The 144,179-nt window shown below is 36.6% G+C and overlaps 7 protein-coding genes across 9 annotated transcripts in view; 2 read left to right on the top strand and 5 right to left on the bottom strand.

Moving 5' to 3' along the window:
• Nucleotides 1–1,199, top strand: part of pkp1a (plakophilin 1a) — a 53,984-nt gene extending 52,785 nt beyond the window's left edge. The window contains exons 14-15 of the mRNA XM_073939586.1: nt 495–592; nt 693–1,199. Coding sequence (XP_073795687.1) covers nt 495–581 — 87 coding nt within the window. The 3' untranslated portion in view covers nt 582–592; nt 693–1,199. The remainder of the gene's footprint in view (nt 1–494; nt 593–692) is intronic.
• An 8,503-nt stretch (nt 1,200–9,702) lies between these two features.
• On the bottom strand, nt 9,703–41,575 carry tnnt2a (troponin T type 2a (cardiac)). 2 transcript variants are annotated; one of them, NM_152893.1, is given in 15 exon segments: nt 9,756–9,936; nt 18,054–18,094; nt 18,538–18,628; nt 21,055–21,164; nt 22,974–23,081; nt 23,193–23,270; nt 23,538–23,654; nt 26,158–26,221; nt 26,331–26,355; nt 27,268–27,297; nt 31,135–31,188; nt 36,339–36,392; nt 39,325–39,335; nt 39,646–39,684; nt 41,532–41,575. In NM_152893.1, coding segments are annotated over 14 exon segments (849 nt in total). In that variant the 5' UTR covers nt 39,678–39,684; nt 41,532–41,575; the 3' UTR covers nt 9,756–9,902.
• A 2,926-nt stretch (nt 41,576–44,501) lies between these two features.
• lad1 (ladinin) lies at nt 44,502–76,183 on the bottom strand. The gene is made up of 14 exons (NM_001386486.1): nt 76,052–76,183; nt 72,742–72,867; nt 67,286–67,598; nt 58,993–59,072; nt 58,689–58,860; nt 57,124–57,210; nt 56,779–56,822; nt 54,592–54,634; nt 54,429–54,484; nt 54,264–54,330; nt 52,895–53,023; nt 52,714–52,800; nt 47,048–47,141; nt 44,502–45,214 (listed from the first exon to the last, which is right to left on the bottom strand). The coding sequence occupies exons 1-13, from the start codon at nt 76,087–76,089 to the stop codon at nt 47,070–47,072; spliced, it is 1,314 nt and encodes a 437-aa protein (NP_001373415.1). The 5' UTR covers nt 76,090–76,183; the 3' UTR covers nt 44,502–45,214; nt 47,048–47,069.
• A 2,522-nt stretch (nt 76,184–78,705) lies between these two features.
• tnni1a (troponin I type 1a (skeletal, slow)) lies at nt 78,706–89,467 on the bottom strand. The gene is made up of 7 exons (XM_073939760.1): nt 89,294–89,467; nt 86,674–86,709; nt 86,153–86,194; nt 84,667–84,798; nt 84,200–84,289; nt 82,491–82,667; nt 78,706–79,906 (listed from the first exon to the last, which is right to left on the bottom strand). Exons 3-7 carry the CDS (start codon nt 86,159–86,161, stop codon nt 79,802–79,804), a joined length of 513 nt encoding a protein of 170 aa, XP_073795861.1. The 5' UTR covers nt 86,162–86,194; nt 86,674–86,709; nt 89,294–89,467; the 3' UTR covers nt 78,706–79,801.
• Nucleotides 89,468–92,402: 2,935 nt separating this feature from the next.
• ftr57 (finTRIM family, member 57) lies at nt 92,403–99,381 on the top strand. Its single transcript, XM_005161933.6, has 6 exons — nt 92,403–93,088; nt 95,732–95,827; nt 95,904–96,137; nt 97,510–97,660; nt 98,208–98,285; nt 98,598–99,381. The coding sequence occupies exons 1-6, from the start codon at nt 92,519–92,521 to the stop codon at nt 99,113–99,115; spliced, it is 1,647 nt and encodes a 548-aa protein (XP_005161990.2). The 5' UTR covers nt 92,403–92,518; the 3' UTR covers nt 99,116–99,381.
• Nucleotides 99,382–113,420: 14,039 nt separating this feature from the next.
• Nucleotides 113,421–116,209, bottom strand: phlda3 (pleckstrin homology-like domain, family A, member 3). Its single transcript, NM_001002455.1, is given in 2 exon segments — nt 113,421–114,200; nt 115,603–116,209. A coding segment is annotated over 1 exon segment (384 nt). The 5' UTR covers nt 115,989–116,209; the 3' UTR covers nt 113,421–114,200; nt 115,603–115,604.
• A 6,440-nt stretch (nt 116,210–122,649) lies between these two features.
• csrp1a (cysteine and glycine-rich protein 1a) overlaps nt 122,650–144,179 on the bottom strand; it is a 61,388-nt gene continuing 39,858 nt past the window's right edge. Inside the window, 5 exon segments of one of the 2 annotated variants that reach the window (NM_205567.1) lie at nt 122,650–124,674; nt 125,588–125,681; nt 125,803–125,932; nt 127,948–128,116; nt 131,973–132,082. In NM_205567.1, coding sequence (NP_991130.1) covers nt 124,598–124,674; nt 125,588–125,681; nt 125,803–125,932; nt 127,948–128,116; nt 131,973–132,081 — 579 coding nt within the window. In that variant the 5' untranslated portion in view covers nt 132,082 and the 3' untranslated portion in view covers nt 122,650–124,597. 2 annotated transcript variants of the gene reach the window in all.

Below are 144,179 nucleotides of genomic sequence, written 5' to 3' on the forward strand. Positions count from 1 at the left end.
CTTATTTGGATTTAAAAGATGGTTATAAAGTCGTGCACATACATAAATAAGCAAGCTAATGAAACTGACCTGCACAAAATACCAACAATTTTGTCCAGGCCAGTTTCATTAGCTTGCTTATTTTTTACTTCTGTTGACATCAAATTCAGAGGTAAAATCTGATTATCATTAGTTTATTTTCAATATTTTTTATTACTCATAAAATGTTTTAGGTTTCATGTTATTTCAGTGAATTGTTGGTACCCTTCCATTGAAGAAAGAAAAGGCCGCTGTGGTCAGCCTGTTAAATATCCACAATTGACTTGAGTATTTCTGTCATGGAGCCTTCAGACAGGCATGTGTGAACCCGTGATCATTGGCAGCGATTCAGTGTAAAACCACCACATGCATTCACTTCTGAGAGCTTTCACACTGTTACATGTGATGGTGATAAGTGTCATTATGAAGGGCCATTCATGCGCCATTTATAGTTTTGACCTTTTATTGTTTTGCAGCAAGGGTTGGACAAGAACATATTTATTAACCCCGCCACTGCTACAGCGTACCAAAGAGCAACAGACAATCAGAAGAATGGACACTGAGAGATGTGCAAGTGAGCTGAAACCCCCCCCCCGTTTTATTTGAATTTACTTTGATTCAGATCACTAATGTTGTTAAGACTGTTTTTTTAATAGTCTTTGTTTCAATTTTAGCGTAGGTCTTCATGAAGACACATGGCACAGCTGGATTTACAAATACTGCCCTTCCCTGCATGTTTTGAATAATATTATGGGTATATATGTACATATTAGATTTAAAGGGGGAAAAACAGATAAGTTGCTTTAAAGGGATAGTTCACTCAAAACTGGGGTCACTCTTAGATGAGTGAAATCACAGCATTGTATATTGCTTTGCATAAAATAACATTTTTAACAGTACGTTATTAAATTTACATATCAAATAAAAAATGTTCTATTAAGAATTGCGAATGCACTAATTGAACACTGTTAAAAGCTGATTTTTGAAGATTATAAATGTATTCTATATTTATAATCTTATTCCAGAATTGTGGGTGCCTTTTAACATGTGCCATTAATTTTATTTTTATACAGGATTGATATGTAATCACGATAACAGAGTTGACATGTTCTTTTCATTTTCATCATATCATTGTTTTAAAAAGTGAATGAGAAATTCCCTGATATATTCAATCAATTCAATTCAGCTTTATTTGTATAGCGCTTTTACAGTGTAGATTGTGTCAAAGCAGCTTCACATAAATGGTCATAGTAACTGGAACAGTGTAGTTCAGTTTTTAGTGTTTAAGTTCAGTTCAGTTCAGTTTAGCTCAGTTCAGTGTGATTTAAAATCATTACTGAGAGTTCAAACACTGAAGAGCAAATTCATCTACCAATCCTGAACCATGCGAGGCAGTGGCGACAGCGGAGAGGGAAAAAAAACTTCACCTGACATGAGAGTGAAGAAAAAAAACCTTGAGAGAACCAGACTCAGTCGGGCACGACCATTTTAATTTCTCCGCTGGCCAAAAGTCTAGTGCAGAGCTTCAGTCACCGCGGTGGAGGCTGTATTATATTACAATACCTATGTTTTTAAAAGTCTTAAAATGTCTTAAATTTCAAAAACCAAAATTTAGCTCTTACAAACTCTAAAATCCACTGAAATATTTGTGAAAAGTTGTGGGTCTTAAATAATTTTAAACAGGTCTTCATTTTCGTATGTCCATGTAAAGTTATACTTAAAAGTCTACTTTCCTAAAGTCTAAAACTCCCATCTAATGACTAACAATATGGTTCAAAACAAGTTTTAAGAAACGTTTATTTATTGACTCTGTTTACTTCTTAAAATGCAGTTTTGGGCAGTAGCGTCGCTACAAGTAGTGACAATACTACATTTCTCAGTAGCGTGGCGGTAGCGTCACTAATTTTTAAATCAAATAGCTTTTCGGGAGCGAAGCTATTTTATTAGTAGCGCAGTAACGTCCACACAAGCTATATTTCTAGATCGTGGATCAATAAGTGACGGCACCGACATTCACAGAGCTGTGAGGCTAGCCGACGGAAACCGATGGAAGTAAATCATATGATGGCGAGAATGACGATTTCTTCTTCTCGGTTTAAGGCTGTTCGACAACAAAGGTTTTGGTGTGTTACAGCCACCTCTGTTTGGCGACGTCGCCAACCGAAACTTGCCAAAGATGACTGAGGGCGCACTCGCACTATGTACAGTTGCCTTGAACCGGACCAAAGCACGCTTGTTCCCTCTCCCGTCTTCCCTGATGGCCAGCACTCACATTACATTCAGGGCCGGGCATGCTTACGTCATTAATGTTGCACTGTTTAGTAAAGCGCTTTCGCTCAGCACAGTGGAGATTTCTTTAGTTATATTGTTTTAGTCGTCTGGGATGCGGTTACATGCAGTCAAATATTTCGCAGAACAGATCAGCCACTTTTGGCGCTCATAAACAATCATAAAGTCCTCATGCTGCAGGAATTAGGAGGTTTGCTGAAGGTGCAGCTGTCGTGCAGTGAGGGGTTTGCATCTTTAATAAACTACGACAGTTTGAGTTCATTGAACAGTAAGGTTGATAAATAAATCCATATCAAACAGTCCCTTTAAAGTAACCTCTCGTCTTCAGTTTTGGGCTCAGGCACGTTTTGCACTAACACTACAAGCCTACCGCACCAATAACCAAGTGAACCGCGCTCAGGCACACCTTTTCCAAGCGAGACAGTTTTTTTTTTTTTTTTTTTTTTGGAGATGTAAGATATACCCACAATTCTAGAATTGCATTTTTTTAGATAATGGAAATCAGTGAAAACCAAATCTTATTTACAAAAAATGCTCAAATTAATTGATTTAAAATATCTCTAATTTAGCAGACCTTTTCCAGACAGATGTTATTATATTTAAGGGTGTTTTAATATCATTTTCTTTCCGATTCTCAGTCCATTTAATACTAAAGAAACTGTGTAATCATTAATCAGTTTTTACCCTTTTAAATCTCTATTTGTGGGATTAAAGCTGATGCTGTGCCTAATATATTTTCATCTCTGCATACTGCCAGTATAGGCCTGTTTAATGCTTAATCCCAAACACACATTTATCATGGGAAACTGTACACTTGACAAACTTGCACTTCTGGTCCTGCAGAGCAGTAATTCCATTAGCTTTTTTACTTCAGTGTTGCGCATTCAGAAATGTTTGGCTGTATTGGTAAAATAGGATCATAAATCATGAGCTTTAGTACGTTTTTGTAGATTTTTTTTTTTTTATTGGTTGTAGTTTTTATTTAGAAGTGCAGTTCTCTTACTGTACAGAAGCACCATCAACTTGAAGTCATTCATTTTTCCATTGGATCTGTCTTAGCCACAAATGATTCCTTAATAAATAAATAAATAAATAATATATTTAAATAAATAAAAATAAACAAACAAATAAATAAATAAATATAGAAATTTTAAATATATATTTTAAATACATAAATAAACAAACAAACAAATAAACAAATAAATAAATAAATAAATAAATAAATAAATAAATAAATAAATAAATAAATAAATAAATAAATAAATAAATATTATTTTATTGCAAAAGACCAAACTTTTTTAAGTACTTTTGGGTATGTTTTCATGTTTCAAGGTATTAGATATGTATTGGTGTAAACATGGCTGGTTTCCTCTTCACACTCCTTTTAACTTTAAGCCTTATTTCTGTTGGCTGTTTGATCAGTGTGTGTGTGTAAGAGAGAGAAATGTTTGATTTGTGAATGTTATTTTTTATTTGACTTGAGTTTGGCTGGATTGTGTTTGTGGAAAAAATGTCATTTAATGTCATTTTATTATTTTCTAAAAGATGTAATGTTGTTTCAAGAGAGATGCATGGATAAATGACAAAATATTTTTGTATTAAAAAAATGTAAAATATTATATATGGATGTGTAAAATTAGATTTTGCATCTGTAAACCAAAAATGTAAATGGCAATCTTGCAAAAAAAAAAAAATCTGAAATAAAAGTTCAGTTCAGCAGGAAATGCTGCAGTACAGCGTGTTATTTTCATGAGCGTGTTCACTGTGAATGCTAGATGGAGATGTATTACAATTGTGATTGTCTTTCTGTAATAATTGATCAATTATTTACAGCATAAACAAATACTGCCAAACACAGCTAATTATGTTAAATATGTTTTTATTGCTCTTGAGTTATACTATACACTTGATAATCATTCATAATTTATATGTTAGATATGAAATGAAACACGTTTTTGCCATGACGTTCCCTTTAATAGTAGGCTACTTACACACTCACCGGCCACATTATTAGATACACCTGTCCAACTGCTCATTAACAAATTTCTAACCAGACAATCACATGGCAGCAACTCAGTGTATTTAGGCATGTAGACATGGTCAAGATGATCTGGTGCAGTTCAAACCGAGCATCAGAATGGGGAAGAAAAGTGATCTGCTGGGATTTTCACACACAATCTTTAAGCCTCCTATCCACTGCACATGACAAACGATGAGCGACAGACCGGAAGTCATTCATTTCCAATGGAGAGCAGTCCAGGAGCTGCGTAAAGTTCCGATTATCTCCATATGCGTAAAATTCGGATCCGATTTGAGCTGCGGATCCGTTGAAATATTTGAACTCCTGCGACTAGAACGGTTGCGTTAACATTAACATTTCTAAATATATAATAAAAATAAAAATAAATATTTTTAATGTTGTCTCCACATTCCTTTCAATATTTTAGCGGTCTATGAGTTTCTAGTTTTCATTTATTCATTAAACCATGTAAACGCACAGAGGATATAGGCTCTTGCTTTTGCACTCCTTTATTTCAGACACTGTTAGAATCAGCTTCTCTCCCATGGTGCACGACAACACTGAAAATACTGTGCGACTGCCACAAGGGGGCATATTTCGACAGTCGTGACCAAATGTCGTGTGTAGTGAAAAGGCGGCTTTAGAGATTTAGGCGGCAGTTCTGTGGGCACAAATGCCTTCTTGATGCCAGAGGTCAGAGGAGAATGGCCAGACTGGTTTGAGCTGATAGAAAGGCAACAGCAACTCAAATTACCACTCGTTACAACCGAGGTCTGCCGAAGAGCATGACTGAATGCACAACATGTCCAACCTTGAGGCAGATGGGCTACAGCAGCAGAAGACCACACTTGGTGCCACTCATGTCGGCTAAGAACAAGAAATTAAGGCTACAACTCGAACAGGCTCACCAAAATTAGACAATAGAAGATTGGAAAAACGTTGCTTGGTCTGATGAGTCTCGATTTCTGCTGCGACATTGAATGATGGTGATGGTGTAATGGTGTAGGGGATATTTTCTTGTTACACTTTGGGCCCATTATTACCAATTGATGTCAACCCCACAGCCTGAGAATTGTTGCTGATCATGTCCATCCCTTTATGACCACAGTGTGCCCATCTTCTGATGGCAACATCTAGCAGGATAATGCAACATGTCATAAAGCAAGAATAATCTCAGACTGGTTTCTTGAAAATGACAATGAGTTCACTGTACTCAAATGGCCTACACAGTCTCCATATCTCAATCCAATAGAGCACCTTTGGGATGTGGTGGAATGGCAGATTCGCATCATGGATGTGCAGCCGACATATCTGCGGCAACTTCCTGATGATATCATGTCAATATGGACCAACATCTCTGAGGAATATTTTCAGTACCTTGTTGAATTTACGCCACGAAGGATTGAGGAAGTTCTGAAGGCAAAAGTGTGTCCATTCCGGTATTAGTAAGGTGTCCCTAATAAAGTGGCCGGTGAGTACATAATTTTTAAAATTGCTTTGTGATGAATTTATTTACATCTGTTAAGTTGACTTAATTTGTTTTGTAGACAACATGAATGAATCTTTATTTTTAGTTTGGCTGATGCCTGTATTATCAACACTTAATATATGAAATCGTATTTACTATCGTCTATTTTTTGTGACACAAGCTATACTGACATTAACTATCACCTACTTTCCACTTCAACCTATGGACATTATTCTGGATTAACATCTATGTTGATTCTGGAACAACATTCCAATCAGCCAATCAGAATTAAAGGATAAGTTTACAGTTTATGTTAAGTTTGGGCTTCTATGTGATCGTTATCCATCCGACCCCTGCTGAAAAATCCAGCTTAAACAAGCCTAAGCTGGTTGGCTGGTTTTAGCTGGTCGACCAGGCTGGTTTTAGAGGGGTTTTGGCCACTTCCAGGCTGGTTTCCAGCCATTTCCAGCCTGGTCTTAGCTGGTCAGGCTGGGAGATGACCAGCTAAAACCAGCTTCACCAGCCTAGCCAAGCTGGGAGTCCAGCCAAAACCAGCTATATCCAGCTTACACCAGGCTGGTCAAGTTTTAGCTGGATCTGGCTGGTCATTTTCCAGCCTGACCGGCTAAGACCAGGCTGGAAATGGCTGGAAACCAGCCTGGAAATGGCCAAAACCCCTCTAAAACCAGGCTGGTCGACCTGCTAAAACCAGCCAACCAGCTTAGGCTGGTTTAAGCTGGATTTTTCAGCAGGGCATTATTCCCTGCTGATTTTGGGAATCATTTATGTTTGGTTTAGGGGTAAGGGATAGGTGTATAATACATTTTTGAACCAAAATGATGTTCCAGGATCAACATAGATGTTAATCGAGAATTGCATCCAACTTGGCAAAATCATAACGTGCTTCAACCCATACTGTGCATTTTACAATTATAATAAGTATGAGTAGTTAAAAATAAAAGCTGATTGATTGTGGAGGGAAATAAACATCCAGTTTTGACCTCAAATCAATCATTCTGACTGTGAAATGTCATTCTGGTTGACAAAATATTTCCCCAGTTGGCATCGAATTGCGTTAAACCTCAAACACATGTCTTTATAATACAGGCAGACCATGGGAAGTCATTCACCCATGGAAACGCAGTTATTTATTTATCACCGTGACTTCTGAAGAAAGCAGTGGTATTAATTGGTCGTCTTGTCTCATGTTTACCCAGGATCTCCACCCTACACTAGAAACGGTGGGCCACGAGCCAACAGACACCTTTATGAGTCACACAAATTCCTCGGAGCAATTATAAATGTTTTCCAATCCTTTCAAAATATTGGACGGCTTAAAAACTGAAATGGTAACCCAAACAACTGACACGTTTATTAATTTGCTTCTTTTCCATCTACATTTAACTTCAACTGTATGCGTTTGTTGAAAAACTTTGCATTGGCTTGACGAAGCCACAAGAATCAGCATGTTAGCATAAACTAAAACATTTCTAGGATTTTTAACACAATTATGTTGCTAAAATTAGCCAGCATTGATCATGAATTTGCAGTTTTTTAGGATCAACAACTTGTTTGTCACATGATTTAGCACATTTAATGTAAAATATTAATGCATTAGATGCCTAGCATTAAAGATGCAGCAGGAATTAACAATGCTAACATGAATTAGCATGTCGATAGCATGTTTTTAAGTTGAACTTGTATGTTGTCAGTAAAAATGTGCAAGTTGCTAGTATGAAAAAACAAGTTGTTAGCATGAATTAACATGTCAAATGCATATTTGTTACACAATCTTGTTTGTTTTCATCAACAGTTTGCACGCTTTTAGCATGAATTAGCCAGTTGCTAGAATAAATTGTCATGTTACCATGCAGCTAGCAGCAATTAACTTGTTGCTAGCATGAATAGCATGCCGAAAGCAAGCTTTCAACATGAATTTGTTGTCAGCATGTTGCTAGCATGAATTAGCATGTTGTTAATATGGATTAACTGGTTGCTGGTATGAATTGGCATGTTACCATGCAGCTAGAAGCAATTAACTTGTTGCTAGCACGAATTAGCATGCTGAAAGCAAACTTTCAACATGAATTTGTTGTAAGCATGTTGCCAGCATGAATTAGCATGTTGTTAATATGGATTAGCCGGTTGCTGGAACAAATTCCCTGCTGAAAAATCCAGCTTAAACCTGCCTAAGCTGGTTGGCTGGTTTTAGCTAGTTGACCAGCCTGGTTTTAGAGCCTGGTCATCTCCCAGCCTGGCCAGCTAAGACCAGGCTGGAAATGGCCAAAACCCATCTAAAACCAGCCTGGTCAACCAGCTAAAACCAGCCAACCAGCCTAGGCTGGTTTAAGATGTTTTTTTTCTGTAGGGTTGGCATGTTGGTACCAAGAACTACCATGAAGCTAACAGGAATTAACATGTTGCTGCCATATTTATAACATGAAGTTGAAAATTGATAGCCAGGGCCTGAGTGGGACTCCTTTCCAGTCCTGTGGCCTCATGTGTCAATGCTGCGTACACACAAAAACTTTGTGTACACCAGGTTTCACGCTCGCGTTTGGATTTACTAAATATGAATTATACCGTGAGAATGTGCGTTGGTCTGCTCCAACTTCATGTCTGGCGTACGTGTATTTCTTGTGTGTTTGTTTTATTTCCATTGGCGACTCCTAGAGGCAATTATGTGAAATTGCACAACACATCAACAACACGCACCAACACATGTGAAAAACATTGCTATTCATTTATAATTGATAAAATGGGTTAACTCACACAATATATGTAACTATTATGATTTAAAATATATAAAAGCATTTACAAATGTATACAACCCTAAAGCAGGTCGCACACCAGAAGCGCCGCTCGGCGCCGCCACACGGCGCGCACATGACAGTTTAAAGTATCGCACACCAGACGCGCACATTCAAATGATATTTAACATGAAACTAATCAGATGGCGCTCTGTGGCGCGGCTGAAAAATGAACTGCGTCCTGAGCCGTGGCCGGGCGCCGCCGACTTGCGGCGCCGGTGTGTTTATCCTGATAGAAACCTATGTTTAGAATTCTAAAATGCGTGGTGCTGCGCGGTGCGCCGCCGAGCGCCGCTTCTGGTGTGCGACCTGCTTAGGTCTATGGCAATGGCAGTGTTGGCCTTATTAGAGGACATTCAAGGCTCCAAGGTGGCAAGGTGCGCTTCTTGGTGAGTGATGTATTTAAAGATACTATTAGACCCCTGGTCTATAGGATACAGATGGACAAGCATGTGAAAAGCAGAGAAGTGAGTGTTTATAAATGTGCAAAAAATAGCATCGCAAACTAGAAAATCATCTAGGAGGAGAATCTGTCGACCTCTCTGACCCTGAAACCCACATGATGGCCTGAGGGAATGTGAACAGTAAAAGTCTGGGTGTGTTTAATGATCATCATTTGAATATATGTATGCTGAGCATGTATATCTATTTTTCTCACAGACTCTAATAATAGTAGTGTATTTACACAGAAATACTTTTAATGCTCAAGACCGTTTGACACCGCTTAAAATGAAAAATCAATATGAAATAAGCATGCAGTGTAAAGCTTGACAGCAGCACTGAATACAGCCATTGTTTGAGCTCATTTGCATTAGATTTGACTAGATTAGATCAGGTATTTAAAGGGGCAGTTTTCCTTGAATGTGAAAATTTTTTCACCATTATGTTTTTTTTTTCCCTTTTAAACACACAAATAAGATATTTTACACCTATTACACTCTCTCATTCACCCACACAATCATACAATACAGCAAACTAATGGTTCATAAGTTCATGTAACTTGTTAAAATGGCTTATTTCTCTGAATTTGAACATTCTTACAAACATTTGGGATAATATAAGAACATAAATAAGCAAAATATTGAAAACTGTTCTAGTCGGTTTTGGATATTTTATTGTAGCTTTAACCGAAAAACATAAAAAACAACTTTTTTTTTTCATTATTTTTATTCAGGTAAAATCTACATAGTTCAGTGAAATCTAACTGAGGGAAAATAAATTTTCAACAGTGGTCAGCTCCTCTCTTCATGATTTCGGTGGATTTGTGAGGATTCAAGTGTGTTTTTCAGCACAGCATTCACTTTCTGAGGCCTCGCTTGGTTCTTTTTGACCTATAGAGAGGGAAAAATATGTAAAACTAATAGAGCACCCAGCCAGATCTCACAAGGAAATGTCACAATTTAATGTTTATGAAAACATGTGGTTTTAAAATGTGTCCCCAAACCCGTAAACCTACCCCTCACTGGGGAATGAACGGCTTGTACTAAAATGTATGAATGATATCATACATATACAACCCGAAAAAAAGTCTTGTTGTCTATTGAAGTTTTAGGAACAACAAATAATAACTTGACTTCTAGTGGATCATTTGGTATCAGAAGTGGCTTTAATGTAAGGCAAAGGCTTCTAGATTATGCTTATTTTATCATAATAAAATATGATCATGCCTTGGTTTTTAATTAATTATTTAATTATAGGTCAGTAAGGTCTGACTTTGCTTTGACAAAAGTCTTGTCACTTTCAACAGATATAATGTCCAGTATAGAATATAAAGTCATAGTGCAGTGGAAAGTGAATTAATAATGCGTATGAATCCCATGAGCTTCGACGACTGCATCCATACATCTTTGCAGTGACTCAGATAACTTATTAATAAAGTCATCTGGAATGGTAAAGAAAATGGTCTTGCAGGGCAAAGAAGTATGAGAAGGAGCACTCTCCTGCTGAAAATTTTGCCCTCTCCTGTGATTTGTAATGTAATGGGCAGCACAAACGTCTTGATACCTAAGGCTGTTGATGTTGCCATCACATCTGCGATCTCTCGCACACCCCCATACTGAGTGTAAATCCAAACCATTATTTCTCCTTCACCAAACTTGACTGATTTCTTTGAGATACCCTCTATGCAGGTTCCAGTAGGTCTTCTGCAGTTTTGTGGTGATTTATCAGAAAAATCCACCTTTTGACACTTTAACAATGATCAACTATGATTTTTTCCTTCAAGAAAATTGACTTATCTCTGAAAGAATCTTGAGTCTATGCGGGTTCTAATAGGTGCAGTATTTGTAATAATTGGGATCAGGCCTGTGCAGAGACCTTCCAAGGGGATATGCCGCGGGAAAACTAAAGTACGGGGGGTGGGGGGTGATTTTCGCTAGGGCACTTCAGCTCATTTTGGAAGGGCACTTTCTATCCAAGACTAAAAAGGGCATGTGCACTGCACAGGTTGAGCCCTGTGTGTGCACGTGCCTGATTGGGATGCAGTTCAACAGATGATTCATCACAAAATCTGCCTTATGCCACTTTTCCAAATGATCAACTAAAAGTCAAGTTATTATTTGTAGCTCTTACAACTGGGATCGATGACAAGACTTTTGCCAGGTGGTGTATACAAATAATACGAATTAGCCACTAAAGCCATGAGATTATGTTGAAGAAACTGAACTGTAATTTGATTTGAACTGTCTTCTGGGCGAGGCAGTGGAGAATTAGGTAGTGCTGTCGCCTCACAGCAAGAAGGTCGCTGGGTCGCTGGTTCGAACCTCGGCTCAGTTGGCGTTTCTGTGTGGAGTTTGCATGTTCTCCCTGCCTTCGCGTGGGTTTCCTCCGGGTGCTCCGGTTTCCCCCACAGTCCAAAGACATGCGGTACAGGTGAATTAGGTAGGCTAAATTGTCCGTAGTGTATGAGTGTGTGAGTGGATGTTTCCCAGAGTTGGGTTGCGGCTGGAAGGGCATCCGCTGCGTAAAAACTTGCTGGATAAGTTGGCGGTTTATTCCGCTGTGGCGACCCCGAATTAATAAAGGGACTAAGCCGACAAGAAAATGAATGAATGAATAAATGAACTGTCTTCTGATTTATGTCAGTATTTCGTAGTGCACTAGCTCTGTGACTGTTAGTATGTTCTACATAGTACAAATATACCTGAATGGAGTTTAGACACACAACTGTACATCTGCCATGTTGTCACTCATAACCTGCGGCATCAGTCATGTCATATTATTTCCATTTGCAAAGCCTGACCTCACTTTGTCCACTGAATGCAGAAATACTGCAGCAACTGCTCCTTGTTGAGGATGTCCCCCTGTGGCATCTTCCGCCTCTCTGCCACCAACTTCCTCTCCATCAGGACAACATCTCCGTCTAGCTCATTGCAGGAAGGTAATGCCCCCAACTCAGGGTGCCACTTTGTGGAGTTTAAGGTGAAAGGCAATAGCTCTTGCCTGCCCTTCCTTGGGGTGTTTTCCCTTCCGAGGGGGCCCTTACATCCCCGCAAGCTGCCTCGCAGCTGGTACGTCCATGATCACTTTGGTAGTGCCTCTCATTTAGACTCTGCCTGCATGGATAGCACTGCCAAGTCCGTCATGGTGGCTCATTCAGACAATCAGACTCCGCTATGTGTTACCGTTCCCCCAATAGCCTTCCTAGTTCAGGGCTGTGCATTTCACTGCCAGACATCCAATTTTCCAAGTTGGGAAAAGTCATTTTCGGGAGACACAGAGATGATTTGCAGGAGGTCGCGGGACCTGAAGAGGAATCAACGTACCTGATGAGCGGTGGGGTTGAGTTGCACCCGACATACCTGAAGAGCTGGGAGGGATGCGGTGGAGACTATTTAAGAACCGGGCGAGCGACCTGCAATTTCCCGGAAATTATCATTAATTTCCGGGCAACCGGGAGTCTCAATGCATTTGCAGGAGACTTGGAATTTCTGCACTGCTGTAAAACCCGCAGCAACTCCTGTTTGTTTGAGGTTCCACTGTCAAACGACAAACAGTACTACAATATACCCAAAAAGACCAGTGGATCGACACTGATCCTGGATCTGCGCATATTAAACTAGTATCTGCACAAGATGCAGTTCAGGATGCTCATGCAAAAAGACATCTTTGCATGTGTCCATCTCCAGGATTGGTACACAGCAGTAGACCTAAAGCATGTGTATTTCCATGTTTTGATTCTTCCTTGACACTGGTGGTTTGCTGTTCGAGGGTCAAGCATGACAATACAAGGTTCTCACCTTCTGGCTCTCTCTGTCCCCACAAGGCTTCACACAGGTTATAGAGGGTGCCCTGTCACTGCTTCACTAGCTCAATCTCGACAGTAGTTGGGATTGCATAGGGACTTCAGGTCAACTGAGAGAAAAGCATCTTGCAGAGCATCTCTTTTCTTGTAGTGAAGAATAAAAGATTGCACCATCTTGCTATGTGAAGGTATCTAGGTAAACATGCAATATTAAGAGTGAGTCCAAACATGCAACCAGAAGACAAGACTCTATGTTCTGCTTTGTCACAGAAGAAAAACATTGATAACCATATAACCAAGATTGATAACCAGAAAGTAGTGGCTAGTGAGATTTTGACAGATAGCTGCCCTAGATGTAGAGGAGATACTAAAAAATGACTAAATTATATTAGACTAAAATGTTATGACATATGAGTACACTAATCAAAATTTGGGTATACATGCAGCTCACTAGGCTTTTGAATATCTCTGCAGACTAATCAAGTAGAGGAGAGGTTAGGGCTGGACATGCACAGGTAAACGCTGACAGTGCAGTGCAGCAGCTCAAATCCTCAATGCCCTCCAGTGCCTGAGTTCTGGCTCCCACAGTCATGTTGTGCCAAAGAAGCAGCTCTGCCAGCTGACAGAACTGTCACTCTAACATGCATTCACAAAGACTCATGTGTCTGCGTTCCACACCTGAGGCACAAGTGTATGAGTCAGAGTTTGGTTTGAATGAGAAAGCCCTCCGGGAAGCATAACAGCATTTTCTTTTGGAAGTAGAAAGCAGTAAACCAAACGCTGAGAAAAAAACGCTGGTATGCATTAAATTCAAAATAAAACTAGAACCAGTTCAGTCAACGATTTGCCAACCTTGAGTGCCGAGTTTATATTTCTTCATGGATACATCCTGACCAGTAGATAATAATAATAAGACCAGCAAATGTAAGAATTAATCCAGACATTTCACAATGAAACTGGACCTTTTATTTTTAGGTACACCTGCTCAACTGCTGCTTTGCAAATATGCAACCAGCCAAACTCGTGGCAGCAATTTAATGCATGTAAGTAAAGTTTGGTAAAGGTTAAACTGAGCACCAAAATGGAGATGAATGGTGATTTAGGTGACTTTGGTTTGAATTGGTTGTGGGAATTTTTTCAGAAATTGCTGATTGACTGGCACTTTCACACACAACCATCGTTAGAGTTTGTTAATGTTCAGAAAAAGAGAGAATATCCAGTGAGTGTTAGATCTGTGAGTGAAAAAGCCTTGTACGAAAGATGCCACAGGTTCAGCTGACAGAAAGGACAACAGAAACTCCTCTCTAAACACAAGGCACATCAAACCTTAAAGGGCCATGAAACCCCCTCGTTTCAGCAGGGTGTTTTCACACCTCTACTTTGGAAAAAGTCAGAAAAGTGGGCGTGTCCAGCTCTGTTTAGGGGGGAGTGTCGGAGGAAGAAAAGCGGCTTGGTATGGGAGTGTCTATTTGGGCGCGCTGAATTTCAGAGTCAAAACACACACCCACAGGGGACAATGTGACTGTGTTTACATGGACATCTGTAGTCGAATTATTTGCCAAATTATTAAATGTTGGACTTTAACTGCAGTTTGGCTCTTTCATTCAGGGAATTCATTAATGTCCCTCCCGACATATGTGATATTTGATTCGAGGAACTGCTCTAAGCGTGTATTTTTCATGCAATGTTTGATACCGCACGGCGAATGAGAGAAAAAAAAAAACTCAGCATTTCCCGGAAACTTGGATACACACGGCAGGTAGCGTCAGAAAGCTGCGGGTGTTATTCCGGTCACAAAATCCAACACGAGGTTATAGTTTGGTTGTAACTGTTAGTGCTAACTATTGCACTCGGTGCAATAGTTTGTTTGATACGAATAAAATACGAACTGAATAAACAAAGAGCACTGGTCGCTCACTTACCAAATCTGTAGAGACAGGACAATCACCAGCAACTAGAGCCGCGTCTTTATTTAGAGGAGACTACAAGCGAATCTGGATCTCAGCGTTTGCAGATGAGAACAGCTCTCAGGTAAACAATAATCCTCCTTAGACACGTAAGTTATTGTTGTCGAGCGTCGCGTACACTGTTTATCCACATGTGAGTCTGAGCTCTCACAGAGAGAAAATGAAAACGAAACTTAACTGCAGCAAACTATAAAAGCAACACTTCTCGCTTGTTTTGCCAATACAACGTGGCGTCTTTGCCGTCTACACTGTGACAGTAATGAATATTAATGAAGTTGCACAATAGAGCACGCTGATTGGTTTGAACAAGCTTTACTCATGCATTAATGCATCACACTGTAAGACGTAATAAGACTCACTCTGGCACAGACGCCCAGTCTGCACGCTGGAATACACGCTATTATGTCATGACCGTGATGCAGCTTCAAAAATTTGTTTCAAACAGGAAGTACGAATTTGCTTGAAATAACGCAAAAACAACCAATTTACACTTTTTAGTGAAATATAGGTGTCCTAATAGTGTTTTTAGCAGTGTGGGACACATATACGACTGTTAACAGCTCAAAAAATGTGTTTTGGTGTTTCGTGACCCTTTAAAGAAGATGCGCCTTCAAGACATTGATGACACTCTTGACAGCTGAGAACAGGAAATTGAGGCCACACTTCACACAAGCTGCGTCCCAAATGGCACACTATACACTATGCACTCATGCACTATGTACTTATGCACTTACACACTCAACAGGATAGTATATGTATGTAGTGTCGACCCAAATGGAACAGTAATGTTTTTTTTACTGAACGGAAATTCAAACCGTTTCCCTGATGACGTTTGACGGTAACCAAATCAGTGAAATAAACGACCGAATTATCAAATAATACCTGCCGTGAGTATAACCACATTCACCATCGGGAGTCACTATAATCACTCTCGTAGGAGAATTTTGCTTTCACCATCCAAAATAAATAAAGTTATCCAACATGTGCGCCCCATAGCTCTGCCCCTTCTGCTATGTGAGCAGACGTTGAGTGCGTGAAGTGTCCATCATTCCACACTTCATTTTAGCGGCTGAATGAGGGCATCATCCGGGTAATTAAAGTGCACTATTATTTTTACAGTTTTCATTGTGAACACACTACTTACACTATACTACAAAATGGCATAGAATAGTGCTTAAGTATGCGATTTGGGACGCAGCACAGCAGAATTTTGGATAAACAGTACACCTTATCCATCCTGTCCAGTATCAAGAGTTATGGCTGATAGTGGTGGAAAGGTGTAGGACTTCCTACTACAGGCCGCTGAATGTACAATGTTGGTCAGTTTGAAAAGGCTGAAAGTATAATGTCTTCAAATATTCTGACACCCTGCATTGCAGGAGGCAGGGTTGTAAACGTGTCACACTGCTCACATATACCCCTAAACACTACAGCAATGACAGTTTTGTAAACGTCTGGTAGAAGCAATGTTTATTCTTTCAATGGCACAGACAAAGAGCATGTTAAAGTGCACAGGATACCACAAGAAATCGTACAGGTGCGGATACATCTGTACCAGCTCAGCTTGGTACAGTTGCCAACTTGGTGTTGTTGTTTTGAATGTTTTTCTGATCTCCATGGAATGAGAAAGAATGGGAGGTGGGGTTCACACATCAAAGAAGGTGGAGTTCCAGAACATACCCACTGATTGTGTAACGACCCACCAATGCTAGCTCAAAGGAATTCAGGAGCCAAAACAAACTCCACCATGAAGTTAGCTTTGGTTAATTGTATCGAGCTGCTGAAGCAAACTCCAAATGAACTTTGTTTCAGTCGTATTTTGTTGAAACTTCATGGCATCATTTTAGTTGATCTTCGATTTTGTTTGAAGTATACTTACCAGCCTTAATCACCACAATCTACTATTTCATTATGACCTCAGTGAACTCATCTTTTGATGTCTGCTTGTCGTATATAAACACTATGTTGAAATGGCGACTACCTCCTTTAGCTTCCACCCTTTGGGTCCATTAGTACAAATTGAGCATCGTGTCAATGCCACAACCTACCTGAGTATTGTTGCTGACCATGTCCATTCCTTTATGACCACAGTGTACCCATATTCGGATGGTTACTTCCAGCAGGATAACATGCCATGTCATAAAGCACAAATCATCTCAGACTGGTTTCTCGAAACATGACAACGAGTTTATTATACAAAAATGGTCTCCACAGTCATCAGGTCTCAATCTAGTAGGACACCTTTGGGATGTGGTAGAACGGGAGATTCACATCATGGATGCGCAGCCGACAAATCTACAGCAACTGATTGATGCTATCATGTCAATATGGACCAAAATCTCTGAGGAATATTTCCAGTCCCTTGTTTGATTTATGCCACGAAGGATTAAGGCAGTTCTGGAGGCAAAAGTAGGTCCAACCCGGTACTAGTAAGGTGTACCTAATAAAGTGGCCGGTGAGTGCATAATTTAAAAAATTGTTTTTTTTTTAAAATCACACATCCATTCCAAAATACCAGTGAATTCTGTGACGAAATTAACCAGAAATGACCTCTAAACCGCTGCAGTTGTATAAATTTGAAAGTTTTTTAAATCGTCAATAAAGGCAAGAAAAAGTCTGTATGTGTGAAAGGTGCTAATGACAGAACTACATCCCAAACTGACAAAAATTAGTGCACCTAATGATGGATAGGTTTAGGCAAAGAGCATAGAATCACCAAGAGGCGACACTGTAGTGCAATTTTGAGAAACAGCCACTAGTTGGCACGGCGGCCATTTTGGATTGAAAACTCCAATAGAACAACAGCATATTATAAGTGTGTAAAATAAACATTTAAAAGTGCTGATGATTGTGATAGTAAGTGTTGTATTGTCATCTATCCGGTTGTATCTCAGCTTTAATGCACTTTTTAAATAAATAAATAAATAAATAAATAAATAAATAAATAAATAAATAAAAAACAAAGCAGCTGTTTGCCCGCGCGACAGTAATAAGATTCAATGGACAGCCGAACTCTTTCACTCCAAAATGGCGGAATGTGGGGCTGTTGCTGGGCGCTGCTGCTGCAATGGAACGTTCTTTTGAGTGTCACCTCTTGGTCATTCTAAGCTCTTTGGTTTAGGGGAAGACCTTCATACTCTAAAACCAAATCACACTGTCTGAATTCATGAAAAAAAAAAACACTAACGAAAAAATATGAATGTTTTGTGTTGTGATCGATAGACACAGATGAACTCACAATTTCTGATGGTCACTGACTCTGTTCCTCAGGACATTGATCTGTAAAGAGACACAATCAAAAACACAAACCATCACACTGGATAAAAATGAGCAGAAAACCACAACGACTTCTTCGTGTGAGAAGAAAAATGAATCACAAATCAATACTTTCATTTTGCTTTCCACAGAAGCAGATCAAAGTAGGGTTTTGTTGTGTTAATGCTGACACATGTTTGCTTTTGGCATAAGATTAGAAATCCTCGAGATGAGTCTTGGTAAGCATTAGCCAAATCTAAATAGAGTGAATCAGCCAATAAGAAACACTGCTGAAGACCAAGGGATTACATTTCGATGAAGGATTTAGCATGCAAGCTGTCTTTGTTTAAATAAAGAACCGGTTATTCATACATGTTGACATTAGAAGCATGTTTTATTAAAGTATATGGAGATGTTTTTGATTTAATGTTTTAGTAAAGCTCCAGTTGATGGAGACTTCATCTTACCTCATATTTCTGTTTGCCGAACTGATACTGTAACTCAAACTTCTCTGCTTCTAGTTCACGCATCCAGCTCCACAATTCCTTTGCTTTCTCTCTAAAGGGAGAAATGAGTTTTTATTCATGTTCTGCTGAAATTCTTGATTCGGACTAGCTGGAAGTTGTGGAATAAAACTGTTTAATGCAAAAAGACTAAAGGTAGTTCTAGTCAGTTTTAATGACAGTCTGAAATAAATGCACCTCCTCCAAACATAATTAACCGTAACTCCATGACAGCAGACAGCCTTCATTTCTCTGTGTGATCCCAAAGATTTGAAGAAGACTTGTCACTCATATAGTTTTGAATGGTGAAGTGTAATGGTCCAACACAATCTCTAGGCAATTCGTAACTTTTTGATTTAGTGGCTAATTCGTATGAATTTGTACGATCTAATTCAAATATTTCACTGCTGAGAGCATTACCAGATTTAACACATCTATACTTTGACAAACTATCATGGAATAAGCAAGATGATCAATGACTTGCTGTGCTTTAAAGGTTTTAAAATGCTCACCATGTTGTCCATTTAAAATCCTAAACGCACTGCAAACCATAGATTAACCCGTACTGAAATTATTAAATCAGTTTGATTCCTGTTGTTGTTACCAATTTATAATTTAAGATTCTTTATTGAGAAACAGATAATTGCTGCTGTCACGAAGTCTGATGAATACGCTAACTAACAGACGTCTAGCAAATTCCAGAGAAGTCCCTGCTGAAAAATCCAGCTTTTTTAGCTGGTCGACCAGGCTGGTTTTAGAGGGGTTTTGGCCACTTCCAGGCTGGTTTCCAGCCATTTCCAGCCTGGTCTTTGCTGGTCAATCTGGGAGATGACCAGCTTAAACCAGCTTGACCAGCCTAGCCAAGCTGGGAGTCCAGCCAAAATCAACTATGTCCAGTTTAAACCAGGCTGGTCAAGCTGGTTTTAGCTGGATTTAGGTGGTTATTTTCCAGCCTGACCAGTTAAGACCAGGCTGGAAATAGCTGGAAACCAGCCTGGAAATGGCCAAAACCCCTCTAAAACCAGGCTGGTCAACCAGCTAAAACCAGCCAACCAGCCTAGGCTGGTTTAAGCTGGATTTTTCAGCAGGGGTCTAACTAGTAAATGTTATAAGGGGGTTGTGATACAAAGAGGTAGAGGCAAATCTAAACAAAACATGCAAATAAAGTACAGGAATCAGCCTGGTGACAGACTTTTCCCAGCCCTGATACCATCAGCATGACAGTACCAATTTAAATACGCAGGTGCTGCTAATCCAATCAGTCTAAAAGTATTGCCTTGAACGTCATAGAGAAAAAGGTACAGTCATTATGACCCTGGCTGATGGTCAGTAAGTGCATAAAGACACTAGGGTAATGTCTCTGATTTAAAATTTAACTGAATGTAAAACACATGTACTTAACTTTTTAGTTATATACTATCACATTGGAACCTAGATTTGAAATTTAACACTGTGTTGCAGTATGATATTGACCTTACAATTGTTGACCAATATTTGGTTAATTGATTGATTGATTGATTGATTGATTAATAGATTGCTTGACTGCTTGGTTGATAATTTTATATAAACTTTAATATGAAACAGAAAAAAATAACATAAATATGCATGCAAGATGGGAAGTATTTTACAAACTTTTCTTATATTCAAACATATTTTAAAACAAGAAACATGCTAAGTTATGATGGCGCAGTAGGTAGTGCTGTCACCTCACAGGAAGAAGGTCGCTGGTTCGAGCCTCGGCTGGGTCAGTTGGCGTTTCTCTGTGGAGTTTGCATGTTCTCCCTGCGTTCGCGTGGGTTTCCTCCGGGTGCTCCGGTTTCCCCCACAGTCCAAAGACATGCAGTCCAGGTGAGTTTTGTAGGCTAAATTGTCCGTAGTGTATGAGTGTGAATGAGTGTGTAAGGATGTTTTGGAAAAAAAATATATACAGCACTAAAGAAGTCATTGATTACAGATTTCCAACACTCTTCAAAATGTCCTCAATTGTGTTCGTAACTCAAACCAGTTTACAACAGGTGAAAGGTGAGAAAATTATGACAGATTTTTATTTATTTTTTTGTCAAACTATCCCTTCAGAAGGACATTCATTCATTTTCTTTTCGGCTTAGTCCTTTAATCTTAATCGGGGTTCGCCACAGCGGAATGAACCACCAACTTATCCAGCATATGTTTTACGCAGGGGATGTCCTTCCTGCTGCAACCCATCTCTGAGAACACACTCATACACTATGGACAATTTAGCCAACCCAATTTATCTATAGCGCATGTGTTTGGACTTTGGGGGAAACCGGAGCACCCGGAGGAAACCCACGCGAATGCAGGGACGTGCAAACTCCTCACAGAAACACCAACTGACCCAGCCAAGGCTGGAACCAGCGACCTTCTTGCTGTGAGGCGACAGCACTACCTACTGCGCCTATAGAAGGACAGATTACCCCAATTAGAATGGCCTGTACACATAGACATGAAGACTCCTCAAACCTGAGAGCAGATTCATTGGCATTGTCAATGTCCAGAGGTTTGCGTCGATCACCGAGAATCTTCTTCTTCTTCTCTCTCTCAGTCTGTTTCTTTCCACTCCGTCTCTCTATCTGCAAAACCAGACCACAGACAACAATATTTACAATCAATTTCAATAAAAAGCAGTGATATAAAGTGATATTTCTTATTTTACTTTTTTAAATTTATTTTACGAGAAGTCACAGGTTAAATACAATACTGTAAAATATATATAGTTGTTAAAGGGATAGTTCACCCGATTTTTTTTTTTTTTTTTCACTATTTACTCTCCAGACCTTTATGAGTTTCTTTCTCTGTTGAATACAAAGGAATATGTTTTGGAGAATGCTGGAAACCTGTAACCATTGTATTTCATAGTAGGAAAAACAAACACTAAAGAAGTCAATGGTTACATGTTTACAACATATTTCAAAGTATCTTCTTTTGTATTGAACAGAAAAAGAACCTCAAACTGTTTTAGAACAAGTAAAGGGTGTGTAAATAATTGAAATTGATTATTCTTTGGTTTTGGGTGAACTGTCCCTTGAAATTTTAATATTTTTAAAAGTATTTAATGTATGCCAAGGCTACATTGATTTGAATATGATACATCTAATCCTATAGAAATACAGCAAAATATTACTTCAGTTTTGTTTGAATATATATTTAAATTACTAATTATTCTTTAAAACATTTCTTAATAGCATCACATAAGTCAGGCTGTCAATATTTTTATGGAAATGGTATATTTTTTGATAAAAACAATTGATTTTATTTTGTAGTGAGGATGAGTTTAAGTGTGTAGGATACATGAGGACCACAGTTTTTTAGTCCCCAGAATGAGAAGACAGACAGTATCTCTTGTAAAGAAAACACAGCATGTATTTACAGACATGCAGAATGTCAAACTTCAGATTTAAACAGTCTTTCAAACAATAGTTTGATATTCGCAGACAGTAAATGTTTAATTTATTCATCCAAAATAGGCCAGAATGTATTCATTCAAATTTTTAAAGACTATGACTCTGATTATGACTATGACTATGATTATTTAAAAGTCAAGTCTAAACTGTTTTTGTTTTATTAGAAGGTTTTCAACATATCACACTGCAAAATTATACATGCACACAATGATATTCTCTCACTTGACGTATTGCATTACATCTTGGTCACAAGTCTCTTGAAGCCTATTGACTCAATATATAACCAAACAGTTAAAATTATGGACTTAAAGCCTATGCGATGGCATCATTGTGATGTTTTATGCACACATAACCCTTTTAGTTTTGATAGTTTTATTAAATTTAATTATCTTAAATTGGTTATTAAAAGTTTAAATAATCATGTTTCAATCCTGTTTTCTGATCTAATCAGTCGGCATCAACCCTCCCACAGAGTTACACGGCAACTGCTAATGGTGACTGTCTAGAGCCAAAGTTTAAGACCTCATTGGGTCAATGATTTACCGGTTAGCTTAAAATCAGAAATTAATCTAAATATTTTTAGTAGTGGTCTTAAAAAGTGGTTAAAACAAAACAGCAGTGTCTGCAGTAATTTTATGTAAACAATTGTAATGTTGTGTATGTTTTTATTATATTTCCATTTTGTCAATTTTTAAGCCTTTTGTGGACAGGTGTTGAGAATTTGCAAGTTTGCTAAAACACTGAAACCAATGCATTTGGTTGTCCAGAGTAATTGTGATGTCCATGTCAAATAAATAAATAAATAAATCAAACACTATGACTCTGTCTGTAATAATAAGGCTATATTTGCATTTATTTATCCTAAACAGGCCATAATTTATTAATTAAAATGAATTGAAAGTCAATGGTTCTGTCTGTATGCTTGGCAGAACTCATAAAGCGACATCACAGAGCCAAATTCACACCATTTCAACTGACCTTTTGCATGTAACCGCCGAAGTGCAGACTGGTGAGCGTCTTCTTCTTCTTGGCATCATCTTCTGCTCTCTTTTTGGCTTCCTCTTCCTCCTTGCGAGCTCTTTCCTCCTAGTCATTTAACCACATTTGGTTTGCAAAGCTAACAGTGATTTATCTGTCTGTGCATGTGGTGTGAGTTAACCGTCAACATCTCATTGCAATTATTTTTTTTGTGCTGACCTCCAAACGCTTCTGTCGCTCCCTTTCGCGTTCGCTGCGGATTCTCTGCTGCTCTGCTCGCTCCGAACGACGCTTCTCCTGAAAAATCAACCACTTTATCTTAAACTCTTGCTGGTTAAGTCACTGTTAACGTTGCTAAAATGACAGCTGATTGATTTGACACTAGTACGTTGAGTCTTTTCATCATGAGAGTTCATGCCAGATCATCGATGTTTAATCAACTGTGGCCTATTGTTTGTTTTCGCGAATTTACCCCACTGGATGCATTCATGTCATTTCTCTGTTTTTGTATGTCATGTTTCATTTACTTATGGTTGGTAGCTTTACTTAACACTGTTGACTCACAATTCTGTCTTTGAGGCTGATGATTTCCTCTTCCTCCTTCTTACGGCTTTCAAAGTGAGCTTCGATCAGCGTCTGCAGCTCATTCAGGTCCTTCTCCATGCGCTTACGGTGGATGTCCTGGGAAAAAGAAACACATTTGAATTTTCAGATCTTCTCGGGCAGTCTGACTGACAAAACCCACAAAGCAAACGGACTTGGCCCAAATGTGGCCTCATTATGGCACTGCTGGCGTGTTGCCGGCATTGGCATGCATAATGTCAGCCAAATAGGGGCCATACATGGCAATGATAGCACAGCATGCATGACGGCAAACTACTTTTTGGCCAGTTGTAGATGGGAGGTGTGTGGCCCAGATCAGTGTAGCGATTGTTCACACTGTTCAGGTAGCATTAGGCTGGGTTATGGCTCAGTGTTTGGAGTTTTCTGGTTAATGTATAAACTTAAAGCTGAGAATTGGTACCAATAATAATGAACCTGTAATAATAAACCTGTTTTGGTCATGTTCAGGGTCAGTTATGGGTTATAAATTACCTGAGATTCAGGCCGGTATGGCCTTTGTCTTTAATCCAGTTATGGGCTACTTCCCAGGTAGCAAAGAATTCTGGCCAAGATTTGGCATAAATCTGGCACAGCTAGCATTCATCCGGCACTGGCATACAGCATGTTGGCCAAACATGGCCCTGATTTGGCAGAGGTGGCACACAATAATTGGGCCAGATTTAAATTGTAGTATTTGGCCCAGATGTTAATAATTAATATGTGGGCCATGTAAGCTTGGCCTATGTTGACCCAAATTTAATAAACCTTATTATTTTTAAATAAAAATAAATCAATTCTGCCAATCAGGTCACTTCAAGACAAAGCATGCCCATAGTGTGCCTAAAGCAGAACAATTCATGGGTTAATCGATTTTTAATTGCAGTAGTGACACACCAACATTTCTGGCCCAGTTCAGGCTCAGTTATGGGTTATTAACTAGGCTGAGACTTGGCCCAGATATGGTCTATGTTTGGCCCTTGTCTGGATGCCAGACGTGGTCCAGTCATGTACCGTAATTCACTGCGGCATGTGGGCCAAGCAAAATCTGATTGTGTTGACCAGAGCTGGGCCAGAGATATTTTGCTACGTGGAAATGTTCAAGTTCAGACATATAAAAGCATAGATTAGATGTTGATGTTTATGAAATTACAATCTAAATGATAAATATATACTGTAGGACAAACTACAAAAGGTTTGGACTCATTCATAAATTAGATCAAATTATTACATTTAAAACAAACACATTTGTACTAGTGATTTAAATAATTTACTTAAGTTACTGTAAATAATAATAGTATATATATATATATATATATATATATATATATATATATATATATATATATATATATATATATATACTCTTAACAATTTCCTGTAGAATCTACATTAACTTACTGGCAGCAGTTCACCAGTAACTTACTGTAAAACAATTATAGCAACAATACTGTATTTACATTTACAGCATCATTTGTCTTGCTGTGCATTTACAGAATTGTATGTATATCTTTACTCTAAAATACACGGTAAGTTTCACAATATAACTTTAAAACACAGTAGCCTACTGTATAACTGTCCTAGAGTAAAATACAGTTCATATTATAGTTAAATAATGTGTAATTTACAAAAACAATAACAGTGTATAAAACAAAAAATATATCTTAAAAGTTATCTATAGTAATCAGATCAAATGTTATCATTGTTACGATTACCAGCTATCTAAACCTATGCAGATCGCTGGAGAACTACACATTGGCCACCATATGAACTACAACTGCCATGATGCTTTGCACCAATCACTCCTGCCACAGCTGACAGTCATTTGGACACACACACACACACACACACACACACACACACACACACACAAAAACACACAAACACAGCTGGTAACTCATCATGGACTGATTATCTGGACTATATATTATACCTCTCAAACACACACATTGCTGAGTCTTGTTTCCTGTAACATTTTTATGTGTTTTGCTTGCCGTGTTCTTCTGTGGGTTTTTGATTCCTGTTTTAGATATTGTTTAGGCTGTTTGTCTCCTGCACTGACCTTTCGCCTGTGACCAAGGCTACAATTTTGGATTACCGTAATGTATCTGTGTGTTCCTGTTTGACCATTGCCTGCCTGACTAAACTATGACCTCTGTTTGGACTCTCACCCCCATTGTACCCCGACTCACATGTCACAATGGTGATAAAAAATGACTCTTTATCAATAAATTACATTTTACATTTAAGAATAATTGCTCATTTATGATAAATATGTTCTTTAAAAGCAAAAATATCAAATATATACAGACCTCAACTTTTTTTAAAGGTATTGTAAACATAAAAAAGGCTCTTAAAATCAATTCCAGTGGGCAAATATATATTAAACAAGCTAATATGTCATGCTGGTTTGAAGCGATACTTTGTGTGATTAAAAGTTTTTGTTTTTTTTAATCTTTAACAAAAGAAAAAACAAAAATCACACAATAATTCACTTGTATGAGGCAAATATGAGGTAACACAACAAATTAAAAGTTTCATATGCCCTTTAGGTCTCAGTGAACCTCCAGTGAATTGTACTCACATCAAAATCGACTCTTTCTCCATCTGGAATCTTTGGAGGCACCAGATTTGGCAGCATAAATGGTCTGAAAAACAATGGTTGGCTTTCAAAACTCTGTATGAAATTAAATCATGTACTGCTGATTCTGATCTTAAAGAACAAACTCAAACAGAGACTTATGAATCTAAACTTACTTTAGGAATTTGGGCTTAGCCTCCTCTGAAGAATCAAAAACACAAACAATCAATCAGCAATAAAACAAAGAGATATGAGGGTCTTTTAATAATACCTTTCACTTTTAAATCTACAGTTGAAGTCAGAATTATTAGCCCCTTTGTTTATTTTTTCCTCAATTTCTGTTTAACGGAGAGATTTTTTCAACATATTTCTAAACATAATAACTCATTTCTAATAGCTGATTTATTTTATCTTTGCCATGATGACAGTAAATAGTATTAGACTAGATATTTTTCAAGACACTTCTATACAGCTGTAAGAGACATTTAATGGCTTAACTAGATTAATTAGGTTAACTAGGCAGGTTAGGGTGATTAGGCGAGTTATTGTATAGCGGTGGTTTGTTCTGTAGACCACTGGAAAAATAATAATAGCTAATAATTTTGTCCTTAAAACGGTGTTTAAAACTTAATAACTGCTTTTATTCTAGCTGAAAAAAAAAAAAAATAAGACTTTCTTTAGAAGAAAAAATATTATCAGACATACTGTGAAAATTCCCTTGCTCTGTTAACATCATTTGGAAAATATTAAATTCAAAGGGGGGCTAATAATTCTGACTTCAACTGTATATAATCTTTCATACCCAAGGTGCAGCCTTTATAAATACCTTAAGCCTGTTTTATGTGAATTTCTTAAATGGCTTCTCATGGCAGTCACAGCACACCAGCAAACATTACAAGAACGTGTTGTTAAATCAGGAAATAATTCGTTTTTCCCCCAAAATCACAGCCTTGTTTCTTTCGGTAATGCAAGCTATTATAAAAGGATTTAGGGGTGATCTAATCCTTTTTTAGAAGGGTGTGTCGTAATGCAGGTCTCTGCTTGTCACAAACAATTATTCGAGAGCTGTAAATCTCAGGCTTCCCGTCTGCAAACGTGATAAAGAGCAAATACCTCCTCCATCTTCTGTCTCCTCTTCTCCATCTGAACAAAGAAAGACAGAATGTGTGAAGAACAAGTGGTTATAATCAGCACAGAGGGACAGAAATAGACCCTGATAACAGAGGAATGATGGAAAACATCATCCAACACTTATCACTTTGACTATGGTCAAAGACAGGACGTCCCACATACAATTAAACACACAAAAAATATTTAAATGCAGTGGAATAGATTATTTAGATTTTTTTTTTCTTTTTTAAATATTTCCTAAATGATGTTTAACAGAGCAAGGACATTTTCACAGTATGTCTGATAATAATTTTTAAACTGGAGAAAGTCTTATTCGTTTTATTTCGGCTAAAATAAAAGCAGTTTTTAATTTATTGTTTAAAAACATTTTAGGGCCAAAATTATTAGCCCCTTTAAGCTATATATATATATATATATATATATATATATATATATATATATATATATATATATATATATATATATATATATATATTTATTTATTTATTTTTTTTTTTTTCGATAGTCTACAGCAGTGGTTTTCAAAGGGGGTCGGTACCCCCTGGGGGGTCGTGGGACAATGACAAGGAGTCGCTTGGTGATTTCCAAAGCTCAAATAAATTTTTATTAAACTATTAGAATTACCATATTTTATTCAGAACCCACAGAAGATAGTTAATAGTTGCGTTACAGAAACAGCAACAACAACATACAAATAAAAATCAGTCATCAACCTTTTTATATTAAAATGTAATTAAATTAATAAATGACTATAAAAAATACATTATATGGTTAATAGACTGTGGTATTTAGTGTTGTCAATATGCTTGTTTATATTTGCCGATAGTTGTGTTCGCAACATTTGTATATTTACAGTATAACCACCTTGAGTCAAGGGTTAATGACATTGTTATTTTGGGGGTTGCGGGCTGAAAAGTTTGGGAACCCCGGGTGTACAGCAGGGGTGTCCAAACTCGGTCCTGGAGGGCTGGTGTCCTGGAGAGTTTAGTTCCAACCCTAATCAAACACACCTGAACTAGTTAGTCAAGCTCTTTCTAGATATACTAGAAACTTCCTAGCAGGTGTGTTGATGCAAGTTGGAGCTGAACTCTGCATGACACCGGCCCTCCAGGACCAAGTTTGGAGACCCCTGGTCTACAGTAACTAGAATAACTTGCTGAATTACTCTGTATAGAAGTGTCTTGAAAAATATCTAGTAAAATATTATTTACTGTCATCATGGCAAAGCTAAAATAAATCAGTTAATAGAAATGGGTTATGAAAACTGTTATGTTTAGAAATGTGCTACAAAAATCTTCTCTCCATTAAACAGAAATTGGAGGACAAAAATAAACAGGGGGGCTAATAATTCTGACTTTAACTGTACATAGAAAGCATATTAAATGCATAAAATAAGTTGAAAAGGCATATTTACGTAAAAATGAAACAAATTCTTGAGGTTTATTTGATAAAATACACAATGAAATAAATGATCAAACTACAATTTCATTATATTTTAAATAATAAAAACCTGAAGGACAGTGACAAAGATTTAAAATGCATTTAATAAGTATTTTAAGGCTGAATTTATTAAGATATTGATTCTTTTTTTCTATTTGAGACAACTGTCACCATAATTAGCTAAATATGAGTTACATTTACTACTAGTTTATACTTACCATTATTCTTTGTTGTTAACAATATTACAATTTGCATTATGTAATATAGATTTATGTTAATAAATGTCACTGTAAAAATGTATATGAACAAGTCATGACGGCATATATTTTTATGTCATTGTAACTTAGTAAACTAAGTTAATCTTGTTCTAACGTTTATATACGTTTTTAAAAAGTCTAGTTATATTATTCAATGGACTCATAAGCCTAATTTGATTCAGCCTAAAAAAATAAGGCAACCAGGATTTATTTATTTATTTATTTTTTTTAGTTTGATCTTACATTTAGTATCCATGGAATTAAAACCTTTTACAGGAACAAAACTTGGATTAAACTTGAACATGGTTCTCTCCGCAGATTTAATATAGATAGAGCTACTTGTCAAAAGAGCATCCAAACTTTCTCTTTCCACCTATCTAATCTAAAAGGTATTTGTGTGGTGAAATGATCAGTTCTGATAAGTCCTTTTGCAGATGATACGATAGATAAAGACAACAAACAGCAAATTCCAATACCTATCGATGCTGCTTATATTCTTCCCATCGGCTTTATTGGTTTATCCCTTTATATTGCATACATTTAGTGTTACAGTGTAACTAAAAAAAAATGTAATGACAAAAAGTCAAGAAAAATATTTGTATGTTTCTTTATTTCAGAAGGCTAATCAGGTTTCAACAAAACATTTTTAAGCTATACAAAAATTAACTTAATATTTATTCAGTTTGACTGATACAAGTTGAGATGACTAGAAAATGTAATTTAATTTAACTAAAAAAATTAAGGCAGCAAATTATATATATATTTTTACAGTGTATTCATTTAACTACCGAGTAATATTAATTAATTGGGTTTGGTTGTGGGATTAGGGTTAGTTACACAGTTTAAAAAAATTGTTCCTGTCTTAAATTTTTAGCTGAATCAAATTATCTTTTCAAGTCATCTCAACTTACATTAGTCAAACATTAAGTTAAACTTTGTATAACTTAAAAAAAATAGTTCATTAACTAAAATGAGTTAAAGCAACAAAAACATTTGTTGTTTTGACTTTTTGTGGCATTACACCTTTTTCACAGTGCATGTAATTACGCATAATTCATTGTAATTACTATAGCAAGTACATGTGTAACTATGTCATCTTTAAAGTGCATGAAGTGAATAAAGCAAGCAAGGATGGAGTGAATTGTATATGTTATACTGTATATGTACCAACATCATTTAAAAGACACAGACTACACCCTATCAGGACAATTTTGGCATAGTCTGTTTGATCAATGGTGTTGTGGTGATTTGTAAATGACAACTGGCATTAGGATTCATGAACCAATTGTTGTATGAGGGCTGTATCTAGAATCTCCTCTTTACCCTTATTATACACCCATATTGCCTACATTACTCCACTAATGTAGTCCACTCTAAATAGTGAAAGGAAATGAGTGAATTTGAGCTTTGAGTTCACCAGAAGGGAAGCCATTTTGTTTTGTGTTTTGCTGGTTGATAAATCCCTAAGAGGGGGGCGCAGTGGGTAGCACGGCCACCTCACATCAAGAAGGTTGCTGGTTTGAGCCTCGGCTGGGTCAGTTGGGAGTTTGCATGCTCTCCATGAAAAAACAGAAGCCGTCAGTGGCATCATACCGCCTCGTAGCATTTGTTTGAAAGACGAAATGCAGCCATACATACCTCTGGGTACATAATTTGTGCTCTCTTGAAATGTATATGGGGGTACATATTCACAATGAGTCTGTATTGCAACTAACAGCAACCTGCTTTGCGTCAGGCTGACGATAAGCCTGTCAGGTATCAACGATAACAGCCTGCTGGATGTACTTATTTTCCCCAACTTAATGCATGACAACTGATGCCATTACCTGACTTGGCCGTTCACCAATAGAAGCACACAGCTTTCAAACATGGCAACATAAAAACAAAGTCAATGGCACTGGTGCTGATAGGTGGAATTACCCAATAGAGAAACTTTTATGGTGCTTTGGCAATTGCCTTATGATATGTCATTGCGGTTTGTTTGTGCTCTACTTTCCGTAATTCGCTCACTAGTCACGCCTTCTCTATGACATCACAAATGTCGTTAATTATAGATAGAAAGGAAGGATTGACCAGGAAGACAAAATGTATTCTGACATGTTTTGTGTCCAACCCATGACAATACTTCATGAGTCTGTGTTCTGAAGCTCACCGTGTTCCTGAGTGGTCTCTTCATCTCCTCCTGCGTTCTCCTCCTGCTGAGCCTCTGAATGTGGAGAAAGCCACAGGACAGGTTATCAGGCTTGCATTATTACATTTCACCAGGGATCAGATTCCTTTGAGTTTAGTCAGTCTGAGAGTGTGAAAAATAAAAAAAAGTCCAACCATTGTGTGTGGTGGAGGATGTGAGGTAAATCCTGAGGGCAAAGAAGCTGTTTACCAGCCTGGGCATGATGGGTACTGGTGGCAGACTTGTTAGATGAAAGCATACCTCAGATCTTTTAGATGGTTACACACTTACAGCGATACACACGTCTCTACACAGCCATGCAACTGTTGTCTGTGATATAAATGTGTTGGTATGTCTGAAGTCAGACGAGGATTAAAGAGTATTGTAGTACAGCTGGTCACTTATAAAATAGTTCGCTTTCACTCTCAAGTCATTCTAATGATCTATAAACAAAAGATTTGGTTTGGTAAAAGTCAACCAAATACTTAATAACAAAAGTAATTTATTTCTAGAATAAACTATAACATTATGCAAATGGTCTAAAATCTACAGTTGAAGACATCATTATTAACACTCCTGTGAATTTCATTTTTTATATGTTTTCCAAGTCATGTTTAACAGAACAAGGATTTATTTATACATAGTAGTATTTCCTATTATATTTATCTTCTTGAGAAAGTCTTATTTCTTAGTTTGGTTGAAAATGTAAACACCTTAATATAACCTTAAGAAATTAGAAAGTAATAATAATATAATATAATATAATAAAAAAAATATGTTCAGTGGTTACAGAAAAAAACACAGTGTATTGCACAATCAATGTATTGCCTAATTAACCTTAGTTAGCTAAAACTTAGTTAAGCCTTCACATTGTACTTTAGGCTGAATAATAATATCTTGCAAAAATAACTAGTAAAATATTATGTATTGTCATCTCGCTGTAAAAAAATGTTTTTCAGCAGCTTGGGTGCTGGAAAAAATGGCCGTAAAATAACGTCCGTTAAATTTCAAAAATTTACCATAAAATAATGAATGTTAAATTACAGAAATTTACCGTAAATGAATGTCCGTTAAATTAAAAAAAATTACCATAACATAATGAATGTTGAATTACAGAAATTAACCGTAAAATAATGTCTGTTAAATTTCAGAAATGTACCATAAAATAATGAATATTAAATTACAGAAATTTACCATAAAATAAAGTCTGTTAAATTTCAGAAATTTACCATAAAATAATGAATGATAAATTACAGAATTAACCGTAAAATAAAGTCTGTTAAAATTCAGAAATTTACCATAAAATAATACATATTTAAATTACAGAAATTTACCGTAAAATAATGTCTGTTAAATTTCAGAAATTTACATAAAATAATGCATGTTAAATTACAGAAATTTACCATAAAATAATGAATATTAAATTACAGAAATTTACTGAAAATTAATGTCTGTTAAATTTCTGAAATTTACCATAAAATAATGAATGTTAAGTTACAGAATTTACTGTAAAATGAAGGATGTTAAATTATAGAAATTTTAAATTCCGGTAAATTTCTGTAATTTAACGTCTGTTATTTTACGATAAACTTCTGTAATTTAACAATCAATTATTGTTAAATCAGTTATTTTATGTCTTTTCTGGCAACTCAGCTGCCAAAAAAAAAAAAAAATGTAAAACAACTTTTTTTATTTGGTAACGCTTTATTTTGAGGGTCCATTTGAATATTAATACTGTCTGCTTAATATCTGTTGATACTGCTCCTTCAACAGACATTTAACTGACTATAGGAAACTTTGCAAGTACAAGTCAACTTACACTAACCATAACTCCAACATAACAGTCTACTTATAATCTAATGAAAATTAGCATGTAAAGTAACTTAATTTAACAAACAGACCATCAAAATAAAGTGTGACCATTTTTTACAGTGGCAATTAAGTATCAGAAACTAGTTAATAAATATAAATTTTTAAACAAATATGTTGCTATTTGAAAATGCGATAATAATTAACAGTACCCCTCAAATAACAAAAGGATTTTGCTAAGTTAAATCTTAAATGTTAATTCTACTTAAATATGTTACATTAATTTAATCGATTTGTGTTGGGACAACATAAATGAATTGTGTGGAACCCTGCATTTTTAATGCTGTATTTTTTTCTTTAGGTCACAATTTGACTATGGACTTATAATAATATAAAAAAATATTTTGATAATTGACCTTTTCATGCATGTTTAACATTAATATGCTTTAGAATACTTAAGTTAGCAAGTGTACTAGAGGAAGCAAGTCTAGACAGCTGTCTAAGCATGTTTATCCCCATGACTTAAGTTAATGTTAGAAATTTCAGATTAACTTATCCCTACACTCTCTCACACAGATACACAAGCTTTTTCAAAAGACACACATTTGTATGTACAGTAAAGGGTCCATTCACACCTTAAAGGTACATATTAGTACCTAACCAGTTCAATGGTATACTTCTCAAATTACTAGGTAGTAATATGTGTCTTTAAAATACACCCTTAAGGTACAAATGTGTATCTTTTGCCACAGTAACAGCTTATGGACCTTTTTTTTTTTCTCAGAGTGTAGTGAAAGTTACATGTAAAACAAACCAATCAAATTAATTGAAGAAATAAAATAATGTTTGTCATGCCATGTCATGTACAAAGCCTATTTAAAATGTTGTATTTTTCAATTTTGGGCATTCACTTTGAACACAGAAAAATGAATTTTGGTGCTCTTTTGACCATTATTCATTCATTCATTCATGCATTCATTTTTTTGTCAACTTAGTCCCTTTATTAATCCGGGGTCGCCACAGTGGAATGAACCGCCAACTTATCCAGCACATTTTTATGCAGCGGATGCCCTTCCCATCTCTGGGAAACATCCACACCCACATTTACTGAATCGTTCACTCCACATCATCCTAAAACACTCATTCAGTCACCTGTAAGATACTTGTGTTCTGTCAGATTTTCCAGTGTTGTTGATTAAAAATATTTTAAAGGAGGAGCAAAAGCAGACTATTGCAGTGTCACGGTGGTGCAGTGGAAAGCACGATCACCTAACAGCATAAAGGTTGCTGGTTTAAGCCCTGGCTGGGTCAGTTGGCATTTCTGTGTGGAGTTTGCATGTTCTCCCCGTGTTGGCCTGGGTTTCCTCTGGGTGCTCCGGTTCCCCACACAAGTCCAAAGACATGCGCTACAATTGTCCATAGTGTATGTGAGTGAATGAGTGTGTATGGATGTTTCCCAATGAGGGGTTGCAGCTGGAAGGGCATCCGCTTCGTAAAACATATGTTGGATAAGTTGGTGGTTTATTCCGCTGTGGCGACCCCAGATTAATAAAGAGACTAAGCTGAAAAGAAAATGAATGTATGAATGAAATTGAGGTCCTGCTGGCAGAGGTAGAGGCCTGCATGGAGACACATTTTTGGAGTTAAAAGTTTGTCATCTTATATATAAAGTAGATGTTCCCTCATTTTGTGAATCACAAATGTTTTCCATCTGATTTACGGTTGTGATTTCCATCATGGGACCTTGATCTTTGGTCTGTCGACTTTTGATGTTGAAAATTCTACTCTACAATTTAACAAAGTGAGTATTATTGACATTTTTGTCGTTTGAAACAGTATGATGTATACGAAATAACATGGAGAGAAATCAGTCTGTAATCTACCAGAAAATGTACAGGTAGTTTATTACAAGATTTCTGTATTGTAATATAGAGCACCCAGACAATATATCACTGTAAACTATTAAAAATGTTAATAGAAGTCCCTTTTTAAAACTTTTGAGAGTTAAAACATGTCGAAAGAAAGATCAAAATCTTATAAGGATGTTTAAAACCATAAATTAAAATTGAAAACATGAATCAAAAAATATGGAAATATGTTAATGTACGAATATTTTTTACAACATACTTTTGAAATCACTTGCTATGACAACTAATAACAAGTTTAGTCTCACAACAGTCTTGCAAAAGGTTAAAAACATTGTAAAAAAAGATAAATCATATCATAATAATATTATGCATCATAAAAAAAGCAATTATTAAACAATTATGATCATTGGTCTAAAAAAAACTTCACGTGAATTAGAGATCTGCCGCGGGACCCAATCAGATTTCTTGTAGCACAGGAATAAATTTCCAAATAAAGCGCGGGAGCGGTCGGTAACTCTGGTGTAAATTGTACGGGGGGTCTAACAATATCACTCCCGACTCCCGAGCGAGCACGCATTTGTATGTGTGGGAATGAGAGAGCGTGATGCTGTGTAAAGCTTGTTTGTTGCTGTCTGTGTGTGTATGTGTGTGTATGAGAGAGAGAAAGCTACGTGCTATCAAATATACGTGGGAGCGGTCGGGTTTGAACTAAAACCTGTCGGGAGCAGGATTAAAAATGTAGTCCCGCGCAGATCTCCAACGCGATTGGGCATTTCTTTACATTTACAGTTTGTTAATGCTTTTAAATGCGACTTTAATACACTGACACAAAAAATTATTTTGTACAAATATAATTCATGCAAATGTCTAAAACAAAGTTTAAGGCTGATGTCTCATTTTCATAGAAGCATCATATGATTATTTATTTATTTATTTTTGCCTGATTTTTAAACTTTAAGGTCAAAGTTTGCAGTGTTACAATGTTAAAACTTCTTTTTCAAAGGTCTATTGAGCATATTTAAATACATTTCTAAATAAAATTATTAAAATTACAAAAAATATAATATTCCCTGCTGGCACCTTGATGTCAAAACAACATCAAAAATACAGAAAAAAAAAACAAATCAATTTGATGTCAAACCCTGATGTCCATCCGACATCCACACATCGATGTCCTTTTGACCACTAAATTATTAACACTAAACGAATGATAGTATAAGAAAGGTTTTGTTCATCTAAAATCTTCTATCACAAATTTACAATGAATTTTGTATTTGAGTTTGTTTTGCAAACTGTAATCTATTTTTGAGGTGTCTTTTTGACGCCAATGTTAGATGTCAGTTCAATGTCATTTTGACGTTAAGGTTGTCAATTGACAACAAATCTATTTGCATCTTTGATGTTGCTTTGAAATCAGTGTTCTTGCTGAGGTTATCATGTTATACTTTTTTGTGTGTGTGTTAGTGAAAGGGTGGTGCCATTTATCTTCAGCAGATAAGCAGTATCTACCTTCATCATTCTGCGCCTCCTCCTGCACCTCCTCCTCCTCCTCCACTTGCTCTTCTAAGCCACACCATGCAGATTATGTAAGTACAGAAAAACAAAGACACCACAAAGATGGAGACTTAGACACCTGTTCACAGGTGAGACTAGAGGACAATGATGGATTAGTGATGATTTGCAGAACTTTCTGCTCTACTTATTCCATCAGTGTCATTTCTGGGTGTGTTTTGTTGAAACCGATATGACTCCGAAGAGAAGATCAGATTCCACAGTCATAAATCGGCATGACAGTTCAACATGTCTTGTAACCGCACTTGCATGTCCGAACATTGTCAGGATGTTTGTGATTTTATATATGATCTGCAGAGGTTCTCATGTGCAGCACATCCCAAATCTGACAGGTTTTGAAGAATATATTAGTATCTCCAAGTTCAATGTATGACAACATGGTCAGAAATGAGCTTTCTATTTTCCCTCTAGACTTCATTCATTATTTTATAAAATTATTATGTTTTTAATTACTGTTTTTAAATAGCCAATTGTTATAATTACCAGTTTGTGTGTGTGTGTGTGTGTGTGTGTGTGTGTGTGTGTGTGTGTGTGTGTGCTGTCTTTTATGTAAAACACTTTCAGCTGTGACCAATTTAAATAGAGCATCTGATTGGCTGCTCATAAGCTCAACATCAGTGTGATCCTTAATAATAGGCCCAGATAGAATCGGTGGATTTTATTTGCGATTTCTGTGCAAAATTCAGTAAAAAAAAAAAAAAAAAAGGAGTCGTTTTATATACAGTAGAATTATTTTTAGAATATAGAATATTATACAATAAATAAATACTTAACATTTTTTTAAAGGGTCATGTGTCAGGGTTCTGCCACTTTGGTCTTGAAAATTCTTGTTTTGGTGGCAGAGCTCTGACACTTCTCATGTCTGGTCCTGTTTCTGTCTCTGTGTGAGCGCGCGCCGTCGTGGGTGTACGTAGAGTGTGCGCGCTCCTGCTTGACGCGGCCGCGCGCGCGCTCTGCGTCCCTCAGACGCGTGCGCTCTTGTACTCGTGTTTGTGTTTTCGTCTTTCAGCAGCGTGGTGTTTCATTCCCAGCGTCTCAGTCTTGTTGGTTTCGGTTTTGGTCGGCGCTGGGATGAAGCATGCACGCTGCGTGTGTGAGCGCACGGTGAGTTTTCATTCATCGTGTGCTCAGTCTTGCGTCTTTTGTCAAAGCACGTGGCTCGGTGTTTACATTGTGGTCACGTGCTTTTGTCGTGTGCTTCAGTATTGTGTTATGTGAGCGCATGGCTTGTATTGTCTCTCTGTGTCATGCGCTCTCCCGTCTATTGTCTAGTCCCACCCTCCTTGTTTACCCATCATTAGTTAATTGTGTTCACCTGTGTGTCAATTTACTTTTTGCTTTATAATCCCCCTCATGTTTTCAGTCCTTTGTCAGTTCGTCGTCAATATTACCCTGTCTTGTTGTCTCCAGTCCTGTTTTGTCCTGCCAGCCCTGTCAAGTTTGTGTTTGCCTTTTTAATTCATGTTTTCCCCTTCGGGGTAGTTTTGTTTTGCCTTTTATTTTTATTTGTAGTTTATAATAAATATTTCTACATTTTTTCTGCAATTGGGTCTGCACTCCTTTTTTTTCCCTCACCGATCGTGACATCATGAAACACCAAAGCACATGTTTTGAGCTGTTGACAGTCATATATGTGTCTCACACTGCTAAAAACACTATTAGGACACATATATTTCACTAAAAAGTGAAAATAGTTTTTTTTTTTGCGTTATTTCGAGCTAATTTGTTCATCCAGTTTGAAACAAATTTCTAAAGCTGCGTCACAGCGATTAGATACTTGTATGTATTCCAGCGTGTAGACTGGCTGTCTGTACCTGCCAGTACTTTGTGACATCTCTGAGTGTGCAGCATTAATTCATGTGAAAGACTTGGTTCAAACCAATCAGTGCGCTCTATTGTGTATGCGGTGCAACTTCATTAATATGCATGATAGCTTCAAGGACTGAAACAGTGTTCGGACGGCAGAGAGACGCCACGTTGTGTTGCCAAAACAAGTGGAGTGGAAGAACAAGAACTGTTTGGAGACACTGGTCGTCAGTGTTGTGTTTTTAAATGTGCTGCAACGAAGGTTTTGTTTTCATTTTCCCACTTCGAGAGCACAGCTGGACTCACGTGTGGATTACAGTGCACGCAACACGCGGCAGAAATATGTTTGTACGGAACATTTTTTACCCGAGAGCTTTCCGCCTCTGGAAATGGTGAAATCCAGATTTGCCACTCATCTCCTTTTAACAAAGACGCGGCTCCAATTGCTGTTGATTGTCCTGTCTCTACAGATTTGGTAAGCGATCAGTGGTCTTTGTTTGTTTATTCAAATGGCAAAGTTAGTTTGCATCGTCAGTAGTTCTTTACAAAAAGTATAGTACATAAATCTTCTAGGCGTTTGCATATACTTCCATAATATTACTGAAATTAATATAAAAACTGACTAGACATATATTTTTCTTCTGATTTCTACAGGCGCACATTCCATCTGGGCCTAAATGATATGCTAATCATGTTTAAAAATTAGCATTAAACCACATATGTAGTTTAGTTTAACATTTTGCCCCTTTATCTGACTTTTGTTGAGCTTTGTAGTAAACTTTGGTATTATTTTTACCACAAAACCTTCACTAACTAAAACCCTGATCCAAATAGTTTAAGAATATGTGTGATTTTATTTTAAAATTCAGTAGCTTCTATGTTTACAAGGTGTTATTCTCTTAGCTCATGTTTCTCTTATTAAAAACATGGTACATTTTAGCCTACAAACACCATCATCACTATATAGCCAATTTGCTGCTCCACTTCTCAATCTAACACATTAAAAGTCCCGCAAATTAGCCGCAAGGTCAATATTTATGACCTACTTTAAACAAAACCAGCATTATCTTGTTTATAGTGCATGTATGAAAGTAATATTATGGAACATAAGACTTACCCTCCTGCTCCCTAGAGAAGAAGACAGAATAGAGCTGTTATTTCCATTGTTCTCATAGCTCAAGTACTTTCCTGACAGCTGTGTGAACTCTCAGATTAAACAGACTTATCAGATGAGTGACATATGGTATTAAAATAACCTATAGCTCTTATGACTGCGACATACACATAATGCAATATATTCATACATGTCTCTGGTTAGGATGTAGATGTAATATCTCTGGGTAAAAAAAGCTGATAATAATATATTGTTACAGACAAATTCATAAAGGCCATATTATCACTAATGAAGGGGTGATAACTAAATGAGAAAAACACTTACTCGTACTCTTCCACTTCTTCGTTGTCTGACATGTTTGCTCTGTCCAAAAAAAAAAACAAAAAAAAACAAACAACATAAATTTAAGGATTGTTATATATTATATTATGGCGACGCAGTGGCGCAGTAGGTAGTGCTGTCACCTCACAGCAAGAAGGTCGCTGGTTCAAGCCTCGACTGGGTCAGCTGGCATTTCTGTGTGGAGTTTGCATGTTCTTCCTGCGTACGTGTGGGTATCCTCTGGGTGTGACGATTTCCCCCAAAGACATGTGGTACAGGTGAATTGGGTAGGCTAAATTGTCCGTAGTGCATGCGTGTGAATGAGTGTGTGTGTGGATGTTTCCATTAGATGGGTTGTCTGCTGGAAGGGCATTCGGTACATAAAACCATGCTGGTTAAGTTGGCGGTTCCTTCCGCTGTGGCTACCCCGAATTAATAAGGGAAGCCAAAAAGAAAATGAATGAATGAATTTTATATTATATAATATAAATAAATAAATAAGCAATAACTAACTAAATAAATAAATAACTAAAATAAAATAAATAAATGAGAAACTAACTAGCTAAATAAATAAATAATTAATAAACATTTTGCTTGGCAGTGTGTACTATTAATGGATATTATTACAAAAATCCATTACCAAAAATGTGAACCACAAATAAATAAGTTAAATCATTTTCTAAATAATCAGTATAGTTGTTAAATGATCAAAATCTCTACAATAATTGTTTTCTTTCTTTCTTTCTTTCTTTCTTTCTTTCTTTCTTTCTTTCTTTCTTTCTTTCTTTCTTTCTAAATAAATAAATAAATAAATAAATAAATAAATAAATAAATAAATAAATAAATAAGCAACTAACTAAACAAACAAACAAACAAACAAACAAATGACTAAATAAGCAACTAACTAAACAAATAAATAAATAAACAAACAAACAAACAAACAAACATTTTGCCTGGCAGTGTGTACTTATTTATTCATTCATTTTCTTTTTGGCTTAGTACCTTTATTAATCTGGGGTCACCACAGTAGAATAAACCCCCAACTTATCCAGTAAGTTTTTACGCAGCGGATGCCCTTCCAGCTGCAACCCATCTCTGGGAAACATCCACACAAACTCATTCACGCTCATACACTACGGACAATTTAGCCTACCCAATTCACCTGTACTGCATGTCTTTGGACTAGGGAGGGACACCGGAGCACCCGGAGGAAACCCACATGAACAGGGGGAGAAAATGCAAACTCCACACAGAAACGTCAACTAACCCAGCCGAGGCTTAAACCAGCAACCTTCTTGCTGTGAGGCAAAAGCACTACCTACTGCGCCACTGCGTCGCCCGGGCAGTGTGTACTATTAATGGATATTATTTACATAAATCAATTACCAAAAAATGTGAACCACAAATAAATAAATAAAAACATTTTCTAAATGATCAGTATAGTTGTTAAATGACCAAAATCGAAACAATAATTGTTTCTGTATATGGATCTAATAATGCCATACTTATTCTAATCGGCACATATTAAAATCTAAAACTTAAGTGATCATACAGAATTTTTTAATTGACTTTAAATGATTAAATAATATTCAGTACATTGAAAACTACTGCTAGACTAGAAATATGTATAATAATAATCCATATTTTATGGCTGCTCTGTGATCTTAAAAAGATTTTTCAAATATGTCATCAAACAATTCTAGCTCTAAATAAAACTAACAATACATTTGACAAATAAAACCATAATTACACTGAATTAGTATAACGTAAAGTGTAAAAATATGTAACTAAAGACATTAGGGACTGTCTTTAAAACATCCTCATAGAAATACCATCTTTGACCCACATAACACAACAATAATATCCTTCACAGCACATAATGCTCTTACCTGATCTGACACGCAGCAGAGATGCAGAGGAAAACCAGCTCAGCCTCTCCTCTGGATTCTTATATGTGAGGAGCTGTGGGTCACTCTTCTCACTCACTGGGTTTATTTTTACCCTCACTGATAAGTGGAGAACAGTCCTGCTCCCTAAAAGGCTGCAGCAATTGTTATAGTGAGGAGTATGGAGATAAACACAGATATCAACACAGGTCTATTCTGCTGTCGTCTGATAACACGTGCACTGGTTAATCTCTCAGCGCTTTCTTCATGTTTGCTCACGCCACCAGACTGGCACTGAAGGCCTTCACATGTCCCAGAGGATGTTGTAAGGGCTTCTATGCCCCTATTTACATGATTTAAATTAAGTCTTTGGTGTCTCCAAAATCTGTGGTTGATGTTTCAGCTCAAAAATCCATTTGGGGTTAGAGGGAATTTTAGCTGTATTGTGCCTGTGCCTTTAAATGCAAATGAGTTCTCCCCACCCACTGTACTGGCATGTCAGGTGTCCTGACATACAGCTGAAGTTTGAATTATTAGCTCCCCTGAATTATTAGACTGCTTGTTTATTTTTTACCCAATTTCTGTTTAACGGAGAGAAGATTTTTTCAAGACATTTCTGAACATAATAGTTTTAATAAGTCATTTCTACTAACTCATTTACTTTATCTTTGCCATGATGACAGTACATAATATTTAACTAGATATTTTTCAAGACACTTCTATACAGCTTAAAGTGACATTTAAAGGATTAACTAGGGTAATTAGGTTAGGATAATTCAGCAAGTTATTGTATAACAATGGTTTGTTCTGTGAACTATCGAGTATAACTTAAAGGGGCTAAAAAATTTTGTCCCTAAAATTGTGTTTAAAAAATTAATAACTATTAATTCTAGCCGAAATAAAACAAATAAGTCTTTCTCCAGAATAAAAAAATATTATCAGACATACTGTGAAAATTTCCTTGCTCTGTAAATCATCATTTGGAAAATATTTAAAAAAGAAGAAAAAAAAATCGAAGAGGGCTAATAATTCTGACTTCAACTACATACACAGCAAATTCATCAGAGTTAAATTCTTGGTGTTAAAGCATTTCAGAGTAAAGTATTGACATTATAGAGTTAGATTTTGATAAATGAATAAGAGTTAGAATTGATTTGATTCAGTGTGAAATCAAGGAATTATCTATCCAACACTTGGTGTTATTTCCAACATCCAGGAATTCAAGCAGCCCCAGTAACTGAAGAACTTTATCGACACCATTTTATCTGAGTTTTAGAACAGCAACAGGTGAGTCAAATTACATCAATGTTGGCATTTTACTGACTTTCTCTAAGGAAATCCAGTTGTAAATATATTAAGTTAATTACTTTAAATGAACCGCCAAGGTTTAAAATTGTCACTCCATTCTATTGTTTGTGTATCTAACTTAACTGCATTGCTATTGACTTCATTTTCAAGAATGTTTACATGCTCACACATACATAGAGCATAAAAACATCAAATGTACATGTTCAACACATTTCTGTCACGGCAAATGCCATTTGTGTGTTGTTACCCACCTGTAAAATAAAATCGAAACTTCTCCTTTAATTCGAAGTGCTCTAAAGAGCGAGGGAATCTCCAGAGCCGCCTCCTCTGCCTGGATACTAATGGCACCACAGGACGGTTTCTTTGAGTTTTGGAGAGTTTCTGAAACATATCTGGTGAATAAATCAACATATACTTACTTGTAAAAGGCTTCCTGACTATATGATTGTTTTATTATTTGTGTATGTTAATTTAGTTATTCCAAACGCCGCGGCACTTTTAAACTGGGCCATTCATGGCCGTCCATGTAACGTTAGTCAAAGACTTGTGTGAAAACTAGGGCCAGACAGAATCTGTGGACATTTTTTGTTATTTCTGCGGAGAATTTTGGTAAAAATCTGCAGATTTCTGCAGAACTATTTTGGGAGTATCATAACTAAAACCTTATTATGTGAAATAAAAAGTATTTTATATATATATTTTTTTACTTTTATTTACTGTTTGAAATGCAAATCCAATTAGATTCACTTTATTTGGTAAACAAAGCAAGTCTCTCACATAATAAATCTACTAAAAGAAAATATTACTGTACAAACTGCATTGTAAATAAATCAAATGAATATTTTCATATTAGTCAATAATATTACAGTAATTAATAAAAAAAAACTGAATAAATATAGATTTACATGCATTTACTCAAGTAAATAAACAGAATTGATGATGGGCAAAAAATCTGCGGAATTCTGCAGAAAATCTGCAGAATTCTGCGCGCGCAGATTCCGTGTGGGCCTTGTGATAACATACGCTTGAATTATATTTAGTGTTAACAACTATAAAAGTTGGATCATTAACGTTAATGTATTTAAATGACCACATTTGCACTCTCTTAGACATATAACATTAGTTAGGCTAGTTCTGTAGTCAGGAACATCTTAGTCAACTTTTTTTTCTCCCGCATGATATTGTGCTTAAAACTATAGGCTTAACTTTGCATATACACAACATTTTCGTTTCGTTAAAGGCATTTAGTGCGTTGTAAACAGCCACCTTTCTGTAAAATTAATCAACTGATTCATATTTTAGCAGCCTAGTTCTACCTACAGCTGTAATGCTTTGAGTGGTTATGAGTTACATTACTGTCTTTTCTTTATTAAAAACATGGTGCTCCAGTTTCCCCCACAAGTCCAAAGACATGTGATACAGGTGAATTGGGTAAGTTAAATAGTCCATAGTGTGTGTGTGTTTGTGTGTGAATGAGTGTGAATAGACGTTTCCCAGTGATTGGTTGCGGCTGGAAGGGCATCCACTTCGGGAAAATGTGCTGGATAAGTTGGCGGTTCATTCCGCTGTGGCGACCCCAGATGAATAAAGGGACTAATCTGTAAAATTAATGAATGAATATATATTCCTTAGGCACATTATTGTTAAAGAATGATGAAACAGATCCACTGATATAAAATTTTTATTCATAGACAAGCAAATCCCTCTGGGCAGAAACAGTAATTACACGACAGATCTTTCAGTTTTTTCCAAAAGAAGAAAAAACGCTGACTTTGGCTGAAGTGGAATGGATTGAAGTCAGTTAGTAAAAGGCTTAATAGGACACATTTAGCTTGTCAGTCATTGAATTACATTTCCTAACTGTGACTCGTCTTCGGCAAGTTGAAACAACAGCTGCAGTGAAAGCACAGGTCAGTTTTAGATGTCAGTTTACAGTTTCATTAAACATCAATTTCCAGTACGTTTATTAAAACAGACATTATTGATATTACAGTTGTGCTCTTGACAGGTATGAGTTTATGCCTTCTCCTGATAACTCACTTACGCACATCTAGTATTTCACATCGCAGAGGAGTGGTAAAAACACAAAGGATCAGTATCAGTGTGTTCCTGCTGTCAGATGAACTCTCTGATCTGCAGTTTCTGTTTCACCTACAGTATAAAGACGCTGTAATGCAGTCCACTTTTTTTCAAAGAAACAACCAGCAGTGCAAGCCTTCAATTAACCCCAATAATCTTATTCGGTACTTTTAAATTAACTATAATGTAGAGAAGCAGAAGGAGAAGGAGTTTAGAGACAGTCCTCAACACTGACTGTCTGAGAGAGTCGATTCCTTCAAAATCTTCAGAGATCAATTATCAGACGTATCTCAGGAAAGCTGGAAACAGACAAAAAACACAGGATATGGGGATTTCGTTCAAAAGAGCATGCATTAATGACAATTATAATCCGGTACAATGCCATGCTACCAAATCTGTACTAATAACCATCATAATGAATTCAAAATCTGATTTCATGTTCATAGAATTGCTTCCGTAAAAGATTCATGACTAGCAATTTTCAAGTAAAACCTTATTGTTTCTAATTAGTAACTTGTAAATGTGAATTAAAAGGTTTTTTAATGCTTTTACCATGGTATCATTGCATTATTTAGACCTTGTTTACTAAGTAAAACATTAAGCAATTGCTTGGAAATGAAAACTATACTACACATCCCAGTATTGATTAATATTATTTGCAAGATTATATATGTATATAATCTGTGTTTGCTCAATAAAACGCCATTAAAACTAAATTGCAAATAAATAATATGAACATTTTAATATTAGCCAATCATATTACTGAAATTGATTAAAAAACTCAATTAATATAAATTTACACACGAGTATATAAATAGACTCAATGATGGGCTAAAAATCTGGGCCTGGTTATGAAAAGGCTAAACATATTTAACACATTTTTTTGACAATGTTTTACTTCACAGACATTTTTGTGAAAGGTTATTAGGCATTTAAAGGTATTCCAACCATAACCATCTGGCCATCCCCAACATTATCCATATAAGGAATGTGTAAAACAAAATTTAATTGGTTACATCTCTTTAAGCAGTAGGTGTCAAAGTCAATTCCTGGAGGGCCACGGCTCTGCACAGTTTTGCTCCAACCCTAATCAAACACAGCTGATTCAAATATTCGAGGTGTTCAAACGAATCTTGAACACCTTGATTAGGGTTGGAGCAAAACTGTGCAGAGCTGCAGCCGTCCAGGATTTGATTTTGACATCTATGTCTTAAAGGAAAATTCCACTTTTTGGAAAATAGGCTCATTTTACAACTACCCTAAAGCAAAGAGCTTAGAATCACCTAGAGGTGACACTCAGTAGAACGTTCCATTGCAGCAGCAGCGCCCAGCAACAGCCCCGGATTCCACCATTTTGGAGTGAAAGCGATCGGCCGTCCATTGGATCTTATTGCTGTCGTGATGGCAAGCAGCTGCTTTGTTTTTTATTTATTTATTTAAAAAGCGCATCAAAGCTGAGATACAACCAGAAAGACGGCAATAGAACACTTATTATCACAATCATCAGCACTTTTAATAGTTTATTTTACAGACTTATAATATGCTGTTGTTCTATTGGAGTTTTGATTCCAAAATGGCAACCGCACCATCTAGTGGCTGTTTCCCAAATTGCACTAGAGTGTCGCCTCTTGGTGATTCTATGATCTTTGCCTAGAGTTATAACTATAACTCTATAACTCTATAATATAWWATATATATATATATATATATATATATATATATATATATATATATATATATATATATATATATTTATTTATTTATTTATTTATTTATTTTTTATTTATTTATTTTTTTTTTCATTTACTTAGAAAACCAATGCTAACTTTTTGATTTAGTGGCTAATTCGTAGGAATTGGTATGATATCATTTGTACAATTAAGTAAAATTTGCTCATCCCCTAATGTTGCTTGGGTTCACCTGCTTTTTAAAATTTTACATTTTCGTTCGACTGAACTAACAAAACGAAAAATAATTACGTGAGATCAGGCTGACAAAACCTATGCCATTGTTTTATTTTTTTTTTAAATGTGTTTCTTAAATGACAAACAAATGAATTATGATCTGCCTTTTCTTCATTCCACTCATCTTTGTATATTTGTATTTACAGTAGAGACGAACAGTCAGCTCACTTTGTGTTTAGCCGCTTGAGCTTCACTTGTGGTCCTGCTCTTCTGCTCTTTCAAACAGACTTTTCTTACTGGAGATGTCCACATGTCTCAGATCCTGAGTAAGAACAAATCACAGATATATCAGCAAATTAACGCATCATGACATATGAAACAGTTCAGTTTTGCATATATTAAGTTTGTAACTTATCTAAATTCAGTTTAAGGAGTTTTAAGCTTTGACTTCTTTTATATATAGTACATAGAGTGGGGGAAATAAGTATTCAAAATGTCACCATTTTTCTCAAAAAACATATTTCTAAAGGTGCAGTTGACTTAAAATGTTCATCAGATGTTGGTACCAAAAAAAGAAATACAGCTATGCAAAGAAAACAAAATTAGTTCATTTATAAATGAAATTATGTGTAATAAAATGAAAAGACACAATAAAAAGTATTGAACACACGAAGAAAGTGAGATGTAAAAAGGCAGTGAAAGCCCAGACAGCAGCTGAAATCAACCCTCTGCCCTTCGTCATTGTAAATTAATATCCACCCCTTCAGTCCAACATCTACATTACTAGGATGATGAAGATGAAACAAGGGTGGACATTTTAGCAAGACAATGATCCACAACACAGGCAAGAAAACTCTCAAATTATTTCAGAGGAAGAAAATCAGGCTGCAGAATGGCCCAGCCAATCACCTGACTTGAATCCAATAAAAAATAAAATATCAGATTTGATAGACGAGACCCAGAGTACTATCACACACTCTGTTGAAGTCTGTGAAAAACTCACACCTGAGCAATGCATGTGACTTCATTTTTCATACGGGAGGTGTCTTTTAGCTGCCCTCACCAAAAAAAGTCTTTTAAATAAAGTATTAAATGCATTTCAGTAGTTCAGTACTTTCTCCTGGAGTCATTCCATTATTACACTTTAACATTTTTTATTGTTTTGTTATAGTTGTAAGTTTGTATTGTTTAAGTTTTTACCAAAATCTAGTTCAATTCCATGTCAACAGCTCCTTTAAAAATATTATTCCCAGAAAATAAAAAATAAAATATCCAGCTTTTTCCTTAAGACTAACTCATTTATTACTATTTCCTTTATTTCAGACTCTTAGTCCATATCCCAAAACAAATCACAAATTACAAAACAGAGATAATACCATACAGTCAGAAATGTATTAACATCATTTAAAAAAAAACATTTATTCCAATGCGTCCAGTATCAGGAAATGTACTTAGTATCACTAAGTGTGGGATGATTTAAAACCTTTATGACTGCATTTCTTAATATATTCAAAGGACACTTAAAATCATTCATAGATTTCCTTAATACATACAGTTGAAGAATAATGTTTATTTTTTCCCCAATTAATGGAGAGATTTTTTTAAATACATTTGTAAACATAATAGCTTCAATAACTAAACAAACTGATTTATTTTATCTTTGCCATGATGACAGTAATTAATATTTTTTTAGATATTTTTCAAGACACTTCTATACAGGTTTAAGGGGTTGGGGTAATTAGACAAGGTATTGTACTGTATAATGATGGTTTGTTCTGTAGACAATTGAAAAAAAAAAAAAAAAAAAAAAAAAAAATATATATATATATATATATATATATATATATATATATATATATATATATATATATATATACTGTATATATATATATATATATATATATATATATATATATATATATATATATATATATATATATATATACTGTATATATATGTAGCTAAAAAGGGCTAATAATTTGAACCCTAAAATGTTTTAAAAAAATTAAAACTGCTTTTATTCTAGCTGAAATAAAACAAATAAGACTTCTTTCTGAAGAAAAAAATATTATCAGACATACTGTGAAAATTTCCTTGCTCTGTTAAATATTATTTGGGAAATATTTAAAAAAGAAAAAAAAAATCAAATGAGGGCTAATCCACTTCAACTGTACATAAATGTGTTGTTTTAATCAGTAAACATATTATTTGTACTTTGCTTTTTCTTAATATTTACATCCTCTTACGCTGTTTTAAATGTGCCACATTCTTCACCTCAACTATGAAACTTGTTTTCTAAATGACAGATTTTTTTTAAGAGCACTGAAAAAGGTCGTTTAAGGATAAGTGGAGGTGTCATTATAATGACTGAAGTCGTAAATGATGGTTCAGACTTGTAATTTCACAGGCGCAAACTACTACACATTCACCACAGACATGGCACATGTTTGTGTGATGAGTAATGAGGTCATATCAGTCAACACAACTTAATAAACAGAGAAGATGTAACACTGCCACCAAGCCAAAGACCAAAGAATAGCACTGTTCAGTGAACGAGTGCAGATCATAAAGCTTCCATGATGAGGCTCACAAGCAGTGTTGTAAAGTAACAAATTACAAATGCAAAAATTACTGTAATTGAGTAGTTTTTCTCAGGAATTGTACTTTACTAAGTAGTTTAAAAAATGTGCACTTTTACTTTCCCTCGGGTACATTTTTAGTGCAGTATCTTTACTTTTACTCCACTACTTTCCTTCAACCTGCAGTCACTACTTTACTTATTTCTTGTCTATGGTGATTGGCTAAAGTAGAACAATCAGTCCCGTGATTCCTGTCCAATCAAATCGCACACAGAAAGTAAATCACATGATACTGAAAAACATCAACACATGGGTGCTTTATAAATGCAGCAAACCTTTTCTAAACATTCAACGTGTCCATGAAGATGTCCAAAATCTTTACACACATTACACAGATTTTTAATAGACTGGATGTCACTGATGAGAACATAGATGCCAAGTATATAGATGTATGTAGGAGCCATCCATTGTTTATTGGAGGTTGGCCACAAGGTGTCAGTAGGAGACTATATAACTGTGGCTTCACTAGAGTAAGAGAGCGTTGGTAGGAAGCACACAGTTTTTGACCGTAGCTCAACGTATCGTAGCTCAACGTAACTTAACTTAACTCAACTCAACGTAACAACTTAAGGTAACAGAGAAGTGTGCATATAGATTAAGGAAAAGTGATGAAGTAATTCTGTTGATTGGAAAATAAAGACGTTTTTATTTGCAGCTATTTTGCTTACGGACTTTAACTTTTACGCGTTACAAACTTGCTCACTCTACCAACTAGAGATGCGCGGATGGGCTATTATTTCATCCGCAACCGCATCACAAAACTCATCATCCGTCCGCCATCCATCCGCACTAACATTTTTGACCAAATTTTAAAACCGCACCCGCCCGTCATCTGCTGACAGAGCTCTTTATTTGAATGGCTTATTCCTTTTTATTATTAAATGAATGTTTCTTTATTGATTATTAGAAAAAAGAGAATGACTTTAATGACATGTAGTTAATCCAAACGTGCAAGTCAAATCCAGCATTAATTGACGCTTTGAAGTGACGCTAAACAATACGAGGACGTGTCTTTTCACTTAATTCGATTCCTCGGTCGGTCCTTGAGTCGTTTCCTTGCGTCCTTCCCTCGCATCCTATAGGGGTGGAAAGACGAGGAAAGAAAGCAAGGAAAGGAAACGAGGATACACAAATAAGAAATGAGAAGCACCCCTATAAAGCTCTCAGAATATCAGCAGTGAACTCCGTCTCCTATTGGCGCACAGGGACAAAAATAAATAAATAGCCTAAATTAAACGCACTGTACTGTACAATTTTTTTATTATTATTGTAGCCTAGAAAACGCATTTTGACACATCATTTCAACATTCAGACGAGAGCGCCTGGCCTCTAATGTGCCCTGCTGCGCTGAAGGAGCGCTCGCTCGCAGCACTTGTTGCTGGAATGCATATTCTCTTGGCAAGGTGTTGTAAACGTGGGAATGACTGCCTTGTTTCTCCCAAAAGGAAAGTAGATTTTCCTCTGCTGATCCGTCTATACGGAAGTTTGTAGATGAAACTTCTGTACTTCATCCAGAATTAGTGTATCCGATTCCTCCTCTCATTCTGTGAAGTCAGTCCTAGGCTTTTTCGTTGGTGCGCCAGCAATGTGTACAAAAACAGTACAACCGCCCACCACCCGCCCGAATTTAATTAAAATATTATTTTTCGTCACGTCATCCGCCCGATCCACGGTTTATCCGCGGATTCCGCGGCTGTAACCGCCATCCGCGCATCTCTACTACCAACAATAGCGCCAATGGAACAACTACAACTGTAAAAAAAAAAAAGGATGTCGACTGTGTGATGACTAAAATCACCAAACAGCCTTACACAACCACTAAATGATACAAATAAAAAATGGTAGGAAGAAAGGACTGAACTAATGAAGAAAGGAAGGACCAAATGAATGATTCTAGGATTCAAGGAAGGACTGAACAAACAAAGGAAGGAAAGGAAGGAAGAAACGAACGAATAAATGAACAAAGGACCTAATGAAGGAAGGAACAAAAACGAGGAACGAAAGAACGAATGAATGAGTGAACAAATGAAGGGAAAAACGAAGGAGGACCAAATGAATAAAGAAACGAACAAATGAATGACGGACAGAACAAAGGACCTAATGAAAAAAAGGAACAAAAACATAAACGAACGAACAAAGGACCAAATGAATGAAGAATTCAAGGAAGAACTGAACAAATTAAGAAAGGAAGGAAGGAACGAACGAATTAACAAATGACCTAATGAAGGAAGGAGCAAAAATATAAATGAGTGAACGATTGAAGGTAGGACCAAATGTATGAAAGAATGAACGGACAACCAAATAAATGAAGTAAGGGCAGGACAAACGGAAGAAAAGTTGGAAGGAACAAACGAACATAGCAAGGAAGATCACTAAATGCACTATAGAATGTTACGTTTACACATAACTGCATGTAAATGCATCAGCTTTTTACAGTGTTATACTCACTACTCTTGAGTAGTTTTAAAAGGTCTACTTTTTACTTACACTTTGAGTAATAATTACAACAGATACTTTACTTGCACTTAATTTTTGGGCAGGTAATGGTACTTTTACTTGAATATGATTTGTTAGTACTCTTTTCACCACTGAACACAACATTTTATTTGATCATACTGTATATACAAGAAGAAAAATCAGACCACTTGACATAGACAGTCTAAATGTAATGTAGTAATGTAAATGTAAGGACGGACATAAATTGGAATTTAAAATAAAAACATACTGTCATTTAGATTTAAATAAATCATAATGAAAACAAGCAAACAAACAAACAACAAATGTGTTCCACCAAATACTGATTTAGATTTCTTCTGAAGATAGAACTCTAGTATTAAGTTATAAAAAGATGAACATAAACATTTACTAAAACATTTTGTAATTATACATTGCTTTATAAATTATTTAAATTAAATTGTTAGTATAAATTTGGAGAAAGGCCAATAGGTATTCATACTCAAGAAAATTAAATAGAGGGCTGTTTAGATTTAGTGTAAATTTTCAAGAAAAGTCAGCTATTTGAGAGTACAAATATGAATTGTAAATCCAGAGAAACTGAGAATGTAGTCATATTTTTTTTCCATGAGCCAAGCAACTCTTAATGTAATAGTACCTGCCAGTTGAAGAAATATATATATATATATATATATATATATATATATATATATATATATATATATATATATATATATATATATTATTCTTCAATTGTATCTGTAAGCAGTTTAACCCAAGCCTGCACAATGCAGAACATACCGTAGGAGATGATGAGATGTTGAATGTTTTCTTCTGAACCCAGCGATTAATCCGATCAGAGATTCCTGAAGATAAATTACGAAAATCCTGAAAAGGACAGTAAGTATTTTAATAATTAAAACAAATGATTACACAAATAATAAGATTAAGAGTAAATAATATCACTGCAAATGGAGTTTACCTGTTTGGAAAACAGATGTGATTTCTCTGCTCCGTCCAGCTCTTTCTCGAACAGCTCCCTCTTCCGCGAAACCTCATCCGCCAAACACACTGTCTTATGAACCACTGGGGATTTGGATATCTCCCACTTCTGAAAGATGAAAAACACAAACCATATTTCTATCTTACAACCCCCACACTGTCCACAAAAAGCTGCAATTAAATGTCAAAGTATAATTCACCCTAAATTTAAATTGACACATTATTTACTCTCCCAAACATTCCAAACATTTATGAATTTCTTTATTCTGTTGAACGCAAAAGAAGATATTTAAAAAAAAAAATGTTAGAAACTGGCGTTAACCCTTGACTTCTATAGTAGGTAAAATGTATACCATGACAGTTAATGGTTACAAGTTTCCCAGTACTGGGTTATGGCTGGAAGGGCACCTGCTGCATAAAACATATGCTGGAATAGTTGGTGGTTCATTCCACTGTGGCAACCTCTGAAATAGAGACTTTTTAAATATCTTCCTTTGTGTTTAACAGAAAAGAGAAATTCAAATAGGTTTGTAAAAGTGAAGAGTAAGTAATGCTATTATTAGTGGTAGTATTATTTATTATATGCATACATAATTTAATATATACAAAACAAATTTATATTTGTTTTATTAAAAACAAGCTTAGATTTGCCCACCTGTCAGGTTTTAGACCAAATGGGGCACAGCATGTGTATTTGGAAATAACTCACTTTTTTGACCATACTTTGTTTTTATTGTTAATTTATTAGTTTGCTGAAAACTAGAACTGAATTTAGACATAGTTTTGAAACAAATATTTGCACTTAACAAACAAAATTAATTATGTAGGCTAATGGATGTCTGTACGTACAACACGTTTCCCTATCCACGAGAGTGAAAGTGAAAGTAAAGAATGAGGAGGCTCATTCTCTCATTGTCGTGCTGCAGATGCTCTGTTTAACTGTTTTCTCGCTAGTGAAGCATTCAGTTTTTCCACTTACAAAGTCCGCCATGTAATAAGCAAGTGCACTATGGCGTGTCACAACTGACTCCTAATGGGAATAGGAGATGAGACTCTGATTGGTTTATTCTCAAAACACACCTATAACTCATTAAGAGAATAAGCTCAACCCTGTTGGACCATGTGCCACGGCGCAAAGCGGGATTTTTCTGTCCTTAAAATAGCAAAAGTGGATTCTGACACGCCCTAAGGCTTTTGCGCATCATCGAAATAGAGCCCTAAGTCTTTAATGTCAGCACAAACATCATTAAAATAACAAATATACTATGAACAATATATTCCACACCCCATATATAAACAGTTTATACTATAGGTTAATTCTCTGTGTGTTTAGCGGTGTAGTTCCAGACCTGTGATGCTTGAGCCAGTCTTTCCATTTTCTCCTGAATGGAGCGAGATGACAGTCTTTGTCGGGAGCTTGTGGAAAAAGCACAGACAGCATTTAATTAAACACATCTTCATGTTTACTGCTGGTAAAACACAGACTTCAGGTGTGGTAACACACACACACTCACTTCCTCTGAAATGGTGTCTGCTCCTGCTCCTCCTCCTGTTTGGGACCCTGGTTGGTCTGTGAAGCAGAACACATGATATGTTCATCAATAGGACATAACTAAGGTCTGGGGTGTCTTTGTTATTTGTTATACTACAGGTGTTTAGTAAAGCTGGTCACTTTACCTTACTAGATTCAGAGATCTTCGATGCAACCCTCACACTTGCACTGTGGATGAGAATGAATGTTAACGGTCAAAAACCAAAAAAAAAAAAAAAAAGATTTCCAAGCATCAGAACAATAAAGGTGCAATAATACAACTTCATATTTTTTTTAGAATTAGCTTTTCATTGACTATCACACACATTTATCATGGTTTACAGTAGAGAGCCATTAAAATGTTCATTCATTCATTTTCTTTTTCAGCTTAGTCCCTTTATTAATTTGGGGTCGCCACAGCGGAATGAACCGCCAACTTATCCATCATATGTTTTACGGAGCGGATGCCCTTCCAGTTGCAACCCATCACTGGGAAACAATTAAAATGTTATTTGGTCAATTCTTTATGTTTCAAAAATTGTACATTTGATGATTTTGAATATTCATTCATTCATTCTTTTTCTTGTCAGCTTAGTCCCTTTTATTAATACAGGGTCGCCACAGCGGAATGAACCGCCAACTCATCCAGCATATTTTTACACAGCAGATGCCCTTCCAGCTGCAACCCATCTCTGGGAAACATCCATACACACACACACAAACACACACACACACTCATACACCACGGACAATTTAGCCTACCCAATTTACCTGTACCACATGTTTTTGGACTGTGGGGGAAACCGGAGCACCCGGAGGAAACCCACACGAAGGCAGGGATAACATGCAAACTCCACAAAAAGGCATTCAATAATAGCATTACATCACTAAGCCAAAGGTGGCATTGGTGATTTCCACTCCATAAGAATTCTTCTAGCTATTAATGTTACAAAGGCAAAGGCGTTTTCTATTTCTTTGGCTACATGGATGTCCTCATTTGCTACTCCAAAAATAGCCATTTCCGGATTCTTAAATTGAAGGTTAAAATCTTAGATTGAGTTTAAAATTTCAAATATTGAAGACCAAAATCGTCTCAGTTTGTCACATGACCAGAACATATGGGTCAACATATGTGTTTTCAACACATTTCTAAACAGATATTTTTCAAGACACTTCTGTACAGCTTAAAGTGAGATTTAAAGACTTAACTACAGTAATTAGGCTAATTAGGCAGGTTAGGGTAATTAGGAAAGTTATTGTATAACGATGGTTTGCTCTGTAGACAATCGAAAAAATAAATTGTTTAAAGGGGCCAATAATATTGACCTTAAAATGGTGTTTAAAAAATTAAAAACTGCTTTTATTCTAGCCAAAATAAATAAATAAGACTTTCTCCAGAAGAAAAAAATATTATCAGACATACTGTGAAAATTTCCTTGCTCTGATAAACATCATTTGGGAAATATTTAAAAAGAAAAAACAAACAAAGTTTATATATATATATATATATATATATATATATATATATATATATATATATATATATATATATATATATATATATATATATATATATATATATATATATATATATAATATCCAAACAGTATCATATCCTACACCAATAGAGAGCTGATTTATTATAGAGTAGATTATATTGTATATAACTGACTCAATAGCCAAAACGAGACTAATGATTGGTTTATGGCTGGTTTTGTGATCATATATTCAAAACACACTCAATACAATTAAAACAAGTACTTTACACATGATTTAGTATGATAGTCAACACATCAAATCAAGTGTACTTCTTTAAAACAAGATACTTGAAGGTGATGTAAAATGTATTTTAAATTGTAATGTAATGTAAAATGTAATCATAAATGTCTTATAAATATGTCCAAAAACTGAAATGAATCAAATGCGATTAAAGCTACATTATCAGGTAGTTTATAACAGTAACTATCAGTATAGAAATAAAAAAGTCTGCAACATTTTACAATATGTTTCAATTGGTTGATGGAAGTTAATGCATTACTTAACATGAAATAACAGTGAACAACACATCTGTTAAGCACCGCTTAATCTTTACTAATGTTAACTAAACATATATTAATCTGTTAATTAATACATGAACTAATGGTAAACAATGAATTAATCAGCATTACATAATTTTTGTTAATGTTAACAAGATCTAATGTATCTCTTTACATTAACAGCCAAATTAGTTTATGTTTGCTTACACATACAATAATGCATTTGTTCATGGATTACCATGACCTAACAATGAAAAACATACATGTGTGTGTGTGTTTGTATGTGTGTGTATGTACCTTCTCTGTAGTGGCATGTTTTCCTCCTCCTTCTTCTTCATCATCTGAAACAGATTGTGACAGTGAGTCTGAAAGCGCTTCGGTTTTGTCTGCTGTGTGTGTGTGTGTGTGTGTGTGTGTGTGTGTGCTGAGTTAGTCAAATATTGAACAAATGAGCCCTCAAATTTTTCTCGCTGTGTTGAAGTTCGTGACGCAGCACCTGAAGCTTATTAACTAACACATGCAAATGTGACAGTACAGTGGGTTGCTGTTCAGTGCATAGGAAAAGCAAACATCAAATAATTTATTGACTGGGATGTTTAATCAGTTTGGATGAGTGTTTATGTAGTAAAATGAGCGCTTTACCCTGAAGGACACGGTTCTGGAGCTCTGCCGTGTGAACGCTGGCTTCATGGCCGCCTCGAAGTTATTCGCTGAGCCATTTTCTTGTCTCTGTGTGAACATGCAGACCATATAAGGTGGGTTAGAGAAAGCATAATGAATTATAGAACTTTAAATCATTCATTAAATGAGAAACTCTTTTATTAGAGATGTAGAAATCACCGTTTATTCAATTAATGTTCATTTACATGTGTAAATGATTCAATTTAAGTCTACAAATGTGGTTGTAATGCTAAACAATGATTATTTTAATTGCAGTGAGGCTACTATAAAAATAAACATGCCCGTCAAGATCATAGTATGTTTAATATGAAAATACGATTTGATTCTTTCTAGTTTTTTACTTTTTTTATTCAGATTTTTAATTCAGTACGTAACTTATTATTTGTAATTATTTTGCGACCATGGCTGGCAATATCTGAATGGTTTCCTGGTTGCTTCAAGTCATACAGCATTTTTTTTTTCAGAGATTCATTTGCTGCTCTTCACTTGTTTGATAACAGAGGTGTCACTTTAAATGGCGTGTACAGAAGCTGATCTGCAATCAGTTTATCATACGAAGCGCGACTGTCAGTCAGCGCTGCATGCATTCACTGAATCAGAGGTTGCATGTGAAGGGTGATGATTGATGCACAGCTTTAATGGAAAGAAAGTAAATGCAGACATTTTTACATTAATTTCGGCGAGATAGGATGACAGTGGGATAGAATGGTAAAATACGGGAGAATCCCAGCAAAAACGGGAGGGTTGACATGTATGAAGTGAACAGTTTTGCGAGAGAACGCAAAACATCTTTGCGAGGAAACACAAAAACTTTAAAAATATATATATTTTCCTATCACGGTTTTGTTTTTCTCTTACGCATTTTTTTTCTTCTTCCACCCTTTTTTCCCCCCACCATCACATCCCTTCCGGATCTCCGTAAAAAAGTTCAAATAATCGACATTTGGATTTTAGGCCAAATCGCCCAGGATAATGTTTTTTCTTCTGGAGAAAGAGCAAGGAAATTTTCACATATGTCTGATAATATTTTATCTTCTGGAGAAAGTCTTATTTGTTTTATTTCGGCTAGAATAAAAGCAGATTAATAAAAAAAAAAAAAAAACATTTTAGGGACAAAATTATTAGCTCCTTTAAGCTATATATTTTCAAAAGTCTACAGAACAAACCATCGTTAAATAATAACTTGCCTAATAACCCTAACCTGCCTAATTAACCTAGTTAAGCCTTTAAATGTCACTTTAAGCTGTATAGAAGTGTCTTGAAAAATATCAAGTCAAATATTATTGACTGTCATCATGGCAAAGATAAAGTAAATCAGTTGGGGAAAGAAAATCAACAGGGGGGATAATTCAGGGGGTTTATTAAGTCTGACTGCAACTGTATATCTAAATCAACTTAAACATTAAATGTCTTTTTGTCAGTCTTCCCCTAGAGGGAGCCCTTCATCATTCAACTGTACATATAATTATAATAAGTACAGTAAGATAACCAGCAGTGCAGTTTCTGTGAATGAGTGTCAGTCTCACCAATGTGTCTCCGTTCGCTGTGGGAGGGCTATTGGAGCCGGAGTGGGTGGGGCTATGTGGTGGCTCCGCCCCTGGATACTGAGGGGGCGGAGACTTGGGGCTCAGGGGAGAAACCACTCTGTTGGTTGCAGGAGGTGATGAAGGACTCTTGTCAAAGGAGATGGAGAGAGAGCTGATCAAAGAGAACAACAGTATCACATCATTCAACAATAGAATAAAGAGAATATCAATGGCTTCAATAGTCAGAAGTTCAAATATTTACTAATTACTTTGAATTATGAATTATTTTGAAAAATGAAAGTACCTCACAAACTTTCGTGATGCATTTGAATGAGTTTGGGATTTTGATGGTGTTGAATCTTGGTTCGTGTCTTGGTTTTCTTGCTGCAAAAAATAAATACATAAATAAGTAAATATATGAAGTTTACACACTTCTTAAAATGATTTGTAGCTGTATTTTTAGCCCAGACATATTTAACAGCTTATTAAACGTAGAGTATAAGCCATTTTTGCCAATTTCTTTACTATCTTTTTATACATATAAAACAAATCAACAAGAGCAAGACAGAAAGATTAAGTTACAAGCAAATAAACTTGTGTCAAATAAATGTTAAGGAAACTCTTTGCTTAGCAGAAATGGCACTGAAGGACCAGCTTAAAACGTAGGAAACGTAAGTATTTTGCGTTTTGTCAGTTTAGTGGCTAATTTGTACAAATTCAAGCTCAGTCGTACAAAAATGTATGATTTTAAAAAGAAGACGTGGCACCCAACCCCACCCCTAACCCCAACCATCATTGGGTGATGAGCAATTCATATTAAATTGTACGAATTAGATTGTATGAATTTATACGAATTAACTACTAAATCAAAAAGTTACGAATTGCCATAAGATTCCGTTAGAAGAACACAAACATGAATTTAATAAAATTTAAAAAAGTGAAATAAAGTCTATATTACATTAGTAAACAGTATTTGCAAAGACAAAAACTTTCTTCACATAATATTGCTTACATTATCACATTACACATATGAAAAACAAACCCATACAGAGTATTTTTTGCAGCATAATCGTAATTTATTTGCCAAAAAAAGCAAATTTTTATATGCTTTTGATAATCTGATAATAAAAATTATAATAATTTTTTACTAAGCAACTAGTTTGCATTTATGCTTAAAGCAACTTTTGACATCAGTTGTTATTATATTGTCATCAAAATGTTAATCACAGCCAATTTCAAGAGCAATTCAGTCACTATAACCAGCAAGCTAGCGTTTGCAGAACACTGGAGAACTACTAATCTCTTGTTGTAATGAACTACACATCCCATCACGCACTTCACTCACACACCTGGCCCAGATTCCCCCTTATTGCAAACACATAGCTGAAGCTGTCTATCAGATGGACTAAAACACACACACACACACATCGTGGCTGAGCCTTGCAAACAGTAAGTGAGCTTAACTAAACGTTTTCCTTGTCTTGCCTTGTCGTGTTTTTGACTTTTGCTTTGTTTTACTGCTAGTGGTGGGCAAAGTGAGGCTTCATGAAACACTGAAACAGTCGAAGCAAATGTGTCGAAGCTTTGAAACATTTCGATGCCTGTCTCCACAGTGACACCTATTGGTCATTTTATGTATTGCTCTGGAGCAGCTGCAGCAAAGAAACAGTTAAGCTAATTGAGGTATTTAACCCCACGTTGTAGGGTTGAGGTTTCAAGTGATTTAGTGAAGAGTTCCTGACTAGCATTCCCAGATGGGTTTGAATCCAGGGAGATACAGCTATAGATGTTAGTTTTTGAATGCTCCGTTCTTGTATTGTGTTTTCGTTTAACATTGGTCTGACATTCAATTGAACACTTTGTGAATAAATATGTCTTGTTTTGGTCACAACATTATTAAAATGTCATTGGTCTGACATTCAATTGAACACTTTGTGAATAAATATGTCTTGTTTTGGTCACAACATTATTAAAAAGTCATAATTACAAAGTATTTAGCAAGTTGAGATTCGAACGCGGGCTATGTGCAGCACAGTAACTCTGTGCACACGCACAGGCCACTAGGCTACAAGTTATTTTTTTCTGAACCCTGTCAGTCAAACGCAGAGGTCTCGAAACGCTTCTAAAATGACCAATGCTTTGAATCACGTTAGTCATGTGACCTAGTGTTTCAAAACAACCACTTGGGGTGTTTCAAATCACCTTAGTCACATGACCTGGGTAGTTCAGATAATGCTTTGGTGCAGAGTTTTGAAACAGTTGCGCTTCGGGATCTCGACACAGTGTCGAAACATCAGTTTTACGTCAGCCATCCTAAAAATGTGGCATAGTCATTTAAAGGTAGTCTGGGTCTAAACCTAAATTGGCTCACACGTGTAGGTGCAAATGTGGCCCAGTTATCTTAAGACATATGTCGGCCACTTTTGGCAAATATTTGGCACAGAAAGCTCTGGCTATTGCGGCTGTGAGACTGATGTGGCCTAGAGAAAATATGACAAATGTGGCCCAGTTATTTTAAAACATATGTGGGCCACTTTTGGCAAATATTCGGCACATTAAACTCTGGCTAATGCAGCCGTTAGCCTTTAGTGGCCCAGAGAAGATATGGAAAATGTGGCCCAGTTATCTTAAAACATATTTGGGCCACTTTTGGCGAATATTCAGCACAGTTAGCTATGGCTAATGTGGAATTGAGCCTATAGTGGCCCAGAGAAGATATGGAAAATGGGACCCAGTTATCCTAAAACAAATGTGGGCCACTTTTGGCAAATATTTGGCAAAGTTAGCTCTGGCTAATGTGGCTGTGAGACTAAACCGGCCCAGAGGAGATATGGCAAATGTAGCCCAGTTATCTTAAAACATATGTGGACCACATAGACTAAAGTCACCATCATGGAGAAGAGTGTTTGCTTTAGTTGGGCTCATAGCCCTGAACCTCTTAATATAAATTTACTTTTAGGCTGCTGTAGCTTTTAAGAAATTAGCTTGAAAAGTTTGTTCATTACAGCAAACAAAATGAAGTGAGGCACAACCTGTGATGAAATAATATAATGGTTACCAATGTTAAATCCATTATTAGAAGTAATAGGCCAGATTTGGGCAAGAATAAAAGCAAACTGTGGCCTAGAATAGGGTCAGTTCTGGTTTATTTAATTGAATTCTGGCTGATTTGTGATATTGCTATGGCTTAATTGTGGCCCAGATCTGGCAAACAGGAGCGGGCCACCCAAGTACCATCATTCCATGCGGTATGTGGGCCACATGAATTTTGCTAGCTGGGAATGTACATTCACAAGCATACAGCACTTTTGATTTGAACTTAATCACTTCAGCATGACCATTGTGTCCAATCTATACAAAATCATGTCATCTGTCATTAGATACACCTCAATGTTGCAAAACATGTTGTAAATAAAACCTTCTGCCACTCTCCAGCAGAGCAGCAACACTTATACTGTTGTCAGGTGTTTGGTTTCAACTTTGCTGTTACATAATAGGGAGTTGTTTCTATGCTGCTGCTTATCATTGATTCAGTAGGATCTTATCTTTTGGTTTGCTTCTATCAATTTTTCTTTTGTTGTCATCTAGCTAGGGGTTAGTTTAACATAAACTGTTTTAGTAGTTGGTGGATTTCAACATGTGTTGTATTGATAAAAACGGCAACATGGCTGCACAATTACATTATGAAATAGTTAACATGATCTGGTGAAAAACAGCATTTTTAGATGTAATACAATGTGATGTGTAACATTATTACCATCAAGTAATGTTATCTAAAAGTTTATATTAGTAAGTATCTATCAGTATAAGCAGACATTTCAAGCATAATATAAAGTTCACAGCAAAAAAATGAGCACATCCCGTTTCTCAGTGAATAAAGCCAATACATTTTGGTGCATCCAAATTCATTTAAAGTTATATTCATTCAAGTTAGAGTTTGGTAACATAAAATGATTAGGATTAGGAATACAATGATAATACAAAAAAGTATTGCAATTTAGACAGGAATCTTAAGTTATTTTGTTAAATTAGCTCTTTTTTTGATCACTTTGGTACATAAATACATACATACTCGCCGGCCACTTTATTAGATACACATGTCCAACTGCTAGTTAATGCAAATTTCTAATCAGCCAATCACATGGCAGTAACCCAATGCATTTAGGCATGTAGACATGGTCAAGGCGATCTGCTCCAGTTCAAATCGACCATCAGAATGGGGAAGAAAGGTGACTTAAGTGACTTTGAACGTGGCATTGTAGTTGGTGCCAAACTGGCTGGAGTATTTCAGAAACTGCTGATCTACTGGGATTTTCACACACAATGTCACACACATGGTCAGAAAAATAGATAATATCCAACAGTGAGTGGCAGTTCTGTGGGCACAAATGCCTTGTTCATGACAGAGGTCAGAGGAGAATGGCCAGACTGGTTCAAGCTAATAGAAAGGCAACAGTAACTCAAATAACCACTTGTTACAACCAAAGAGCTTTTCTGAATGGACAACAAGTCCAATTTTGAGGCAGATGGGCTACAGCAGCAGAAGACCACACCGGGTGCCACTCCTGTCAGCTAAGAACAGAAAACTAAGGCTACAATCTGCACAGGCTCACTAAAATTCATTCATTCATTCATTCATTCATTTTCTTGTCGGCTTAGTCCCTTTATTAATCCGAGGTCGCCACAGCGGAATGAACCGCCAACTTATCCAGCAAGTTTTTTTACGCAGCGGATGCCCTTCCAGCCGCAACCCATCTCTGGGAAACATCCACACACACATTCACACACACACTCATACACTACGGACAATTTAGCCTACCTAATTCACCTGTACTGCATGTCTTTGGATTGAGCAACCGGAGGAAACCCACGCGAAGGCAGGGAGAACATGCAAACTCCACACAGAAACGGCAACTGAGCCTAGGTTCGAACCAGTGACCCAGCGACCTTCTTGCTGTGAGGCGACAGCTCTACCTACTGCGCCACTGCTTCGCCCTCACTAAATTGGAAAAACATTGTCTGGTCTGATGAGTCTCGATTTCTGCTGCGATATTCAGATAGTAGGGTCAGTATTTGACGTCAACAACATGAGAACATGGATCCTTGTATCAATGGTTCAGGCTGGTGGTGGTGGTGCAATGGTGTTGGGGATATTTTCTTGTCACTCTTTGGGCCCATTAGTACCAATGCCACATCCTACTTGAGTATTGTTGCTGACCATGTACAGCCCATTATGACCACAGTGTACCCATCTTTTGATGGCTACTTATACAGGATATTGCACCATGTCATAAACGCAAATCATCTCAGACTGGTTTCTTGAACATGACAATGAGTTCACTGTACTCAAATGGCCTCCACAGTCACCAGGTCTCAATTCAATAGAGCACTTTTGGCATCATGGATGTGCAGCCGACAAATCTGCAGCAACTGCATGATGCTATCATGTCAAAGTGGAACAAGATCTCTGAGGAATATTTACAGTATCTTGTTGAATCTAAGGATTAAGGCAGTCCTGAAGGCAAAAGAGGGGTCCAACCCGGCACTAGTAAAGTGTACCTAATAAAATGGCCAGTAAATTGTGTGTCTTTATGCAGTAAACCTCAGTTTAAAAAAATGGGTTATTTGGGTCAAATAACTTATTGGGTCTTGAAATATTCAAAATATTTGAGCATTTGCTGTTAACTTTGTAAAAAAAGAAGTATATAAAAATAAAAATGACCTTCATAATTCACAATAAAATACTGTGGTTTCATTAGGATGAGCACATTTTGTTTTTATTTTAAATTTAAACTGTACTCCTTCAGCATTGCTATGAATTTCTTGCATTGTGCAAGTTGCATTGGCTGAGAAGTCATCTTTGTTTTTAAACGTTTCACAGAAGTGACGACAGGCTTCAGAAGTGGGTCAAATGACCTAATGTTCTCTCATGTCTTGGCCCTGTAGGTGAGTACTGTAAGGTAAACTGGGCCTCCCGCAGCTCTTTCTGTTAATCCTGTAGATGATTAATTACACACTTCATGGGTGGTAACAAGAGGCAACTTCACAGCAAGCAGTTGACCTCTGACCCTTAGCACATGACGGAACCTGTCAGATTTACACTGCATGGAAGTGACAACCTACAGACTCTGAATAGATAAATGAACAAAACTGTGTTCATTTTAACCAAGTCTACATGTCTGTGAATCACAAACACAATGAGATGCTGACATCCCATTGACGTCCATCACCTTGATACAAAATGTTACAATTGTCACTGGTCTGCTATATATGGAAACTAATGTGTAATGCTACAATGTCATTTGCAACAATAGTATTCCCTTGCTGTGAAAACTGATGTGTAACCCTATTAAAAAACAAGTACCCAGATCAGCAAAGAACGTGCCATGCCAAAATATACAAAGTCTATTCAAATAAATTGTTTGCAAATGCTGTTAATGGCAGAGTGTTTGTTCTACCAGCAAATTCCAGACAGTGCCAAGACCAGTAAAACAATCATCATTTATTCCCTCTTATGTTGTTCCATTGATGGTAATTAATGGTATTCCCTCAGAGCTTAAGAAATTATTAGAAAATAACATAGTTCAAAATACAAATTTAGATTTTAGTCTTAAATTGGAAGCATGGACGTAAATCTGATTTAACAGTAGGGGGGGACAATAAATATAAAATTTCTTTCGAGCATTTTTTTGAAAGGGACACAAATAATACAGCCGAATTTTACTAATAAAGATTTGTTTTTCTCAGGTTCAATGACAGCAAATTTTTCTTCAAAACTATTTATTGCATTGTTTGTTGTGTTGTTTACAATCAATAGACTGACTCCTGAAGCAGAATAAATGCAGGAAAACCTGACGTGTGTGTGAGCAGGTGAGATGAGTGAAAGCACGGAGTGGACCGAACCAATCTAAGGAAGGGGAGAGGGAACTCAACTGTTTCTAAATGCATTTTAAATGATAAAAGCGGTTTTCTTTCTACTTAGACAATTATTTTAGGTATATATACATATATTTTTCACAATTGAGAGTTTTTATTTTTAACAATGAAATTTTTTTGGGGGGGACAATCCTCGGATGGGAGGGGACATGTCCCCCACCCCCCCCCCGGGATTTACGCCCATGATTGGAAGGTATAAATATAAAAGAAAAAATGTAATAATAATTATCTTAGAATGATTTGCCAGACTGTCAAAATGCCTTCAGTCATTGGTTATTGGAGATCACAATTTCAAGACGTTAACTGGAATGCGACTTTTAAGATTTCCAGACATTTTTGTATAACAAATAAAATTAGAAAGGTATCTTGAAGAAAGGTAAATTGTTCATCGTATGTTAAAGAATTATAAAGAAGAGAGTATTGTTCATTTATTTTATGATTGTATTCATACACAAGTGTTTTGGTGTGATCTTTTCTCTTTTTTTAAGCAGAGTACTGTATTACATATTGCATATTGTTAATTTGCTCATAATATATGGATTTTTTTTATTCATAAATGTAAATGGGCATTGAAAAAAAAAAAACGAAATAGGTCATTACCTATGCATGATAAAAGAAACAAAAAATGCCAAAGCAAAAAGAACTTGATTATTTTAAAGCTTTAAATTTAGTTTTTTGAATAATTGTATTTATTTATTTATTTTTTCTTCTTATATTGTATTTGTTTTGATGTCAATATAATTATATATATATATATATATATATATATATATATATATATATATATATATATATATATATATATATATATATAATTATTGCCCTTGTATGTTCTGTGTTCTAAAATTGCAATAAAAAAAATAATAAATTAAAAAATTCAAACCCGTAAGACTTTGGCATGGGCAATGCTTGGCCTTTTTAGGTGGCTGTAGCTACGATTTGCTCATAAACTGTACACTAAATTTTCACCTCAGTCCCCTTAAATTTGATATGAAAACGGCGACAGAATTCGGCTTTTCTGGGGTAAGCAAAATAATCTTATGTCGAAAAGCAAAAACAATATTATTTTGCTTACCCCATTGGCAGATTATTTTGCCTGTTTTAAAGAAAAACTCACTTAATTTTAGCATATTAGTTCTTTAAACAACACAATATGTTTTGCTTGTCTAGAAAATGCTTCTTGATTTAAGAATTTTTAGATATTTGGACTATAAACCAGACCAAAAACCTAAGGGAAAAAAAGTAAGGAAACCATTTTTGCAATCCCCTGAGACCTTCATTCATCTTCAGATCACAAATTAAAATATTTTAGATAGAGCTCTCTCATCCTTCATAAACAGCAATGGTACTAATGTTCAAAGTCCAGAAAAGGAACCCAAAACATTGTAAAACATTTAATGTGACCAGTGGTTCAACTAGTTTCCATCTTGGAAACTCTAAGAGAACACAACAACCCTGACGGTAGAATTTCAAATGGGATCATCTGGAAAGAGGCATCATTCACAGCTACAACTTCCAGAGTAAGCTTATTTGCAATGACTTAAAATGCTATTATAACGGCTATAGTTATTGTCTCTGAACTCAAAAGATTAACTGACAGCATTTACAAAAATCACATGAAGCACTTTGGTGTATTGCAGTGAAATCCCATGTTGTCCTACCTTTCCATGCGTCTCTGTGTCTGTGGAGTTGGTGGGAGGTTCTGGTGAGAAAATGTTCTTCACGCAGTGCTGAATGTTCTTGAACAGTTCATCCTCCTGCGTTTCCCCCAGCAGCTCCACACGCGGCTCAGCATCCAGGATGTCCTTTTCACCCTCTTCCCCTTCCTCCTTATTCTTCCTCAGAGTTTCAACATGCCTCATTCGCCGGCGTTCATCGCGGACCCGTAACATCTCCACAAAGTCCAGCTGCAACTGGTCCAGACCGCCGCCAGAGTCAGCACTGGAGTCTCCAGCATCAGCAGGCCTGGCATCACTGGAAACATAATTTTATTTTTATTTATTTATTTAAGCAACAAAACAAAAACAACAACAATATAGTCAGGTACTGGTATGTGCGTGAGTGTTCGTGTGTGCGTGTGTGTGTGTGTGTGTGTGTGTGTGTGTATGCATGTAAAGGTAACTTGGTGGACAGGTCAGAGTACATACATAAGGAACAATAACAGTCAATAAATGAAGCAAGTGTCACAGATATTAATAAAACAAATAGAAAGAAACCAGTCAGAGGTAGGGAGTAACAACAATGCTTATTAATGTATGATAGTAAAAATGAAAGTAAAAAGAAAGAAAGGACAACAGTAATGATAACTGACAATAATAATAAATCACAAGTGCTACACCAACTACAGAAAGTTACTTATATTACAAATACTACTGCTTCTACTACAGCCACAACCATGACTATTACTACTACAATGTCTAGTAGTACTGATACTACTACAACGACTACCACTACTGATACTACTATAGCATTTGCTACAACTAATACAACAACGTCTACTGCTACTACTACCAAAATCACTTCTACTACATCTACGTCAACAACATCTACTACTGATATTACTACACCAACAACGACTACTACTACTACTGTAACAACCACACCTTTACTACTTCTGCTACTACTATACCAATGACACTATACCAATGACATCTACTACTACATGAACTACCACTTCAATAATCTCCATAACAATTACTCAATAACAATAATTCAATAACAAGCGATACTATTACAATGACTACTACTTCAACTACTACTACTACTATCGCTACAACTATAATTTTAGTTTTTAAATAATAATGGATTTTGAAAATTAATAATCATGTATTTCCTTTAGGGTTTAAGACAAGGATATCGAAAAGTAACCCATACTTGTTTTAAAAATGATCAACACAAGCTCATTCTGAAATGTACACTCTTAAAAGAAACGGTTCTATATAGAACCAAAAATGGTTCTATCAAGCGCTTCATATATGGAACCCCAAAAAGGTTCTAAATAGAACTATTTTAAGGGTTCATTAAATAAAACCCCAAATGGTTCTTTGAATTCAAGTTAGATGGTTCTGTTTAGAACCATTTAAGGGTTCTTTATTTAGGTAGCAGTGCATCGCTCATGCCCGCACCGAGTCTGTGTATGCGCGGCAGGCCAGTCACGGTGGCAGGCTAGATTGACCATCAGGCCACCGGGAAAGGTCCCGGTTCTCCCTATGGCCAGTCCGTCCCTGGATATTATTAAAACCTTTTAAGACCAAACATATTTTAATAATCCATAGATGAAAGATCAGGTGTTATTTATAAAGGACACACAAATGCAGGCTAAATGTATTGTGAAATATTAAACCTTTAAGTATATATATATTGTGTGAATGATGAAGCTGTGCTGGACTTCTCCTTTTGAAAAATTAACCGTCACTCTCGAGGCTCTTCACCACCTGTCCACAATGATGATTATTAGTTTTAAATAAATTATTAAATCATAAAAACATGGTACTGCACAGTCTAAATAAATAAACTGGTTATTTTATTTATTTCACAAAATAATTTGTTAAAAATGTTAAATATTAAGTATATATAAAATATAAGTTATATGCTAATGTGCAAACCTGAATGAAAAAAAATCACATCATACTGTACACTGATAAAGTTTTTGACCACAGCATTCATTTTATTAGGTTTTGACTCAAAAAGCTTTGTATATCTGTGTTATAGCTCATAATTATTTTATAATCTTTACTAGATAATTATGTTATGAATCAAAAACTATAGAACCATTTTAATCAAAAAGGTTCTTTGCACTCAAAAGAATTCTAAATGGAACAATTTTTTGGGTAAAAGGTTCTACTGGCCAAGTATAGAACCCCAAGGTTCTATATAAAACCACTAGGAACCTTTTTTTTTTAGAGTGTACCGCTATATACATTTCTGGACAGCGTGAAATATGTGCCAGGGGGTGTATATATATATATATACTGTATATATATACTGTATATATATACTGTATATATATATATATATATATATATATATATATATATATATATATATATATATATATATATATATATATATATATATATATATATTGCACTTTTTGTTTTAATGAATCCACCAGAGGCAGCTGTGTATGCTTTTTGAGATCTCAAATTTCTCTCACGACTGGCCATTACTTGCCTAAAAATGTAGTGAAAAATAGAGTTAAAGGATCTGTCTTAAATAGTATTCAAAGTATAAAGTATATAAAGTAAAAAGTAGCCCTTTCAAAAGTACTCAAGAGTCGTGAGTATTACGCTATAAAAAGCTAATGCACTTACATTTAATTTGTGGATGTGTGAAAACGTAACATTCTGTAGTACATTTAGTTAAAGGTGCAGTAGGTGATCTTCCACAATGCTAACAGCTTAGCATAAATCTCTGAATCACAGTCCCTCCCCTGCGGTCTAGAGCCACGCCTCCTGAAACACGAGCACCGCCAAACTGACATGCTATTTCAGAGCAAATATTTAGAGTTGCATGGTAAACAATATAGGGAGAGACTAGGCGAAATAGCGGTGTTTACTTGTGTTTTGTTGTTAAACTAATTGCCTATAGCACTTATTCATTGTTGCTCTTATAGTTGTGTAAATTGCTATCTTGTCCTCATTTGTAAGTCGCTTTGGATAAAAGCGTCTGCTAAATGACTAAATGTCAATGTATTCATGTAGACAAGGAACACTCTTTCATGAAAAATGAAGTCTTTTAAAAGGGTAATGCACCTGCTACACTGCACACATTATTCGGGGATACTAAGATGTTGTTGACCTGGCCTCCAAATCATTGTCCCTTATGAAAAAAATTGTCTTATCAATCAAAAGATTTTAGTAGCTGAACAAAACTTCTGTGAAGATATAACCCATTTATAACAACAACATCTAACATTACATCAGCTTTGCATGAAGCTAAAACAGTTTTAAAACAGAGCATTACCTGTCTAAGAGAAATCCTTCAGACATGGTGTCATCCTTTCTCCAGCGTGCAAAGGTAACTCTAATAATGATTCGGGTTTTTAAAAAGTTTTGATTCAGCCTGTTCGATCGTGCATGATGGTCAGCGGAGCTGCGCACAAACGGCTACGCAGTTGTTCAAATCTGCATTTGCTGGCAGACAGATTGGGCTACTTATCGGAATTATGAGAGATATCGGTCTGACTCTATTTAATTGGATTTTTTTTTTGTTTTATGCCTTACCCAAAATATAAAAATACATATAAATACATTTAGATCATCTACTGTAATCATTACTATTAGACTGTGAAGAGACTTTCAACCAGGACAACAGAAAATGCTTCTGAAGACAATCACCTACTGCACCTTTAATGTCCAGCAGGCACATAACATTATAAAACAATAGTATTAGGTTAGATTTTGGTTTTGACGTCACGTGACCAAAATTTAAGGTCTAGCCAGCATCTAAAGACAATGTTATCTTGATGTCCAATAACGTCGTCAAATGAAGTTGATATTTGGTTGATTTTAGGTTGTGTTAGAAACTGACTAAAATCCAACGTCGAGCCAACATCTTAAACCAACGTCATACTGATGTGAAATACTGATGTTTACAAAATCCACCATCTGATAGATGTCATAGTGGTAACGTTCACACAACGTCAAGCTGTAACATTATTAGGTTGATTTTAGTTTGGATGTTAGTCATTGATGTTGGGTTTTGATGTTAACACAATTTTCGTTTCCAAACAAAATGCAACGTCCCCATGACGTTGGGGTACAAGGTCAATCTGACATTATGCTGACATCTTGTGCCTGCTGGATGTTTAAGGCCATTTCTGTCATTATACAGTAAACATCCGTCATCTTCTCATCAGTGGCATGCATCTAAACAGTCTCTGTGTCAATGCGTGTAAAGATTTTGGACATCTTCTTGGGCACTTTCAAGTCTTCCAAACAGCTTGCTGCAATTATAAAGCATCCATGTCTTAAGGTAGATTTGATTGGACAGGAATCACAGGACTAATTTTTCTAATCCCCATAGACAGGAATAAATAAAGTAGTGACTGCAGGTTGAAGGAAAGTAGTGGAGTAAATGTACAGATAATGCACTAAAAATGCGGCTGACTGACTAAATGACTGACTGATCGACTGACCCACTCTCCTCCTTCCCTAAACCCAACCAATAGTGTTTTCAAAAGCACCGACTGATTCGCCCACCCACTTCCCAACACCCAACTGACAACTTTTAAAAGCTATCCAGAATAAGAAAAGCATTTGCCTGACTTTTACCACGTTTTCAGATTTTACCACATGCTCTCTTTGTTATTTACTTGTTTATTTTACTTTTTGGCTTCTGTTTTTGTCTTACCTGCTTTCTGGAACTGTTCTTTGCCGGACTCTAACCCCATTGTCATGGTCATAGTGAGCTACTGGACGAACTAGTAAGAGCAGGAAAGCCGTCCACACTTACCAGCAGTCAGAACTCCATAGTTTGTACTTTTAAAATGTAAAATTAATATCTCATTTATGCCAATGGGAGACATTCTGATATATGAAACTGTTCTTGTAAACTAGTTTCTCAAACAAGACTTATTTTGGGCTTAATACATTAGGGCGTTGTCCACATAAAGTATGGTATTATGAAACAAAATGACATGAATATCCTATTCATATTCTCTTTTATGATACCATAAACCTTTATCTAAAGCTCTCTGAAGTGCTCATCCTTCGGTCAATTGCTTCATGCAAATATGTAGCACAATTTGCATTCAGTTTGATAGACACTAATGTTGTATCACTTTAAAGCCTATTCAAGTTTAAACAAACTGAAGAAAGAATATACAGCATAAACACACCATTATAGTTGCCCCTATAACTTTCTCTTTAACGTTTTGTATATATATATATATATATATATATATATATATATATATATATATATATATATATATATATATATATATAAGAGATAAGTTATAGGGGAATAAGAGAATATATATATATATATATATATATATATATATATATATATATATATATATATATATATATATATATAAATAAATATATATTATTATATATATATATTTTTTTTTTTTTCTTTTCGTTTTTTTTTTTTTTTGGTCTCGCACCTACTGGTTTGTGGTTCATTCTCTTCATTGGGACTTTCATCTGTGTCTGCTGCAGGCTCTCTAGTCTTCCTCCTTTTCTCTCTCTCGATCTCTTCCTCATCCTCCACAGTCCACTGCCGAGCCAGCCTAAAGATCAAACATGTTACACATAAAAAATTGAAGCAATTGCAGAAATACTGAAATATATAAATAATTTGAATATTCCACCATTGCCCGTTCACAGTTTGCCCACATATACAGGAATGAGCCAAAGTTATTGTGCATAAAATGGTGCTGGTCCATATCTCTGCATGGTGGCAAAACAGGACCAAACTGATGAGCGAGGGACTTTATAAAACCCCTGAATGTGTACTGTGGTACATTATCTGGCACCAAGATGTTAGGAGATTCTTTAACTCATGTGGGTTGAATTAAACTTGTTGGCCCAGCACATCCAACAAATGATCAAGTTGAATTGAGATCTGGATGATTTGGAGGCCAGGTCAACAACATCTTAGTATCCCCGAATAATGTGTGCAGTGTAGCAGGTGCATTACCCTTTTAAAAGACTTCATTTTTCATGAAAGAGTGTTCCTGGTCTACATGAATACATTTACATTTAGTCATTTAGCAGACGCTTTTATCCAAAGCGACTTACAAATGAGGACAAGGAAGCAATTTACACAACTATAAGAGCAACAATGAATAAGTGCTGTAGGCAAGTTTCAGGTCTGTAAAGTCTAAGAAGGAAAGTATTAGTATTTTTTTTTTTTATGTAGTTAGTGGTATATCCAGAGAGGCAATTGCAGATTAGGAAGTGAAGTGTAGACTAAATAGTTGAGTTTTTAGTCGTTTCTTGAAAACAGCGAGTGACTCTGCTGTTCTGATGAATAGTTTCCCAGTAGAACATTTCCCCAAAACATCACACTTGTTTCACTGGACTGTCATCAACCCTAACACTGGAGCCTCTTTCTTCCCAGGTAAACAGCATGCATTTACACAGCAGTTTACATGATGTGAAGGAAAATTGTACTCCTTGGACCAGGAGACCTTATTCTATTGCTCTAAGGTTCAGTTTAAGCATTTATATATTATTGTATTGTATAGTATTTATTGTAGGTGCATTTGAAGGTGGATAGGGGTTATCATCATGCACAAATGCAGCCGCTGAGCGGATATCTTTTCAAAAGGTACACAATTACTCCTAAAGGATCCGTATCTGTGCATCTAAGCTACATGTATTTCCACTTTTGTACTTTTTTAACATTTACTGTTAAAGGAACACTCCACTTTTGGGAAATAGGATCATTATACACGTCCCTTAGAGTTAAACAGATGAGTTTTACCAGTTTTAAATCCATTTCTCTAATCTTTGGGTGTGGTGAGAGTGTTTTTCTTATATAGAATAAATGACTTTATTGGATTAGACCATTAGCATCTCGCTCATTTTTTTTTTTTAAACAGCTAATGGGACATTAAATTGCTTCAGCAAGCACAGCGATATTCTGCTGCACCTGAAAATAGTGCCCAGATATGTAACTAGATATTGATTTATGTAAAATCTATATCTTTTGTAAAGGTACCATCCCAGTGACAGCTGTCATTCTTGTTTTCTCTTAGACTGTATGCATTTAGACATACAGTTGAAGTCAGAATTATTAGCCCTCTCTTTGAATTTTTTTTCTTTTTTAAATATTTCCCAAATTATGTTGAACAGAGCAAGAAAATTTTCACAGTATGTCTGATAATGTTTTTTTCTTCTGGAGAAAGTCTTATTTGTTTTATTTCGGTCAAAATAAAAGCAGTTATTAATTTTTTAAACACCATTTTAAGGACAAAATTATTAGCCCCTGTAAACTCAATTTTTTTCTACTGTCTACAAACAAACCATCATTATACAATAACTTGCCTAATTACCCTAACCTGCCTAGTTAACCTAATTAACCTAGTTAAGCCTTTAAATGTCACTTTAAGCTGTATAGAAGTGTTTTGAAAAATATCTAGTAAAATATTATTTACTTTCATCATGGCAACGATATAATAAATCAGTTATTAAAAGTGATTTATTAAAACTACTATATTGAGAAATGTGTTGAATAAATATGCTTTCTGTTAAACAGAAATTGGGGAAAGACATAAACAGGGGGCCCAATAATTCAGGGGGGCTAATAATTCTGACTTCAACTGTATATGGTCACTCATAACCATCATATTTTTTTGACTTATGTAACTTATACTAATGTAGACCTCGTTAATTCAGATTAGATGGAATACCCTTCTTTTCCCTCATTGCTGTAAACTTCTCAAAAACCCAACACCCAGCCACAATTTAGTGGTTTGACCTTCTCAGACAACTGTTGGTAAAATGTCACCACTGATGACCTGGAGCAAACCAATAGCCTTGCCATTTCAGTGACCAGTAAACAATTTGACTGCTTATACTCCAGATTCTCCTGCATCCAACATGTTTATCACAATTTGTGCTTGTTGCAGTCTTGTTATGAGTTGATCAATGATATGTGCTTCACATGTTACTGGCCATAATATGTCTATTTATAGTGTAATAAGCATATAATAAACATTTCTATAACCACTGATACAGATGACAGACAAGACAAACAGTTCTGGTGAATTGTTTGCAGACGAAAATAGCATGAAAGTTCTGCGCTACTGACTACTGAAATCCATCCGTCAGTTTATTCTGAAAGTATGAGAAGATGCATTACGATCAAAGGTCTCGATGATACATCCCAGAGGTGGACTATTGTATTTCAGTTTGAAAACAGTGTTTCATTGTGCAATAACTGGTTTTTCAAGCTCTGTTTTGGTTAAAGAATACTCAGTGCCTCAAGTCTGAAAGCGTGGCATTACTTTCCATATGAGTGCATTTCACTAGCTGTCAAAATAACACCGACTTGCAGCTCAGACTTCATTGGCATGTCCAGTCTGCACTAAATTACTTTCAGTTTTTATTTTAGTCATTAAAGTTGTTAGCCAACATATTGTTTTCTGCAACCAACATGGTTGTAAATGTCCAAATTACTCTTAAATTGCTGCCTCAGGTGCTATATTTATGAAATAATAATAATGTTTTTTTTTTCTTGGAGCATGTGATTATATTAAAGTCTTAAAATGTTAGTTTTGTTCTCAGAAATCAGAGTAAATGTATAAAAAAAGTAGAAACCTGGCAAAATAATTGTACTGCAGATATTTGAAGTGAATTACGGATACGTTTACAACATAGCTGGCGTCTAAACACTGACACTTGCTTCTGCAACCTGTCAGAAAACCCTTACAATAAACGCTTAAATATTAATTAAAGTCTACTCACGTTGACAAAGCGGACCAGTTTTTCCGGCTAATGGACATTATTGTATTTTCTAGTGTAGAACTGGGCTGTAGAGAGGTGTGCGGAGGTGTATGAAGTCCTCTTGTCTGAGTCTGTGTGCCACCTTTACCCCGCACCTTGACGAGCGCCGCGTCACATGACCACCATCATCATCACCTCCCGCCGAGCGGCACATCACAGCACAGGCTACTCATTTACTCTTAATACATTGTTATTATATTGCTTCCGTATTTGATCGACTCCTGCATCGTGTTTAAGCCCTTGAGCAGCTCTACAGCTCGCGACGGGTATAAAGAGGAACTCCACATCTACCCGACATCCACGACCAAAGAAGGGTTGTTTTATGCGACGCTTCAAAACCCATATGTTATTATTATCATATTTCTGTATCTTATAGAATTATCAAATTAAATTAATATTCCCACAAACGATTTCTTAAATGATCTTAGCATATATGTGTTCCAGTTACATTTAGGACTGACTTCTGTTATTTATTTATAATATTAATTGAATAATAATAATAATACCAACAGCAATATTCATGATTTTATTTATTTAAAATAAATATTAATATTTTTATATATTTATTTATAAGAAATATTGTAAATATATATATATATATATATATTTTTTTTTTTTGAGGAGGGGTTGTGGTCCTTGTCCTCAATGCAAAAAACAATGATGGCATCAAGAATACAACCATGCATAATTCTATATAATTTCAAAATGAAATTATGAGATAATTAATTATGTTACAAACATATTCTTGATCTCTGTGATTGGCTACATATAAATAGACTATTTTCAAGTCAGACATTTGGCATTATTAGATTCTCTCTTGCGTATTTTAGCCCTGTAGGCTTTAGCCTGGTGAAAGGGGTGGTTCTTTTTTCTCAAAATGAGCACTTTTTTTTTTTTTTTTTTGCAGTTATTCACCTTATTTTCTATATAATTATGATGTTTAAATACTCAAATAAGTGGCATTTTAAGCACTATTTTTAACTATTAGATTGTTGTATCCTCCATTTTAGATGTACCAAAATATTTCCTAAAAATTTATAATAAACAAATATATAAAAAAAAGAGCTTCACGATTTTCTTATAGCCTCTCTTGAAAATTCATCTAACAAAAACAGCTTAATTAAACAGCAAAAGTCAGTTTAAGGCACATGAAAAATGTGGAAAAAATAATAAAAAGCCTTTCCTGACATGGCTATAATTCTTAAAACTGCGCCTACACTTTTGATAACTTGACTTCATCAGGGTAACCTGATGTAGCCGCAGTTGTAAGGAACAGCCATGTCAATAAAGGCTTATTATTTTTCCCACATTTTTAAGTGCCTTGGACTGATTTCGATGTTTATTCTGATGATTCCCTTACACAAAGAGCACCGACACATTATTTAAGCTACCCCTGAGAACTTTTTGATTTTTTGTTTTTACACACAGTCTAATTAGTATTAAAATTAACTTGTATTAGCTGCTTTTGGTGCTTCAGAACAGATCAGGTCAGTTTTTTTTCTCTCAAGAATGAGGTTCAAGATTTAGAATAAAAGTTAGGCTACTTGTATTTTTTTAAATTTTAAACATCAGTAGGTCAACAGTGAAAGTCGACTTCACTTATGTCATATTGTGCGTTTTCCTAAAACCTTCGATTGGTTATTTCCACAAATTATATGATAATATAGTTGCAAAAATTCAGTCTGGACCACCCGAACCACCCCCCGCCACTCACAATCAGTAAATGTTTATTCTCACACAGAAGACTCACACTGGACACAGACATACTCGATTTCTCTCCAGTTTCTCTCATCAAAATATTACCTGAATATTAATGTTTACACAAACTTCATTCTACCTTTAAAAGGATTATAACATTGCTTGAATTAGTGGACTTGTTAGTCCAGACGTTATCCATTCTGAATGTTGACTGGATTGTAAAATAACTCTTTATTAAAACCACATTTGTGCTTATATTGACTTAATAGAATATGCAATCATTTAATTACTTGAATACACACTCTTTACGCAAGAACCAGGCCTGTTTCCATATCTAATTATTAATTCGTTCATTTTCTTGGTCCCTTTATTAATCTGGGGTTGCCATAGCGGAATGAACCACCAACTAATCCAGCAAATGTTTTACGCAGCGAATGCCTTTCCAGCTGCAACCCATCACTGGGAAACATACAGTTACAGTCATTCACACACATACTCTATGGACAATTTGCTTACTCAGTTTTCCTGTACCACATGTCTTTGGACTTATTGGGGAAACCGGAGCACCCGGAGGAAAAACCACCTGAACGTGGGGAGAACATGCAAACTCCACAGAGAGTCTAACTGACCCAGCTGAGGCTCGAACCAGCAACCTTCTTGCTGTGAGGCAACAGCACTACAAATATATAAAAATGACCTCATCTAATGCAGTAAAAGACCTCCGTCTGGTTCTGTTGCATTACATCACATAGCAGTGAAGATGAGGTCAAATGCTGTGCATGTTTAAAAAGGATGCAGCCTTATTGTCTTATGTCAGCTCAGAAATTCCATGACATTTCAGTACACAAGTCAAGCATATAGGACATCATTTTCAGTGTCAGCTACTCACAGTGGCATTTGCTCTTCAGTTCAAAATTCATTCAAAGGGCTGGAAGTGTTTACTTTATTCCTGTGCCACACCTATAAAAGACAAACCGACCTGCTGTACTTTGACCGGAGCAGTATAGCAGTCAATCCAGTACGTTTGGCCTGAAAGGAAATAATAGACTACTGGAATGACATGTTTCCGCAATATTGTTACATGTACAAATGCTTCTGTATTCACTCATGCATTACAGAAAGACAGAGAAAGAAAAAACATTCCACATAAAGGACGTCATGATGAACTTTGTCTGCTAAACGTTAAATAAGACAGTATGGCCTGAACACTCCACCCAGGGCCAACACAGAGAAGACAGAGATCCACAGTATGCAAATAAGGGTTGGAGTCCACTGTCTTCAGATGGTACAGTTAGTGCCTCACTTCCTGCTCCAGCTCCTGATCTCATCATCTATGCATGATGGCCTATTCAACAGCAAATTAAACATTTGCATAAACAAAGAAACACAGCACATGTGCTCAGTTCTTCAGGCATTTGACTGATATGGCACGCAAAAAAAAAAAAGCAGTTATCGGACTTTCCATACTTTGTGCTTTTTTTATTTTTGAATATTTATATTCAACACTGCAGGTTAGTATTATGATCCATAGACCAAATTTTCAGAGAAATGCGAGTTAGACTACACATGTATTGAGTCAAGTATACATCGATAACTGTTTCACTTATGTTTATTCACATAATACATTGTCACACCTTGCGTTGACTCTTCATAATAACTGAATATTGACATAAAACATACACTGAGCTGGTAATTATTTACTTAATGGCAGTGATGTAAAGTGACTGATCACAAATACTCAAATTAGTGTAATTGAGTAGTTTTCTCAGGAATTGTAATTTACTAAGTAGTTTTAAAATTGTGTACTTTTACTTTGCCTTGAGTACATTTTTAGTTTAGTATCTGTACTTTTACTCCACTACCTTCCTTCAACCTAAAATCATGAAAATAATCATGAAATAAACTGGACTATTAAACTAGCCTACTTTATAATCTGGTATTTGATTTAGAATGCAACTCTAAACCTCAGTTGCCAAATGGCTGCATAGACTTTTCTTTGAGATTCGCTAGGTTTCACTGGGTGGAGACTTTCGCTGCATCAAACATCTTTTTTCTTCCCTCCATACCAGACATGGCCTCTACATTCTTCCTCCAATCGCTGTCCTCAACCGGCCTCTTCTGTAGAAAGACACACAAGTGTTCTCTTAAGCTTCATTGATAAACATAAATGTGATATATGATCAGATTATTCCATTAGATTTCATTCAAATTAATTGTTTCAACTTGAGTAGGTAGCACAATCAGCTCACAGCAAGAAGGTCGCTGGTTCGAGCCTCGGCTGGGTCAGTTGGCATTTCTGTGTGGAGTTTGCATGTTCTCCCTGTATTCACGTGGACTTCCTCCGGATGCTCCGGTTTCCCCCACAAACCCAAAGACGTGGTATAGGTGGATTAGGTAAGCTAAATTGTCCGTGTATGTGTGTGAATGAGTGTGTATGGATGTTTTCCAGTGATGGTTTGCAGCTGGAAGGGCATCCGCTGCCTAAAACATATGCTGGATAAGTTGGCGGTTCATTCCACTGTGGCGACCCCTGATTAATAAAGGGACTAAGCTGAAAAATGAAGTGAATGAATGAAAGATTTGACTTAAATTATATATATATATATATATATATATATATATATATATATATATATATATATATATATATATATATATATATATATATATATATATACATATACATATATATATACAATAATTAATTAATTTTAATGGTGCTAGAACCAACTAGTTCTGAAAGGAATCATTTTATATTGACCGCCATTCAAAAGTAAACATATGTTTCAAACATTTGTGTTTCATCAATATTTACTCATTTACACTACCTGAAAAAAGTCTAGTTGATCGATTGGAAAAGTTGCAGAAGGTAAACTTTGTGATGAATCATCTGTTGAACTGCATCCCAATCATCATAAATACAGCAAAAGACATATTGGAAACCACATGGACCCAAGATTCTTACAGAAATCAGACAAGTTTGATGAAGGAAAAATTATTGTTTGGGGTTCGGAGAGATCTGCAGAGATAGCAACATCAACAATCTGAGGTATCAAGACATTTGTGCAGCCCATTACTTTACAAACCACAGGAGAGGGGAAATTCTTCAGCAGGATAGCGCTCTTTCTCCTGCCACCACATCGAAAGTTCCTAAAAGCAAAGAAGTTTAAAGTGCTCCAGGATTGGCCAACCCAGTCATCAGAGATGAATGTTATTGAGCATGAGAGTGGACAAGAGAAGTATGATGTTAATCTGTTGGTGTCAAGACTTCTGTCAGGTAGAGTAAATTTGAATATATGGCAATTAACAATGTGTCGTAAGAGATGTGTGCAGGTCCACACTGCTACTAGCGAGGTGTACTTAATAAAACTGCTGGCAAATGTAGATCACCATCATCGCCTAGTCTTTCTAATCCTCTGTTTTCACTTGACGGGTTTGGTCTCTTCTGCAGTGTTTCATCTCTTTGAGCACATAAGGGTTATATCTATTGAATTCAGCTGCACATCAACACAAAAGCCATTCTTTCAGTGCATCATCCTTCTGTTGTCCACTCTCATGCCAGTCATACAACACCCAACCTCCATTATATTCATAAAACTCTGAAAGGATTTTACATCATCACTGTGTCACGGACACACTGCTTGTTCTCTAAAGCATAACCTTTCTCTCCTCCACCTTGATTTCCATGAGCCTCTGCCCTTTTAAACAACTGATGGTGATGATGTCATCCGCCTCATCTCTCATAAGCTCTGCCTTGTCAGGATGTATTGTTTAACTTCATATCTGAATGATGAGCTTTGACTATTTCTTGAGTCAAGCTGTCCAAGTGACAGTTTGGAAGTAAGCAATACAAAAGTAGGTTTGTGATGTTTTAACATGTTTCGTAGATAGAAGCTTTCCCCCATTATCTGAATCATTATCAGCAGGATTTGGAGCATTGGACCATTCCAAACAATTACCTACCTGTGTAGTTCATTTTATATGATATCATACGCATGCATTTGCACAGATATACCCTTGTAAAGTGTCCAAACTCTGCATTGATTCACTCAAAACCCTTTGGCCTAGAGCAGGGGTATCCAAACTCATTCCTGGAGGGCCAGTGTCCTGCAAAGTTTAGTTCCAACCCCAATTAGACACACCTGAACCAGCTAATTAAGCTCTTTCTAGGTATACTGGAAATTTTCAGGCAGGTCTGTTGAGGCAAGATGGAGCTAAACCCTACAGGGACACCGGCCCTCCAGGACCAGGATTGGTGACCCCTGGCTTAAAGAGTGTAATACTTTTGTCCTTAAAATGTTTTTAAACAAATATAAAAACTGCTTTTATTCTAGCTGAAATTAAACAAATAAGACTTCCTCCAGAAAAAAAAAAAAATATATATTATCAGACATACTATGAAAATGTCCCTGCACTGTTAAACATCATTTTGGAAATATTTAAAAAAGAAAACAAAAAAATCAAAAACAAAAAAAAGTGGGGCTAAAATATCTGACTTCAACTGTATACACATGTGTATATATATATATATATATATATATATATATATATATATATATATATATATATATATATATATATATATATGAAGAGTTCAGACGCAAAACCTTTAAGTGTCATCTAAAATTTTCTTCTGAAATAAGCATTTTTCTAAGGCTCTTGAATAGGAGTGTATGTATTCTGAATTCATATGCCATCATACCTTCTCCGTATCTTCTTTTTTCACAGATTTGAGGTTGGCTCGTAGGTCCATGGAGACTTTGTGTTTTGAGCCTAGCAGTGACCGGAGAATGGCATCTGCAGACACCCTTACCCTCCTCAGCGGGGGCCGCTTGAACTTACCTCTCAGGTCCAAAACTTTAATGTTTAGATCTTTGATCTACAGAATGGACAGAGAATGTTATCATTAATATATGGTTCACCTTTGAGCATAAAATACATTATATTCAGCCTGATCTCACGAGGAAATGTAAGTATTTTACGTTTTGTCAGTTTAGTTGCTAATTCGAACGAATTGGAGTTGAGTCGTACGAAATTGTACGATTTTAAAAAGGAGGCGTGGCACCCAACCCCACCCCTAACCCAAACCGTCATTGGGGGATGAGCAAATCAGACTTAATTGTACGAATTAGATCGTACAAATTCATACAAATTAGCCACTAAATCAAAAAGTTACAAACTGCTGTGAGATTGCGTTGTTATATTCCACCTTGTGTTAACATGGGTTTAAATGAATCTCTTGTGATCATTTATGATACAATTTTGATAAAACCCTAATTCCCTTTCCTTATTTCATTATGCTTCATCACTTTTACTTGAAAAACTGAATTCAATGAATGAGTACTATTAAGTAAATCAATACATCTTACATGACATTTGAGTAAGTGGGAAAGTATGTAATAACAATTTGCAGACGAATAAAATGTGTGAGTTTTATATGGAACAAAATCAATGCCAAATGTATTGAAATAAAAACCTTGTCGAATAGCACCAACTAAAATAATTAATAATAATACATTGAATTAACAACTGCTTGCATTTTAATGACTTGAATTGCCACGGCTTGTAATTTTAGGTCTTGGAATTTAACAAAACTGCTTATTTAAGCTGTAACTTTTAAGAACTTTGCTTGAACAGACTAGTCGTTACAGCAAACTAGCCAAGTAGAAAAAAAATAAAGAAATAAAATAAGTGAGGCACAACATGTGATGAAATAATACAATTCACTGTCGGTTACCAATATTTAATCCATTATTAGAAGTAATAGGCCAGATCTGGGCCAGAATAGAAGCAAACTGTGACCCAGAATAGGATCAGTTCTGGTTCATTTGGTTGAATTCTGGTTAATACAAGGTATTTCTTTGACTTATTTGTGGCCCAGATCTGACAAACAGGAGCGGACCGCTCTAGAGCCATCATTCTATTCAGTCTGTGGTCCAGATGTAAGTGTCTAGTGTGGGCTAGATCTGAGCCAGAATAAAAGCAAACTGTGACCCAGAATAGGGTAAGTTCTGGTTCATTTGGTTGAATTCTGGATGATATGTGAAATTGCTATGGCTTAATTGTGGCCCAGATCTTGCAAACAGGAGCGGACCGCCCAAGTGCCATCATTCCATGCTGAATGTGGGCCGGATGTAAGTGTCTGGTGTGGGCCGGATTTGAGCCACATGAATTTTGCTAGCTGGATTCCAACAATCCACATTCCATATGTTTACCATGTGAACCTCATTGTTATATACGCCATTGTTCATAAATAAATACAATTTTAAAAAGGAAATAAATGAAATTTGATGAAAGCTAAATACTCAGACATGCACACTATTAGAACCCCACAAATAGACCAGATGAAGACACCAAGTTATGACATTGTCTGACTGGTTATTAAAGCATGGTTTATGTGGATTGTCATACCTCACGCTTATTCAGTAAGACTTTGGCTTCAATATCATAGCGCTCTTCATCCACCAAATCTATCTTAGCATGAAGCTCTTGACAGAGTCCCTAAAGGAGCCAGAAATGTTAATTCAGTGAATGAGTATAACATTACACAGGGTGTCAACTAACAACATCGGAAAGGCATTTTCTTATGACAACCAAATATCAAAAGGCAAATTTTTCTGCTTATCAATTTACACAGACATTCATCTCATACTAATGATTGTGGCTGGCTAGAGTGACTATTTACATTGCAATTAGTCAAATTAAGATGGACAGGCACTGGGCAATACATTTGCATCACCCTTATGAAAGCTAATATGGAAATACGGGTGGGGTGATGTGACAGCAGTGATTGTACCATTCGATTTCAAGTTGTCAGGTTTTTCATGTGGCACCTAATGACTAAAACTGCAGATTAAAAAGTGGACGCATGAGGTTACCTGAAGCTCAGAGAATGACATGCTCTGTGTCTGCAGAGGAGGAGCTTTCTCCATCAGATACTTCTGCTTATCCTCCTCTTTATCCAACACCTCCTGATCCAGCTCCTCTTTGGCTTTGGCCACCATCAAACTCTGAACAAATTAATGCCAGTTAGTCTGTTTCAACGTGTGGTGTCTACACATTTTGTCTAATTTGTGACAGGATTAGACTACATAACTGTTTTACAATAGTCAACATGTAAAACTAGGCGATTCGTATTAATAATAAGTGAACGTGAAGAACAACAATGACAGATTTTATGTCACATCTTGACTTATCGTCATTCATTCATTCAGTCATTTTCTTTTCGGCTTAGTCCCTTTATGATTCTGGGGTCGCCACAGTGGAAGGAACCGCCAACTTATCCAGCATATGTTTTTATGCAGCGGATGCCCTTCCAGCTGCAACCCATCTCTGGGTAACATCCACAAACACTCATACACTATGGACATTTTAGCCTACCCGATTCACTTGTATGGGGAAACCGGAGCACCCAGAGGAACCCCATGCGAACAACGGACAATTTTAGCCTACCTAGTTCACCTGCACTGCATTTCTTGGACTGTGGGGGAAACTGGAACACCCGGAGGAAACCCACCCGAATGCAGGGAGAACATGCAAGCTCCACACAGAAACGCCAACTGACCCAGCCAAGGCTTGAACTTGCGACCTTATTGCTGCGAGGCGACAGCACTACCTACTGTGCTACTGCTTCACCCTTATTATTATTATTATTATTATTATTAATTCATTCATTTTCTTGTTGGCTCAGTCCTTTTATTAATCCGGGGTCGCCACAGCGGAATGAACCGCCAACTTATTCAGGACATTTTTTACACAGTGGATGCCCTTCCAGCCGCAACCCATCTCTGGGAAATATTATTATTATTATTAATATTATTATTACTATTATTATTATTATTATTATTATTACTATTATTATTATTATTATTATTATTATTATTATTATTATTAATCAATCAATAAATTAATTAATTTTATTATTACTATTATTATTATTTTCACTCTTTAAGTCTGTTTTCAGAACTGGGACCGGCTTGCTTGTGAGAATTGTACATGCCAAATATCATATTATTTTAGAAACATGTCTGCCATCTAGTGTTGACTCTAAAACAATCCTCTTGTCCTTAGGTCAAAAATACAAAAGAATAGATTATCATACTCTTTTTGTTGGCAATTGGGCAAAACTAATTGGTTTTAAACATAGTGGGGAAAATATTGATTGCAGTTTACAATTATCTTGTCTTTTACATGTCATCAAGTGATTATTGATCTAATATGCTTTTTTGTCACATGTTGCTAAAATGTTACTAAATGTTACTAAATAATATTTTAGTGAGTGGCTGATTTAAATCATTGTAAAATGTGTAATACACGTTATCTTTTTGCTAAGAGTATGTAAATTTGTGTGTGTTGCACACCAACCTTTAGCATGAGTTTTCTTGAGGCTGAGATCTTGGACTTCCTCTAGGCCACAGATGTGATAAAAAGTTAAAAAAGATAAAATAGTACAGGTATTGATCATAACATAATCAAACTTATGGTCAATTATTGGAAAAATAGGTCACACTTTTATTTTGATGGTCCGTTTGTTGAATTTAAGTTTCATTGCATCTACATGGCAACTAATTCTTAGTATATTATAAGTAGATTGTTAGTTTGGGGTTAGTGTTAGTGTAAGTTGACATGTACTTGCAAAGATTCTTATAGTCAGTTAAATGTCTGTTAAAGGAGCAGAATTAATAGATATTAAGCAGACAGTCTACTAATACTCAAATGAACCATCAAAATAAAGTGTTACCAAAAAAAAAAAAAGAAAGAAAAGTATGCATACTTACTTCTTGACTGTAGAGAAAAAAAACACAAACAAAAAAATGCATGTTAGTAAAGAGGTATAATATATTAGATTGGTGTAGATTATTGCTGCTGGTCTTAGAGATCACCACCACTCACCCTTGTTCAGGCATTTTTAGGGATAAGGTCTGTAAGAGAGCAAACAGATTCATTATTACATCTTGGCCAAGAACACAAAGCCAAGAATTCAGATTTAAACTTTGGTCTAAATGTGTACAGTATTTTCTGAGGTTACAAACAACAACAAACTCAAATAAATGAACAGTATCTGCTAAAACATTCTAGTTCACCATAACACTATTTTAATAAAGTATATAGCACAAAAACAACAATTTTCAGTTTTTGCAGTTTAATTTAAGTTTGACTCTTTAGTATGTACACACGGAAACCCTAAGTTGACAGAACGAAATTAATAGAGTAAACTCGTTGCCTCAATTTTTTTGAGTAACGGAGTCTCCCAGAACTTGCATATTTAAGTCTATTTAACTTTGGTTGATTATACTTAAACCGTTCAGTTCAGTGTGTGTGTCTCTGTGTAATTATATAATATGAAAAAAAAAGGTTCAAAAGAAAAATAAGTAGCTATTCATTCCCATTATGTTGAATAATTACACATAAAGCCTTTTTTTCTGATTAATATAAAGACCTTGCACTAAAAGGGGCACATATTAGAGTTTTACAATCAAGACAACATTAAAAATGACCCGTTTTTTTCAAAGGATTAATCGTGATTTTGAGCTTACCATACCTGAAATGTTAAGTTTATCAGGGCTTAACAATAAGGACTGCCCGATGGCCTGGACCCAGCGTGTGGGATGCTAGACAGTAGGCAGTAGTGGGACAGTAGACAGGATCATTACTGGCCCAATCGGGCCACTGGTGCCTTGGTACTAAAGTTAAATTTGCCTGTGATTATTTGTCAATTACGTGCAAATACAGTTTTAGAATTGAGAAACAGTTCGTATTTTCAAGCCTTCAAATGCTACCTTCTCAGTTCTTCTTATCTGATTGGATGTTGTGAGCACGTTATTAGTACAGGGAAGAGACAGCAACTCAAGTTTTTTTTTCTTCACTCTCCTATCAGTTGAAATTTTTTTTCCCCTCTCCGCTGTCGCCACTGGCTCGCTTGGTTCAGGACTGGTAGAGCTACGCATCGATGAATTCAGTGTTTGAACTCTCAGTAATGATTTTAAATCACACTGAACTGAGCTAAACTGAACTGAACTGAAACACTAAAAACTGAACTTCACTGTTCCAGTTACTATGACCATTTATGTGAAACTGCTTTGACACAATCTACATTGTAAAAGCGCTATACAAATAAAGCTGAATTGAATTGAATGGCAGTAACAATAAATGATGATGCTAAAGGAAAACATTTCTTTCTAACGTCTTGGAAGCAGACATATACCAGGGTACACCACGACTAAAAAAAATTAAGTGATCTTTTGTACAGTTTGCCGTCAGTTTGGCTGGTCTTTAGCCATCTTTTGTTTTAAAACACTTTGAATTTTACTTATTACGCATTAATATATTTTTTAAAATATTTAAGTTCCATATTTACAAACATTTTGACACTTTTTTGTATTATTTGTGGCTAAGAAATAGCTATTAACTTTTTTTTTTTGGAGGAGCCAGTGAAAATATTGGCAGGGCAAGTAAAAATCTGAACCATTGGTCCGATTGGGCCAGTAGAAAAAAATGCTTAGCATTGAACCTTGTTTATGCATTTTTATTGCATATAAATTAAATTAACTCATATGTTTTTAGGTTACAGAACCAAAATGCTAAATTTTAACTAATGTTCAGTCAACTTTACTTGTTCATTTAAGTAAAGACAACATTAGGGTTTACAGTGCAGATTTTACAGTTAAACAACAGCCTTTTTCAATTCTTTTTTCAAAGCTCGTGGCATGATAATAAACTGCAGTTACTTGACGATTGTGTAGTCTGGTAATTATGAAAATTATGAGAAGGTCAGGATTAGGAACTTAACTGAACATATTATATTTGATTAAATGAAACTCCGGCGAAGCAGTTGCGCAGTAGGTAGTGCTGTCACCTCACAGCAAGAAGGTCGCTGGTTCGAGCCTTGGCTCAGTTGGCGTTTCTGTGTGGAGTTTGCATGTTCTCCTTGCGTTCGCGTGGGTTTCCTCCGGGTGCTCCGGTTTCCCCCACAGTCCAAAGACATGCGGTACAGGTGAATTGGGTAGGCTAAATTATCCTTAGTGTATGAGTGTGTGCGTGAATGTGTGTCTGATTGTTTCCCAGAGATAGGTTGCGGCTGGAAGGGCACCCGTTGCTTAAAAAACTTGCTGGATAAGTTGCAGGTTCATTCCGCTGTGGCGAACCCAGATTAATAAAAGGACTAAGCCAACAAGAAAATGAATGAATAAATGAAACTCTTAAATTTTCCAAGTGATGGGTTGCAGCTGGAAAAGCATCCACTGCGTAAAACATATACTGGATAAGTTGGTGGTTCAATCCGCTGTGGCCACCCCAGATTAATAAAAGGACTAAGCCGAAAAGAAAATGAATGAATGAAACCTTTTAAATATTTATCTAAAAATGTGATACTCAGACTGCAGTCTAAAATAAAATTATTCGATAGACAAAGATACCTCGCAAAACCTGACTATAAAATTGTACTTTATTACTATGCATCCTTTGTTTGAGTGTTGTGGTAATTCTCCATCAGTAGCAGCATCTTACCTTACAGTATCTTGTGTTGTCCCTGGTAGATTTCAGAATAGAGATGTGCTCTCTTATTTATCCCACATCATCTATGGATGTCTAATGTGTTAGTGGAGGATATTATTAGAGCACATAATAAATCTCTCTAGCTCTCTCCTAATTCGTCTGCCTGTCACAGGTTATGTTCATCTCATGGCTCCACAGCTCTAATCAGCTATCTGTCTGTCTGCTCTGCCAGCTGACAATCAGCGCTCTGGTTTATCTGTTCACAGATGATTGTTCTGCTCTGCTGGAAAATCTTAATATACAATGGCTCCAGAAAGCATTCAGACACTTAAGCCCCTAATGAAGGAATGCAACTATGTTATGGATATAACATGATTAACCAAGTGACAAATGCAAAGGCATAGTCACATACAAAAAAGTTCAAACAAGATCTCCAGGGAAAAAACAAACAAACTATTTTTGAATTTAGTAAATTGGTAGCTTGAACAAGTACAAGGGAGCATAAAGAGTCTGAGCAGGTCATCAGAAAATAAATAAATAAATAAATAGGTTTGTTTGCATGCATGCATACATACATACATACAGGAGCACCGCTAGGGGGGAAAGTTAGAATGATTCTGAGGGCCCACACATTTAGGGGGCCCCCAAAGACATTTTAAAGGGCCAGTGACAGCCATAAGTCACCCCGCCAGCCCCCCAACCCCCTCCTCTTCACTATCATCCACGACAACCTATAATCCCCCCCCCCTTCACTTTCACCCACGACACCCCCCCCCAACTTTTATCTGACATCCCCCTCTGCTCTTCACTTTCGTCCACGACACCCAAAACTCCCACCCTCCAGTCTTCACTTTTGTCCGTGATACCAAACCTTACCCCCAACCTAGTTTTCTCTTTCGTCCACGAACCCCCCCCCCCCCCACACTCCCACACTCTTCACTTTCATCTGCAACAACCTCCATCCGCTCTTCACTTTCATCCTCGACAACCCACCCCCGCTCTTTACTTTCGTTCGCAATTTCCCCCTTTACTTGTCAGAGGGCCCGTGGGAGCCAGCGGCGCTCCTGCATACATACATACATACAAACATTTTCCCAGTACTGGGTTGCAGCTGGAAGGGCATCCTCTGTGTAAAACATTGGTATAGTTGGTGGTTTATTCTGTTGTGGTGACCTCTGAAATACAGACTAACCCGAAGGAAAATGTATAAATGAATGAAATACATACAGTTGAAGTCAGAATTATTAGCCCCCTTCGATTTTGTTTTCTTCTCCTTTTTCAATATTTCCCAGATTATGTTTACCAAAGCAAGGAAATTTTCACTGTGTGTCTGATAATATTTTTTCTTCTGGAGAAAGTCTTATTTGTTTTATTTCGGCTAGAATAAAAGCAGTTTTAAATTTTTTAAACACCATTTAAGGGACAAAATTATTAGCCCCTTTAAGCTGTTTTTTCTAGATAATACAGAACAAACCAAACATAAGTTGCCTAATTACCCTAACCTGCGTAGTTAACCTAATTAACCTAGTTAGGCCTTTAAATGTCACCTTAAGCTGTATAGAAGTGTTTTGAAAAATATCTAGTCAAATATTATCATGGCAAAGATAAAATAAATCAGTTATAAGTAACGAGTTATTAAAACTATTATGTTTAGAAATGGGTTAAAGAAATCTTCTCGCCGTTAAACAGAAATTGGGGAAAAAATAAACAAGCAGTTTAATAATTCAGGGGGGCTAGTAATTCTGACTTTAACTGTATATACAAACATACATTCATACATACATACATACATACATACATGCATACATACATACATACATACTGTAAATACATACACACTAAGAAGAATTAATGTAGATTATAAACCAATTCACTAAACATACAATAGTTGCATAAAATGTATTATTTTAAAGTATTATTGGCATGGCATCTAATATATAAACACAACGTCAGTCCCCGTAGGCATTATATCTGGAATAACCATGACATTTGTTATAAAGATAAACCAATTTTTTTTCCTAGTTGGTTTAAGAACAATATTTGCTTAGTTAATTTTTTTTTTTATTATAATGGTCATTTACTTTCTTATTCTGAGCTCTTAAGCAAATACTGTGCTCTTATAACCGCACAAGAGTTTGCCATGGAAGCAATTCCCAGTGGAGCTTTTGCCCTTTTAAAAATCTCTCTTGATTCTGTTCTCCCCTTTACTTCATTGATTAATGCTTGTGAAACGGTGATTGGAAAAATGTGTTTCACGCTTAACCCTTCTCTCAGAAATAGAATGATTTGGCTTCTTTTTTAGAATAACCTCTATTCCTCATGTCATATTTCACTGGAATAATTTATTTCATGACATTCCCTGGAAGATTGTGTGGTCTTTACCCAACAAATTTTTAAAAATAAGGTTAAAGAGGTTTCATTAAATTTGCTACATTGAGTTTATCCAGTGACTGTTTATATATATATATATATATATATATATATATATATATATATATATATATATATATATATATATATATATATATATATATATATATATATATATATATAATGCTTCCTGAAAAGAATCCACATTGTTTCTTTTGTGGAATAATAAATGAATCTGTTGATCATCTTTTTGGGGAATGTTCCCATGTTAAGATTTTTTGGAAAGAATTTAGTTTATATGTGTCTCTCTTTTAAATAATTCATCTTAGTCATATAGGGATGTTTTTTTTTTTGTTTTTTCTAATGTTGATAAAGTAAAAAAAATATATATATTATTTAATAAATTATTTATATTACTAGCAACATTTTTTATACACAAATGCAAATGTTTGTCTGTAAAGCCTCTTTTTCTTTTTTTTTTTTGTAAAGATTTGAAATATTATTTGAATACAATCTCTACCACCAGCAATGTTAAAGCTTTAAAATCAATAACAATATGTGAATCTTACAACATTGTCACTTTTCTGTAATACCCAGCGGACTGTATTGTATATGTGACCTTTTATACCTCACTGTGACCTTGGTTTAAGATAGATTCAAAGTGATTTTTGCAATTAATTTTACCCCTGGTAGGGGGTATCTTTTGCTTATCTTTTTGTTTTGTTCTGTTGTCTTTTTTGTTGTTGTTGTTGTTATAGGATTTATACTTTTTTATGTATAATTTTGTCTTCTTGTTGAAAGTTAAAAAAAAAAAAAAAAAACTGGGAAAGTGAAACCGAAAATGAATCGACTGCTGTATTCAGTAAAATGGCAGAAGTTAGATTTTCGCTGGAGGAGTTCATGTGTCCAGTGTGTCTGGATCTTCTGAAGGACCCGGTGACCATTCCCTGTGGACACAGTTACTGTAAGACCTGCATTACAGGCTGCTGGGATCAGGAGGATGACAAGAGAGTCTACAGCTGCTCTCAGTGCAGGGAAGCCTTCAATCCGAGACCTGCTTTAGCTAAAAACACCATTCTCGCTGAAATGGTGGAGAAACTAAAGACTAAACCTCCTGCTGACTGTTACGCTGGAGCTGGAGATGTGCAGTGTGACGTCTGTACTGGAATTAAATACAAAGCAATCAAGTCCTGTCTGGTGTGTCAGGAATCTTACTGTCGAACTCATTTTGATCGTCATGAGGAGTTTCACTCTCGTAAGCCACACAAAGTGATTGATGCCACTGAACGACTGCAGGACATGATCTGCCGGAAACATGAGAAAGAGCTAGAAATGTACTGTATCACTGATCAAATGTGCATATGTCTGATGTGTAAAGAGTATGAACATAAAAACCACGAAACTATGTCAACAGCAGCACAGAGGACAGAGAAACAGGTATGAACTTGATGCGAATGTTCACCCCAAAATAAACATTTTGTCATCATTCACACATCGTCATGCATTTCAATAATATTATGACTTTCTTTATCTATTGAATGTAAAAAAATAAATAAATGAAATAAATTAGTGGTGAAATAAAAACTAGATTTAGTGTCATCAGTGGTAGGTATAAATATTTCATTCTCCTAAAAGAACATAATGTTACTTAAGTAAAAATAGTTGCATGTAACTGAAGTGTGCAGTGTATTATATAATGTCTGTTTTTATATGCATGAAAGTGCAGTGTCATTATTGTAAATGTTTTATATTTAAAACAACAAATGCCTGAGATGAATTATATGACTTAAATGCCAACTTCAATCAAAAAATGGAAAATACTTTGTTTAATTATATTACATTTGTAATATATTATAATTAGCAAATATAATTAACAAATTCATGAGACATGCACATACACACACATACAGTACAAATATTTTTATTTTTTAATAAGCTCTTAACCAAATTAATATCACATTTTAAAGTGTGACAGGTGTACAATTCAGCATACAACTCATTTATTTCATTGACAAAAGTTTATGAAGCTGAATGATTATATATATATATATATATATATATATATATATATATATATATATATATATATATATATATATATATATAGTATAAGACTACTATCCAAATATCAGTGTAAGACTACTATCCAAATATCAGTATAAGACTACTCTCCAAATATCAGTATAAGGGCCTACTCACACTATGCCATCCGTACCGTGCCCAGGCCCGTTTCCCGGATCGTTTGAGAAGTGTGAGTGCGGCTCAAGCACGGTTCACTTGGCTGGCCCTGGCCCGGTTGCAAGAGGTGGGCCTGAGCGCGGTTCACTTGGGCTTTGGCGCGGTACACTTGTGTGTGAGTGCAAAACGTGCCAAAGCCCGAAACTGAAAGCGAGACGTGACTTTAAGGGACTGTTTCATATGGATTTATTAATCATTCTTACTGTTCAGTGAACGCAAACTGCCATAGCTTGTTAAAGACGCAAACCTCTCACTGCATGACAGCTGCGCGCCTTCAGCCGACCTCCTCATTCCTGCAGCACGAGAGCATTATAATTATGAGCGCCAAAAGTGGCGGATCTGTTCGGCGAAATATCAGACTACGTGTCCCCGCATCCCTAAGGACTGTTTGGCGAAATATTTGACTGCATATCACAGCATAATAAACGACTGAAACGATATAACTCGAGGCAACTGTACCTAGTGTGAGTACGGCCTAAGACTACTATCTACATATCAGTATGACACTACTATCCAAATATCGGCATAAGACTACTATCTAAATATCGGGAAATATCTTCCCCGATGGCCCGCCCTCACATTACATTCGGGCCTGGGCACGTTTGCCTCATCGATGATGCGGTCTTCAGTAAGCGCTCACTCTCAGCACAGTGGAGATTGCTTTAGTTATATAATTTAAGTGGTTTGATATGCAGTGACACACAGTCAAATATTTCCCCAAACAGATCAGCCACTTTTGACGGTCATAAACTTTATTGCAATATATAATATTTGGTATTTGGATAGTAGTCTTATACCGATATTTGGATAGTAGTCTTATACCGATATTTGGATAGTAGTCTTATACCGATATTTAGATAGTAGTCTTATACCGATATTTGGATTGTAGTCTTATACCCATATTTGGATAGTAGTCTTATACCGATATTTAGATAGTAGTCTTATACCGATATTTGGATTGTAGTCTTATACCCATATTTGGATAGTAGTCTTATACCGATATTTGGATAGTAGTTTTATACCGATATTTGGATAGTAGTCTTATACCGATATTTGGATAGTAGTCTTATACCGATATTTGGATAGTAGTTTTATACCGATATTTAGATTGTAGTCTTATACCGATATTTGGATAGTAGTCTTATACCGATATTTGGATAGTAGTCTTATACCGATATTTGGATAGTAGTCTTATACCGATATTTGGATAGTAGTTTTATACCGATATTTGGATAGTAGTCTTATACCGATATTTGGATAGTAGTTTTATACCGATATTTGGATAGTAGTCTTATACCGATATTTGGATTGTAGTCTTATACCGATACTTGGATAGTAGTCTTATACCAATACTTGGATAGTTGTCCTATATCGATATTTGGATTGTAGTCTTTTACCGATATTTGGATAGTAGTCTTAGGCCGTACTCACACTATGTTCTCCTAACTGTGCCCAGGCCTGTTTTCCGGATAGTTTGAAAAGTGCGAGTGCTCTGAATCAGACTCAGGCACGGTTCATTTGGCTGGCCTTGGCCCAGTTGGTAGAGGTGTGCCTGAGTGCAGTTCACTTGGGTTTTGGCACGGTACGCTTGTGTGTGTACGCTTGTACCTCTATGAACAAGTTTAGTAATCCCTAATATACAGGCAAATTGTTATTAGAAAAAGAAAGTATACAGTAAAATGGGTTCAATGTAGATTTCACACAGTCATCTAATGTGCCACTAATTATTTTATTGAAGTACCACTATAACGTAGGGGCTGATAATATAATTAACCAATCCACACTGGTTAAGTAAATACTGGACATGTGACAGTTGCTTGCTGATGTTGGTTTGTCCTCCAGAAAGAGCTGAAGGAGACACAGATGAAGCTCCAGCAGAGAGTTCAGCAGAGACAGAAGGATCTTCAGCAGCTGAGAGAGGCTGTGGAGTCTCAGAAGGTGAGTCTGGAGACAAAGAGCTTGAGTCTCACTGAAGCTCACTGTGTCTCACAGGCTGTGTGATTGTGATCGACAGCGCTGTGCACAGACAGCAGTGGAGGACACTGACAGGATCTTTACTGAGATCATCCGCTTAATTGAGAGAAGACGCTCTGAGCTCACACAGATGATCAGAGATCAGCAGAAGACTGCAGTGAGTGAAGCTGAAGGACTTATGAAGCGACTAGAGAAGGAGATTGATCATCTGAGGAGGAGAGGTGCTGAGCTGGAGCAGCTTTCACACACACAGGATCACATCCATTTCCTGCAGGTAACAGAGATCTAGAGCAGGGGTTCTCAACTGGTTTGGCCATGGGACCCACATTTTTACATGGTCATCAAGCCGTGACCCAAATTTTTAGGAACTATAATACAATTTTAGGAATTATACTTAATTTGTATTTGTTTGTTAACATAAACAAGTAGTGACAGATACATCATGAGAAATTCACCAAGACTTAAGCCTGGTTTATATTTCTGCGTCAAGTGACCGGCGTAACCCAAGTCGCATGCAACGCGCGTAGCTGTGCATTTATACTTCTGCGCGCTGTCTCTGTCGTTCTGCATTAACACTTCCGAAACGCTAGTTGGCAGTGAGGTGTTAATGTTCCTCTGTGTCGAGTTTCTTCTCTGCCGTTTTGCTTTTCCTGAACACTTCCGGGATGTACCAGTAGCTCAACCTTGCTCATTTTGAGGCATGAACCGGCGGACGTGCAACAACTTTAGCTATGAGGTAAACACAAAACAAAACTTTCCATCCGGAGCTCCTTCACGGGACTCCACACTTGTAAACAATCGCTCCATCAGGCTCGCACCATTCGCGCGGCTCTCGGTCCCGCCCAGACTTGTCAGCGCTACCAAGCCGACCAATCACAGAGCTTGCGCTACGCGTTGCTGCGTCGTGTAGTTACATTTTTTAAGAGGTGCACGTCAGCGACGCCGACGGCCACGGCGAAGGGCTATGCGTCAGAGCCGTAGCATACGCCGGCGTTTGACGCAGAAGTATAAATCAGCCTTTACAAATAAACACTATTTTATTGCTGTCATTTAACAAAATCGATCAAATTATAGAAGTATTACAAAGTAAAAATGACAAATAGAAATACTGTTAATAATAAACTGTTAATAAAACATGTTGTCTGGTTTCTAAATGTTGTTTAAATTTAGAAGGTTTCATGCTCTCTTATGAGAGCACCTCTCTACATATGACACACTGAGGCTTTAAGTCTTTTTTGTCGTCAATATATAAATCCATACTTTACATATTCAAGGTCGTACTTGCGCTTCGACGTATTTGTTGCAATAATTAAATGAAATTTCACATGTCAAATGGTAGGGTTGTAGCGCACGCATTTCAAAATAAAAGTCCGGTATAAGCAAAATAAGTAACAAATTTTACTTTTGTTTTTTTTTTTTTTTTTTTGACCACACGCTCCGCGACCCACTGAAAATGTTCCCGCGACCCACTTTTGGGTCACGAGCCACCAGTTGAGAAACACTGATCTAGAGCATCTTAGTGGACTTGATCCTGCAATGACAGGAGACGCACAGAGAAACAGTTCATGAGATCAGAATCAGCAGTCGACAGGATTTCTGAGTGTGTGCAGTGTGGATGTGATGAGTTGAATTTCTGTTTTCTGTAGAGTTTCCAGTCTCTCTCAGCTCCTCCTGAGTCTACAGATGTTTCCTTCAATCCTCTCTTGTCTTTTGATGACTTGAAAGAATCTGTTCAACAGCTGAAAGTCAAACTGGAGGATTTCTGCAAAGAGGAGATCAGGAAGACCTCTGACAAAGGTAAAATCCTAGAGATGAATCTGCTTTTTAGAAACAAATTTTGCAAGAAATGTTACTAAACCACTATAATAAGGCTAAACTTAAATCCTCAAATCTATTTTTCATTAAGAGACAACCTAATCTTCATCACAAATCCTGGTAATGTCTAAGTTTTCCCTCATCAATGTGGATCATTTCATGTTTCATGTTTTTATCTGAGGGCCACACTCATTTTCAAACTTTTAAGTTTAAGTGGCAGATTCTGATTGTGTGTTTGTGTGTGTCATGGGGTGGTGCTGTCATGTGCATGTGTGTTCCAGTAGTGGTGTAAAAAAATTGTTTGTAGTTTTGTTGTGGGTTCAAACTTCATGGAAAATGGAATTTGGAATGGGTTGTGGCTGGAAGGGCATCCACTGCATAAAACATATGGTGGATAATTTGGCGGTTCATTTCGCTGTGGCGACCCCTGAATAATAAAGGGACTGAGCTGAAATGAAAAAGAATGAATAATGAAAGTTATATATAACACTTTAAAATGTTATAGTAATTTTATGTCTGTATTTCTTAGGGACACCCATATTGAATGACCCTTTCAAAGACACATTCGCCAACATTGTTCCCAAGACCACGAGAGACTTCCTAAAATGTAAGTGTCTTTATGATCTTCATGTAAAGAAAATCATGACATAAGAGTTTAATAATTTAGCTTATGAATGATAATTTATATAAAGACTTTTGGCCATGCAAAACCGTGAACTTCAGGATTTAAAAAAAAATAAGCCTGCCAAATAAGCTTTATAATCAATCATCAGCTAAGTGTGAACTCTTGAAACGTTTATGCAAAAGATTACATTCGTTTTTCATTATAAAATCTTTTAACTCTTAACTGCAGTGGGAATTTCATAGAAGATGAAACACATTGATATTTGCTGATTTCTGTGTATTTTCACTCCATCAGATTATTCTCGATTCACTCTGGATCTGAACACAGTGAATAAATACCTCTGCCTGTCAAGCAACATGATTACCTACACTAACACACCACAGCCGTATCCTGATCATCCAGACAGATTTGATCAGTTGTGCCAGGTGTTGTGTAGAGAGAGTGTAAGTGGACGGTGTTACTGGGAGATTAAGTGGAGTGGATATGGCGTGTGTATATCAGTGTCATATAAGGGCATCAGAAGGAAGGGACAAGGTAAAGACTGTATATTTGGAGGTAATGATCAGTCCTGGTGTTTGTTCTGCTATCCCGGTGATTATTCATTCATTCACAATGACCTAAAAACTGTTCTCCCAGTACAATCCATCAGCAGTAGAGTAGGGGTGTATGTGGATCACAGTGCAGGAATTCTGTCCTTCTACAGCGTCTCTAACACAATGACTCTTATCCACAAAGTCCAGACCACCTTCACTCAGCCACTCTACCCTGGGTTTAATGTGAATGGTTACAAATCATCAGTGATACTGTGTTGATGAATCAAAGTAGCTTGTGAACCCCTTCGTTGTAAACTACTCACTCACTATCCTTCGGCTTTCATCAGGGGTCATCACAGCACGTTTCAACCAATACACATATGAGGTGGAATTTAAATAATGACACCAATAAAGGGCAAGCAACTTACATTTCCATGTTAACCTCACGCACATAAGTTGTCCTTTCTTCATACGTTGTGATTCGTCATATTTGTTTATTTTTAAGTTGTGCATGGACATAAATAAAGGTTTTGTTATATATACACACCCCAAATGGCTCTTTAAAAAATGCATTTGATAAAAACCCTGCTGAAAAATCCAGCTTAAACCAGCCTAGGCTGGTTGGCTGGTTTTAGCTGGTTGATCAGGCTGGTTTTAGAGGGGTTTTGACCACTTGCAGGCTGGTTTCCAGCCATTTCCAGCCTGGTCTTAGCTGGTCAGGCTGCGAGATGACCAGCTAAAACCAGCTTGACCAGCCTAGCCAAGCTGGCAGTCCAGCCAAAACCAGCGATATCCAGCTTAAACCAGGCTGGTCAAGCTGGTTTTAGCTGGATTTGGCTGGTCATTTTCCAGTCTGACCAGCTAAGACCAGGCTGGAAATGGCTGGAAACCAGCCTGGAAGTGGCCAAAACCCCTCTAAAACCAGCCTGGTCAACCAGCTAAAACCAGCCAACCAGCCTAGACTGGTTTAAGCTGGATTTTTCAGCAGGGAAAAGAAAAAAAAGAGGCTCTTTGCTGAAAAAAAAGTCACAACCTCTGCTCTTAGTCTCTGCCATTGCACTTTTTACTTCTACCAGAACAAAGTTTTCCCTACTTCTGGTCTCGATTACCATTTTGTGAAATAGGCCAATATTCCAAATGTTTATTAGATTATTTCTTTAGTTAAAGACAAAATAAGATATCTTATTTTCTTTTTTACAAAAGGAAGAAAGACAAACCGGGTTGGACCAACCAAATATCAGTTAATGGTGACAGAAAAGGGTAAATACCAAAGCATGCTAATAGGACTTTTAATTTGCCAGTAACCTTGGTTAATCGGCGATACAAAATCAGCTCGTTTAAGGTCTGTTTTCTTTAAAAATCAGTGATTTCCACTGGCTGAGTGATATCCAATATAAATTGGGTCTCAGATTGTATAAGAAGCACGCCATTAAATTACATTTCCCCGGCCATGTCTTTATAATATGAGCATTTATTTTACCCCCTGTGTTTTCAATAAGCTTCTGCGCTAGCCTGCCAATTCTGAAGGGCGAGTGCGAGTAAACTGCTTTTTGTCTCGTTTTACGCTTGAGCAACTAAATGAATGGCAAAGTCTGTTTAAGTGATTTTATTTGAATGATATTACAACATCGATGCTGTAAAAGGAACCGTATAAAATGGAAAAAACACAATATCAGGTCACCGGAAATTTATCAGTAATGGGAAACACGCTAGCTCGGCATTGGTTGGTCTATCCCTCACAATAAACACTTTTCACCGCTAGAGGGCACATATGCACCACAATACGTATTGTGGTCTTCATTACATCCTACGGGACTCCTGAAGACGTCATGTTCATGGGATGAGCTGAAGTATATGAAGCAGAGTATTTTATGTCATATTTAATAATAAATATATTCATTTTCGAATACCAAATTAATTTAAGCAATTTTATATTAATATAATCAAATTAATTCTTAATTTTCCCAGAGATGGGTTGCGGCTGGAAGGGCATCCACTGCGTAACAACTTTCTGGATAAGTTGGTGGTTCATTCCTCTGTGGCGACCCCGGATTAATAAAGGGACTAAGCCGACAAGAAAATAAATGAATGAATAATTCTTAATGACATTAATATAATTGTATAAATCATGTATTTCATTTAATTATTTTATTTTTATTTTTTTATTTTTTTATTTTTTTATTATATTTATTGTTGTTATGGTTTTTATAATCAATCAAAAAAATCCTTTTTTTTAATAAACATTTGTTTTATTCCAAATAAATTGTAGCTTTAAATTTAATTGACTATAACTCTGATAATATTAATATTCTAAATTTATAAAAACTCATTTCTTTGTTCATTTCTTTGACCAAACGCCCCCACAGATATAGCAATACCTTCTCGAATTTTCATTCATTCCTTTTCTTTTCAGCTCAGTCCCTTTATTAATCTGGGGTCATCACAGCAGAATGAACCCCCAACTTATCCAGCCTATGTTTTACACAGCTGATGCCCTTCCAGCTGCAACCCATCACTGGGAAACATCCAACTCTAAATGCAATCTCCTCAAAGAAATGCCAACTGACCTAGCTGAAGCTCAAATCAGCGACCTTCTTGCTGTGATGTGATCATGCTATCCCTTGTGGAATCATTGTGGAAAATTTATTTATTTGTCTGCAAGAGGAAAATGACTCATAAATCAGACAGAAACAATTATTTAGAAAATAACCCACCCTTTTGGAGGGCCGGATTTACTAGTTTGGGGTAGGGGGCTGAATACAGTCTAAAAATGAATATATATGCTAGGAGCCAATAAAACATGAAGACCCAATGTCATCGTGCGTGCGTGCATTTGTGCGTGTGTGACTAACTACATTTAAACCACAACGACACACCTTCGGGAAAAGATGCCACAACATGTCCAGGTGCAGACATAAGCATTATGTAACCAACAGAGACTGTGTGTTTGTCAGTGTGTGTGTGACATCCAGCTGGAGTCAAATGAGGCAGCCATACCTTTAGAAATAAAGCTCTTGTAGAGGATTATATCCATGATGCTTTGTGTGAATTATTAGTGTAACTTCTGTTAAATTATAAACAATTGCTAATAAACTAGATGCAACGAAGTGTCATTATTCTCCCACATTTGTTCACTGAATCCTAAACAGAAACACACTGGAATGAACACATTTCATTCAGCAGACCCTGACTAATCTCAAAAATCTAAAGCAAATCTCTTCGCAGCAGTGTTTTAACAGATATACAGTTAAAGTTAGAATTATTAGCCCCCCTGAATTATAAGCCCCCCCCCCCCCCCCCCCGTTTATTTTTAACGAAGAGAAAATGTTTTCAACACATTTCTAAACAGTTTTAATAACTAATTTCTAATAACTGATTTATTTAATCTTTGTCATGATGACAGTAAATAATATTTTACTAGATATTTTCCAAGATACTTCTATACAGCTTAAAGTGACATTTAAAGGCTTACCTAAGTTAATTAGGTTAACTAGGCAGGTTAGGGTAATTAGGCAAGTCATTGTATAATGATGGTTTGTTCTGTAGACTATCGGAAAAAAAAAAATGCTTAAAGGGGCTAATAATTTTGACCTTAAAATGGTGTTTAAAAAATTAAAAACTGTTTTTATTCTAGTCAAATAAAACAAAAAAGACTTTCTCCAGAAGAAAAAATATTATCAGACATACTGTGAAAAATTTATTGGTCCCACTTTATTTTGTGGCCTTAACCAATACGTACTTACACAGGAACTAATAGTTTGTTACAATGTACTTATTGTGTAAATACATGTATTTACGGTGTACTTATGCTTGATTAAATACATGTATGTAATTACATCTGTAATTAACTTTTGTAATTACATTTGTAAATACACTGTTGACCATCCCTTACACCTTAACCCACCCTTAAACCTACCCATGCCACCAAACCTGTCCATAACCCAACCACTATCCCAACTCAAGAGCACCACAAGTGTTCTCAAATTATAAACACATTATAACGCATTATAAACACAGTAAGTACATTGTATTTATTTTTTTGATGTAAGTACATAGTAGTTAAGGACACTTAATATAAAGTGGGACCAATTTATTTGCTCTGTTAAACATCATTTGGGAAAAATTAAAAAAGAAAACAAATTCAAAGGGGGGCTAATTCTGACTTCAACTGTACACTAACCAATTCACTTGTACTTCATGTCTTTGCAATATTGGGGAAACCCACACTCTCAGAAATAGATGTACAAAATCTGTCTGTGGTGGTACCTTTTTAAAATGTACACTTTTGTACCATAGAGGTGGACATCAGTACTTTTACGGTATACTTTTGTACCTTTAAGGTTCACATTTGCACTTTCAAGGTTGACTTTTGTACCTTTAAGTTACTGTGAACTACACATTTCTCATTTTAAAGGATAAATGTGTTGCAAAAAACAGAAATGTGCGCACATCTAGTAAATCTTGAAGGTAGATGCTCGATCAAAAACAAACATTTGCAGCAAAAGATCCAAAGAAAATCGGCACACTGCCACTTTAGCTCTCAAAAAATGTAACATTAAAGATTTTCAGATTTTCTTTGTGTGCTGATTTTCTTTGGATCTTTTGCTACAAGTATTATTATGTACCTTTTAAGGAGCTTTTAGGAACCAAAATGTACCTTTAAAAACGTACCGCCCCTGTGACAGATTTTGTACCATTATTTCTGAGAGAGCACATGAACACAGGGAGAACATGCAAACTGCACACAGTGGCATCCTGGCACAGCTAGAACGCGCACCTGGAAACATCTTGCTATGCTGAGTGCTGGCATCGAACTTTGTATGTCCTACTATTAATAATAATAAATGCAAATATTTTAATTTAAAAATGCTTGCTTGAAGAGGTTATTTACTTTTGTGAAAGATAATGTGAATAATATGGTGGATGGAAATGTCTTTTCTGAATAAATTCTGACTGGTTGGCTGTTTCTGAGACAATATCTGCACATAGGATTGAATATTATTTTATTCACATACAACTGAAGTCAGAATTATTATTCCCCCTGTATATATTTTTACACATTTCTAAAGATAACAGTTTTATAACTAATTTCTAATAACTGCTTTCTTTTATTTATCTTTGTCATGATGACATTATATAATATTTGACTAGATATTTTTCAAGATACTAGGATTAAAGAGTAGTAGTAGATTAAAGTACAATTTAAAGGGCACCTAGGTTACCCCTTTTTTTTTTCAGATTTAATATAAGTCTTTTGCGTCTCTAGAATGTGTATGTAAAGTTTCAGCTCAAAACACCCATCAGATTTTTCATTATACCTTTTACAAGATCCTGTTTTATATACATTTCCACCAGGGGGTGGTTTTGTTGTACTGCGCCTTTAAGACGAGTCTTTCCCGCCTACTGATTCTACGAGCCTTCCCGTGTGCTTTAATCTCCTCCCTCGGCTGCGTCAGACAACAGACAGACTTAAAGGAAGCAGGTCTCACGTAGCGTTTGTGAGAAATACTACAGTAAACGTTTTACTAATCAGTATTTGTTGTGAAGTTGCATTGATGAGTCACATGCAATATCGTTGCAAAGTTTGCGCGCACACACACAGAGATACACACGCACACCGCAGCTGGCACACACACACACACACACATAGACAGGCAGACAGACAGAGCGCGCTTAGCTTTGCACTGTATTTGCACTCAAATGTGACAGCATACAGGCTAATCTTCACTGCTGTGTGGATATCTGTTAAGTTATTGTACAAAATAAACCTGATTTAACGCCTACAATCCAGGATTGAAGCGTCTTCCTTTATAATTGTTCTGACACGCGGCTGTGCAAATGAAGTAAAGCTGAAGTAAATCGCTGTAATTAATTACACAAAAAAGTGTTTTAAAACACTTTAAACATGTCAAACTTACTCTTAATCACATTTGATGATAATTGCTGATCCTAGCGAACTGAACAGACCTTTTATTCCCGGTTGCTTTGCGTATGTTTGGTCTTGTTGACATTTACACTTGACTACCGGGACATGTGAATGCGCGCAGCTGTCAATAAATTCTGTGGGCAGGGGAGATCGCACTCCTACATAAAGTTGCGGTCGATCTGAAAACCGCTCTAATTGGTCCACCGTTTTTATGTCGTTAAATTGAAAAAAAAGGACTGGGTGTGTTTATATCACCCCAATATGATGGTCTATACACTATATATACACATATGTTTGTCCAAATAGCTTAAAAAGTGGATTTTTCACTATTGGTGCCCTTTAAAGGCCTAAATAGGTTAATTAGTCAAGACGGCATAATTAGGTAAACTGTTGTAAAGCGGGAGTTTGTTTTGTAGATAATCCTCCACCCCCACTGTCTTTTGGAAGCCCAAATACAAAAAAAAAAAAAAAAAACAGAACAAGCTGTGTGAAATTTGGACAGCATTTAAGCTTTCTCTGCTATAACATGCCTCTGACCATGCTTCTTCGCTGCACTGGGTGTGTGCGCGTGGTGAACTGGAAGCCCTTGTGATCTCATTAGCCTGGATGTGTTTTTTTGTAGTCCCCAAAATGTGTTCGCTGTAGACTTTGCTAAGCTAACTCTGTAAAAGCCAATGTCTCCCTTTGCATTGAACTTTCAGCATCTTACATTCAGAGATGTTGTTTATGTTCACACAGCTACATTACACATCAACTAAATTTTTAAATATGATATTGTAGTGGACCTCCCCTTTTACACATTTTTAAAGTTTTAAAAGCGAATTTATTTTGTTTTCATATTTTACTAGTAATTTTGCTAAATACTATTATTCAGCTTAAAGTGTCTTTTAAAAGCTTAACTAGGTAAATTAGATTAACTAAGCGAGTCAGGTTAAAGGGCCATGAAACCCCCTCGTTTCAGCAGGGTGTTTTCACACAGTAGCTGCGTCCCAAATCGCATACTTATGCACTATTCTACGCCATTTTGTAGTATAAATAGTGTAAGTAGTGTGTTCACACTGAAAACTCTTGAAATAATAAGTGCACTTTAATTACCCGGATGATGCACTCATTCAGCCGCTAAAATGAAGTGTGGAATGATGGACACTTCACGCACTCAACGACCACAGGTTTGCTTACGTAGCGGAAGGGGCGGAGCTATCGGACGCACATGCTGGATAACTTTATTTATTTTGGATGGAGAAAGCAAAATTCTCCCACGAGAGTGATTATAGCGCCTCCCGATGGTGAATGCGGCAATACTCACGATAGGTATTATTTGATAATTTGGTCGTTTGTTTCACTGATTTGGCAACTGTCAAACGTCATCAGGGAAACGGTTTGAATTTCTGTTTAGTAAAAAAACATTAGTGTGCCATTTGGGACAACACTACATACATATACTATCCTGTTGAGTGTGTAAGTGCATAAGTACATAGTGCATGAGTGCATAGTGTATAGTGTGCCATTTGGGACGCAGCTCTCTACTTTGGAAAAAGCCAGAAAAGTGGGCGTGTCCAGCTCTGTTTAGGGGGGAGTGTTGGAGGAGCAAAAGAGGGATGGTGTGGGAGTGTCGATTTGACCACGCGCTGAGTTTCAGATTCAAAACACACACCCACACACACACAGGGGAGAAAGTGACTGTGTTTACATGGACATCTGTAATCAAATTATTAAATGGTGGACTTTAACTGCAGTTTGGCACTTTCATTCAGAGAATTCATTCGTGCCCCTCGTGACAAACGAGATATTTGATTCGAGGAACTGCTCTAAGCGTGTATTTTTCATGCAATGTTTGAGACCGCACGGCGAATGAGAGAAAAAAAAAACTCTGCATTTCTCTATAACTTAGATGCACTCGGCAGGTAAGCCGCGTGTGTTATTTCGGTCACAAAATGCGGTGAAAATCCTACACGACGGTAATAGTTTGGTTGTGGTGCTAACATGTTTACACTCAGTGCAATAGTTAACTGAATAAACAAAGAGCACTGGTCGCTCACTTACCAAATCTGTAGAGACAAGACAATCACCAGCAACTAGAGCTGTGTCTTTATTAAGAGGAAACTACAAGCGAATCCGGATCTCTATTTGCAGAAGAGAAAAGCTCTCAGGTAAACGATGTTCCTAGACACGTAAGTTATTGTTGTCTTGCGTCACGTCATGTACGTTACACTGTAATCCACGTGTGACTCCAGCTGGGCTCTCACAGAGAGAAAATGAAAACAAAACATGACTGAAGCAAATTATGAAAGCAACACTGCACGCTTGTTTTGCCAACACAATGTGGCGTCTCTCTGCCGTCTGAACAATAGAGCGCGCTGATTGGTTTGAACCAACGCTTACTCATGCATTAATGCAGCACACTCGGAGATTTAATATGGTACACCTAGGTACAGACGTCCAGTCTACATGCTGGAATACATGCTAAGATCTCATGGCCGTGACGCAGCTTCAAAAATTAGTTTCAAACCGGAAGTACGAATTTGCTCGAAATAACGCAAAAGCTACCAATTTTCGCCTATTAGTGAGATATATGTGTCCTAATAGTGTTTTTAGCAGTGTGGGACACATATACGACTGTCAACAGCTCAAAAAATGTGTTTTGGTGTTTCGTGACCCTTTAATAAGACAAAGACATTGAACGACTGTGGTTAGTTAGCCGATCAAAAAAAACAACATATTGACCCTTTAAAAAATGCTATAATTAAATCTAAAATAATAAAGTCAATAACACTTTCTTTATAAGAAAAAATACAGTAAAATGTTTTTTGCTGTTTTAAACATCACTTAATAACTATTTGTAATATTTATAATATTATTTGAAATATTTATATAAAAAATACAAATAAAAAAAATTCACAGGAGGGTAATCATTTTATCTTCAACTGTAAATAATGTCGAAACATATTTTCAGTTGGCCTGATACTCGCTGACTTGCTCATTAATTTGCCTCAATAGTCTTTGACCCGTTAATTCTTTCAATTGCTAGTATTTTTTTACCGTTATTATCATTATTTTTAAATATGTCTGTTTGCTTTAAACAATCAGTCAGCTCTATTGTTACGTAATATGTTAAGAGTAAATAAATAACTACAGACGCTCTCTTAGGGCTTCTAAAAGACTTCCCACCGAGAAAATTAAAGCTTTGCGACCTCCACAGGACAATTAGTAGACTATATTTTGGTCTAATTACAGTTCTACACTATACACACACTGAAAGAGGACTTTATTCAGGAGGAGCTGTACACACTGCACACATGCGGCGAGGCTGTGAGGAAGCTGTTGTGAAGGTTTTGCTGCCAGACTGCTGAGTCATCTCAAGACTGTGGCTTTATTTAACAGAGCTGCTCAGTAGCTCCAGCACTGGGGTTTTCCACACACACACACACACACACACACACAATCTGCCTATTATTGCGACACCACAGGTTCAGCCCAGGGCACCGAGCAGCCAAGAGATTTGACCACAACTACTGGACAGAGTCAAATATGGCTGTGGCTGTGCTGCTGACTATATAGTGTTCAGTGCTCCCTACACACTGAGGAGCACCAGTAGAACTTAAGAACATTTGTGGATTTGGAGCTGATTGCAGTGTCATAAAATGCAGAACCGTGTAATCTGGGGTTAAAGACGAGATGACGATTGTACTCATTGATGTAAATGGCAAAATTTAGATAGTGTATGCACTAAAGTTTAGGGTCAGTAAGAGTCTTTTTTCAATCGTTATGTAAGAAGTCTCTTTTGCTCAGCATTTGCTTATTCGTGTTTTGGCAATTTGTGTATCATTACACAAATGAAATACAGATAAATAAATTAACGACTGTTTTCTACTTTAAAGGTGCAGTATGAAAGTTTGACACCCAGTGGTTGAACTAGGTATTGCCATTCTGGGACGTTCCGGGAGTCTCCAACATGTGCCTAGAGGCTCCCGGATGCCGGCAAACAAATGATAATCTCCTGGAAATCGCACGTCTACCCCCTAGTCTTCAAATATGCAGGTGCCGCTCTCCACCGCATCCCTTCCTGCTCTTCAGATACATCTCATACCTGTCAACCCTCCAGTTTTTCCCGGGGATTCTCCCATATTTTACTGTTCTTTCCCGCTATCATACCGTAAAGGTATGTTCCCATATTCTGTATTTTTCAGTCTTTCTCTGCACAGCCGAGCCTCCCTATTCGCAACCCATACCGCCGAACCACCAGGGGTCGCCCCTTGCTCTAAAACGTGAGTCTTCTGTGCTTTCGCTTTGTTTAGGAACGAAAACACTTATAAATAAATATTAAAAATGGCGCGATTCCATTTCCTTTTGATTACAGGTGCCGTCGCCCATCCTATACAATAATCAAAACAGTCATATAACTTAATGGTGCATGACTGTCAGCTGACGCGCTCCATAGTGATAAACAGATGCTTATTCTCAAACAAATTCTGTACATGCGATTTGAAGCGAAGAGAAAGTCTGGCTTTTGGGTGTGTGTTTAAACAGACATACACACATAATTAATAATAATAACATATAAGGATGTCGATCTCGGTGGGTTTTTTTTCCAAACACAACTAATTTCGTCTTAAATGAGCGTAAAATGATAGGAAGTCGAATGCTTTCATTACAACATTAGATGTGTGCATTTTTTAAGTGACACCTCTTATTCAATGTAATAAAAAATCTTATTAAATGCGAGATTCATTCGTTGCTCTTTAATCAGAATGTATAAGTTATACAGTGGAGAAACGGCTAATGAGATTGATAGCTTGATTCTGTTTCATTATAATAGCTATTAATTTTAATAAGCTGAACTGTTTGCTAATGTATTTGCTGCTAATGTATATATTTATTTTTCTTTTGTTAATAATAATTTTAAAACATATTACTGACCATTTAACTGCTTATTTACAATGAAACAGCTAAAAGTTAACATATTTAGTAATTTGGGGATTTTTTTTTTTGGGGGGGGGGGGGTGTTGGGGGAATCCCTTATTATGGTGGGCATATCCCTTATTTTCACATCCCAATGTTGACAGGTATGACATCGTGCATGCTCAATACCCCTCCCCCAACTGTCCAGATACATTGCACACCCCATTAAACACACCCACCGTCCCCGGGCTTCTTCAAATACATCGCACAACCCCACCCACCCCGACCCCCTCCACTCTTCAAATACGTCAAGCACCCCCAAACTACCGCAAATCATTTATGTCCCTCCCGGAAATGACTTTTCCCAAGTTGTGATTTCTGTATTGCACTCCTGGATCAAAACAAATGCAAGTGCAGGTTGCCAGATTGAGGACAGGAGCGTGTGATTAAACCGTGTTATAATCGAAAGCAACAGCATCCGACAGAAGGAATATTTTCCATATTAAAAGGAGTTTTGTCCTAATCAACACCTCGAATTGATATATTAGAAACAGCTTCTACTTCTCACAGGTGAACAAAAGAAAACTGACAATGATCACCTCAGATAAACCTCATGTGCTTTATTCAGTGTTAAATGCTAATAATGTGAGCTTGTGTTCATTTCTGTCGTGTTTCGTCTGGTGCAAACAGCCAAAATTGCTTATGTGTATTATGTCACAAAGCATGTTGTTAGGACATGCGGTTACCATGTTACCTTTTCACCTAATGTTTACTTTTGTTATATTTATATAATTTGCTAAGTAATAACCTCATGTGGAACTCTGAATCTGTGTCTCATTTCGGAGTCTGTTACTGTTCACCGGAGGTCGCATTTCAGTCATGGTGCATGGTGCTTTTAGAGCCCTTCTAAATGAATAAATGAATGAAATACGCAGTTTTCTACCAAGCAACCCGGAGTGCTGAAATATAATTGGCTAAACTGCAGGTTAAAATTACCAAAACAATGACAGACTCTCCGGCAGAATATCTGACTTCAGCACTGTTTTTCAAATAAACAAATATGTTCACTTGGCATGTTTCTTAAATATCTGTCAACATTCATTCATTCATTTTCTTGTTGGCTTAGTCCCTTTATTAATCCGGGGTCACCACAGCGGAATGAACCGCCAACTTATCCAGCAAGTTCTTACGCAGCGGATGCCCTTCCAGCCGCAACCCATCTCTGGGAAATCTGTCAACATATTATGCTATTTTTTTTTTTTAAGTCAAAAACTTAAATACAGCACCTTTAATTAATAAAAAATAACTCTCAGTGACCAATACAAATCTCATAAAAACATGTTTTATTCTTAAGGAAATGTCATATATTATTATAAATAAAAATATTTTTAACAATACAACTAATAATTAGCTGAATGTAAATATTAATTATTTAAATAAGTATTTATATTTTATATACTGTAATAATTATACTAATATTGATTTATGTATTATTGTCACGATCAGATCTAGGCTTTGCAGATGGCTGGAAAACTAGCATTATTACCGGGACTATTCTGCCACTATATGAACTACAACTCCCATCAGGCAGCTCGCACACAAACACACACACACCAGCTCTGGATCAACAGCTGGTAACTCATCATGGACTGATTATCTGGACTATTCACCTCAAACACACATTGTAACATTTCTACATGTTATCCATGCCTTGTTCCTCCGTGTTTTTTTGTTTCCTGTTTAGGTTATTGTTTATACTGTTTGTCTCCTGCACCAACCTTTCTCCAGTGACTATGACGATGGATTACCCTCATGTATCTGTTTGTTCCTGTTTGACCATTGCCTGCCTGACTCAGAGTTAATACACTGCGTTTGGACCCTCACCACTGTTGTACCCCGACTCCCTATGTTTAGAATAGCAAATAGAAACTGAATGAAGTTATTAAATGTCATTAATCTTTTCTTCACTGTATACCTTACACATTCTGATTAAAGAGCAACGAATCAATCTCATTTATTTGGATTTTTCATTTGATCACATTACATAACAGGTGTCACTTTAAAAATGCTATTATTAAAAAAAGGTAATGACACACACTGAGGAAGGCATTATGCTGAAACGTTTGTTTTTAAATCACCCGTAGTATGTAAAAAGAAAAAGGAAAAACAGTACGAAGCATGAGTGCGACTTATTACCTTTTTGAATAATAGCATTGACAAGATTGACGCACCAAAGAAGTTTCTTTAAAAACCGAAAGTGCGCAGGGCAAACTTCATCACTTTAAAAGTGCACATATCTAACATTATAATGAAAGCATTCGATTGCTTTCCTAACCTCTTATGCTCATTTAGGATGAAATTAGTTGTGTTTAAAAAAAAAAACAAATACACCAAGATTGACATCTTAAGATATTATTACTATTAATTATGTGCTTAACTGTTTAAACATGCACCCAAAACCCAGACTTTTACTCTGCTTCAAATCGCGAGTACAGAATCTGTTTAGGGAACAGTGTCTATTTATCACTATGGAGCGCGTCAGCTGACAGTCACGCACCTCTATATGACTGTTTTGAGCATTGCATATGAAGGGGAGACAGCACCTGTAATAAAAAGGAAAGGGAATCCCGCCGTTTTTTTATTTATTTCAAAGTGTTTTCATGCCTAAACAAAGCGAAATACTTATATTTAAGAACAAAGGGCGGCCCCTAGTGGTTCGGCGGTATGGGTTGCATATAGGGAGGATCTGCTCTTTAATGTTTATTGCCACCCTTCAGAGAAAGACTGAAAATACGGGAGAAATATGGACCTTTACGGCAGGGGCGGACTGGGACAAAAATTCAGCCCTGGCACTGTTGCCACATCAGCCCACATTACCACACCGACACAGCCCCACCCACGGACACGCACATTCACTATTTATTTTGGTGTAAAGATGGTGAAATAATATGACATTTTTGCCAGATTTTGATTATGTCCGGGTAACCTTGGATTGGGTCGGCCCATCTTGAAACCAGGCGGCAGTTGCCGATTGGGCCAAATGCTTAACATTTATTATTATTATTTTTTTTATTATCATCATCATAATATCACATCTAGGAAGAGATAAAAGCTGTCTGCACTTAAAAACAATACATATATTTTTTTAAAAACTGACCGGCCCACATTTAAAAATTGGTCCAGCCCTTCTGGCATTTGCCAGAATTGCCAGATGGCCAGTCCACCCCTGCTTTACGGGATGATAGCGAGATAGAACTGAACAATATGGGAGAATCCCGGGAAAAACGGGAGGGTTGACAGGTATGGATCTGAGTCATATATGTCTGCAGTGTGAATGTACCCAGTGGCTCTGAACAGCTTTCTCAATCTGTCCTTGAATATATGCATTTATAATAACAAACTAGTTGTGGCATGTTTCAGATTAATACTACACTTCCCTTCACATCTCATTTCGTTAATGTAGGAGCACAACACACTTCTCTTCCAGAGATTACTATACACAATAGTAAACCATATTCATCTCGACGAAAAGGCCCTGTTTGACAACTTTGGTGGCCTCACAGTGACTCTGAAAGGGGAAAGCAGGCAAGGCGGGACATTATTAGTCACTGAGGCCATTGTCCGGGCATGTGCCGCTTCGACACTTGAGGCTGAGAGCTGCAAACCCAACTACATCACTGCTGCTAATTAGCATTAAACATCCCGCTGTTGCCTTAGGCCTTGACAAACTAATTAAGAGAAAATCACACTTGCTGTACATTTCATACAAAGCCACAAAATTGTTCTTTTTTATTCGGACAATATAATGACATAATGAGTGCACACTCCAAATGCATTTCCTGTATAATCTTTTTTAACCATCACACAGACCATCATTATACTTATTTTTTACTCTGGCAACCACTCTGGTTAGAAAAAAAATGGCAGGAATAACAGCCTTGCCCAATGGAAAACAAAATAAAAGCACATCCATCAAGATTTCCATCCTGTGGAGATACATTCCAGGCAACAGCGGTCTGGTCTGGTCTTCTGTCTGGGTGGTTTAATAAGCTTTACAAGCGAATGAATCCAGATTCTGTGTTCAAACACTTATGAAATGTTAAACAGTGCAGCTGTGAGTCATACTTCATTTAAACTTAATGTCCCCTAAAGCAGCATCACGCTCATAATACTGTGTGTGAGTCCTCCATTTTGCATGAGGTAAACATGCCTTAAAAAGTGTCAAGTCAAAGCCAAGTTCCACTCTGGCAAAGTGAGGAGTGGAATCAGCATTGAGTTATGGAGAAGAGTTATCCTTTCTGTTTTGACGTGTGCAATAAAAGTGCATAAAAAACTCCACTGTGTATGAAAAATATCCGTGGCGTTACACCAACAGATCCATCCACTGTGTCTGTGCGCGCCAAAGGTGTCACTTTGAAAAATGGTCGAAGCACAAAACAGTAATATATGAGTTTTAAAGGTTTCCTCAACTTTGGGCCTTCAATTTGTCATCCACACTCTCTGTATTTTGGATCCGGTCCGGCGTCTGGGCTGAGAAATCTGGGGGATACAACAGTCATGCTGCATTAGTGTGCTGTTTAATGATTTAAGATATGTGGGAAGAATTACAGGTGAATCCAGTAACATCACTTCTCAGCAAACTTGACCCTTTCATTCAAAATGTATACAAAACCTTTACAGAATGGAAAACTACTGTAAAGGAGCGTAGTAATGGAATCATATAATGATAATCCAGCAGGGTATGTATGCATGGTGTGGTTCTGAAACTCTGTTAAATGTTTAATGTTTATAGTGCTTTATAATGTAACTGTGTTCTGTATGAGTTTCTTTCTTCTGTTGAACACAGATGTTTGGAAATGCTGGAACAGACAATGGAAATCAGAAGCCACTAACCCTCCTACTTTGGATGCCAAGGGTTATTGAATTTTGAGATTTAAAAAAATATATAAATTTCCTTTTGTGTTAAACAATGAAAAAACAGTACTTAAGGTTTGGAACCACTTGCTGGTAATTGAATGGACATCTCCTGAGTAAATAAAGAGAATTTCGGATCTGTTGAGGTCAAATTACCCTTTTTATTTAATTATAAATGTGCTATTATTGCTATTTGTTCATTTTTTTTTTTTTTGTATTTGTAAGTGCTTTTATTATATAATAGAATATAAACAATTTTTGACCGATCAATCGCTTTCCTAAAAAAAGACACCCTCAAATTAGATATTGAACGCTTTGCGATAAACATGGATAAAAGTAATATTTACAGAATTTTATTGTTATGAATTTTATATACATTTAACTGAAATATTTTTGAATATTCCAAAAAACTGTAAATATATATATATATATATATATATATATATATATATATATATATATATATATATATATATATATATATATATATAACTCATATATCTAAGCAAGTTGTGTTCAATCAGTCTATCAATCAATTAGCTTTCAGTAAGATTTTGTAAATATACAGTACATTGCACAAATGACAGACGTTATATTGTTTCAATTCATACAAGAATAGTTGATGTTGAAATGTTGAGGTAATATTGAGAGATTGTGTGTATAGTATCTGTGTTTTATTAAATGTAATTTTAAATAAACATTAATCTACACTGATTCCAAATTAGTATTAAAATTCCAACTGGGTTTTTTTTTTTTTTTATTTTTTATTTGACTTGGGTAGCTATTCCATGAAAAACCTTTAGTAATTCAAATCCATGAGGAAATATTTAGTCGTGATTTAAAAATAGCCGTGAAGGCAAACTTGTGTTAGACCGGACAGAGCGGTCTTTCATTGAGCTCAATCCAGCAAATGAGAAGCAGATGTTATTCTGGATAATTGGTTCCCGAGTGCGCGTGAATGACTCCTAATGCTAGAACACCCAAACCACCACAATTCATTGATCTGCATCACAATGATTAGTCTTACCCTCAAAGTTCGACGTCTCCTTCCCCGCAGCTGCCCAGATGTGACAAATGCCTGTTCCTGCCGGTCTGAACGGCGACGCGGTTCTTGAAGCGCACGAGCGCAAGCGCGATCTCTGCGTTCCACGCCGTTCCCTCCTGCTGGCACCTGAAGTCGACCTCTTTACCATCGTTCATCACGATGGTGAAGTACACCAGACCCCGTTTATACTCCACACAATCCAGAGTGGTCATCTGCTCGAAGCGCATCTCTTTACCGCTGTCGCCTTTACAGCCGTACAGTCGGAGACCTTCGTCTGACAGAACGCAGCGCTTCTTCTTCCACAGCTGGAGAAGTCCATTACTCCTCTTCTCCAGATACCCGTCATTCATTACTTTACACTGGTTCATTCTGTATAAAGGTTGCTGTAAAACAAAACCTCTTAAATTCGAGTCGACGAAGCGTTCACGGTTTTCGCCTTGCGTTAACCAATAAATAGGCTATTGCACGCGAACGCGCATCATATGTATAAAACGCCTTCATTTACTCCATTCCGCTCGTTTCTAAACGTTTGTAGTGAAATTAATTCCCGTAAGATGTTTGTAAGGCATCGTCGCTGTTTTGCCGCCACCCTCCTCTGTGGCCAATGATCAATTTCCGACTTTTATATATTGTTACAGTGTACTTGGAAGTCCCGTAATCTGGGCATGTTGGTACTTGCTCCTGAAAGCGACTCTTCTCGTGTTTCTGAATCTCTCTCTCTCTCTCTCTCTCTCTCTCTCTCTCTCTCTCTCTCCCACCCCGCCGTGACGTCATGAGGATTAGTCCTATTTAACTGCGCTCTGGAATGTTGCTACTGCTTCTGCTGTCTGATAAACATTAGCTTGTAAATACATTCATGTCCTCACATACATCAGACGACGTCTGGGTGAAGGGCCTTTCGTTTAACTCTTACCGTGTAACTCTCACCAGGTAGTCAACGTTGGTTGTTGTTGTAATTCCCTTTGTAAAACACTGGATACCCATGAACTTCTGTAATTTAGAATCACGTGTTATTTTTTCTTTCTTTCTTGTATTATGACAATCAAAATTAATATATTTCAAAACACATGATTTTCAAGGACTTTTGATCAAAATCAGTTTTAATAATAGCCTATCCCTTCTGAAAAAAAAACAGCTTAAACCAGCCTAGGCTGGTCGACCAGGCTGACTTTAGAGGAGTTTAGAGGAGCTTGTCATTTTCCAGCCTGAACAGCTAAGACCAGGCTGGAAATGGCTGGAAACCAGCCTGGAAATGGCCAAAAACCCTTCTAAAACCAGCCAACCTAGGCTGGTTTAAGCTGGATTTTTCAGCAGTAATATGAACAAACTAACAATCAATTCATAATGCACAAAAAATAGTTTAAAATATAATCATCCCAATGTTTCTTTACTTCAAGAAATTACAAAAATATACAATTAAGAGCATCATTTCTAAGAAAAAAAGACTAAAAATGTATCTTGTAAAACATATTACACATTTACAAATTTGAAAATAAATCAATAAACACACTAATAAAGAGCAAAGCAGGGCATAATTTTCAGTGTCCAAAGTTCCATATTAATATTCATTGCACATTTTTTAAACACCCCAATAATTCTTTATACACCATCATCATATTCTCCTATAAGGTCTGGTAATATTTGTAATCTTAATTGTCTTTACTGTTAGACAAGATCTTTGATTTAACCCTTGTTCCCTGTTCAAGTTTGCTACCCTTTATTAGACCGCTTGTTTATTTTTCCCCTAATTTCTGTTTAACGGAGAGATTTTTTCAACACATTTCTGAACATAATAATTTTAATAACACATTTCTAATAACTGATTTATTTTATCTTTACTATGATGACAGTAAATAATATATTACTAGATATTTTTCAAGACACTTCTATACAGCTTAAAGTGACATTTAAAGGCTTAACTAGGTTAATTAAGTTAACTAGGCAGGTTAGGGGAATTAGGCAAGTTATTGTATAACAGTGGTTTGTTCTGTAGACTATCGAGAAAAAATATAGCTTATAGCTTAAAAATAATTTTGTCCCTAAAATGTTTCATAAAAAAATCAAAACTATATATATATATATATATATATATATATATATATATATATATATATATATATATATATATATATATATATATATATATATATAATGCCTTTTACAGCAGGTTAATTTAGTGGATGTTTTCATCCCAAACATAACAAAAGGGTTGGAAATTAGCCCAGAGTCTATCGTTGAGTTCTTTAAAAAAGTAAAACCATTTTCACAAAATGTGTCAAAATAAGATCATTCTTCAAATAAGACCAAAAATCATTCTGCTGGCTGAAACTCAGAAAAAGTTATAGCCATATTAAGACTCAAAATCACCCCAGCGTGGATGAAAACACCCCCAACAATAATAGTAAGTACATCGTATTAGTAGGGCCAGATGGAATCTGCGGTCGTTTTTTGCTATTTCTGCTGAGAATTTTGGTAAAAGTCTGCAGATTTCTGCTGAATTATTTTGGTAGGATCATAACTAAAACCCTGAAAGAATCCGGGTGGGCCTACTTATTAGTAGATTATATTATGTTTATTTTTTCTTGCTTTTTCATCTACCACCATGATCAATGACTTACCAAATAAATCCATTATGATCAAAAGTCTTGATAATTCAAAATTTGACTGATAGTGGAATGGTTTTTATATTTGTCTCAGACTCTTCAGAACATCAATAAGCAACTTTATCATCTATCTACACTCATGAACATGAGATGAACATCTTTGAAAGTTGCAGCTGTTCAAGAGAAATTTTTTTCATAGCTGAATTAAATTCCAAGACCTCATTTTGCATTCTATCCACTAGAGAGCAACCTTTACCTCTTCTAAACAGTTTAAACTCAAGTCGAAGGGTCTGCGAGTTGTTTCTGAAGAGCCTTAACATAAATTAAAACCCATGTAGATCCTCTGTGCTGTTAGTCTGACATGATCACCAGATAACGCCAAAATATATCTAGTTTATCATGAATGCACATAGACTTCAGTAATATTTCAACGTTATGAATGAAAGCTGCATTATTGACAGGATCATTTGTAAATATTTGCCTGTCTTTTGTCTTTCGCTGGAGGAATGTGTGTAGGTGGTGCGCGTTAATGCTAGATTTGGCAGGAGCTCATTTCCTTCCTTCAGATCAACAGCTATTACTTGTAGACAGCTTGTAACATGAACGTTACTCCCACACAACAGAGTGCATTTTGTTTGTAATGTCTGACAGCTTGATCATATCGCAGTCATTCATTTCACTTTCCTGCATCGGGTGAAAAGTTTATCCAAGCAGGTGTTCAGAAGTGGGATTCAATGATTAATTTAACGAGTTTGCACTGTTTACTGGGATAATAGTATTTTTTTACACATTGCTCACCTGATGAAAAATCATCATCAGTGTTAATCACTCTGATGAGCAGTTATAGTTAAGTATTTTTGTTATTGTTTTAATTTCTGTGCATGGATGCTATATTTAAATGCAATCTTGCAAGAATTCGTAACTTACTGCAACATGAGCTATAATATGAACATGCAGGAACTTTCAGATAAACAGCAGCTAAAGTAATGCAATATATATAACATCACGAACGTAATGTAAAGACAATTAATGATAAGCATAGCAATTTAAATGTGTCATACAGGGACATCTGAGAGTGTGCTTTTTTCACCATTAATCATAAGGTGTTTTGTTTGTAAATGCGTCAATAATCAGGGAAGACCTTCTGTATTCAGTAAAACCTAATGTTGTTGACTAATTAAAAGTGTACAAGTCTTTAAAGAATAATTAGGGACTTTCTAGAAGGAAGTGACCTGCCTGTGTGTGCTAAATTGTTCTTTCGGTCACAGTGAAACTCAAGAAGACAATTCATAACTCACAGAACATTTCTGACATTGTAAAATGTTTAGATTATAAACATGTCATTGAAATTATGTGAATGGAATGTGGCCTACGCTCTTCTCACCTTACAAATGACCATTCACATTCAGCAAATACAGATGAAATGTCAAACTGACAATAAAGATTATTGGACAGATAATACAATAAGGAATATTATTATTTTTAAATGGTAGAATAAATTAATGTTTGTTTGGTTCCTTGCAGGCAGATAATCAAAATATGTGTGTGTGTGTGTGTGTGTGCAATGGGGGACATTATTATATATGTAATATATTCAACTTTACCACTTCATTCAGACTTGGTTAAAGGCTTTCCTTGACTCACCAGCTTCATGTATTGAGAACTATATACTGCTAAAATATAAAGGGAATACTTATATTTTTTTACATTTCGTGGATTAAGTGTTCCCTTAATATGTTTTTGAGCAGTTGATATAAATAAGTTTATATTTTACATTTTTGAAAGCAGGGCGATGCAGTGGCGCAGTAGGTAATGCTGTCGCCTCACAGCAAGAAGATTGCTGGTTCGAGCCTCGGCCCTGCCTTGGTTTCCCTGATAGTCCAAAGACATGCGGTACAGGTGAATTGGGAAGGCTAAATTGTCCGTAGTGAATGAGTGTGTAGGGATGTTTCCCAGAGATGGGTTGCAGCTGGATGGTCTTAGCTGGTCAGGCTGGGAGATGACCAGCTAAAACCAGCTTTACCAGCCTAGCCATGCTGGGAGCCCAGCCAAAGCCAGCTTTGTCCAGCTTATACCAGGCTGGTCAAGCTGGTTTAAGCTGGATTTAGCTGGTAATTGTCCAGCCTGACCAGCTAAGACTAGGCTGGAAATGGCTGGAAACCAGCCTGGAAATGGCCAAAACCCCTCTAAAACCAGCCTGGTCGACCAGCTAAAACCAACCAGCCTAGGCTGGTTTAATCTGGATTTTTCAGCATGGTCACAAGATGTGTTTAAACACAAATGTACAAAGCAATGTTTCTAAATAAAACCATATGCGTTTGATCTTGAAAGTTTTATTAATAACAACCCCTCTGTAGCTCAAATTGCAAAGCCCAGCAAGCACTGATAAAATGAGCACCTACGATGCAATATTAGTTGCTTTAGGTGAAAGTGAAATGCTAAAATGGCTAATCTAAAAAAACACACCCTGCTACAAAAAGAACAGAACAGGATGTGTGTGGACTGTAGGTGCAACAAGAATAATTAGCATGTAGTGGTGTAAAGTAACTAATTACAAACACTCAGATTCCTGTAATTGAGTAGTTTTTCTCAGAAATTGTACTTTTATAAGTAGTTTTATAAATGCGTACTTTTACTCTTCCTTGCGTACATTTTTAGTGCAGTATTGATACTTTTACTCCACTACTTTCCTTCAACCTGCAGTCACTACTTTATTTGTTCCTGCCTATAGGGATTAGAAAAATCAACCCTTTAAGTCCTGTCCAATCAAATTGCACATATAAAGTAAATGGCATTATAATGAACAACCTCAAGACATGGCCGATTCATAATTAAAGCAAACTGTTTGGAAGCATAAAAAGTGTACAAGAAGATGTCCAAAATTTTACACGCATTGACCCAGAGACTGTTTAGATGCAGGTCACTGATGAGAAGATGACAGATGTTTACTGAATGATGAGCGAAACACCCAGCGGGCTTCAATATGGCGTTAAAGTGACGTTGTATCTGAGTGTCGTGCATAGATATATACACTAGATGTCGCCTGGCCTATTGTTGTCTATTGGACGGAATGCGTCAATAGCGCCGCCATCTTGCTACAGGGTAGCGCTCCTTTGAAATTAATGCGGGACCAAGGTACAGTGGAGGACTGTGGCCATGCAAAGTCAGAGATATACACATATACACATATATCTATGATCGGGAGTTTTCCTGGATGTTAGTATGTAATTTTTTTTTTCTAATTACGAAAATTATAATTTTACATCACTTTTCTACATTGATGGATCAGTGACCGCACGGGCATTCCTGACAAAAAGCTTGTGTTTGTGTGTACAGAAATGTACTATTCACCCTCCCTGTTAAATTTAATCTAATCATGTCCTGAAACACACCTCCTCTCCTGCTTTCACTTCTCATACTGACGGAGAGAGCGATTTGTTTGTGAATGAATCCCCCCGAACGACTCTTTCACTAACTTTAGCCGACAATTATACCAGTTTCTGGCAGCGCAGCATCTCGTTGTCATATTTCTTTTGCATTGTTTGCTGATTTTATTCAACAAAACTAGCATAAGCCGAGTGTTTAGTGCGGGTTGGAGCTGCTTTGCCGTATGGTAAATGCAGTAAGTGACTGTTATCATCAATAACGTTACCTGATTAGCACAAAAGTTCAGAACATACAAAAACAGAAAAAAAAACTTAATATTACCTATGAAATGTTCTGCCTTTGTGCTTTGTTTTCTTTGTTTGCTCGTTACTACACCCGTAGACAGCGCTAAAGTCCCGCATCTTCACGTAATAACACTGTCTTGACTAGTGCGGTTGAATGACATTTGTCCTGGGAGCACTGTACCAATGTGGCGGCGCTATTGACGCATGCTCAGGGTCCCAATGCGATATCTAGTGTATATATCTATGAGTGTCGTGGGGACGTTGCATTTTGTTTGGAAATGAAAATCATGTTGACATCAGAACTCAAGATCAGGCCAACGTCCAACCTAAAATTAACCAAATATCAACGTATAATGATGTTACAGCTTGACGTTGTGGTGAAGTTACCAATATGACGTCTTTCACACGTTGGATTTTGGTTGCCATATCTGTTTGTTGAAGATGTTGGCTCGACGTTAGATTTTGGTCACTTTCCAACACAGAATAAAGTCAACCAAATGTCATCGTCATTTGACGTCGTTATTGGACATCAAAATAAATGTTGTCCTTAGACGCTGCCTGGCTAGACATTGAACTGTGGGCACCTGACATCACAATCTAAATCTAACCTAATGTTAATGTCTTATGACGTTGTGTGCCTGCTGAGCAATGAACTAAATGCACTACAGAATGTTACGTTTACACACACATGCACAAATTACATGTAAACGCATCAGCTTTTCACAGCGTAATACTCACTACTCACTACTCTTGAGTACTTTTGAAAGCTCTACTTTTTACTCATACTTTGAGTAAAATTTACAACAAACACCTTTACTCTACTTACACTACATTTTTAGGCAAGTAATGGTACTTTTACTTGAGTATGATTTTTCAGTACTCTTTCCACCACTGTTAACAAGAGATACCATATGCTAGAAACATACACTGAAGTTGGCAATGCAACAACTACTCAGTTTAACGCCTGTTTCACACCGCAAGCGTCAGCGGCGCGTGAGCAGAGCGTGAGCAGCGCGTGTGTTTTCGGCGTCCATATTAACAGATTAGAGCTTTCATACCGCACGCAGCAGCAGCGCGTCAGAGCGAGGCGTGAGCGTCGCCGAAGCAGCAGTGCAGCGATAGTTTCGGCGCTGGGTCTATTTTTGAGGCGCTGCTCACGCTCAATTAAAGTGACAGTGCATTGATAATGACCAAAACACATTGAATGACAGTAAAAACTAGCAATTTTACCCAATAAATGCGTTAATAATGTCAAATGGTTTATATATAGTCATTCAAATGAACTTAAAACGATTAAAAACGGCAACAAACATTTATTTAGGCCCGAACTACAAAACCAAATGTAAAACTATTTTACTATCAGTTTTGCTTAAGTTGCACACTAGTGTTGTAGGAGAGGGGAAATGAAATATTTACGGGATTTGTAGTCCATAGCGAAGTGTATTGTGGGTAGTGTAGTTCGACACGCATGCTGGATGATGTGAGCTCGCTGTGTTCTGTGCAGCTGAGCAGAGGAAGAAAGTTTTAATCGGCTTTGTTTTATGTTCACTCGAATTATTCCTACCGGGAGCTGTTTGCACTGTGAATCTGACAACATGAAAATAAGTAAAAGAATGGCATGCATTGGTTACTTTTGTCCGTCTCATCATCTGCACGAGCTGAATTAACGAGCTGTTATTCTGCCGCTGGACATCACTGAAGCGGAGAAAGTAACACTAGTTTGATCATGTATAAATATCATTATAACTATATAGTATAAATATGATTATAACTAGGTCTACAGCAACCTGATAATCAAAAAACAATTGACACGATATCACAGGCGATTGTCTTCTGACTGTAGACACTTCTCATATAAGTTAGCTTGAGAAGCATACAGCACTATTTGATCTATTAAATTTGTAAAATAAACATTTGCAGGTTAAAGAAACAGCATTGGAGGGGCCTTGGTGCAGATGAAAAGTTTAAAAAGTGTATTTGTATATAGAGAGACATGGCTAACTAGATAGAATAGACAGAGATAGGTTGATCTCTGCAGCAGCTGCCGAAGAGCTGCGCGCTGCAGACGCAGCTGGTGTGAAAGGCAAACGCCTGCGTGCTGCTACTGCTCGACATACGCGCTGCTCACGCTCTGCTCACGCGCCGCTGACGCTTGCGGTGTGAAACAGGCGTTAACAGTCACAAATGATAAAAAAACACACCAAAATTGTGCATACTTGTAATTTTACTTGCATTAAAATACATGCTGAATGCATTTGTGCGACGCATTATGAATAGATTTAGTGCATCTAAGATCTTACGAATATTTCATGCTTTGAAAACCGAGTTGAAGCAAACATTCTTTAAAGTGATTAAAGCTCAAACAAGCATGCGGTGAACTAGTAAACTGGTATGCAGATCTGACATCAGAGCTCAGATTCCACTAAATCCGCGCAAGCTCGAGTGATCATCTTAGGTGAGCAGGTTAAATGTTAATCTCATCTTGTGTTGACGTTCCTCCAAGCATTTCGAGAGTTAATAAGATGTTTAAGACTGTGACGTGATGTCTTGTGGAATGTGTCATCTTAGACAGAAGCATCTGGACTCTGGTTTCCTTCTCCAGCATGAAGACATGCACACGCACTTGTACATGAGCAGGAAGTGTTCGGATGCTCCAACAGATCGTGCGATTTGGGAATGTGGGGTAAGTTGTGTCATGCTTATCTATTGAGTGTGTGACAAGGCACCAGCGCCTTGACCGTATCCAAAGCCCTTGGGTCCAAAGTTTTTGGCATAGCAACCTGTGTGGAGCACAAAATAAGAGAGTTAACATGGTAAATATTTTGGAATTCATAAATAAAACGTGAGTGATTTTGACTGACAGATTTAATACTATGATTGTAGGCGCTTGCTAGGGTTTTGTCATAATAGCCAGTATGTTAGTAACTCATAAATAGGCCTTCTCTGATGCTGAGTTCACACTGAGTTCACTTAGCATGTTTCACTAAGAGGTCCAGATCTTTAGCATGCCAAATATTTCACATTGGTAATTCTCTAAGATCCTGTCTTTGATAATTCACACTGCGTGACTGTCTCTGTGTGAACTAGTGCTTATTTGACTTTGATTTCAGGCATTGTCTGAGAAAATCAGAGCTAAAATCGTGTGACATTCAAAATGGCAGGTATAACAGTGTAATTTATGAAAAAAAACTCATCTGGCTTTTTTCCAAGAATACTCTACCTGACAAAAGCCTTGTCATCGCTCTCAGCTGTAAGAGCAACAAATAATAACTTGATTTCTAGTTGATCATTTAGAAAAGTGGCAGAAGTTTCCCTTCCGCAGGCAAAGGACGTCAACATGACATCATATGGGTGTACCCCAGCATCATGGAGACGTTGGATTTTGTTTGGAAATTAAAATGTCTAATCATGTTACACCTTGACGTTGTGTGGACGTTACCAATATTACATCTATCAGACGTTGGATTTTGGTCATTTTCCTACGCAACCTAAAATCAACCAAATATCAACCTAATGTGACATTATTATTGGACGTCAAAACAACGTTGTCCATAGATGCTTTCTAGACATTATGTTTTGGTCACCTGACGTCATGATTTAAATCTAACCTAATATTAACATCTTATGATGTTGTCTGCCTGCTGGGCACATACAAAAAAAAAAAAAAAAACTGGATTAGACTGAAAACTCTACCTTTGCAGTATATTTCTCCATCCTTGTCAGCTAAAGTTGTAGATTCCAGACCTTTTCCGCACATTGCACATCGGAAACAACCCCTGTGCCATGCCTGCAGAGGAGCAAACACAACCGTCACTCAATGAAGACCAGTCTAGATTTTACAGAACAGCAAGTCGTGTCCTAATTTTAGCACACCACAATTTCTCATCTCAGTTCTGCTTTTGACTTACGTTTCCTGCCCCTATGACCTTTTCAGCCGCATATACAGCCTTGCTACACCGCGGACAAACATCAGAGCCGCCAAACTTCTGAGCAAACTTGGATGTGTTGGGGTTATTGGTTGGTTGGTGATTTTGAGGCCTGCAATGCAGAGATATATACAGTGTGACCATTAAAATCTCTTCACAACGTACACACTAACATAAACAATTACTTAAAGGGTCACGAAACACCAAAACACATTTTTTGAGCTGTTGACAGTCGTATATGTGTCCCACACTGCTAAAAACACTATTAGGACACCTATATTTCACTAAAAAGTGTAAATTGGTTGTTTTTGCGTTATTTCAAGCAAATTCGTACTTCCGGTTTGAAACGAATTTTTGAAGCTGCGTCACGGTCATGACATAATAGCGTGTATTCCAGCGTGTAGACTGGACGTCTGTGCCAGAGTGAGTCTTATTACGTCTTACAGTGTGATGCATTAATGCATGAGTAAAGCTTGGTTCAAACCAATCAGCGCGCTCTATTGTGCAACTTCATTAATATTCATTAGTGTCACCGTATTTACACGACAGAGACGCAACGTTGTGTTGGCAAAACAAGCGTGAAGTGTTGCTTTTATAGTTTGCTGCCGTTAAGTTTTGTTTTAATTTTCTCTCTGTGAGAGCTCAGAGTCACGTGTGGATTAACAGTGTACGCGACGCTCGACAACAATAACTTACGTGTCTAAGGAGGATTATTGTTTACCTGAGAGCTGTTCTCATCTGCAAACGCTGAGATCCGGATTCGCTTGTAGTCTTCTCTTCATAAAGACGCGGCTCTAGTTGCTGGTGATTGTCCTGTCTCTACAGATTTGGTAAGTGAGCGACCAGTGCTCTTTGTTTATTCAGTTTGTTCGTGTCGAACTAAGTTAACTATTGCACCGAGTGTAAACATGTTAGCACCCCAACCAAACTTTAATCTCGTGTAGGGTTTTTACCGCATTTTGTGACCGGAATAACACACGCGGCTTTCTGACGCTGCCTGTCGTGTGCATCTAAGTTTCCGGGAAATGCGGAGGGTTTTTTTCTCTCATTCGCCGTGGGGTATCAAACATTGCATGAAAAATACATGCTTACAGCAGTTCCTCGAATCAAATATCTTGTTTGTCGCGAGGGGCATTAATGAATTCCCTGAATCAAAGAGCCAAACTGCAGTTAAAGTCCAACATTTAATAATTTGGCAAATAATTTGACTACAGATGTCCATGTAGGTTAAACACCATCACTTTTTTACTGTGTGTTTATTTTGACTCTAAAACTCGCGCGTGCCCAAATAGACACTCCCACACCCTCCCACTTTAGTTCCTCCGACACTCCCCCCTCAACAGAGCTGGACACGCCTACTTTTCTGACTTTTTCCATAGAGGTGTGAAAACACCCTGCTGAAACGAGGGGGTTTCATGGCCCTTTAATCTTCTTTGTAAATGTGTCAATTTGAGTGAAAATTAAGTTACTTGACTGAAAATTAGAGGTTTTTAGCATCTGCCAAATAATTACATTTTATGGAAACAGAACATCATGAAAGATTTATAAAACTTCTATATTTTGAAAACTGAAAACTGCTTATGTGTGACGGAGGCCAGCTAGTGAGTGCCGTGCTGGTAAACCTAGAGGGAATTGTCTTTAGCCTCCTTGTTAGAGCAACCGGCTTCCATGCGGAAGGTAGCCGGTACGATACCAGCTCGGAGCAGGTTGGGTGGCGTAGGACCGGCGGGGTTACATTGGTGCCGTGACCCGGATGAGAGTGAGGTTTAGGGGGGTGAGTTTAACGGAGGCCAGCTAGTGAGTGTTGTGCAGGTAAACCTCACTCCTCTGACCTCTAAAGATGCTCTAGCGACAGACGCTAGAGGCCATGGTCTTTAGCCTCCTTGGTAGAGCAACCATCTCCCATGTGGAAGGTTGCCGGTTTGATACCAGCTCGGAGGGAGTTGGGTGGCGTAGGACTAGCGGGGTTATATATGCAACATATGCAAGTCAGACGATCCTTTTTCCATATACTGTAATTGGCCAGTTCAAGCTACAAAATGTAAATGATTCTAACAGTCAAAGGATTAAAATAATACAATTTTATATGGTATTCAGTATCAAAATGTAAAGAAAGTGTATTCTTACTCCACAGCTTTAATGCCCAGTGACTCTCCTTTGTCCATGCTCAGAGTTCCTGCACCAGCGCCGTAGCCGTAGCCTTTGGGTCCATATTTTTTGCCATAACAGGCCTTGCAGTAGATCTCATTCTCATGGACGGCCACCGTGGTACTGTCAAGATTCTTCCTACAAACCACTAAAATGAGAAAGATAAGTGAATGTGATGATGAATACATAGCTGTTCTGCGGTGATCCTCAGCTTTAACTGTAACCCTGTAAGATCATCTAAACTATAATGACCGATATGCATTTGGTTCACCATTTGCTCTCAAAAGTCCCTCAACTGGCCGAGGCATGGACTCCAAGGCAAGAGTCCTGAAGATACCCTGTGGAATCTGGTGCCAAAATGTTAGTGGATCAATTGTTGGTCCAGCATATACTACAGCTGCTCAAGTGGATTGAGGTCTGAGGAATCTGGAGGCCAAGGAAACACCTTAAACTCTTCATCGTGTCCTTCAAAGCCATTCCTGAGTAATATGTGAGGTATGGCAGGTGGATTATCTTTCTGAATGAGGCCACCCTTAGGAGTAGTTTTTCTTTATCTGCAACAGCATTTAGGTAGAGGCGCCATGTGTTGAATTTACATCTGTAAGACATTGCCAGATCCAGGGTTTCCCAGCAGAACAATGCCCTGTACCTCACACTCCTCCACCAACTTTTCATCATCCTGGTGCAAACATCTCCTCAGGTAAATGGCACAAATTTAAAACACTTCACATGATTTTAAAAGAACCAGGACACTTCAGACCATGGTGACCTTACTTCACTATTCCAAGGCTCAGTTCAAACCTTTGGGTGTTCATCATAGGTGCATTTAATGGGCCATCATAGACCAGAGATGGTCAAACTTGGTCCTCGAAGGCCAATGTCCTGTGGAGATAAGCTCCAACCCTAATCAAATGCACTTGCCTATAGCATACTGATTAGCATGTTCAGGTATGTTTGATAAGTGTTGGAGCTAAACATTGCAGGACACCGGCTCTTCAGGTCGGGTTTGCTCATCCATGTCATACTGTAGATCAGGGGTGGCTAACCCTGGTTCTGGAGAGCCACCTTCCTGCAGATTTCAATTGCAACTCATATCAAACACACCTGCCTGTAATTATCACATGGTGTTCAGGTCCTAATTAATTGGTTCAGGTGTGTTTGATATGGGTAGCAACTGAAATCTGCAGGAAGGTGGCTCTCCAGGAACAGGGTTGCCCACCCCGGCTGTAGATGCTCTAATTCACAGGTGTCAAACTCAGTTCCTGGAGGGCCACAGCTCCACACAGTTTAGTTCCAGCCCTACTTAAACACACCTGATCAAACTATTTGAGTGCTTTGGGCTTGTTTGATACCTACAGATAGGAGTGTTAAAGCAGAGCTGGAACCGAACTCAGCAGGGTTGCGGACCCTGAGAAATAAAGTTTGACACCCCTGCTATAATTCAGAAAACCTATGTATATTTTTTTCAGTTTCTTCAGTAAAGTTTTGTTTGGTTTGTGCCACACCTAGACCTCATGTTGGTTCGAACCAGACAGGATAACATTCTTTGCTCTTGTGCATTGACAAGCCTTTGGTGGCTGATTTTTGTTCTGTCATCCTCAGACAATTGTTGTACAGTTCTCGCCTATGCTGGCATGGAGCAACCCACTAGCCCTGACATCTAATTTACGCAGATATTAATATGTGACCTTGTTAAGAGATTACTAACTACATTCCTTTAAACTGGTCACAATTTTATCGTTCACTAGTGAGAACGTTTACATGGACATCAATACTGATATGATTAAGACATACTCTGATTTAGAGTCTACCATGTAAATAACAAGTACCTTAATTTGACTAAAGTCATAATCAAACTAAACAGAAATAAATGTAAGATATGTGGAGTATGGCTTTTTTCACGTTATTGAAGTGCAATACAAACATGTAAACACTTCCTTAAAGACCAAAACAGCCGCCCGCGGCTAAAATGCTAGTGATAGCATGATCCATTGATGCATTTTCCCTCCTCCATGCCCAGATTGGTTCAAACTCGCTCTCTCTCAACCAATAAGCATAGGTTTCGCTTTGTGGATCAGCAATCAGCTATGAGAACAACTCAGAATGAGAAATAGGCCGTACATTTACACACGGCTAAATAAAACGCAAAAAAAAAAAAAAAGTTATTATAAATAATTCTCAATACTAAGTACCTTTGCATGCAGAAAAGCACAAAAACAAGACAAAACAGTGACACAGCAAAGACGAAGTGCTGGTCTTGCTGTTTTCAAAGGACGCAAATATCGGTGCGGTTGTTTGTCTGCAACGCAAAAGTTAAGAAGCGGCAGGGTCAACACCATATGCTGGCACATAAAACCTAAGGATGGTCCACATTGAATCTAGTTTAGTTATATAGTTATAGTATAGTAAATATTTATATCTATTTTTTTACTGAGGATTTCCACCATGTTTATTTGGACTTGGACGCATTATTTCTTATTTTCTTATTTTTTATTTGTTCATTATAAGTGGTGTCATTTATGGTAACTGAAAATATGTTATTTGGAAAACGTCAAACTTGATTCAGTATTCTGTCATTTTGTAACAATCTTTCTGTTTAGCCAATTCCCAGAACTTTTGGGCAAATACATTGTCAGTAAATAAATGCAAAAAAAAGATTTTTCCCACTGAAAAAGCCTTAGAATACCATTGAAATAAATTGCTATAACTTGCTCAGGGAATGGTGGATGTAGACAAAATTTATTTTGGAAGAATAAAACATCATAGTGTGTATTTCTATAGAAAAAAACAAACAAACATCATGAGGTTTTGCTTGTACTAACTAGAAAATGCCACTTTTTTAAAAAAAAAAAAAACGTTTTCTTAAAATTCTGGAATATTTTCTGTCTATTCATATGTTTTTGGACCAAAAAATATTTTAGACTGAACCTTTAAATGACAAAGATTGAAGCTTCAGGTTCTCCTGTTTAAAATAATATATGACACTTGAGGCTGACAGCTAAAATAACAATAAAACTGCTTTAAAAAAAAATTATTATTTAGGCCCATTAGGTGCCCACAAAATACCTCTAGGTCTTTAAGGGTTAATCAAACTATTACCATTTTGTAGTACTTTTCACTATATTGTGTAATAGGACGCACCCAAGGCAGTTGTCAGGCATTTGATGACAAACAAATGAGAATGTCTTCAAGCAAAAGAACACAATTTTATTATGAGCGGGAAAAGATGTTTATGCCTACACTATAACACGTAAAACAGGCACATGAAACAAACATTGAACTCATGTAAACACCTTAATCGTATTGTTGCCTTATGTAGATTAAGGCAAATAATTTGATTGTTAGATGTCCATGTATGCTCCCCTCTCTCTCACTCTCTAATTTAATTTGCAAAAGACCAATAGGTTCTACTAAACAAGTTTTGTAATCATAAAGGCTTATGAGGCAGGGTCCTGTGTTTTGGTCTTCAAAGTTTTGGGGGCTTAGATCTTTTCTCTCTCTCCCACTCTTTCTGCAGGCAGCCTGTCTGGAATGTAGAGTGGTTGGAGGCCCCTATACAGGGTAATAGTAGATGTTACAAACTGAGGTATATAGACAATCAAAAGAGGGCGCCAGAGAACAAATTTCACACTGTCGTCTTGAACTTTAAAAAAAAAAGCCTTGCCACCTGTCTGATTCACATACTATTCATCATACAAGAACCCAGAATTAGACATAGCTCCTCACAAAAATAATGACCTACATTTTAAGAGTAGGAAAAATAATAATACATTGTGATGTTATGATTGAAGCCAAAACATAGTTCTAACTTGTATGCAAAATGCTATCAATATTATTTAGATTGATAAATATATTTAATTCATATCTTAATCGTTAAATTCAGTGATGTCAAGAGATTTCCAGCCATTGGAAAACTTTGTTAGATATACTGAGCAATTATTGACACTGTGAACTTATATGGTCAACGTCATAGCACTGGACACAGGAAAACGAGCAGGACTTACTGCACAGGAAGCAGGATCTGTGGAAGCTCCGCCCTTCACATTGCACTTCCTCTGCAAAATACACTGTTTTCTGGCAGCAGCCGCATTTGTTTCCACCCCCAAGAGGCATCCTGAAAAGCAGAGCAGAGTAGGCCAAAGAGGTCATGAAATCACCAACTTTTTTGGGGTGTGGAGGGGACTCTTTATGATTCACAAAATAAATAAACAACAACATCAAGTTATATTTAGAAATTGTTTCGGTAAAGATGAATGTACAATAAATGTATAGGACAAGAGTGTGGAGAAGATAATATTGAATAGAACTGAAACAAAAAGGTCATGAAGTTTTGTAAATGCCAGATGTGTAATTATACTGCAATTAGACTTCAGCGTAGAACAAAATAGAACTTTACACAGAAGTGATGACATACCACAAGCAAAACACAATGCCAAAAAAAGGCATTCAGATTAGTAAAAAATGCATGCCTGCAATGTGAAACAGGGTGGTTGGGATATAAAAGTGCATACTTGTTGTGATTCCAGAGTACAGCATGAACTTGGCAAGCTTGTCAAGTTTATGTGTTTCCTTTTAAAATATGTTCCTGGTCACTACACTTAACATCATTACTGATCTCCATTCGTCTGGAAAAAAGTTAGATGAGGTCTAATACAGTGGTTCTCAAACTTTTTTCACCAAGTACCTCCTCAGAAAAAGTTGTCTCTCCAAGTACCCCCTTATGACCAGTATTGAAATAAAGTAGCGTAGTTGGTCAAATTAAGCAGGTACAGCACTGCACAGTTCGAAAACGAAGCAAAGTCATATTCATTCAATAAAATTATATTCCATACAAAATATGAAGCTGATCTGTCGTTCATCAGTTCTGAAAAGTTAAGATGTTTTCAACTGGGGATGCCTGGAATACGCAAGCGATTCGTGCTGCAGTTCTTACTAATTTTGCTAGCCTGTGGGTTAAATTTTGGCACTCAAGTGACCAAGATGTAACAAGAGAATACGCTCATTTTTCAAAATAAAAGATTTTTTAAAATAAATGATTATTCAGACTCAGATTAAAAATAAAACTGAAATAATTAATGATTTTTTTGTTCGGTCGGTACCAGTTGATCTATAGACCGGTGCCAGTCTGTGGCCCAAGGGTTGTGGACTACTGCTCTAGCACGTACAGTATCTGCTCTGCAAGCACCATGCACCTCTTTCTCTAGTTTTGTGCCAATTAAATTGATTTTTAGCAGCTGATGACGCCATGCAAGTAAACATTCTAAGCACAACGCTACGATCGTAGGCTTTAGAAACAACCAATACTGATCACATCGGTGTTATCGTACGCATCAAATGATCAAAATTGTATTTATTTTTTCTTTTGTTACTCAGTGATTCCTCCGCGTACCACTAGAAGTAAGCCAGTGTTACACAGTTTAAGAACCACTGGTCTGATACATTCTGAGAATGATAAAGTCAGAACCTTCAATGAAAGCTTTCATTCATTTTCCTTCAGCTTAGTCCCTTCAGGGGTCGCCACAGCGGAATGAACAGCCAAATTATCCAGCATGTTTTACACAGCGGATGCTCTTCCAGCTGCAACTCAGTACTGTGGAGCACCCATACACTCTCACATGCACACACATACACTATGGCCAATTTATTTAGCCGCATATGCTGTGGGGGAAACCGGAGCACACAGAAGAAACCCACATTAACACAGGGAGAACATGCAAACTCCACGTAGAATTGCCAACTGACCCAGCCAGGATACAAACCAGTGACCTTTTAGCTGTGAGGTGATAGAGCTAACCACTGAGCCATGGTTTCGCCCCCAGTGAAAACTTAATTATATATACCATGTTCCCTCCGGTCTCACAAATCTCAGGACTTAGGATCTTAGAATTGCTCAATATTCCTCCAACCCTCTGTCTTTGTAAGGCTCTTTTATCCTCCTGCTGTTGTCAGGGTCCTCCATCTTTCTGTCAGGGTCTTCCATCCCTCTTTCTTTGTAAGGCTCTTCCATCCTTTAACATTTGTAAGGCTCCTCCACCCCCTGCATCTCTCAGACTTCTATATCTGTCTGTCTCTGTCAGAATCCTCCATCCCTCTGTTTTTACCAGGCTCCTCCATCCATCGGTCTTTGTAATACTACTCCATCATTGTGCATCTGTCTGTCTCTTGCATCCCTCTATCTTTGTTAGGCTCCTCCATACCTCTTTCCTTGTAAGGCTCATCCATCCATCTGCATCTGTCATGGTACTCCATTTGTCTGTTTTTTAATACTCCTTCATCCTTCTACATCTGTCCATCTCCTCCACCCATCTGTTTTTGTAAGACCCCTCAATCTCTCTGGCTTTACCAGGCTCCTCCATCCCTCTGTCTTTGTTAGGCTCCTCCATCCATGTTTCTTGTTATAGCTTTTCAGACTTCTCCATCCTTTTGCATCTGTCAGGTTCTTGCACCCCTCCATCTCTATCAGGCTCCTCCATACCTCTTTCCTTGTAAGGCCTCTCCATCCTTTGGCATCCGTACGGCTCCTCCATCCACCTGTCTTTGTTAGGCTCCTATCTTTTTCAGACTCCTCCATGCCAGTTTCTTTGTAAGGCTTCTCCATCCTTCTGCATCTGTCAGACTCCTTCATCCATCTGTCTTTGTAAGGCTCCTCCATTCCTCTGTTTTTGCCAGGGTCCTCCATCCATCTGTCTTTGTAATACTCCTCCATCATGTCTTCCATACATCTTTCCTTGTTATGCCTCACAATCCTTTGACATCTGTAAGGCTCCTCTGCATCTGTCCAGCTCCTCCATCCATCAATCTTATGGACTCCTCCATGCTTGTTAAAGCAACATCTATCATGCCCGAGAGTGTGTGTGTGTGTGTGTGTGTGTGTGTGTGTGTGTGTGGTCACGTGATGTGCATTTTCAGCGTTTTGGTGTGGACGGAGAGCTGTTCAGAATCGCTGGGTAAAACGCTAGTGTGGACGCGGTTCGTTTTCATTCTAAAACGTCGTTTCAAAACTAAAACGCACTAGTGTACATGGGGCCTTAGAAGTGTAGTGGTTTTTGGTTTTCTCTTACTGAATCAAACTCAGTCTGGAGGTTATGAATATCAGAAGAATATACTTTATTGTCGACAACAAAGGAGAACTTTCAGGAGATCCCCAGTAGCATCTCTGTCTGAAAAATTCTGTCTCACTCATCTTCTGCCCTCCTTAAATACTCTGTTTTTTCCTTTGTTGTACCTATGTCACACAAGATCCCTCCTAGTTTAACCCTTGACTCCAAATTCCACCTCTGTCATGTGTTTTTCCCTTATTTCTACATATATCACACAAGACCCCCCTAGTTTAACCCTTGACTCCAAATTCCACCTCTGTCATCTGTTTTTCCCTTATTTCTACATATGTCACACAAATTCCACCTAGGTTAACCCCTGACCTCAATTTCCACCTAGGTTAACCCCTGACCCAAACCTGGTAACTATATAACTTATCCAGTTCTTGTGATATGGTAATTCTTCTAATGGTATGCAAGTCTACAAGCAGATTATATACATACAATTTGAATATGTATATTAACTTCACACTTTAAAGAGTATAAAATCCACTTCAGAAGTCCAAACAATTCATGAAACTAATTCCAAATCATCTTTAATTTGTAATCTTATTCTTTCAGAGTAGCTGCTCACCAGCATATTAGGCCTAGATTAGAGAACAGGAGTTCAAATTAAAAGTTCGATATTGAAATGCTAGAAATGGACAAGTCATCCCCATCACCCTTGGTGCTGCTACTGATTACAACACCAAATAAATCAAATAGTCTCATTTACTGTATGTGGGTCTTGACTTTTACAAAACAAATACAAAACAAAACAAATGTCATCCTTTATAGTTTTGACAATGACTCATGTTCCTCTCATGTGCTGTAATTGCAGGGAAATGTCTCATTGATTTTGTCCAAAAAAGGGCTTGTTGGTTATAATCGAGACATTCCTGCATAGTTCAGATGTCTCCAGTCTAAACACCCACTCTGGCCCCTGTCTCCAGACATGCGGGGTTGTCAAGGATGTAAGGAAATAGCATGAGTCGGCACACAGCCACACATACAGATAAGGTTCTGTGTTGTACACACGCCTATTAAACATTCACCAAACCATTGGCCACTTCCCTCCTGTTGCAAACATGCTTCTCTGTTGTTACAACAGAAGATCACAAAGAGTTTGATAGATAGGCTCATAGCCAGAAGTTTGACAGTATTATGGTACAACTGAGAAAGTTTAAGACAGTTCTATCAGCTGAATGTAATTTAATCTACACCACACCAGATTATATCTCAAAGTTTTTGTTTTCCTGATTCCTACAAAGCCACCAATCTTACAGGTTAATTTCCAAGTAAACATGGAAAGCTTTTTGATGGTTTTGGATGCTCATCTCACGACTACAGAATTTTTGGAGTTTTCGGAACATGTCAGAGTGCAAGTTTCAAAACACTACAGTACCATTATTGTCAGTGTTTAAACTACTAACACAATGGCTGTTTTTTAATTACAAGAACACAGAGAACGGACTTGCGTTCTTGTGGAGGGCAGTCTTGCTAGGTGTCCTCGGAAGAACGAACTCAGGAGACCGCGAGGGCAGAGAACACGTCCTTTGAGAAATGAGATGCTGCGTTCTTCCTGATGGTCATGTGATCTTCACGCGTTTTAAATGGAAATTATTTAAACATTACAGCACTCGAATGACGATTTATTGTTTCCCCCCTCTTCAAAATATATACTTTGCATAAAAACATTATAAATATACTCTGCACAATATTAATAAAACAAATTTTAATACGGATTTCATCAAACAGACACCCTTAATGTTTTATTCCCTTATTAAGATGTTCATGGTGATGTTTACTTTCACCGTTTCATTTAGGGAAACTCCTGAGGTAAATAAGTGATATCTCTGAACTTTAATAATAAATCTAGATAAAATGCTGCGCTTCCCACCTCCAGTCGCAATTACTTCTGGGACTTCTAGCGCGAGACCGGTGCTCAAGTCTGCATCAGTGCGTCCTCGATATCAAGATCACATCCGGGAAGTTTCACGCGTCCTCCGTACTTGCGGTCTTAAGTATTGGAACTGAACTTAGGCAGCTGATGATGACGTTGCACGTGAGCACGAGGACGCAAGACCGCTAAAGAACGCATATTGAGAAACAGCCAATTTAACGTCATATGTGTGTATTACGTGTTCAGTCTGAGCAAATACTTGACAACTTAAACAATACTAGTGGTCCGTATGTGCACATGCAAAGAGTTTTTTTTTCTTCTTTGTGATGAACAAAATATAACTACCTTAAATATTTGTTATCCATTAAAGGTCGCCTATGATGAAAATCAACTTTTGTAAGCTGTTTGGACAGAACTGTGTAGGTATAGTGTGTACACAGTCATACTGGAGTGATAGATACACAAGAAGCCTCTTTTTTTAAACTTCCCGAGGTTAAATAGGACTCAAATCCCTGCAATTTTGAGGCTCACCACAACGTAACATATGAGTGCAGTTTCCCCACCCACTAAATTGATTGACAGCCGCGTATTAACATGTCTCCATAGTAACATGTATAATCATATCTACAAGACAGGATGTTTGCAAAGGATTAAAAGATCTGTTCAGCTCTCTGAGATCATCTGCACCTTAAAAATGAGTTTTACAAGTTTAAAACGTTTTTAAAACAGCGCATGTTTGTAATAAAGACTAAGTATTTCTTCACCACAGTGTCCAATCATAAAAGATATTTCAATCTCAGTTTGTTGACTTAAATCAGGTTTATTTTGCATGTTAACATAACAGGGGCCTGTTTCAGAAAGGAGGTTAAGTGAAAACTCAGAGTATTTTAACCCTGAAATGAGAGAAACTCTGGGTTTTTCGTTTCAAAATGGCAGGTTTGTTAAACTCGAGAAATCAGGGTAAGTCAAGCCTGTTTCTGAAAAAAAGGTAACTTTAACTCAGAGTCAGTTACTGTGGTAACTTACTCTGTGAATCTAACCTGGTCAGAAGCAGGTTTTATTCTCTAAACTCAGAGTTTCTGTCGGTCTCCTCCCCTTTTTTTAAAGATGAAGCGGTATTTCTCGCCTTAGCCTTACGTTTCCACCCACCTATTTTTATGCTTATTTTGGATACGTGCATAAAAACTATTGATAGAAACGTCATGATGCACATAACTTTTTAAAATATGCATAAAAAACGCGCATAACTGAGTAGGATACACTTTTATTCGATAGAAAATTTGTGCATAAACTACGATGGAAACACTTTTACTGAACAAATTACAGCATGTACATTAAAAAAAGATCATGATCATAAGATAATGAAAATGTGTGTAAATGAACAAACCAGCAAGCTGAGCACACTGTAACACGTCTTAAATTATTGTTTTAGTCATTCTAAAATGCCTTAACTGTTTCAGTATTAGTGTATATTATTAATTACCTCCGAACGTCTGGAGCGTGTCAAGAGTCTCCGCGTCTCATGGCTTCAGACGCCCCCACGTGTTCATTGTGTTTCAGCATTGTCTTCTGACATCGAGGCGCAAGTACATTAATTAGGCTAAATAAAGAATTAATTGACGCAGCTTCTTCTACCACAGTAAATTCTGCTTTTACTGTTGATATTTGGTGCCAGTTTAATCAGGAAGTGACGATTTTTTCTTTCTCTTTGACTCGTTGGATGGAATTTTATTCGCATCTTTTATGCAATATTCCAGTTTTGCACATAAATTTATGTAATATATTTGGATGGAAACACAGCTATTGCCTACATTTTAGTCACACACAGAAGAACTGTACTAGAATGGCTTATGCTTTTTTAATAAATAATTAAATTGAATTCACCTTCGATATGCACTGTAACTAGATTAATGGGATTATTATTCTTTCTAAAAATTATTTTTAGCACTGCTTACCTTCTAAATGTTATATTAACCTCTATCACTTGATCAATAAAAAAGGCAGACACACAAGTGCACTGTTAAATCATTTAAAACTAATAAATGTATAAAAAAAGTTTAGAAAAAAATATATAAACGTCACAAATTACATTACTTATTTTATTATACTTAAATATTTAAATACTTAAAAAGTGAAATTAGGCATTAACTTGAGCAGCTGTTTTCCCACGCTAACTGTCTCTTCTTCACTGATGGTTGCTTCTTTTCAAATATATACGCTCATATTTGCTATAACTTTGCATGAGAACATCAAGTTCAGCTGGAGAAAGAAATGGTGATCTCTTTTATAAGATGTTGCCATAGTCACTCGTAATGTCTGCGCTCCATTGATAATGCCTTTTTAAAGTCACGGTGTGCGCGCTTAACTCTGAGTTGGTCTACTCAAAGTTGATTGACCCAACTCAGATCAGCTGTTCTGAAACCGAAAACTCAGAGTTTTTAATCTCTCGGTAAATCAACTCAGAGTTCAAGTTTAAACTCTGAGTTGTTTGAACCTCCTTACTGAAACAGGCCCCAGATGTCCTTGAAGCTGCGTATATTAATGCGTCTCCTGTCACATTTGCCATGCAAAACAGTGCAAATCTAATTATGTGTGTACGTACGTGAACATTATAATTACATTGTGTGTGACTCATCATTCCAGAATGACTTGACTTAACTCCACAACAGATATATCAATTAGCAGTTGGGAAATTTCTTATTGTAGTAAGGGAGATCTGCTTTATTCTTGTCTGTCACTGTGCTGTTTATCTACTTAAAGGCTACACGCATCAGAGCAACACAGAGAGATCTCTATGGGTCTGGCTGTTTCTCAATATGCATTCGTCAGGTGTCTTGCATCCTCGTGTTCTCGTGTAACATCATCATCAGCTGCCAAAGTTCAGTTCCAATACTCAAGACCAGGGGCCTGTTTCAGAAAGGAGGTTAACTGAAAACTCTGAGTATTTTAACCCTGAAATGAGAGAAACTCTGGGTTTTCCGTTTCAAAATGGCAGGTTTGTTAAACTCGAGAAAGCAGGGTAAGTCAAGCCTGTTTCTGAAAGAAAGGTAACTTTAACTCAGAGTCAGTTACTGTGGTAACTTACTCTGTGAATCTAACCTGGTCAGAAGCAGGTTTTATTCTCTAAACTCAGAGTTTCTGTCGGTCTCCTCCCCTTTTTTAAAGATGAAACGGTATTTCTCGCCTTAGCCTTACGTTTCCACCTATTTTTATGCTTATTTTGGATACGTGCATAAAAACGATTGATAGAAACGTCATGATGCACATAACTTTTTAAAATATGCATAAAAAACGCACATAACTGAGTAGGATAAACTTTTATTCGATAGAAAATGTGCGCATAAACTACGATGGAAACACTTTTACCGAACAAATTACAGTATGTACATAAAAAAAAGATCATGATCATATGATAATGAAAATGTGTGTAAATGAACAAACCAGCAGGCTGAGCACTCTGTAACATGTCTTAAATATTGTTTCAGTCATTCTAAAATGCCTTAACTGTTTCAGTATTAGTGTATATTATTAATTACCTCCGAACGTCTGGTGCGTGTCAAGAGTCTCCGCGTCTCATGGCATCAGACGCCCCCACGTGTTCATTGTGTTCGAGGCGCAAGTACATTAATTAGGCTAAATAAAGAATTTATTGACGCAGCTTCTTCTACCACAGTAAATTCTGTTTTTACTGTTGATATTTGGTGCCAGTTTAATCAGAAAGTGACGATTTTTTTCTCTTTGACTCGTTGGATGGAATTTTATTTGCATCTTTTATGCAATATTCCAGTTTTGCACATAAATTTATGTAATATATTTGGATGGAAACATAGCTATTGCCTACATTTTAGTCACACACAGAAGAACTGTACTAGAATGGCTTATGCTTTTTAATAAATAATTCAATTGAATTCACCTTCGATATGCACTGTAACTAGATTAATGGGATTATTATTCTTTCTAAAAATTATTTTTAGTACTGCTTACCTTCTAAATGTTATATTAACCTCTATCACTTGATCAATAAAAAAGGCAGACACACAAGTGCACTGTTAAATCATTTAAAACTAATAAATGTATAAAAGAAAGTTTAGAAAAATATATATAAACGTCACAAATTACATTACTTATTTTATTATACTTAAATATTTAAATACTTAAAAAGTGAAATTAGGCATTAACTTGAGCAGCTGTTTTCTCACGCTAACTGTCTCTTCTTCACTGATGGTTGCTTCTTTTCAAATATATACACTCATATTTGCTATAACTTTGCATGAGAACATCAAGTTCAGCTGGAGAAAAAAATGGTGATCTCTTTTATAAGATATTGCCATAGTCACTCGTAATGTCTGCGCTCCATTGATAATGCCTTTTTAAAGTCACGGTGTGCGCGCTTAACTCTGAGTTGGTCTACTCGAAGTGGATTGACTCAACTCAGATCAGCTGTTCTGAAACCGAAAACTCAGAGTTTTTAATCTCTCGGTAAATCAACTCAGAGAACAAGTTTAAACTCTGAGTTGTTTGAACCTCCTTACTGAAACAGGCCCCAGAAGGACAAAAGAAAGTTCCCGGATGTTTTCTTGAAATTGAGGACGCACCGATGCAGACTTGAGCACCAAACTCACTCTAGAAGTCCCAGAAGTCATTGAGACTGGAGGTGGGAAGCACAGCATTATATTTTGATTTATTATTAAAGTTCAGAGATATAATTTATTAACCTCAGGATTTTCCCTAAATGAAACGGTGAATATAAACATTACCATGGACATCTTAATAAAGGAATAAACACATTAAGGGTGTTTGTTTGCTGAAATTCGTATACATTTTTTATTTATTTATATTGTGCAATGTATATTCATAATGTTTTTTATGCATAGTGTATATTTTGAAAAGGGGAAAAACAATAAATCATTGTATGAATGCTGTAATGTCATTCCAGTAAAGATCCATTAGCATAGATGTTGCTTTATCTAACACTATCTAATAATGAGTGCTATAGTATAACATACATAAAAATTAGTCTGCTTATCGTTTCTGTTAACTCAAACTCAAAATAATATTAAGAAATATAACTAATGTATTAGTTAATGCTCCCATTAAATATGATTAATAACTTCAATACATGTAATGTAATGCTTATTTACATGCAAGACCCTAATCAACACAATCCATAAACCTTCAGGAAATAAAAGTTCATTAATATCACTAGAATCTGTTTGGAGTTTGCATGTTCCCCCTGTGTCAGCATGGGATTACTCCCACAGCCCAAAGATAAACAGATTAGGTGAATTCAAGTCTCGAAATTGTTCCTCCCTCGACTCGTGCATAGTCAAGACTTGTGTATTGGAAAGTCTGGTATGTCTCGCCAAGACTGGTTCTTGCTTTGAATATAGGCATTAAGGTTATGGTGGCGTTAAGAAGTAAATAAATAAAACTTCTTAGTACTTAAATATACGCTAAGACTGTAACAATGACATTTTAAAATGAAGTTCCACAATAAAACAATAGAAAAATTGACAGGAAATAAGGCAGCTTTGCTTGGTAGAACTGTAAATACCACTAAAATATCCTCCTTAGACCCAAATATATATAGTTTTTTAATTTTATGTGATTTCCTACATCCTTTGGGTTAAAAAAATTCTACAATTCAGTTTTTACATTTTGTTTTTATTTTTAATTTTACAGCATGTCCACTGTATTGGACCACAGGACCATTTTAGTCTGAAACAACCACCACTTAGACAACAAAACTGTACAGGATATGGCTGTAAAGGGATTTTAATCTAATATTAATGTAAAAAAAAAAAAAAAAAATATATATATATATATATATATATATATATATATATATATATATATATATATATATATATATATATATATTTTTTTTTTTTTTTTTTTTTTTTTTTCCTTTTGCATTGAAATTCCTGAAACAGTTTAGTCTAAAAAAGAGCCAAACTCTAAAAAAAGAAAAAAGAAAAAAGAAAAAGTGATGTTAATCCAAAACAAATTTAACATAAAAGCAATTTAAAACTGATTGTCACTGACTAATTGTCTCTAATTCTCTAATTGTCTGATTGTCAGACTCTAAATCAGAGTCTCCCTCAACTATCTTATAAAGAATCCTCTCTGCTTCAGTTCTGCCCCCTACAACATGCAGTCATTATTACATTAAGATAGTCCTGGTGTCTACTATAGTGGACATTTAAAAAAGGATGATATTTTGAAACACAAACAAGTTAACAGCTTTGAAAGCTAAATGTATTGTTCCTGACACTTTAATAAACAAATATATATGTAATAATATTAGTAAAAAACATTCAAAAATTAAATTCATTTAAACTCAATTAAACATACCTCTCTCCTTCCCATTAAATGTGCTTTTTTGTATGTCGGCCATTTTGGATGCAGTGCAAGAAGTGTTTCCTAGTATCCCAGCCAATTAACTAACATATCACTAATAAGGCCAGGATGTCCTCAAAACAGTACAACGGGACTTGAGAGAGTAGCTCAATAAATTCAGAGAAAATTCACGAAAACGCAATGTCCACTACAGAGGACACAAGTCAATGGGCAGGGTCTCATGAGGATATGGTAGAAACTGTAAAAAATAACCTACAGCTTACAGTAAACTACCATATTTAGTTAATTTATAGTTTTAATGCACCATTGTTTTGAAGTGCTAAAATCTAAACATTGTACCTTCAGATCACACACAAAAAACAACAACAACCATAAGCATGTGGTCATGAGGAAGTCATATACAATAATAAACCATTGCACAAACAGCTTATCCACAAGCAGAAACACATGCTTATATATTGTCATTCACACAACTTCTAAACTCCATCATGGTAACACACATGACTCCGAACTAAATTAATAAACACTATCAAAAATAGGTCTAACAAACTGTTGTAGATGAGGAAACAAAAATGTAAAATAACCATGATAATGTCAACAAAATGTGCCATCGATAGAATTTTGTCAATTGAAATCAACGTATGATTATTCCCTGTGTATATTAAGAAAAGGTCATGCTTTATTTTCATGGTCTGTTCGTTTAATTTAAATCATATTGCATCTATATGCCAGCTAATTCTTATAAATTTATGACTGTTAGGGTTGGGTTAGGGTTAGTCTAAGTTGACATGTACTTGCAAAATTTCTTATAATTAGTTAAATGTCTGTTTAGCAGCAGCATCAACAGATATTAAGCAGACAGTCTACTAATA

This window comes from Danio rerio, chromosome 23, assembly GCF_049306965.1.
Source record: "Danio rerio strain Tuebingen ecotype United States chromosome 23, GRCz12tu, whole genome shotgun sequence".
Classification (NCBI taxonomy): Eukaryota; Metazoa; Chordata; class Actinopteri; order Cypriniformes; family Danionidae; genus Danio; species Danio rerio.

What these genes read in the sequence shown, in the direction of transcription:
- tnnt2a (XM_073938694.1), bottom strand. Translation starts at nt 26,214, where the DNA reads ATGCTGCCAAATCTGGTGCCTCCAAAGATTCCAGATGGAGAAAGAGTC. An exon ending in TCAGCCTCAAAGACAGAATT is followed by an intron (nt 23,271 to 23,537) that starts GTGAGTCAACAG and finishes TTGATTTTTCAG; the next exon opens with GAGAAGCGTCGTTCGGAGCG. An exon ending in GTCAGTGACCATCAGAAATT is followed by an intron (nt 9,937 to 18,053) that starts GTGAGTTCATCT and finishes CCCTCTCTATAG; the next exon opens with GTCAAAAAGAACCAAGCGAG.
- lad1 (NM_001386486.1), bottom strand. Translation starts at nt 76,089, where the DNA reads ATGTCCATTAGCCGGAAAAACTGGTCCGCTTTGTCAAC. An exon ending in AATGAACCACAAACCAGTAG is followed by an intron (nt 67,599 to 72,741) that starts GTGCGAGACCAA and finishes TTATGTTTCCAG; the next exon opens with TGATGCCAGGCCTGCTGATG. An exon ending in AACATGCCACTACAGAGAAG is followed by an intron (nt 54,635 to 56,778) that starts GTACATACACAC and finishes TCTCATCCACAG; the next exon opens with TGCAAGTGTGAGGGTTGCAT.
- tnni1a (XM_073939760.1), bottom strand. An exon ending in TGTCATTCTCTGAGCTTCAG is followed by an intron (nt 84,290 to 84,666) that starts GTAACCTCATGC and finishes TGGCTCCTTTAG; the next exon opens with GGACTCTGTCAAGAGCTTCA. An exon ending in TCTTACTGAATAAGCGTGAG is followed by an intron (nt 82,668 to 84,199) that starts GTATGACAATCC and finishes TCCATTCTGTAG; the next exon opens with ATCAAAGATCTAAACATTAA.
- ftr57 (XM_005161933.6), top strand. Translation starts at nt 92,519, where the DNA reads ATGGCAGAAGTTAGATTTTCGCTGGAGGAGTTCATGTGTCCAGTGTGT. An exon ending in ATCACATCCATTTCCTGCAG is followed by an intron (nt 96,138 to 97,509) that starts GTAACAGAGATC and finishes TGTTTTCTGTAG; the next exon opens with AGTTTCCAGTCTCTCTCAGC. An exon ending in CACGAGAGACTTCCTAAAAT is followed by an intron (nt 98,286 to 98,597) that starts GTAAGTGTCTTT and finishes TCACTCCATCAG; the next exon opens with ATTATTCTCGATTCACTCTG.